This window comes from Schistocerca gregaria, unplaced genomic scaffold (genome assembly GCF_023897955.1).
Source record: "Schistocerca gregaria isolate iqSchGreg1 unplaced genomic scaffold, iqSchGreg1.2 ptg000043l, whole genome shotgun sequence".
Lineage (NCBI taxonomy): Eukaryota > Metazoa > Arthropoda > Insecta > Orthoptera > Acrididae > Schistocerca > Schistocerca gregaria.
In genome coordinates this window covers 3,354,391-3,498,569 of record NW_026061702.1, presented here as the reverse complement: position 1 = coordinate 3,498,569, position 144,179 = coordinate 3,354,391, and the positions used below count along the sequence as shown (strand labels likewise).

Sequence of the window (144,179 nt, the reverse complement as noted above, 5' to 3'; positions counted from 1 at the left end):
CAAATGACGAAAACGGACGGATTTCTCAGGTTTTTACTACATATGAACACTTTTCACATTGTCCCATACAACTCGGCTGCTAGTCCTCCTTTCATGCAGAATCTTAAGGTCCTAGCTCATGTCCAAGACACCAAAGCCAGCAAAAAAGTCAATAAACGATACGTAAATCTTGAATTGTACTACTTCTTACTGGCTATTACATCAACTTAGAAGCTTCATCTGTGTTCTACTATGGTGCTTTTAGTGTCTACGCATACCGCAGCACGCGACATAGCTTTGCAGACGATAAGTACAACCGTTTCAGAGAGAAGCGCGGCCAATGTGACGATCTGGCTTTAAGTCGATTCCATAACAAATTAGGAAAACGGACGGATTTCTCAGGTTTTTACTACATATGAACACTTTTCACATTCTCCCATGCAACGCGGCTGCTAGTCCTCCTTTCATGCAAAATCTTAAGGTCCTAGCTCATGTCCAAGGCACCAAAGATAGCTAAAAAGTCAATAATCCATACCTAAAACTTGAATTGTACTACTTCTTACTGGCTATTACATCAACTTAGAAGCTTCATCTGTGTGTCCACTATGGTGCCTTTTGTGTCTCCGCATACCGCAGCACGCGACATAGCTTTGCAAACGATAAGTACAACCGTTTCAGAGAGAAGAGCGGCCAATGTGACGATCTGGCTTTAAGTCGATTCGATAACAAATGACGAAAACGGACGAATTTCTCAGGTATTTACTACATATGAACACTTTTCACATTCTCCCATGCAACTCGGCTGCTTGTCCTCCTTTCATGCAGAATCTTAAGGTCCTAGCTCATGTCCAAATCACCAAAGCCAGCTAAAAAGTCAATAATCGATACCTAAAACTTGAATTGTACTACTTCTTACTGGCTATTACATCAACTTAGAAGCTTCATCTGTGTTCTACTATGGTGCTTTTAGTGTCTCCAAATACCGCAGCACGCGACATAGCTTTGCAGACGATAAATGTGACCGTTTCAGAGAGAAGAGGGGCCAATGTGACGATCTGGCTTTAAGTCGATTCGATAATAAATTACGAAAACGGACGGATTTCTCAAGTTTCTACTACGTATAAACACTTTTCACATTCTCCCGTGCAACGCGGCTGCTAGTCCTCCTTTAATGCAGAATCTTAAGGTCCTAGCTCATGTCCAAGGCACCAAAGCCAGCAAATAAGACAATAATCGATACCTAAAACGTGAATTGTACTACTTCTTACTGGCTATTACATCAACTTAGATGATTCATCTGTGATCCACTATGGTGCTTTTAGTGTCTCCGCATACTGCAGCATGCGACATAGCTTTGCAAACGATAAGTACAACCGTTTCAGAGAGAAGAGCGGCCAATGTGACGATCTGGCTTTAAGTCGATTCTATAACAAATGACGAAAATGGACGGATTTCTCAGGTTTTTACTACATATGAACACTTTTCACAAACTCCCGTGCAACGCGGCTGCTAGTCCTCCTTTCATGCAGAATCTTAAGGTCCTAGCTCATGTCCAAGGCACAAAAGCCAGCTAGAAAGTCAATAATCGATACCTAAAACTTGAATTGTACTACTTCTTACTGGCTATTACATCAACTTAGAAGCTTCATCTGTGTTCCACTATGGTGATTTTAGTGTCTTCCCATACCGCAGCACGCGACATAGCTTTGCAGACGATAAGTACAACCGTTTCAGAGAGAAGAGGGGCCAATGTGACGATCTGGCTATAAGTCGATTCGATAACAAATGACGAAAACGGACGGATTTCTCAGGTTTTTACTACATATGAACACTTTTCACATTGTCCCATACAACTCGGCTGCTAGTCCTCCTTTCATGCAGAATCTTAAGGTCCTAGCTCATGTCCAAAGCACCAAAGCCAGCTAAAAAGTCAATAATCGATACCTAAATCTTGAATTGTACTACTTCTTACTGGCTATTACATCAACTTAGTAGGTTCATCTGTGTTCTACTATGGTGCTTTTAGTGACTACGCATACCGCAGCACGCGACATAGCTTTGCAGACGATAAGTACAACCGTTTCAGAGAGAAGATCGGCCAATGTGACGACCTGGCTTTAAGTCGATTCGATAACAAATGACGAAAATGGACGGGTTCCTCAGGTTTTTACTACGTGTGAACACTTTTCACATTCTCCCGTGCAACTCGGCTGCTAGTCCTCCTTTCATGCAGAATCTTAAGGTCCTAGCTCATGTCCAAGGCACCAAAGCCAGCTAAAAAGTCAATAATCGATACTTAAAACTTGAATTGTACTACTTCTTACTGGCTATTACATCAACGTAGATGCTTCATCTGTGATCCACTATGGTGCTTTTAGTGTCTCCGCATACCGCAGCACGCGACATAGCTTTGCAGACGATAAGTACAACCGTTTCAGAGAGAAGATCGGCCAATGTGACGATCTGGCTTTAAGTCGATTCGATAACAAATGACGAAAATGGACGGATTTCTCAGGATTTTACTACGTATGAACACTTTTCACATTCTCCCGCGCATCGCGGCTACTAGTCCTCCTTTCATGCAAAATCTTAAGTACCTAACTCATGTCCAAGGCACCAAAGAAGGGTAAAAAGTCAATAATCGATACGTAAAACTAGAATTGTACTACTTCTTACTGGCTATTACATCAACGTAGATGCTTCATCTGTGATCCACTATGGTGCTTTTAGTGTCTCCGCATACCGCAGCACGCGACATAGCTTTGCAGACGATAAGTACAACCGTTTCAGAGAGAAGAGCGGCCAATGTGACGATCTTGCTTCAAGTCGATTCGATAACAAATGACGAAAACGGACGGATTTCTCAGGTTTTTACTACATATGAACACTTTTCACATTCTGCCGTGCAATTCGGCTGCTAGGCCTCGTTTCATGCAGAATCTTAAGGTCCTAGCTCATGTCCAAGGCACCAAAGCCAGCTAAAAAGTCATTAATCGATACCTAAAACTTGAATTGTACTACATCTTACTGGCTGTTACATCAACTTAGATGCTTCATCTGTGATCCACTATGGCGCTTTTCGTGTCTCCGCATACCGCAGCATGCGACATAGCTTTGCAGACGATAAATGTAACCGTTTCAGATAGAAGAGCGGCCAATGTGACGATCTGGCTTTACGTCGATTCGATAACAAATGACGAAAACGGACGGATTTCTCAGGTTTTTACTACATATGAACACTTTTCACATTCTGCCGTGCAATTCGGCTGCTAGGCCTCGTTTCATGCAGAATCTTAAGGTCCTAGCTCATGTCCAAGGCACCAAAGCCAGCTAAAAAGTCAATAATCGATTACTAAAATTTGAATTGTACTACTTCTTACTGGCTATTACATCAACGTAGATGCTTCATCTGTGATCCACTATGGTGCTTTTAGTGTTTCCGCATACCGCAGCACGCGACATAGCTTTGCAGACGATAAGTACAACCGTTTCAGAGAGAAGAGCGGCCAATGTGACGATCTTGCTTCAAGTCGATTCGATAACAAATGACGAAAACGGACGGGTTCCTCAGGTTTTTACTACGTGTGAACACTTTTCAGATTCCCCCGTGCAACTCGGTTGCTAGTCCTCCTTTCATGCAGAATCTTAAGGTCCTAGCTCATGTCCAAGGCACCAAAGCCAGCTAAAAAGTCAATAATCGATACTTAAAACTTGAATTGTACTACTTCTTACTGGCTATTACATCAACGTAGATGCTTCATCTGTGATCCACTATGGTGCTTTTAGTGTCTCCGCATACCACAGCATGCGACATGGCTTTGCAGACGATAAATGTAACCGTTTCAGACAGAAGAGCGGCCAATGTGACGATCTGGCTTTAAGTCGATTCGATAACATATGATGAAAACGGACGGATTTCTCAGGTTTTTACTACGTATGAACACTTTTCACATTCTCCCGCGCATCGCGGCTACTAGTCCTCCTTTCATGCAAAATCTTAAGTACCAAGGCACCAAAGAAGGGTAAAAAGTCAATAATCGATACCTAAAACTTGAATTGTACTACTTCTTACTGGCTATTACATCAACGTAGATGCTTCATCTGTGATCCACTATGGTGCTTTTAGTGTCTCCGCATACCGCAGCACGCGACATAGCTTTGCAGACGATAAGTACAACCGTTTCAGAGAGAAGAGCGGCCAATGTGACGATCTTGCTTCAAGTCGATTCGATAACAAATGACGAAAACGGACGGATTTCTCAGGTTTTTACTACATATGAACACTTTTCACATTGTCCCATACAACTCGGCTGCTAGTCCTCCTTTCATGCAGAATCTTAAGGTCCTAGCTCATGTCCAAGACACCAAAGCCAGCAAAGAAGTCAATAATCGATACGTAAATCTTGAATTGTACTACTTCTTACTGGCTATTACATCAACTTAGAAGCTTCATCTGTGTTCTACTATGGTGCTTTTAGTGTCTCTGCATACCGCAGCACGCGACATAGCTTTGCAGACGATAAGTACAACCGTTTCAGAGAGAAGCGCGGCCAATGTGACGATCTGGCTTTAAGTCGATTCCATAACAAATTAGGAAAACGGACGGATTTCTCAGGTTTTTACTACATATGAACACTTTTCACATTCTCCCATGCAACGCGGCTGCTAGTCCTCGTTTCATGCAAAATCTTAAGGTCCTAGCTCATGTCCAAGGCACCAAAGATAGCTAAAAAGTCAATAATCGATACCTAAAACTTGAATTGTACTACTTCTTACTGGCTATTACATCAACGTAGATGCTTCATCTGTGATCCACTATGGTGCTTTTAGTGTCTCCGCATACTGCAGCATGCTACCTAGCTTTGCAGACGATAAATGTAACCGTTTCAGACAGAAGAGCGGCCAATGTGACGATCTGGCTTTAAGTCCATTCGATAACAAATGACGAAAACGGACGGATTTCTCAGGTTTTTACTACGTATGAACACTTTTCACATTCTCCCGTGCATCGCGGCTACTAGTCCTCCTTTCATGCAAAATCTTAAGTACCTAGCTCACGTCCAAGGCACCAAAGAAGGGTAAAAAGTCAATAATCGATACCTAAAACTTGAATTGTACTACTTCTTACTGGCTATTACATCAACGTAGATGCTTCATCTGTGATCCACTATGGTGCTTTTAGTGTCTCCGCATACCGCAGCATGCGACATAGCTTTGCAGACGATAAATGTAACCGTTTCGGACAGATGAGCGGCCAATGTGACGATCTGACTTTAAGTCGATTCGATATCAAATGACGAAAACGGACGTATTTCTCAGGTTTTTACTACATATGAACACTTTTCACAGTCTCCATTACATCGCGGCTGCTAGTCCTCCTTTCATGCAAAATCTTAAGTTCCTAGCTCATGTCCAAAGCCCCAAAGAAGGGTAAAAAGTCAATAATCGAAACCTAAAACTTGAATTGTAATACTTCTCTCTGCTATTACATCAACTTAGAAGCTTCATCTGTGTTCTACTATTGTGCTTTTCGTGTCTCCACATACCGCAGCACGCGACATACCTTTGCAGACGATAAAAGTAACCGTTTCAGACAGAAGGGCGGACAATGTGACGATCTGGCTTTAAGTCGATTCGATAACAAATGACGAAAAGTAACGGATTTCTCAGGTTTTTACTACATATGAACACTTTTCACATTCTCCCTTTCAACTCGGCTGCTAGTCCTCCTTTCGTGCAAAATGTTAAGGTCCTAGCTCATGTCCAAGGCACCAAAGCCAGTTAAAAAGTCAATAATCGATAACTAAAACTTGAATTGTACTACTTATTACTGGCAATTACACCAATTTAGGAGCTTCATCTGTGTTCTACAATGGTGCTTTTAGTGTCTCCGCATACCGCAGCACGCGACATAGCATTGCAGACGATCAGTACAACCGTTTCAGAGAGAAGTGCGCCAATGTGACGATCTTGCTTCAAGTCGATTCGATAACAAATGACGAAAACGGACGGATTTCTCAGGTTTTTACTACGTATGAACACTTTTCACATTCTCCCGCGCATCGCGGCTACTAGTCCTCCTTTCATGCAAAATCTTAAGTACCTAACTCATGTCCAAGGCACCAAAGAAGGGTAAAAAGTCAATAATCGATACCTAAAACTTGAATTGTACTACTTCTTACTGGCTATTACATCAACGTAGATGCTTCATCTGTGATCCACTATGGTGCTTTTAGTGTCTCCGCATACTGCAGCATGCTACCTAGCTTTGCAGACGATAAATGTAACCGTTTCAGACAGAAGAGCGGCCAATGTGACGATCTGGCTTTAAGTCCATTCGATAACAAATGACGAAAACGGACGGATTTCTCAGGTTTTTACTACGTATGAACACTTTTCACATTCTCCCGTGCATCGCGGCTACTAGTCCTCCTTTCATGCAAAATCTTATGTACCTAGCTCACGTCCAAGGCACCAAAGAAGGGTAAAAAGTCAATAATCGATACCTAAAACTTGAATTGTACTACTTCTTACTGGCTATTACATCAACGTAGATGCTTCATCTGTGATCCACTATGGTGCTTTTAGTGTCTCCGCATACCGCAGCATGCGACATAGCTTTGCAGACGATAAATGTAACCGTTTCGGACAGATGAGCGGCCAATGTGACGATCTGACTTTAAGTCGATTCGATAACAAATGACGAAAACGGACGTATTTCTCAGGTTTTTACTACATATGAACACTTTTCACAGTCTCCATTACATCGCGGCTGCTAGTCCTCCTTTCATGCAAAATCTTAAGTTCCTAGCTCATGTCCAAAGCACCAAAGAAGGGTAAAAAGTCAATAATCGAAACCTAAAACTTGAATTGTAATACTTCTCTCTGCTATTACATCAACTTAGAAGCTTCATCTGTGTTCTACTATTGTGCTTTTCGTGTCTCCACATACCGCAGCACGCGACATAGCTTTGCAGACGATAAAAGTAACCGTTTCAGACAGAAGGGCGGACAATGTGACGATCTGGCTTTAAGTCGATTCGATAACAAATGACGAAAAGTAACGGATTTCTCAGGTTTTTACTACATATGAACACTTTTCACATTCTCCCTTTCAACTCGGCTGCTAGTCCTCCTTTCGTGCAAAATGTTAAGGTCCTAGCTCATGTCCAAGGCACCAAAGCCAGTTAAAAAGTCAATAATCGATAACTAAAACTTGAATTGTACTACTTATTACTGGCAATTACACCAATTTAGAAGCTTCATCTGTGTTCTACAATGGTGCTTTTAGTGTCTCCGCATACTGCAGCACGCGACATAGCTTTGCAGACGATAAGTACAACCGTTTCAGAGAGAAGAGCGGCCAATGTGACGTTCTTGCTTCAAGTCGATTCGATAACAAATGACGAAAACGGACGGATTTCTCAGGTTTTTACTACATATGAACACTTTTCACATTGTCCCATACAACTCGGCTGCTAGTCCTCCTTTCATGCAGAATCTTAAGGTCCTAGCTCATGTCCAAGGCACCAAAGCCAGCTAAAAAGTCAATAATCGATACCTAAATCTTGAATTGTACTACTTCTTACTGGCTATTACATCAACTTAGAAGCTTCATCTGTGTTCTACTATGGTGCTTTTAGTGTCTACGCATACCGCAGCACACGACATAGCTTTGCAGACGATAAGTACAACCGTTTCAGAGAGAAGCGCGGCCAATGTGACGATCTGGCTTTAAGTCGATTCCATAACAAATTACGAAAACGGACGGATTTCTCAGGTTTTTACTACATATGAACACTTTTCACATTCTCCCTTGCAACTCGGCAGCTAGTCCTCCTTTCATGCAGAATCGTAAGGTCCTAGCTCATGTCCAAGTCACCAATGCCAGCTAAAAAGTTAATAATCGATACCTAAACCTTGAATTGTACTACTTCTTACTGGCTATTACATCAACTTAGAAGCTTCATCTGTGTTCTACTATGGTGCTTTTAGTGTCTCCGCATACCGCACCATGCGACATAGCTTTGCAGACGATAAGTGTAACCGTTTCAGACAGAAGGGCGGCCAATGTGACGATCTGGCTTTAAGTCGATTCGATAACAAATGAGGAAAAGTAACGGATTTCTCACGTTTTTACTACATATGAACACTTTTCACATTCTCCCGTGCAACTCGGCTGCTAGTCGTCCTTTCATGCAGAATCTTAAGGTCTTACCTCATGTCCAAGGCATCAAAGCCAGCTAAAAAGTCAATAATCGATAACTAAAACTTGAATTGTACTACTTCTTACTGGCTATTACATCAACTAGGAAGCTTCATCTGTGTTCTACTATGGTGCTTTTAGTGTCTCCGTATACCGCAGCACGCGACATAGCTTTGCAGACGATAAGTACAACCGTTTCAGAGAGAAGATCGGCCAATGTGACGATCTGGCTTTAAGTCGATTCGATAACAAATGACGAAAATGGACGGGTTCCTCAGGTTTTTACTACGTGTGAACACTTTTCACATTCTCCCGTGCAACTCGGCTGCTAGTCCTCCTTTCATGCAGAATCTTAAGGTCCTAGCTCATGTCCAAGGCACCAAAGCCAGCTAAAAAGTCAATAATCGATACTTAAAACTTGAATTGTACTACTTCTTACTGGCTATTACATCAACGTAGATGCTTCATCTGTGATCCACTATGGTGCTTTTAGTGTCTCCGCATACCGCAGCATGCGACATAGCTTTGCAGACGATAAATGTAACCGTTTCAGACAGAAGAGCGGCCAATGTGACGATCTGGCTTTAAGTCGATTCGATAACAAATGACGAAAACGGACGGATTTCTCAGGTTTTTACTACATATCAACACTTTTCACAGTCTCCCGCGCATCGCGGCTACTAGTCCTCCTTTCATGCAAAATCTTAAGTACCTAACTCATGTCCAAGGCACCAAAGAAGGGTAAAAAGTCAATAATCGATACCTAAAACTTGAATTGTACTACTTCTTACTGGCTATTACATCAACGTAGATGCTTCATCTGTGATCCACTATGGTGCTTTTAGTGTCTCCGCATACCGCAGCACGCGACATAGCTTTGCAGACGATAAGTACAACCGTTTCAGAGAGAAGAGCGGCCAATGTGACGATCTTGCTTCAAGTCGATTCGACAACAAATAACGAAAACGGACGGATTTCTCAGGTTTTTACTACATATGAACACTTTTCACATTGTCCGATACAACTCGGCTGCTAGTCCTCCTTTCATGCAGAATCTTAAGGTCCTAGCTCATGTCCAAGACACCAAAGCCAGCAAAAAAGTCAATAATCGATACGTAAATCTTGAATTGTACTACTTCTTACTGGCTATTACATCAACTTAGAAGCTTCATCTGTGTTCTACTATGGTGCTTTTAGTGTCTCTGCATACCGCAGCACGCGACATAGCTTTGCAGACGATAAGTACAACCGTTTCAGAGAGAAGCGCGGCCAATGTGACGATCTGGCTTTAAGTCGATTCCATAACAAATTAGGAAAACGGACGGATTTCTCAGGTTTTAACTACATATGAACACTTTTCACATTCTCCCATGCAACGCGGCTGCTAGTCCTCCTTTCATGCAAAATCTTAAGGTCCTAGCTCATGTCCAAGGCACCAAAGATAGCTAAAAAGTCAATAATCCATACCTAAAACTTGAATTGTACTACTTCTTACTGGCTATTACATCAACTTAGAGGCTTCATCTGTGTGTCCACTATGGTGCCTTTTGTGTCTCCGCATACCGCAGCACGCGACATAGCTTTGCAAACGATAAGTACAACCGTTTCAGAGAGAAGAGCGGCCAATGTGACGATCTGGCTTTAAGTCGATTCGATAACAAATGACGAAAACGGACGAATTTCTCAGGTATTTACTACATATGAACACTTTTCACATTCTCCCATGCAACTCGGCTGCTTGTCCTCCTTTCATGCAGAATCTTAAGGTCCTAGCTCATGTCCAAATCACCAAAGCCAGCTAAAAAGTCAATAATCGATACCTAAAACTTGAAGTGTACTATTTCTTACTGGCTATTACATCAACTTAGAAGCTTCATCTGTGTTCTACTATGGTGCTTTTAGTGTCTCCAAATACCGCAGCACGCGACATAGCTTTGCGGACGATAAATGTAACCGTTTCAGAGAGAAGAGGGGCCAATGTGACGATCTGGCTTTAAGTCGATTCGATAATAAATTACGAAAACGGACGGATTTCTCAGGTTTCTACTACGTATAAACACTTTTCACATTCTCCCGTGCAACGCGGCTGCTAGTCCTCCTTTAATGCAGAATCTTAAGGTCCTAGTTCATGTCCAAGGCACCAAAGCCAGCAAATAAGTCAATAATCGATACTTAAACTTGAATTGTACTACTTCTTAATGGCTATTACATCAACTTAGATGCTTCATCTGTGATCCACTATGGTGCTTTTAGTGTCTCCGCATACCGCACCATGCGACATAGCTTTGCAGACGATAAATGTAACCGTTTCAGAGAGAAGATCGGCCAATGTGACGATCTGGCTTTAAGTCAATTCGATAACAAATGACGAAAAGTAACTGATTTCTCACGTTTTTACTACATATGAACACTTTTCCCATTCTCCCATGCAACTCGGCTGCTAGTCCTCCTTTCATGCAGAATCTTAAGGTTCTACCTCATGTCCAAGGCACCAAAGCCAGCTAAAAAGTCAATAATCGTTAACTAAAACTTGAATTGTACTACTTCTTACTGGCTATTACATCAATTAGGAAGCTTCATCTGTGTTCTACTATGGTGCTTTTAGTGTCTCCGTATACCGCAGCACGCGACATAGCTTTGCAGCCGATAAGTACAACCGTTTCAGAGAGAAGATCGGCCAATGTGACGATCTGGCTTTAAGTCGATTCGATAAAAAAAGACGAAAATGGACGGGTTCCTCAGGTTTTTACTACGTGTGAACACTTTTCACATTCTCCCGTGCAACTCGGCTGCTAGTCCTCCTTTCATGCAGAATCTTAAGGTCCTAGCTCATGTCCAAGGCACCAAAGCTAGCTAAAAAGTCAATAATCGATACCTAAAACTTGAATTGTACTACTTCTTACTGGCTATTACATCAACGTAGATGCTTCATCTGTGATCCACTATAGTGCTTTTAGTGTCTCCGCATACTGCAGCATGCTACCTAGCTTTGCAGACGATAAATGTAACCGTTTCAGACAGAAGAGCGGCCAATGTGACGATCTGGCTTTAAGTCCATTCGATAACAAATGACGAAAACGGACGGATTTCTCAGGTTTTTACTACGTATGAACACTTTTCACATTCTCCCGTGCATCGCGGCTACTAGTCCTCCTTTCATGCATAATCTTAAGTACGTAGCTCACGTCCAAGGCACCAAAGAAGGGTAAAAAGTCAATAATCGAAACCTAAAACTTGAATTGTACTACTTCTTACTGGCTATTACATCAACGTAGATGCTTCATCTGTGATCCACTATGGTGCTTTTAGTGTCTCCGCATACCGCAGCATGCGACATAGCTTTGCAGACGATAAATGTAACCTTTCAGACAGATGAGCGGCCAATGTGACGATCTGACTTTAAGTCGATTCGATAACAAATGACGAAAACGGACGTATTTCTCAGGTTTTTACTACATATGAACACTTTTCACAGTCTCCATCGCATCGCGGCTGCTAGTTCTCCTTTCATGCAAAATCTTACGTTCCTAGCTCATGTCCAAAGCACCAAAGAAGGGTAAAAAGTCAATAATCGAAACCTAAAACTTGAATTGTAATACTTCTCTCTGCTATTACTTCAACTTAGAAGCTTCATCTGTGTTCTACTATTGTGCTTTTAGTGTCTCCACATACCGCCGCACGCGACATAGCTTTGCAGACGATAAAGTAACCGTTTCAGACAGAAGGGCGGACAATGTGACGATCTGGCTTTAAGTCGATTCGATAACAAATGACGAAAAGTAACGGATTTCTCAGGTTTTTACTACATATGAACACTTTTCACATTCTCCCTTTCAACTCGGCTGCTAGTCCTCCTTTCGTGCAAAATGTTAAGGTCCTAGCTCATGTCCAAGGCACCAAAGCCAGTTAAAAAGTCAATAATCGATAACTAAAACTTGAATTGTACTACTTATTACTGGCTATTACATCAATTTAGAAGCTTCATCTGTGTTCTACAATGGTGCTTTTAGTGTCTCCGCATACCGCAGCACGCGACATAGCTTTGCAGACGATCAGTACAACCGTTTCAGAGAGAAGAGCGCCAATGAGACGATCTGGCTTTAAGTCGATTTGATAACAAATGACGAAAACGGACGGATTTCTCAGGTTTTTACTACACATGAACACTTTTCACATTCTGCCGTGCAATTCGGCTGCTAGTCCTCGTTTCATGCAGAATCTTAAGGTCCTAGCTCATGTCCAAGGCACCAAAGCCAGCTAAAAAGTCAATAATCGATACCTAAAACTTGAATTGTACTACATCTTACTGGCTGTTACATCAACTTAGAAGCTTCATCTGTGATCCACTATGGCGCTTTTCGTGTCTCCGCATACCGCAGCATGCGACATAGCTTTGCAGACGATAAATGTAACCGTTTCACAGAGAAAAGTTTCCAATGTGACGATCTGGATTTAAGTCGATTCGATAACAAATGACGAAAACGGACGCATTTCTCAGGTTTTTAATACAAATGAACACTTTTCACATTCTCCCATGCTACTCTGCTGCTAGTCCTCCTTTCATGCAAAATGTTGCGGTCCTAGCTCATGTCCACGGCACCAGAGGCAGTTAAAAAGTCATTAATCGATAACTAAAACTTGAATTGTACTACTTCTTACAGGCTATTACACCAACTTAGTAGCTTCATCTGTGTTCTACTATGGTGCTTTTAGTGTCTCCGCATACCGCAGCACGCGACATAGCTTTGCAGACAATAAGTACATCCGTTTCAGAGAGAAGAGCGGCCGATGTGACGATCTGGCTTTAAGTCGATTCAATAACAAATGACGAATACGGACGGATTTCTCAGGTTTTAATACATACGAACACTTTTCACATTCTCCCGCGCATCGCGGCTGCTAGTCCTAGTTTAATCCAATATCTTAAGGTCCTAGCTCATGTCCAAGGCACCAAAGCCAGCTAAAAAGACAATATTTGATACCTAAAACTTGAATTGTACTACTTCTTACTGGCTATTACGTCAACTTAGATGCTTCATCTGTGATCCACTATGGTACTTTTAGTGTCTACGCATACCGCAGCATGCGACATAGCTTTGCAGACGATAAATGTAACCGTTTCAGATAGAAGAGCGGCCAATGTGACGATCTGGCTTTACGTCGATTCGATAACAAATGACGAAAACGGACGTATTTCTCAGGTTTTTACTACATATGAACACTTTTCACAGTCTCCCGCGCATCGCGGCTGCTAGTCCTAGTTTAATCCAAAATCTTAAGGTCCTAGCTCATGTCCAAGGCACCAAAGAAGGGTAAAAAGTCAATAATCGATTCCTAAAATTTGAATTGTACTACTTCTTACTGGCTATTACATCAACTTAGAAGCTTCATCTGTGTTCTACTATGGTGCTTTTAGTGTATCTGCATACCGCAGCACGCGACATAGCTCTGCAGACGATAAATGTAACCGTTCCAGACAGTACTGCGGCCAATGTGACGATCTGGCTTTAAGTCTATTCGATAACTAATGACGAAAACCGACGGATTTCTCAGGTTTTTACTACGTATGAACACTTTTCACTTTCTCCTGTGCAACTCGGCTGCTCGTCCTCCTTTCATGCAGAATCTTAAGGTCCTAGCTCATGTCCAAGGTACCAAAGAAGGGTAAAAAGTCAATAATCGATAGCAAAAACTTGAATTGTACTACTTCATACTAGCTATTACATCAACTTACAAGCTTCATCTGTGTTCTACTATGGTGCTTTTAGTGTCTCCGCATACCGCAGCACGCGACATAGCTTTGCAGGCGAAAAATGATACCGTTTCAGACAGAAGAGCGGCCAATGTGACGATCTTGCTTTAAGTCGATTCGATAACAAATGACGAAAACGGACGGATTTCTCAGGTTTGTACTACATATGAACACTTTTCACATTCTCCCGTGCAACGCGGCTGCTAGTCCTCCTTTCATGCAAAATCTTAAGTTCCTAGCTCATGTCTAGGCACCAAAGAAGGGTAAAAAGTCAATAATCAATACCTAAAACTTGAATTGTACTAATTCTTACTGGCTATTACATCAACTTAGAAGCTTCATCTGTGTTCTACTATGGTGCTTTTAGTGTCTACGCATACCGCAGCACGCGACATAGCTTTGCAGACGATAAATGTAACCGTTTCAGACAGAAGAGCGGCCAATGTGACGATCCGGCTTTAAGTCGATTCGATAACAAATGACGATAACGGACGGATATTTTAGGTTTTTACTACATATGAACACTTTTCACATTCTCCCTGGCAACGCGGCTGCTAGTCCTCTTTTCATGCAAAATGTTAAGGTCCTAGCTCATGTCCAAGGCACCAGGGCCAGCTAAAAAGTCAATAATCGATAACTAAAACTTGAATTGTACTACTTCTTACTGGCTATTACGTCAACTTAGAAGCTTCATCTGTGTTCTACTATGGTGCTTTTAGTGTCTACGCATACCGCAGCACGCGACATAGCTTTGCAGACGATAAGTACAACCGTTTCAGAGAGAAGCGCGGTCAATGTGACGATCTAGCTTTAAGTTGATTCGATAACAAATGACGAAAACGGACGGATTTCTTAGGCTTTTACTACATATGAACACTTTTCACATTCTCCCGCGCATCGCATCTGCTAGTCCTACTTTCATGCAAAATCTTAAGTTCCTAGGTCATGTCCAAGGCACCAAAGAAGGGTAAAAAGTCAATAATCGATACCAAAAACTTGAATTGTAATACTTCTTACTGGCTATTACATCAACTTAGAAGCTTCATCTGTGTTCTACTATTGTGCTTTTAGTGTCTCTGCATACCGCATTACGCGACTTAGCTTTGCAGACGATAATTACAACCCTTTCAGACAGAAGAGCGGCCAATGTGACGATCTGGCTTTAAGTCGATTCGATAACAAATAACGAATACGGATGGATTTCTCAGCTTTATATAACATATGAACACTTTTCACATTCTCCCGTGCAACGCGGCTGCTAATCATCCTTTCATGCAAAATCTTAAGTTCCTAGCTCATGTCCAAGGTACCAAAGAAGGGTAAAAAGTCAATAATCGATTCCTAAAATTTGAATTGTACTACTTCTTACTGGCTATTACATCAACGTAGATGCTTCATCTGTGATCCACTATGGTGCTTTTAGTGTTTCCGCATACCGCAGCACGCGACATAGCTTTGCAGACGATAAGTACAACCGTTTCAGAGAGAAGATCGGCCAATGTGACGATCTTGCTTCAAGTCGATTCGATAACAAATGACGAAAACGGACGGATTTCTCAGGTTTTTACTACATATGAACACTTTTCACATTGTCCCATACAACTCGGCTGCTAGTCCTCCTTTCATGCAGAATCTTAAGGTCCTAGCTCATGTCCAAGGCACCAAAGCCAGCTAAAAAGTCAATAATCGATACCTAAATCTTGAATTGTACTACTTCTTACTGGCTATTACATAAACTTAGAAGCTTCATCTATGTTCTACTATGGTGCTTTTAGTGTCTACGCATACCGCAGCACACGACATACCTTTGCAGACGATAAGTACAACCGTTTCAGAGAGAAGCGCGGCCAATGTGACGATCTGGCTTTAAGTCGATTCCATAAAAAATTACGAAAACGGACGGATTTCTCAGGTTTTTACTACATATGAACACTTTTCACATTCTCCCTTGCAACTCGGCAGCTAGTCCTCCTTTCATGCAGAATCGTAAGGTCCTAGCTCATGTCCAAGTCACCAAAGCCAGCTAAAAAGTCAATAATCGATACCTAAACCTTGAATTGTACTACTTCTTACTGGCTATTACATCAACTTAGAAGCTTCATCTGTGTTCTACTATGGTGCTTTTAGTGTCTCCGCATACCGCACCATGCGACATAGCTTTGCAGACGATAAGTGTAACCGTTTCAGACAGAAGGGCGGCCAATGTGACGATCTGGCTTTTAGTCGATTCGATAACAAATGACGAAAAGTAACGGATTTCTCACGTTTTTACTACATATGAACACTTTTCACATTCTCCCGTGCAACTCGGCTGCTAGTCGTCCTTTCATGCAGAATCTTAAGGTCTTACCTCATGTCCAAGGCACCAAAGCCAGCTAAAAAGTCAATAATCGATAACTAAAACTTGAATTGTACTTTTTCTTACTGGCTATTACATCAACTAGGAAGCTTCATCTGTGTTCTACTATGGTGCTTTTAGTGGCTCCGTATACCGCAGCACGCGACATAGCTTTGCAGACGATATGTACAACCGTTTCAGAGAGAAGATCGGCCAATGTGACGATCTGGCTTTAAGTCGATTCGATAACAAATGACGAAAGCGGACGGGTTCCCCAGGTTTTTACTACGTGTGAACACTTTTCACATTCTCCCGTGCAACTCGGCTGCTAGTCCTCCTTTCATGCAGAATCTTAAGGTCCTAGCTCATGTCCAAGGCACCAAAGCCAGCTAAAAAGTCAATAATCGATACTTAAAACTTGAATTGTACTACTTCTTACTGGCTATTACATCAACGTAGATGCTTCATCTGTGATCCACTATGGTGCTTTTAGTGTCTCCGCATACCGCAGCATGCGACATAGCTTTGCAGACGATAAATGTAACCGTTTCAGACAGAAGAGCGGCCAATGTGACGATCTGGCTTTAAGTCGATTCGATAACAAATGACGAAAACGGACGGATTTCTCAGGTTTTTACTACGTATGAACACTTTTCACAGTTTCCCGCGCATCGCGGCTACTAGTCCTCCTTTCATGCAAAATCTTAAGTACCTAACTCATGTCCAAGGCACCAAAGAAGGGTAAAAAGTCAATAATCGATACCTAAAACTTGAATTGTACTACTTCTTACTGGCTATTACATCAACGTAGATGCTTCATCTGTGATCCACTATGGTGCTTTTAGTGTCTCCGCATACCGCAGCACGCGACATAGCTTTGCAGACGATAAGTACAACCGTTTCAGAGAGAAGAGCGGCCAATGTGACGATCTTGCTTCAAGTCGATTCGACAACAAATGACAACAACGGACGGATTTCTCAGGTTTTTACTACATATGAACACTTTTCACATTGTCCCATACAACTCGGCTGCTAGTCCTCCTTTCATGCAGAATCTTGAGGTCCTAGCTCATGTCCAAGACACCAAAGCCAGCAAAAAAGTCAATAATCGATACGTAAATCTTGAATTATACTACTTCTTACTGGCTATTACATCAACTTAGAAGCTTCATCTGTGTTCTACTATGGTGCTTTTAGTGTCTCTGCATACCGCAGCACGCGACATAGCTTTGCAGACGATAAGTACAACCGTTTCAGAGAGAAGCGCGGCCAATGTGACGATCTGGCTTTAAGTCGATTCCATAACAAATTAGGAAAACGGACGGATTTCTCAGGTTTTTACAACATATGAACACTTTTCACATTCTCCCATGCAACGCGGCTGCTAGTCCTCCTTTCATGCAAAATCTTAAGGTCCTAGCTCATGTCCAAGGCACCAAAGATAGCTAAAAAGTCAATAATCCATACCTAAAACTTGAATTGTACTACTTCTTACTGGCTATTACATCAACTTAGAGGCTTCATCTGTGTGTCCACTATGGTGCCTTTTGTGTCTCCGCATACCGCAGCACGCGACATAGCTTTGCAAACGATAAGTACAACCGTTTCAGAGAGAAGAGCGGCCAATGTGACGATCTGGCTTTAAGTCGATTCGATAACAAATGACGAAAACGGACGAATTTCTCAGGTATTTACTACATATGAACACTTTTCACATTCTCCCATGCAACTCGGCTGCTTGTCCTCCTTTCATGCAGAATCGTAAGGTCCTAGCTCATGTCCAAATCACCAAAGCCAGCAAATAAGTCAATAATCGATACTTAAACTTGAATTGTACTACTTCTTACTGGCTATTACATCAACTTAGATGCTTCATCTGTGATCCACTATGGTGCTTTTAGTGTCTCCGCATACCGCACCATGCGACATAGCTTTGCAGACGATAAATGTAACCGTTTCAGAGAGAAGAGGGGCCAATGTGACGATCTTGGTTTAAGTCGATTCGATAACAAATGACGAAAAGTAACTGATTTCTCACGTGTTTACTACATATGAACACTTTTCCCATTCTCCCATGCAACTCGGCTGCTAGTCCTCCTTTCATGCAGAATCTTAAGGTTCTACCTCATGTCCAAGGCACCAAAGCTAGCTAAAAAGTCAATAATCGATACCTAAAACTTCAATTGTACTACTTCTTACAGGCTATTACATCAACGTAGTTGCTTCATCTGTGATCCACTATGGTGCTTTTAGTGTCTCCGCATACTGCAGCATGCTACCTAGCATTGCAGACGATAAATGTAACCGTTTCAGACAGAAGAGCGGCCAATGTGACGATCTGGCTTTAAGTCCATTCGATAACAAATGACTAAAACGGACGGATTTCTCAGGTTTTTACTACGTATGAACACTTTTCACATTTCCCGTGCATCGCGGCTACTAGTCCTCCTTTCATGCAAAATCTTAAGTACCTAGCTCACGTCCAAGGCACCAAAGAAGGGTAAAAAGTCAATAATCGAAACCTAAAACTTGAATTGTACTACTTCTTACTGGCTATTACATCAACGTAGATGCTTCATCTGTGATCCACTATGGTGCTTTTAGTGTCTCCGCATACCGCAGCATGCGACATAGCTTTGCAGACGATAAATGTAACCGTTTCAGACAGATGAGCGGCCAATGTGACGATCTGACTTAAGTCGATTCGATAACAAATGACGAAAACGGACGTATTTCTCAGGTTTTTACTACATATGAACACTTTTCACAGTCTCCATCGCATCGCGGCTGCTAGTCCTCCTTTCATGCAAAATCTTAAGTTCCTAGCTCATGTCCAAAGCACCAAAGAAGGGTAAAAAGTCAATAATCGAAACCTAAAACTTGAATTGTAATACTTCTCTCTGCTATTACATCAACTTAGAAGCTTCATCTGTGTTCTACTATTGTGCTTTTAGTGTCTCCACATACCGCAGCACGCGACATAGCTTTGCAGACGATAAAAGTAACCGTTTCAGACAGAAGGGCGGACAATGTGACGATCTGGCTTTAAGTCGATTCGATAACAAATGACGAAAACGGACGGATTTCTCAGGTTTTTACTACGTATGAACACTTTTCACAGTCTCCCGCGCATCGCGGCTACTAGTCCTCCTTTCATGCAAAATCTTAAGTACCTAACTCATGTCCAAGGCACCAAAGAAGGGTAAAAAGTCAATAATCGATACCTAAAACTTGAATTGTACTACTTCTTACTGGCTATTACATCAACGTAGATGCTTCATCTGTGATCCACTATGGTGCTTTTAGTGTCTCCGCATACCGCAGCACGCGACATAGCTTTGCAGACGATAAGTACAACCGTTTCAGAGAGAAGAGCGGCCAATGTGACGATCTTGCTTCAAGTCGATTCGACAACAAATGACAACAACGGACGGATTTCTCAGGTTTTTACTACATATGAACACTTTTCACATTGTCCCATACAACTCGGCTGCTAGTCCTCCTTTCATGCAGAATCTTGAGGTCCTAGCTCATGTCCAAGACACCAAAGCCAGCAAAAAAGTCAATAATCGATACGTAAATCTTGAATTATACTACTTCTTACTGGCTATTACATCAACTTAGAAGCTTCATCTGTGTTCTACTATGGTGCTTTTAGTGTCTCTGCATACCGCAGCACGCGACATAGCTTTGCAGACGATAAGTACAACCGTTTCAGAGAGAAGCGCGGCCAATGTGACGATCTGGCTTTAAGTCGATTCCATAACAAATTAGGAAAACGGACGGATTTCTCAGGTTTTTACAACATATGAACACTTTTCACATTCTCCCATGCAACGCGGCTGCTAGTCCTCCTTTCATGCAAAATCTTAAGGTCCTAGCTCATGTCCAAGGCACCAAAGATAGCTAAAAAGTCAATAATCCATACCTAAAACTTGAATTGTACTACTTCTTACTGGCTATTACATCAACTTAGAGGCTTCATCTGTGTGTCCACTATGGTGCCTTTTGTGTCTCCGCATACCGCAGCACGCGACATAGCTTTGCAAACGATAAGTACAACCGTTTCAGAGAGAAGAGCGGCCAATGTGACGATCTGGCTTTAAGTCGATTCGATAACAAATGACGAAAACGGACGAATTTCTCAGGTATTTACTACATATGAACACTTTTCACATTCTCCCATGCAACTCGGCTGCTTGTCCTCCTTTCATGCAGAATCGTAAGGTCCTAGCTCATGTCCAAATCACCAAAGCCAGCAAATAAGTCAATAATCGATACTTAAACTTGAATTGTACTACTTCTTACTGGCTATTACATCAACTTAGATGCTTCATCTGTGATCCACTATGGTGCTTTTAGTGTCTCCGCATACCGCACCATGCGACATAGCTTTGCAGACGATAAATGTAACCGTTTCAGAGAGAAGAGGGGCCAATGTGACGATCTTGGTTTAAGTCGATTCGATAACAAATGACGAAAAGTAACTGATTTCTCACGTGTTTACTACATATGAACACTTTTCCCATTCTCCCATGCAACTCGGCTGCTAGTCCTCCTTTCATGCAGAATCTTAAGGTTCTACCTCATGTCCAAGGCACCAAAGCTAGCTAAAAAGTCAATAATCGATACCTAAAACTTCAATTGTACTACTTCTTACTGGCTATTACATCAACGTAGATGCTTCATCTGTGATCCACTATGGTGCTTTTAGTGTCTCCGCATACTGCAGCATGCTACCTAGCATTGCAGACGATAAATGTAACCGTTTCAGACAGAAGAGCGGCCAATGTGACGATCTGGCTTTAAGTCCATTCGATAACAAATGACGAAAACGGACGGATTTCTCAGGTTTTTACTACGTATGAACACTTTTCACATTTCCCGTGCATCGCGGCTACTAGTCCTCCTTTCATGCAAAATCTTAAGTACCTAGCTCACGTCCAAGGCACCAAAGAAGGGTAAAAAGTCAATAATCGAAACCTAAAACTTGAATTGTACTACTTCTTACTGGCTATTACATCAACGTAGATGCTTCATCTGTGATCCACTATGGTGCTTTTAGTGTCTCCGCATACCGCAGCATGCGACATAGCTTTGCAGACGATAAATGTAACCGTTTCAGACAGATGAGCGGCCAATGTGACGATCTGACTTAAGTCGATTCGATAACAAATGACGAAAACGGACGTATTTCTCAGGTTTTTACTACATATGAACACTTTTCACAGTCTCCATCGCATCGCGGCTGCTAGTCCTCCTTTCATGCAAAATCTTAAGTTCCTAGCTCATGTCCAAAGCACCAAAGAAGGGTAAAAAGTCAATAATCGAAACCTAAAACTTGAATTGTAATACTTCTCTCTGCTATTACATCAACTTAGAAGCTTCATCTGTGTTCTACTATTGTGCTTTTAGTGTCTCCACATACCGCAGCACGCGACATAGCTTTGCAGACGATAAAAGTAACCGTTTCAGACAGAAGGGCGGACAATGTGACGATCTGGCTTTAAGTCGATTCGATAACAAATGACGAAAAGTAACGGATTTCTCAGGTTTTTACTACATATGAACACTTTTCACATTCTAACTTTAAACTCGGCTGCTAGTCCTCCTTTCGTGCAAAATGTTAAGGTCCTAGCTCATGTCCAAGGCACCAAAGCCAGTTAAAAAGTCAATAATCGATAACTAAAACTTGAATTGTACTACTTATTACTGGCTATTACATCAATTTAGAAGCTTCATCTGTGTTCTACAATGGTGCTTTTAGTGTCTCCGCATACCGCAGCACGCGACATAGCTTTGCAGACGATCAGTACACCCGTTTCAGAGAGAAGAGCGCCAATGTGACGATCTGGCTTTAAGTCGATTTGATAACAAATGACGAAAACGGACGGATTTCTCAGGTTTTTACTACATATGAACACTTTTCACATTCTGCCGTGCAATTCGGCTGCTAGTCCTCGTTTCATGCAGAATCTTAAGGTCCTAGCTCATGTCCAAGTCACCAAAGCCAGCTAAAAAGTCAATAATCGATACCTAAAACTTGAATTGTACTACACCTTACTGGCTGTTACATCAACTTAGATGCTTCATCTGTGATCCACTATGGCGCTTTTCGTGTCTCCGCATACCGCAGCATGCGACATAGCTTTGCAGACGATAAATGTAACCGTTTCACAGAGAAAAGTGGCCAATGTGACGATCTGGATTTAAGTCGATTCGATAACAAATGACGAAAACGGACGCATTTCTCAGGTTTTTACTACAAATGAACACTTTTCACATTCTCCCATGCTACTCTGCTGCTAGTCCTCCTTTCATGCAAAATGTTGCGGTCCTAGCTCATGTCCACGGCACCAGAGGCAGTTAAAAAGTCATTAATCGATAACTAAAACTTGAATTGTACTACTTCTTACAGGCTATTACACCAACTTAGTAGCTTCATCTGTGTTCTACTATGGTGCTTTTAGTGTCGCCGCATACCGCAGCACGCGACATAGCTCTGCAGACGATAAATGTAACCGTTCCAGACAGAACTGCGGCCAATGTGACGACCTGGCATTAGGTCGATTCGATAACAAATGACGAAAACGTTCGGATTTTCTCAGGTTTTTACTACATATGAACACTTTTCACATTCTCCCGTGCAACTCGGCTGCTAGTCCTCCTTTCATGCAGAATCTTAAGGTCCTAGCTCATGTCCAAACCACCAATGCCAGCTAAAACGTCAATAATCGATACCTAAAACTTGAATTGTGCTACTTCTTACTGGCTATTACATCAAGTTTGATGCTTCATCTGTATTCTACTATGGTGCTTTTAGTGTTTACGCAGCACGCGACATAGCTTTGCAGACGATAAGTACAACCGTTTCAGAGAGAAGAGCAGCCAATGTGACGATCTGGCTTTAAGTCGATTTGATAACAAATGACGAAAACGGACGGATTTCTCAGTTTTTTTATTACAAATGAACACTTTTCACATTCTCCCGTGCATCGCCGCTGCTAGTCCTACTTTCATGCAAAATCTTAAGTTCCTAGCTCATGTCCAAGGCACATAAGAAGGGTACAAATTCAATAACCGATACCTAAAACTGTAATTGTACTACTTCTTACTAGCTATTACATCAACTTAGAAGCTTCATCTGTGTTCTACTATGGTGCTTTTAGTGTCTCCGCCTACCGCAGCACGCGACGTAGCATTGCAGACGATAAGTACAACCGTTTCAGGGAGAAGAGCGGCCAATGTGACGATCTGGCTTTAAGTCGATTCGATAACAAATGACGAATACGGAAGGATTTCTCAGCTTTATACCACATATGAACACTTTTCACATTCTCCGTGCAACGCGGCTGCTAGTCATCATTTCATGCAAAATCTTAAGTTCCTAGCTTATGTCCAAGTTACCAAAGAAGGGTAAAAAGTCAATAATCGATAACAAAAACTTGAATTGTACTACTTCATACTAGCTATTACATCTACTTAGAAACTTCATCTGTGTTCTACTATGGTGCTTTTTGTGTCTCCGCATACCGCAGCACGCGACATAGCTTTGCAGACGATAAGTACAACCGTATCAGAGAAAGAGCGGCCAATGTGACGATCTGGCTTTAAGTCGATTCGATAAGAAATGACGAAACGGACGGTTTTCTCAGGTTTTTACTACATATGAACACCTTTCACATTCTCCCGTGCAACTCGGCTGCTAGTCCTCCTTTCATGCAAAATGTTAAGGTCCTAGCTCATGTCCAAGGCACCAAAGCCAGTTAAAAAGTCAATAATCGAGAACTAAAACTTGAATTGTACTACTTCTTACTGGCTATTACATCAACTTAGAAGCTTCATCTGTGTTCTACTATGGTGCTTTTTGTGTCTCCGCATACCGCAGCACGCGACATAGCTTTGCAGACGATAAGTACAACCGTTTCAGAGGGAAGAGCGGCCTATGTGACGATCTGGCTTTAAGTCGATTCGATAACAAATGACGAAAACGGACGGAGTTCTCAGGTTTTTACTACAGATGTACACTTTTCACATTCTCCCGTGCTACTCGGCTGCTAGTCCTCCTTTCATGCAAAATTTTACGGTCCTAGCTCATGTCCAAGGCACCAAAGGCAGTTAAAAAGTCAACATTCGATAACTAAAACTTGAATTGTACTACCTCTTACTGGCTATTACATCAACTTAGAAGCTTTATCTGTGTTCTACTATGGTTCTTTTAGTGTCTCCACATACCGCAGCACGTGACATAGCTTTGCAGACGATAAATGTAACCGTTTCCGAGAGAAGAGCGGCCAGTGTGACGATCTGGCTCTAAGTCGATTCGATAACAAATGACGAATACGGAAGGATTTCTCAGGTATCACTACATATGAACACTTTTCACATTATCCCGTGCATCGCGGCTGCTAGTCCTCCTTTCGTGCAATATCTTAAGTTCCTAGGTCATGTCCAAGGCACCAAAGATGGGTAAAAAGTCAATAACCGATAACAAAAACTTGAATTGTACTACTTCTTACTGGCTATTACATAAACTTAGAAGCTTCATCTGTGTTCTACTATGGTGCTTTTAGTGTCTCCGCATACCGCAGCACGCGACATAGCTTTGCAGAAGATAAGTGCAACCGTTTCAGAGAGATGAGCGTACAATGTGACGATGTGGCTTTAAGTCGATTCGATAAGAAATGACGAAAACGGACGGATTTCTCAGGTTTTACCACATACGAACACTTTTCACATTCTCCCGTGCAACGCGGCTGCTAGTCCTCCTTTCATGCAAAATCTTAAGTTCCTAGCTCATGTCCAAGGCACCAAAGAAGGGTAAAAAGTCAATAATCGATACGTAAAACTTGAATTGTACTACTACTTACAAGCTATTACATCAACTTAGGAGCTTCATCTGTGTTCTACTATGGTGCTTTTAGTGTCTCCGCATACCGCAGCACGTGACATAGCTTTGTACACGTTAAGTACAACCGTTTCAGAGAGAAGAGCGGCCAATGTGACGATCTGGCTTTAATCGATTTGATAACAAATGACGAATACGGACGGATTTCTCAGGTATTACTATATATGAACACTTTTCACATTATCCCGTGCATCGCGCCTGCTAGTCCTCCTTTCATGCAATATCATAAGTTCATAGGTCATGTTCAAGGCACCAAAGATGGGTAAAAAGTCAATAACCGATAGTAAAAACTTGAATTGTACTACGTCATACTAGCTATTACATCAACTTAGAAGCCTCATCTGTGTTCTACTATGGTGCTTTTAGTGTCTCTGCATACCGCAGAACGCCTCATAGTTTTGCAGACGATAAGTACAACCGTTTCAGAGAAAGAGCGGCCAATGTGACGACCTGGCTTTAAGTCGATTCGATAAGAAATGACGAAACGGACGGATTTCTCAGGTTTTTACTACATACACTCCTGGAAATTGAAATAAGAACACCGTGAATTCATTGTCCCAGGAAGGGGAAACTTTATTTACACATTCCTGGGGTCAGATACATCACATGATCACACTGACAGAACCACAGGCACATAGACACAGGCAACAGAGCATGCACAATGTCGGCACTAGTACAGTGTATATCCACCTTTCGCAGCAATGCAGGCTGCTATTCTCCCATGGAGACGATCATAGAGAGGCTGGATGTAGTCCTGTGGAACGACTTGCCATGCCATTTCCACCTGGCGCCTCAGTTGGACCAGCGTTCGTGCTGGACGTGCAGACCGCGTGAGACGACGCTTCATCCAGTCCCAAACATGCTCAATGGGGGACAGATCCGGAGATCTTGCTGGCCAGGGTAGTTGACTTACACCTTCTAGAGCACGTTGGGTGGCACGGGATACATGCGGACGTGCATTGTCCTGTTGGAACAGCAAGTTCCCTTGCCTGTCTAGGAATGGTAGAACGATGGTTTCGATGACGGTTTGGATGTACCGTGCACTATTCACTGTCCCCTCGACGATCACCAGAGGTGTACGGCCAGTGTAGGAGGTCGCTCCCCACACCATGATGCCGGGTGTTGGCCCTGTGTGCCTCGATCGTATGCAGTCCTGATTGTGGCGCTCACATGCACGGCGCCAAACACGCATACGACCATCATTGGCACCAAGGCAGAAGCGACTCTCATCGCTGAAGACGACACGTCTCCATTCGTCCCTCCATTCACGCCTGTCGCATCACCACTGGAGGCGGGCTGCACGATGTTGGGGCGTGAGCGGAAGACGGCCTAACGGTGTGCGGGACCGTAGCCCAGCTTCATGGAGACGGTTTCGAATGGTCCTCGCCGATACCCCAGGAGCAACAGTGTCCCTATTACGCTGGGAAGTGGCGGTGCGGTCCCCTACGGCACTGCGTAGGATCCTACGGTCTTGGCGTGCATCCGTGCGTCGCTGCGATCAGGTCCCAGGTCGACGGGCACGTGCACCTTCCGCTGACCACTGGCGACAACATCGATGTACTGTGGAGACCTCACGCCCCACGTGTTGAGCAATTCGGCGGTACGTCCACTCGGCCTCCCCCATGCCCACTATACGCCCTCGCTCAAAGTCCGCCAACTGCACATACGGTTCACGTCCACGCTGTCGCGGCATGCTACCAGTGTTAAAGACTGCGATGGAGCTCCGTATGCCACGGCAAACCGGCTGACACTGACGGCGGCGGTGCACAAATGCTGCGCAGCTAGCGCCATTCGACGGCCAACACCGCGGTTCCTGGTGTGTCCTCTGTGCCGTGCGTCTGATCATTGCTTGTACAGCCCTCTCGCAGTGTCCGGAGCAAGTATGGTGGGTCTGACACACCGGTGTCAATGTGTTCTTTTTTCCATTTCCAGGAGTGTATGAACACCTTACACATTCTCCCGTGCAACTCGGCTGCTAGTCCTCCTTTCATGCAAAATGTTAAGGTCCTAGCCCATTTCCAAGGCACCAAAGCCAGTTAAAAACTCAATAATCGAGAACTAAAACTTGAATTGTACTACTTCTTACTGGCTATTACATCAACTTAGAAGCTTTATCTGTGTTCTACTATGGTGCTATTAGTGTCTCCACATACCGCAGCATGCGACATAGCTTTGCGGACGATAAGTACAACCGTTTCAGAGAGAAGAGCGGCCAATGTGACGATCTGGCTTTAAGTCGATTCGGTAACAAATGACGAAAACCTACGGATTCTCAAGTTTTTACTACGTATGAACACTTTTCACATTCTCCCATGCAACTCGGCTGCTAGTCCTAATTTCATGCAGAATCATCAGGTCCTAGCTCATGTCAAAGGCACCAAAGCCAGCAAAAATTCAATAATCGATACCAAAACTTGAATTGTACTACTTCTTACTGTCTATTACATCAACTTAGATGCTTCATCTGTGTTCTACTATGGTGCTTTTAGTGTCTCCACATACCGCAACAAGCGACATAGCTTTGCAGACGATAAGTACAACCGTTTCAGAGAGAAGAGCGGGCAATTTGACGACCTTTCTTTAAGTTGATTCGATAACAAATGACGAAAATGGACGGATTTCTCAGCTTTTTACTACATATGAACACTTTTCACATTCTCCCGCGCATCGCAGCTGCTAGTCCTCCTTTCATGCAAAATCTTAAGTTCCTAGCTCATCTCCAAGGCACCAAAGCCATTAAAAAGTCAATAATCGATAAATAAAACTTGAATTGTACTACTTCTTACTGGCTATTACATCAACTTAGAAGCTTCATCTGTGTTCTAATGTGGTGCTTTTAGTGTCTCCACATACCGCAGCACGTGAAATAGCTTTGCAGACGATAAATGTAACCGTTTCAGAGAGAAAAGCGGCCAATGTGACGATCTGGCTTTAAGTCGATTCGATAACAAATGACGAAAACGGACGGATTTCTCAGGCTTTTACTACATATGAACACTTTTCACATTCTCCCGCGCATCACGGCTGCTAGTCCTCCTTTCATGCAAAATCTTAAGTTCCTAGCTCATGTCCAAGGCACCAAAGCCAGTTAAAAAGTCAATAATCGATAACTAAAACTTGAATTGTACTACTTCTTACTGGCTATTACATCAACTTAGAAGCTCATCTGTGTTCTACTATGGTGCTTTTAGTGTCTCCACATACCGCAGCACGCGACACAGCCATGCAGACGATAAATGTAACCGTTTCAGAGAGAAGAGCGGCCAATGTGACGATCTGGGTTTAAGTCGATTCGATAACAAATGACGGAAATGGACGGATTTCTCAGGTTTTTACCACGTATGAACACTTTTCACACTCTCCCGTGCAACTCGGCTGCTAGTCCTCCTTTCATGCAAAATCTTAAGTTCCTAGGTCGTGTCCAAGGCACCAAAGAAGGGTAAAAAGTCAATAATCGATACCAAAAACTTGAATTGTAATACTTCTTACTGGCTATTACATCAACTTAGAAGCTTCATCTGTGTTCTACTATGGTGCTTTTAGTGTCTCTGCATACCGCAGAACGCGACATAGCTTTGCAGACGATAAGTACAACCGTTTCAGAGAGAAGAGCGGCCAATGTGACGATCTGGCTTTAAGTCGATTCGATAACAAATGACGAATACGGACTTATTTCTCAGCTTTATACCACATATGAACACTTTTTACATTCTCCCGTGCAACGCGGCAGCTAGTCATCCTTTCATGCAAAATCTTAAGTTCCTAGCTCATGTCCAAGGTACCAAAGAAGGGTAAAAAGTCAATAATCGACAACAAAAACTTGAATTGTACTACTTCATACTAGCTATTACATCAACTTAGAAGCTTCATCTGTGTTCTACTATGGTGGTTTTAGTGTCTCTGCATACCGCAGCACGCGACATAGCTTTGCAGACGATAAATGTAACCGTTTCAGACAGATCTGCGGCTAATGTGACGATCTGGCTTTAAGTCGATTCGATAACAAATGAAGAAAACGGACGGATTTCCCAGGTTTTTACTACAGATGAACACTTTTCACATTCTCCCGTGCTACTCGGCTGATAGTCCTCCTTTCGTGCAAAATGTTACGGTCCTAGCTCTTGTCCAAGGCACCAAAGGCAGTTAAAAAGTCAATAATCGATAACTGAAACATGAATTGTACTACTTCTTACTGGCTATTACATCAACTTAGAAGCTTCATCTGTGTTCTACTATGGTGCTTTTAGTGTCTCCGCATACCGCAGCACGCGACATAGTTTTGCAGACGATAAGTACAACCGTTTCAGAGAGAAGAGCGGCCTATGTGACGATCTGGCTTTAAGTCGATTCGATAACAAATGACGAATACGGACAGATTTCTCAGGTTTTACTACATACGAACACTTTTCCCATTCTCCCGTGCAACGCGGTTGCTAGGCCTCCTTTCATGCAAAATCTTAAGTTCCTAGCTCATGTCCAAGGCACCAAAGAAGGGTAAAAAGTCAATAATCGATACCTAAGACTTGAATTGTACTAGTACTTACAAGCTATTACATCAACTTAGGAGTTTCATCTGTGTTCTACTATGGTGCTTTTAGTGTCTCTGCATACCGCAGCACGCGACATAGCTTTGCAGACGATAAGCACAACCGTTTCAGAGAGAAGAGCGGCCAATGTGACGATCTGGCTTTAAGTCGATTCGATATCAAATGACAATTACGGACGGATTTCTCAGCTTTATACCACATATGAACACTTTTCACATTCTCCCGTGCAACGCGGCCGCTAGTCATCCTTTCATGCAAAATGTTATGGTCCTAGCTCATGTCGAAAGCACCAGAACCAGCTAAGAAGTAAATAATCGATAACTAAAACTTGAATTGTACTATTTCTTACTGGCTATTACATCAACTTAGAAGCTCATCTGTGTTCTACTATGGTGCTTTTAGTGTCTCCACATTCCGCAGCACGCGACACAGCCATGCAGACGATAAATGTAACCGTTTCAGAGAGAAGAGCGGCCAATATGACGATCTGGGTTTAAGTCGATTCGATAACAAATGACGAAAATGGACGGATTTCTCAGGTTTTTACTACGTATGGACACCTCATCACACTCTCCCGTGCAACTCGGCTGCTAGTCCTCCTTTCATGCAGAATCTTAAGGTCCTAGCTCATGTCCAAGGCACCAAAGCCAGCAAAAAAGTCAATAATCGATAACTAAAATTTGAATTGTACTACTTCTTACTGGCTATTACATCAACATAGAAGCTTCATCTGTGTTCTACTATGGTGCTTTTAGTGTCTCCGGATACCGCAGCACGCGACATAGCTTTGCAGACGATAAGTACAACCGTTTCAGAGAGAAGAGCGGCGAATGTGACTATCTGGCTTTAAGTCGATTCGATAACAAATGACGAAAACGGTCGGATTTCTCAGGCTTTTACTACATATGAACACTTTTTACATTCTCCCGCGCATCGCGGCTGCTAGTCCTCCTTTCATGCAAAATCTTAAGTTCCTAGGTCATGTCCAAGGCACCAAAGAAGGGTAAAAAGGTAATAATCGATACCAAAAACTTGAATTGTAATACTTCTTACTGGCTATTACATCAACTTAGAAGCTTCATCTGTGTTCTACTATGGTGCTTTTATTGTCTCTGCATACCGCAGAACGCGACATAGCTTTGCATACGATAAGTACAACCGTTTCAGAGAGAAGAGCGGCCAATGTGACGATCTGGCTTTAAGTTGATTCGATAACAAATGACGAATACGGACTTATTCCTCAGCTTTATACCACATATGAACACTTTTCACATTCTCCCGTGCAACGCTGCTGCTAGTCATCCTTTCATGCAAAATCTTAAGTTCCTAGCTCATGTCCAAGGTACCAAAGAAGGGAAAAAGTCAATAATCGATAACAAAAACTTGAATTATACTACTTCATACTAGCTATTACATCAACTTAGAAGCTTCATCTGTGTTCTACTATGGTGCTTTTAGTGTCTCTGCATACCGCAGCACGCGACATAGCTTTGCAGACGATAAATGTAACCGTTTCAGACAGAACTGCGGCTAATGTGACGATCTGGCTTTAAGTCGATTCGATATCAAATGACGAAAACGGACGGATATCTCAGGTTTTTACTACAGATGAACACTTTTCACATTCTCAAGTGCTACTCGGCTGCTAGTCCTCCTTTCATGCAAAATGTTACGGTCCTAGCTCATGTCCAAGGCACCGAAGGCAGTTAAAAAGTCAATAATCGATACCTAAAACATGAATTGTACTACTTCTTACTGGCTATTACATCAACTTAGAAGCTTCATCTGTGTTCTACTATGGTGCTTTTAGTGTCTCCGCATACCGCAGCACGCGACATAGCTTTGCAGACGATAAGTACAACCGTTTCAGAGAGAAGAGCGGCCTATGTGACGATCTGGCTTTAAGTCGATTCGATAACAAATGACTAATACGGACAGATTTCTCAGGTTTTACTACATACGAACACTTTTCACATTCTCCCGTACAACGCGGCTGCTAGGCCTCCTTTCATGCAGAATCTTAAGGTCCTAGCTCATGATCAAGGCACCAAAGAAGGGTAAAAGTTCAATAATCGATAACTAAAACTTGAATTGTACTGTTTCTTAATGGCTGTTATATCAACTTAGATGCTTCTTCTGTGTTCCACTATGGTGCTTTTAGTGTCTCCGCATACCGCAGAACGCGACATAGCTTTGCAGAAGATAAATGTAACCCTTTCAGATAGATGAGCGGCCAATGTAACCACCTTTCTTTAAGTCGATTCGATAACAAATAAAGAAAACGGACGGATTTCTCAGGTTTTTGCTATATATGAACACTTTTCACATTCTTCCGCGCAACACGGCTGCTACTCTTCCTTTCATGCAAATCGTAAGGTCCTAGCTCATGTCCAAGGCATCAAAGAAGGGTAAAAGGTCAAAAATCGATAACTAAAACTTGAATTGTACTGCTTCTTACTGGCTATTACATCAACTTAGAAGTTTCTTCTGTGTCCTACTATGTTGCTTTTAGTGTCTCCGCATACCGCAGCACGTGACATAGCATTGCAGACGATAAATGTAACCGTTTCAGAGAGAAGCGCGACCAAAGTGTTGATCTGGCTTAAAGTCGATTTGACAACAAATGACGAAAACTAGCCAATTTCTCATGTTTTATTTACATATGAACACTTTTCACATTTTCTCGTGCAACGCAGCTGCTAGTTCACCTTTCATGCAAAATCTTAAGGTTCTACCTCATGTCCCAGGTACCAAAGCCGGCTAAAAAGTCAATAATCGATCACTAAAACTTGATTTGTACTGCTTCTTACTGGCTATTACATCAACTTGGAAGCTTCGTCTGTGTTCCACTATTGTGCTTTTAGTGTCTCCGCATACCGCAGCACGCGACATAGCTCTGCAGACGATATATGTCACCGTTTAAGAGTGATGAGCGGCCAATGAGACGATCTGACATTAAGTCGATAGGATAACAAATGACGAAAATGGACTGATTTCTCATGTTCTTGCTACATATGAACCCTATCCACAGTCTCCCGTGCAACGCGGCTGCTAGTCTTCCTTTCAAGCCAAATCTTAAGGTCCTAGCCCATGTCCAAGGCACCAAAGTTGGGTAAAAGGTCAATAATCGATAACAAAACTTGAATTGTACTGTTTCTTACTTTCTATTGTATTAACTTAGAAGTTTCTTCTGTGTTCTACTATGGTGCTTTTAATGTCTCCGCATACCGCAGCACGCGACATAGCTTTGCAGAAGATAAATGTAACCGTTTCAGAGAGAAGAGGGGCCAATGTAACAACCTTGCTTTAAGTCGATTCGATAACAAATGACGAAAACGGACGGATTTCTCAGGTTTTTACTACATATGAACACTTTTCACATTCTCCCGTGCAACGCGGCTGCTAGTCCTCTTTTCATGCAGAATCTTAAAGTCCTAGCTCATGTCCAAGGCACCAAAGCCAGCTAAAAAGTCAATAATCAATACCTAAAACTTGACTTGTACTACTTCTTACTGGCTATTACATCAACTTAGAAGCTCCATCTGTCTTCAACTATGGTGATTTCAGTGTCTCCGCATACCGCAGCACGCGACATAGCTTTGCAGACGATAAGTACAACCGTTTCAGAGAGAAGAGCAAAAAATCTTACGATCTGGCTTTAAGTCGATTCGATAACAGATGACGAAAACGGACGGATTTCTCAGGTTTTCACTACATATGAACACTTTCCACATACTAACGTGCAACTCGGCTGCTAGTCCTCCCTTCAAACAGAATCTTAAGGTCCTAGATCATGTCCAAGGCACCAAAGCCAGCTAAAATATCAATAATCGATACCTAAAACTCGAATTTTACTACTTCTTCCTTGCTATTACATTAACTTACAAGCTTCATCTGTGTTCCACTATGGTGCTTTTAGTGTCTCTGTGTACCGCAGCACGCGACATAGCTTTACAGACGATAAGTACAACCGTTTCAGAGAGAAGAGCGGCCAATGTGACGATCTGGCTTTAAGTCGATTCGATAACAAATGACGAATACGGACGGATTTCTCAGCTTTATCCCACATATGAACACTTTTCACAATCTCCCGTGCAAACGCGGCTGCTAGTCATCCTTTCATGCAAAATCTTAAGTTCCTAGTTCATATCCAAGGTACCAAAGAATGGTAAAAAGTCAATAATTGTTAACAAAAACTTGAATTGTACTACTTCATACTAGCTATTACATCAACTCAGAAGCTTCATCTGTGTTCTACTATGGTGCTTTTAGTGTCTCTGCATACCGCAGAACGCGACATAGCTTTGCAGACGATAAGTACAACCGTTTCAGAGAGAAGAGCGGCCAATGTGACGATCTGGCTTTAAGTTGATTCGATAACAAATGACGAATACGGACTTTTTCCTCAGCTTTATACCACATATGAACACTTTTCACATTCTCCCGTGCAACGCGGCTGCTAGTCATCCTTTCATGCAAAATCTTAAGTTCCTAGCTCATGTCCAAGGTACCAAAGAAGGGTAAAAAGTCAATAATCGATAACAAAAACTTGAATTGTATTACTTCATACTAGCTATTACATCAACTTAGAAGCTTCATCTGTGTTCTACTATGGTGCTTTTAGTGTCTCTGCATACCTCAGCACGCGACATAGCTTTGCAGACGATAAATGTAACCGTTTCAGACAGAACTGCGGCTAATGTGACGATCTGGCTTTAAGTCGATTCGATAACAAATGACGAAAACGTACGGATTTCTCAGGTTTTTACTACAGATGAACACTTTTCACATTCTCCCGTGCTACTCGGCTGCTAGTCCTCCTTTCATGCAAAATGTTACGGTCCTAGCTCATGTCCAAGGCACCAAAGGCAGTTAAAAAGTCAATAATCGATACCTAAAACATGAATTGTACTACTTCTTACTGGCTATTACATCAACTTAGAAGCTTCATCTGTGTTCTACTATGGTGCTTTTAGTGTCTCCGCATACCGCAGCACGCGACATAGCTTTGCAGACGATAAGTACAACCGTTTCAGAGAGAAGAGCGGCCAATGTGACGATCTAGCTTGAAGTCGATTCGATAAGAAATGACGAAAACGGACGGATTTCTCAGGTTTTTACTACATATGAACACTTTTCACATTCTCCCGTGCAACTCGGCTGCTAGTCCTCCTTTCATGCAAAATGTTAAGTTCCTAGCTCATATCCAAGGCACCAATGCCAGTTAAAAAGTCAATAATCGATAACTAAAACATGAATTGTTCTACTTCTTACTGGCTATTACATCAAGTTAGAAGCTTCATCTGTGTTCTACTGTGGTGCTTTTTGTGTCTCCGCATACCGCGGCACGCGACATAGCTTTGCAGACGATAAGTACAACCGTTTCAGAGAGAAGAGCGGCCAATGTGACGATCTGGCTTTAAGTCGATTCGATAAGAAATGACGAAAACGGACGGATTTCTCAGGTTTTTAATACATATGAACACTTTTCACATTCTCCCGTGCAACTCGGCTGCTAGTCCTCCTTTCATGCAAAATGTTAAGTTCCTAGCTCATGTCCAAGGCACCAATGCCAGTTAAAAAGTCAATAATCGATAACTAAAATTGTACTACTTCTTACGGGCTTTTACATCAACTTAGAAACTTCATCTGTGTTCTACTGTGGTGCTTTTTGTGTCTCCGCATACCGCAGCACGCGACATAGCTTTGCAGACGATAAGTACAACCGTTTCAGAGAGAAGAGCAGCCAATGTAACGATCTGGCTTTAAGTCGATTCGATAACAAATGACGAAAACGGACGGATTTCTCAGATTTTTACTACATATGAACACTTTTTAGATTATCCCACGCAACGCGGCTTAGTCCTCTTTTCATGCCAAATCTTAAGTTCCTAGTTCATTTCCAAGGCACCAAACCCAGCTAAAAAGTCAATAATCGATACCTAAAACTTGAATTGTACTACTTCTTACTGGCTATTATATCAACTTAGAAGCTTAATATGTGTTTTACTATGGTGCTTTTAGTGTCTCCACATACCGAAGCCCGCGACATAGCTTTGGAGACGATAAGTACAACCATTTAAGAGGGAAGAGCGGCAATGTGACGATCTGGCTTTAAGTCGATTCGATAACAAATGACGAAAACGGACGGATTTCTCAGGTTTTTACTACGTATGAATACGTTTCACATTGTCCCGAACAACGCGGCTGCTGGTCCTACTTTTATGCAAAATCTTAAGGTACTAGCTCATGTCCAAGTCACCAAAGCCGGCTATAAAGGCAATAATTGATAACAGAAACTTGATTGGTACTGCTTCTTACTGGCTATTACATCAACTTGGAAGCTTCGTCTGTGTTCTACTATGGTGCTTTTAGTGTCTCCGCATACCGCAGCACGCGACATAGCTTTGCAGAAGATAAATGTAACCGTCTCAGAGAGAAGAGCGGCCAATGTACAATCTTGCTTTAAGTCGATCCGATAACAAATGACGAAAACAAACGGATTTCTCAGGTTTTTGCTACATATGAACACTTTACACATTCTCCCGTGCAACGCGGCTGCTAGTCTTCCTTTCATGCAAAATATTAAGTTCCTAGCTCATGTCCAAGGCACCAAAGAAGGGTAAAAGGTCAATAATCGATAACTAAAACTTGAATTCTACTGTTTCTTGCTGGCTATTACATCAACTTAGAAGTTCCTTCTGTGTCCTACTATGTTGCTTTTAGTGTCTCCGCATACCGCAGCACGCGCCATAGCTTTGCAGACGATAAATGTAACCGTTTCAGAGAGAAGAGCGGCCAACGTGACGATCTGGGTTTAAGTCCATTCGATAACAAATGACGAAAACGGGTGGATTTCTGAGGTTTTTACTACATATGAACACTTTTCACATTTTTCCGTGCAACGCGGCTGCTAGTCCTCCTTTCAAGCAAAATCTTAAGGTCCTAGGTCATGTCCAAGGCACCAAAGTAGGGTAAAAGTTCAATAATCGATAACAGAACTTGAATTGTACTGTTTCTTACTGGCTATTACATCAACTTAGAAGCTTCTCCTATGTTCTACTATGGTGCTTTTAGTGTCTCCGCATACCGCAGCACGCGACATAGCTTTGCAGACGTTATATGTCACCGTTTAAGAGTGATGAGCGGCCAATGAGACGATCTGACTTTAAGTCGATTGGATAACAAATGACGAAAACGGACTGATTTCTCATGTTTTTGCTACATATGAACACTTTTCACATTCTCCCGTGAAACGCGGCTGCTAGTCTTCCTTTCAAGCAAAATCTTAAGGTCCTAGTTCATGTCCAAGGCACTAAAGTAGGGTAAAAGTTCAATAATCGATAACAAAACTTGAAATGTACTGTTTCTTAATGGCTATTATATCAACTTAGATGCTTCTTCTGTGTTCCACTATGGTTCTTTTAGTGTCTCCGCATATGGCAGAACGCGACATTGCTTTGCAGAAGATAAATGTAATCGTTTCAGAGAGAAGAGCGGCCAATGTAACAACCTTGCTTTAAGTCGAATCGATAACAAATAAAGAAAACGGACGGATTTCTCAGGTTTTTGCTATATATGAACACTTTTCACATTCTCCCGTGCAACGCGGCTGCTAGTCTTCCTTTCATGCAAAATCTTAAGGTCCTAGCTCATGTCCAAGGCACCAAAGAAGGGTAAAAGGTCAAAAATCGATAACTAAATCTTGAATTGTACTGTTTCTTACTGGCTATTACATCAACTTAGAAGTTTCTTCTGTGTCCTACTATGTTGCTTTTAGTGTCTCCGCATACCGCAGCACGCGACATAGCTTTGCAGACGATAAATGTAACCGTTTCAGAATGAAGCGCGACCAAAGTGATGATCTGGCTTAAAGTCGATTTGATAACAAATGACGAAAACTAGCGAATTTCTCATGTTTTATTTACATATGAACACTTTTCACATTTTCTCGTGCAACGCAGCTGCTAGTTCTCCTTTCATGCAAAATCTTAAGGTTCTAGATCATGTCCCAGGTACCAAAGCCGGCTAAAAAGTCAATAAGAATCACTAAAACTTGATTTGTACTGCTTCTTACTGGCTATTACATCAACTTGGAAGCTTCGTCTGTGTTCTACTATGGTGGTTTTAGTGTCTCCGCATACCGCAGAACGCGACATTGCTTTGCAGACGATATATGTCACCGTTTAAGAGTGATGAGCGGCCAATGAGACGATCTGACATTAAGTCGATTCGATAACAAATGACGAAAACGGACTGATTTCTCATGTTATAACCACATATGGACACTATTCACATTTTACCGTGCAACGCAGCTGCTAGTCCGCCTTTCACGCAAAATTTTAAGGTCCTAGCTCATGTCCAAGGCAACAAAGCCGGCTAAAAAGTCAATAATCGATAACTAAACCGTGAATTGTACTAATTCTTACTGGCTATTACATCAACTTAGAAGTTTCTTCTGTGTTCTACTATGGTGCTTTTAGTGTCTCCGCATACCGCAGCACGCGACATAGCTTTGCAGAAGATAAATGTAACCGTCTCAGAGAGAAGAGCGGCCAATGTAACAACCTTGCTTTAAGTCGATCCGATAACAAATGACGAAAACAGACGGATTTCTCAGGTTTTTGCTACATATGAACACTTTACACATTCTCCCATGCAACGCGGCTGCTAGTCTTCCTTTCATGCAAAATCTTAAGTTCCTAGCTCATGTCCAAGGCACCAAAGAAGGGTAAAAGGTCAATAATCGATAACTAAAACTTGAATTCTACTGTTTCTTGCTGGCTATTACATCAACTTAGAAGTTCCTTCTGTGTCCTACTATGTTGCTTTTAGTGTCTCCGCATACCGCAGCACGCGCCATTGCTTTGCAGACGATAAATGTAACCGTTTCAGAGAGAAGAGCGGCCAACGTGACGATCTGGGTTTAAGTCCATTCGATAACAAATGACGAAAACGGGTGGATTTCTCAGGTTTTTACTACATATGAACACTTTTCACATTTTTCCGTGCAACGCGGCTACTAGTCCTCCTTTCATGCAAAATCATAAGGTCCTAGCTCATGTGCAAGGTACCAAAGAAGGCTAAAAATTCAATAATCGATAACTGAAACTTGATTTGTACTGCTTCTTACTGGTTATTACATCAGCTTGGAAGCTTCGTCTGTGTTCTACTATGGTGCTTTTAGTGTCTCCGCATACCGCAGCACGCGACATAGCTTTGCAGACGATAAGTACAACCGTTTCAGAGAGAAGAGCGGCCAATGTGACGATCAGGCTTTAAGTCGATTCGATAAAATATAACGAAAACGGACGGGCTTCTCAGGTTTTTACTACATATGAACACTTTTCAAATTCTTCCGTGCAACGCGGCTGCTACACCTTCCATAATGCAAAATCGTAAAGTCCTAGCAAATGTCCAAGGCACCAAAGCCGGCTAAAAAGTGAATAATCGATAACTAAAACTTGAATTGTACTACTTCTTACTGGCTATTAAATCAACTTAGAAGCTTCTTTTGTGTTCTACAATGGTGCTTTTAGTGTCTCCGCATACCGCACCCAGCGACAGTGCTTTGCAGACGCTGAATGTAACCGTTTCAGAGAAGAGCGGCTTATATGACGATCTGGCTTAAAGTGGATTTGATAACAAATGACGAAAACGGGCGAATTTCTCACTTTATAACTACATATGGACACTTTTCACATTTTCCCGTTCAACGCAGCTGCTAGTCCTCATTTCATGCAAAATCTTAAGGTCCTAGCTCATGTCCAAGGCACCAAAGCCAGCTACAGAGTCAATAATCGATAACTAAAACGTGAATTGTACTACTTCTTACTGGCTATTACATCAACTTAGATGTTTCTTCTGTGTTCTACTATGGTGCTTTTCGTGTCTGCGCATACCGCAGCACGCGACATACCTTTGCAGAAGATGAATGTAACCGTTTCAGAGAGAAGAGCGGCCAATGTAACAACCTTGCTTAAAGTCGATTCGAATACAAATGACGAAAACGGACGGATTTCTCAGATTTTTTCTACATATGAACACTTTTCACATTTTTCCGTGCAACGCGGCTGCTAGTCCTCCTTTCATGGAAAATCATAAGGTCCTAGCTCATGTCCAAGGCACCAAAGAAGGCTAAAAATTCAATAATCGATAACTGAAACTTGATTTGTACTGCATCTTACTGGCTATTACATCAACTTGGAAGCTTCGTCTGTGTTCTACTATGGTGCTTTTAGTGTCTCAGCATACCGCAGCACTCCACATAGCTTTGCAGAAGATAAATGTAACCGTTTCAGAGAGAGGAGCGGCCAAAGTAACAACCTTGCTTTAAGTCGATTCGATAACAAATGACGAAAACGGACGGATTTCTCAGGTTTTTACTACATATGAACACTTTTCACATTCTCCCGTGCAACGCGACTGCTAGTCTTGCTTTCATGCAAAATCTTAAGTTCCTAGCTCATGTCCAAGGCACCAAAGCCGGCTCAAAAGGCAATAATCGATAGTTAAAACGTGTATTGTACTACTTCTTACTGTCTATTACATCAACCTAGAAGCTTCTTCTGTGTTCTACTACGGTGCTTTTAGTGTCTCCGCTTACTGCAGCACGCGTCCTAGTTTTGCTGACGACAAATGTATCGTTTCAGAGAGAAGAGCGGCCGATGTGACGATGTGGCTTTAAGTCGATTCCATAAAAAATAACGAAAACGGACGGGCTTCTCAGGTTTTACTACATATGAACACTTTTCAAATTCTTCCGTGCAACGCGGCTGCTACACCTTCCATAATGCAAAATCGTAAGGTCCTAGCAAATGTCCAAGGCACCAAAGCCGGCTAAATAGTCAATAATCGATAACTTAAACTTGAATTGAACTACTTCTTACTGGCTATTAAATCAACTTAGAAGCTTCTTTTGTGTTCTACAATGGTGCTTTTAGTGTCTCCGCATACCGCACCCAGCGACAGTGCTTTGCAGAAGCTGAATGTAACCGTTTCAGAGAGAAGAGCGGCCAATATGACGATCTGGCTTAAAGTGGATTTGATGACAAATGACGAAAACGGGCGAATTTCTCACTTTATAACTACATATGGACACTTTTCACATTCTCCCGTTCAACGCAGCTGCTAGTCCTCCTTTCATGCAAAATCGTAAGGTCCCAGCTCATGTCCAAGGCACCAAAGCCAGCTAAAAAGTCAATAATCGATAACTGAAACGTGAATTGTACTACTTCTTACTGGCTATTACATCAATTTAGTAGTTTCTTCTGTGTTCTACTACGGTGCTTTTAGTGTCTCCGAATACCGCAGCACGCGACATACCTTTGCAGAAGATGAATGTAACCGTTTCAGAGAGAAGAGCGGCCAATGTAACAACCTTGCTTTAAGTCGATTCGATTACAAATGACGAAAACGGACGGATTTCTCAGGTTTTTGATACATATGAACACTTTTCACTTACTCCCGTGCAACGCGGCTGCTAGTCTTCCTTTCATGCAAAATCTTAAGGTCCTAGCTCATGTCCAAAGCACCAAAGAAGTGTAAAAGGTCAATAATCGATAACTAAAACTTGATTGTTCTGTTTCTTACTGGCTATTACATCAACTTAGAAGTTTCTTCTGTGTCCTACAATGGTGCTTTTAGTGTCTTAGCATACCGCACCCAGCGACATAGCTTTGCAGACGATAAATGTAACCGTTTCAGAGGGTAGTGCGGCCAATGTGACGATCTGGCTTTAAGTCGATTCGATAACAAATGACGAAAACAAAGGGATTTCTCAGGTCTTTACTATATATGAAATTTTTTCACATTCTCCCGTGCAATGCGGCTCTTACACTTCCCTACATGCAATATCGTAAAGTCCTAGCTCATTTCCAAGGCACCAAAGAAAAGTAAATGGTAAATAATCGATAACTAAAACTTGAATTTTACTGTTTCTTACTGGCTCTTACATCAACTTAGAAGCTTCTTCTGTATTCTACTATGGCGCTTTTAGTGTTTTCGCATACCACAGCACGCGACATAGCTTTGCAGACGGTAAATATAACCGTTTCAGAGAGAAGAGCGGCCAATGTACAAATTAACAAATTACGAAAACGGACGGATTTCTCAGGTTTTTACTACATATGAACCCTTTTCACATTTTCCCGTGGAACGCAGCTGCTGGTCCTCCTTTCATGCAAAATCTTATGGTTCCACCTCATATCCAAGGAACTAAAGCCGGCTAAAAATCATTAATCGATAACCAATACTTGAATTGCACTGCTTCTTACTGGCTATTACTTCAACTTAGAAGCTTCTTCTGTGTTCTATTATGTTTGCTTTTAGCGTCACTGCATACCGCAATACGTGACATAGCTTTGCAGACGATAAATGTAACCGTTACAGAGAGAAGAGCGGCCAATATGACGATGTGGCTTTAAGTCGATTCGATAACAAATGACGAAAATGGACGGATTTCTCAGGTTTTTAAAACATATGACCACTTTTTACATTTACCCGTGCAACGCGGCTAATACTCCTCCTTTCATGTAAAATCTTAAGGTCCCAGCTCATGTACAAGGCTCCAAAGCCGGCTAAAAAGTGAATAATCGATAACGAAAACTTTGAATTGTACTACTTCGTGCGGGCTATTACATTAACTTAGAAGCTTCTCCTGTGTTGTACTATGGTGCTTTAAGTGTCTATGCATACTGCACCCAACGACATGCTTTGCAGACGATAAATAAACCGTTTCAGTGAGAGGAGCGGACAAAGTGACGATCTGGCTCTAAGTCGCTTCGATAACAAATGACGAACACGGACGGATTTCTCAGGTGTTTACTACACATGAACACTTTCCACATTCTCCCGTGCAACGCGGCTAATAGTCCTCCTTTCATGCAAAATCTTAAGGTCCTAGCTGCTGTACAAGTCACCAAAGCCGTGTGAAAAGTGGATAATCGATAACGAAAACTTGAATTGCACTACTTCTTACTGGCTATAACATCAACTTAGATACTTCATCTGTGTTCTAGTATAGTGCTTTGAGTGTCTCCGCATACCTTAGTCGCGACGTATCTTTGGAGACGATAAATTTAACCGTTTCAGAGGGAAGAGCGGCCAATGTAACGATGTGGATTTAATTTGATTCGATAACAATTGACGATAAAGGCCGGATTTCTCAGGTTTTTACTACATATGAACCCTTTTCACATTCTCCCGTGCAACGCGGCTGCTAGTCCTCCTTTCATGCAAAATCTTAACGTCAAAGCTCATGCCCAAGGCACAAAAAAATTCTAAAAAGTCAATAATCGATTACTAAAACGTGAATTGTACTAATTCTTACTGGCTATTAAATAAAGTTAGAAGCTATTTCAGTGTTCTACTATGGTGCTTTTAGTGTCTCCGCATACCGCTGCACGCGACATAGCTTTGCAGACGATAAATGTAACCGTTTCAGAGAGACGAGCGGACAATGTTACGTCCTGGCTTTAAGTCGATTAGATAACAAATGACGAAAACAGACAGATTTCTCAGGTTTTTACTACATATAACACATTAATACAATTTCCCGTGCAACGCGGCTGCTAGTCATCGTTTCATGCAATCCCTTAAGGTCTTAGCTCATGTTCAGGGCACCAAAGCCGGCTAAAAAGTCAATAATCGATACCTAAAACTTGAATTGTACTACTTCTTACGGGCTATTACAACAACTCAGAAGCTTCTTCTGTGTTCAACTATGGTGCTTGTAGTGTCTCCGCATACCGCAGCACGCGACATAGCTTTGCAGACGATAAAAGTAACCGTTTCAGAGAGAAGAACGGCCAATGTGACGATCTGGCTTTAAGTCGATTCGATAACAAATGACGAACACGGACGGATTTCTGAGGTTTTTACTACATATGAACACTTTTCACATTGTCCCGCGCAATGCGGCTGCTAGTCCTCCTTTTATGCAAAATCGTAAGGTCCTAGCTAATGCCCAAAGCATCTAAATTGGCTAAAAAGTCAATAATCGATAACTAAAACGTGAATTTTACTACTTTTTACTCGGTATTACATCAACTTAGAAGCTACTTCTGTGTTCTACTATGGTCATTTTAGTGTCTCCGCATACCGCAGCACGCGACATAGCTTTGCAGACGATATGTACAACCGTTTCAGATAGAAGAGCGGCCAATGTGACGATCTGGCTTTAAGTCGATTCGATAACAAATGACGAACACGGACGGATTTCTGAGGTTTTTACTACATATGAACACTTTTCACATTGTCCCGCGCAATGCGGCTGCTAGTCGTCCTTACATGCAAAATCTTAAGGTCCTAGCTCATGCCCAAGGCACCAAAGCCGGCTAAAAAGTCAATAATCGATAAATGAACTTGAATTGTACTACTTCTTACTGGCATTACATCAACTTCAAAGATTCATCTGTGTTCTACTATGGTGCTTTCAGTATCTCCGCATACCGCAGCACTCGACGTAGCTTTGCAGACGATAAATGTAACCGTTTCAGAGAGAAGAGCGCCCAATGTATCGATCTGGCTTTAAGTCGATTCGATAACAAATGACGAAAACGGACGGATTTCTCAGGTTTTTACTACATATCAACACTTTTCACATTCGCCCGTGCAACGCGGTTGCTAGTTGTCCTTTCATGCAAAATCGTATAGTCCTACCTCATGTCAAAGGCACCAAAGCCAGCTAAAAAGTCAATAATCGATAACTAAATCTTGAATTGTACTACTGCTTACTGGCTATTACATTACTTAGAAGCTTCATCTGTGTACTACTATGATGGTTTTAGTGTCTCCACATACCGCAGCACGCAACATAGCTTTGCAGACGATAAATGTAATCGTTTCAGAGAGAAGAGCGGCCAATGTGTCGATCTGGATTTAAGTAGATTCGATAACAAATGACAAAAACGGACGAATTTCTCAGATTTTTACTACATATGAACACTTTTCACTTTCTCCCCTGCAACGCGGCCACTAGACTTCCCTTCATGCAAAATGTTAAGGTCTAGCTCATGTCCAAGCACCAAAGAATGGTAAAACGTCAATAATCGATAACAAAAGCTTGAATAGTACTACTTTTTACTGGCTATTACATCAACTTAGAAGGTTCATCTGTGTTTTACTATGATGCTTTAGTGTCTCCGGATAACGTAGCACGCGACATAGCTTTGCAGACGATAAATGTAATCGTTTCAGAGAGAAGAGCGGATAATGTGACGATCTGGCTTTAAGTCGATTCGATAACAAATGACGAAAACGGACGGATTTCTCAGGTTTTTACTACATATGAACACTTTTCACATTCTCCCGTGCAACGCGGTTGCTAGTTCTCCTTTCATGCAAAATCGTAAAGTCTTAGCTCATGTCCAAGCCACCAAAGCCGGCTAAAAAGTCAATAATCGATAACTAAAATTTTAATAGTATTTCTTCTTACTGGCTATTACATCAACTTAGAAGCTTCATCTATGTTCTACTATGGTGCTTTCAGTATCTCCCCATACAGCAGCACTCGACAGAGCTTTGCCGACGATAAATGTAACCGTTTCAGAGAGAAGAGCGGTGAATATGACGATCTGGATTTAAATCGAATCGATAACAAATAACGAAACCGGACGGATTTCTCAGGTTTTTACTACATATGAACACTTTTCACATTCGCTCGTGCAACGCGGCTGCTAGTCCTCCTTTCATACAAAATCTTAAGGTCCTAGCTCATGTCAATTGCACCAAAGCCGGCTTTTAGTGTCTCCGGATAACGTAGCACGCGACATAGCTTTTTCAGACGATAAATGTAATCCTTTCAGAGAGAAGAGCGGCCAATGTGTCGATCTGGATTTAAGTCGAATCAATAACAAATGACGAAAACGGACGGATTTCTCAGATTCTTACTACATATGAACGCTTATCGTATTCTCCCGTGCAACGCAGTTGCTAGGCATCCTTTCATGCAAAATCCTAAGCTCCAGCAAATGTCCAAGTCGCCAAAGCGTGCTAAAAAGTCAATAACCAATAACTAAAACCTGAATTGTACTACTGCTTACTGGCTATTACATTACTTAGAAGCTTCATCTGTGTACTACTATAATGGTTTTAGTGTCTCCGCATACCGCAGCACGCGAAATAGCTTTGCAGACGATAAATGTAATCGTTCCAGAGAGCAGAGCGGCAAATGTGTCTATCTGGATTTAGGTCGATTCGATATCAAATGACGAAAACGGACGAATTTCTCAGATTTTTACTACATATGAACACTTTTCACATTCTCCCGTGCATCGTGGCCACTAGCCTTCCCTTCATGAAATATCTTAAGGCCGTAACTCATGTCCAAGCGCCAATGATGGGTAAAAAGTCAATAATCGATAGCTAAAACCTGAATTGTACTACTTCTTACTGGCTATTACATCAACTTATAAGTTTCATCTGTGTTCCACTATGGTGCTATTAGTATCTCCGGATACCGAAACGCGAGACATTGCTTTGCAGACGATAAATATAACCGTTTCAGAGAGAAGAGCGCCCAATGTATCGATCTGGCATTAAGTCGATTCGATAACAAATGACGAAAACGGACGGATTTCTCAGGTTTTTACTACATATGAACACTTTTCACACTCGTCCGTGCAACGTGGTTGCTAGTCCTCCTTTCATGCAAAATCGTAAAGTCTTAGCTTATGTCCAAGACACCAACGCTGGCTAAAAACTCAATAATCGATAACTAAAACTTGAATTGTACTACTTCTTACTGGCTATTATATCAGCTTAGAAGGTTCATCTGTGTTCTACTATGGTGCTTTTAGTGTCTCCGGATGCCACAGCACGCGACATAGCTTTGCAGACTATAAATGTAACCGTTTCCGAGAGAAGAGCGGCCAATGTGGCGATCTGGATTTAAGTCGATTCGATAACAAATGACGAAAACGAACGGATTTATCAGGGTTTTACTATGTATGAACACTTTTCACTTTCTCCCGTGCTACGGGGCTGATAGACTTCCCTTCATGCAAAATCTTAAGGTCCTACCTCAAGTCCAAGGCTCCAAAGAAGCGTAAAAAGTCAGTAATCGATAACTAATCTTGAATTGTACTACTTCCTACTGGGTATTACATCAACTTAGAGGCTTCATCTGTGCTCTACTATGCTGCTTTTAGTGTCTCCGGATACTGCAGCACGCGACATAGCTTTGCAGATGACAAAACGTAACCGTTTCAGAGACAAGAGCGGCCAATGTGGCGATCTGTATTTAAGTCTATTCGATAACAAATTACGAAAACGAACCGATTTATCAGGTTTTTACTACATATGAAAACTTTTCACATTCCCCTGTGCAACGCGGTTGCTAGTCCTGCCTTTCATGCAAAATCTTAAGGTCCTATTTCATGTCAAAGGCACCAAAGCCGGCTAAAAATTCAATAATCTATAACTTAAACTTGAATTGTACTACTTCTTACTGGCTATTACATTACCTTAGAAGGTTCATCTGTATTGTATTATGGTGCTTTTAGTGTCTCCGCATACCGCAGCACCGGACATAGCTTTGCAGACGATAAATGTAATCGTTTCAGAGAGAAGAGCGGCCAATGTGTCGATCTGGATTTAAGTCGATTCGAAAACAAATGACGAAAACGGACGAATTTCTCAGATTTTTACTACATATGCAAACTTGTCACTTTCTCCCCTGCAACGCGGCCACTAGACGTCCCTTCATGCAAAATCTTAAGGTCCTAGCTCATGTCCATGCACTAAAGAATGGTAAAACGTCAATAATCGATAACAAAAACTTGAATAGTACTACTTCTTAGTGGCTATTACATCAACTTAGAAGGTTCATCTGTGTTTTACTATGATGCTTTTAGTGTCTCCGGATAACGTAGCACGCAACATAGCTTTGCAGACGATAAATGTAATCGTTTCAGAGAGAAGATCGGATAATGTGACGATCTGGCTTTAAGTCGATTCGATAACAAATGACGAAAACGGACGGATTTCTCAGGTTTTACTACATATGAACACTTTTCACATTCACCCGTGTAGCGCGGCTGCTAGTCCTCCTTTCATGCAAAATCTTAAGGTCCCATCTCATGTCCAACTCACCAAAGCCACCTAAAAAGTCAATAATCGATAGCTAAAACTTGAGTTTTACTACTTCTTCTTGGTTATTACATCAACTTAGAAGGTTCATTTGTGTTTTACTATGATGCTTTTAGTCTCTCCGGATACCGCACCACGCGACATAATTTTGCAGAGGATAAATGTAACCGTGTCAGAGAGAAGAGAGGCCAGTGTGACGATCTGGCTTTAGGTCGATTCGATAACAAATGACGAAAACGGACGGATTCTCAGGTTTTTAGTACCTATCAACAGTTTTCACATTATCCCGCGCAACGCCGCTGCTAGTCCTCCTTTCATGCAAAGTCTTAAGGTCCAATCTAATGTCTAAGGCACCAAAGCTGGCAAAAAAAGTCAATAATCGATAACTAAAACTTGAGTTTTACTACTTCTTATTGGCTATAACATCAACTAAGAAGGTTCATCTGTGTTTTACTATGATGCTTTTAGTCTCTCCGGATACCGCACCACGCGACATAGTTTTGCAGAGGATAAATGTAACCGTGTCAGAGAGAAGAGAGGCCAATGTGACGATCTGGCTTTAAGTCGATACGATAAAAAGTGGCGAAACCGGTCAGATTTCTCAGGTTTTTAATACATATGAACACTTTTCACATTCGCCCGTGCAACGCGGCTTCTAGTCCTCTTTTCATGTAGAATCTTAAGGTCCTAGGTCATGTCCAAGGCACCAAAGCCGGCTAAAAAGTCAATAATCGACAACTAAGACTTGAATTGTATTACTACATTTTGGCTATTACATCAACTTAGAAGCTACATCTGTGTTCTACTATAGCGCTTTTAGTATCTCCGCATACCGCAGCACACGACATAGCTTTGCAGACGATAAATGTAATCGTTTCAGAGAGAAGAGTGGCCAATGTGTCGATCTGGATTTAAGTCGATGCGATAACAAATGACGAAAACGGACGAATTTCTCAGATTTTTACTACATATGAAAACTTGTCACTTTCTCCCTGCAACGCGGACACTAGACTTCCCTTCATGCAAAATCTTAAGGTCCTAGCTCATGTCCAAGAACCAAAGAATGGTAAAACGTCAATAATCGATAACAAAAACTTGAACAGTACTACTTCTTACTGGCTATTACATCAACTTAGAAGGTTCATCTGTGTTTTACTATGATGCTTTTAGTGTCTCCGGATACCACACCACGCGACATAGTTTTACACAGGATAAATGTTACCGTGTCAGAGAGAAGAGAGGTTAATGTGACGATCTGGCTTTAAGTCGATTCGATAAAAAATGAAGAAAACGGACGGATTCTCAGGATTTTACTACCTATCAACACTTTTCACATTAGTCCGCTCAACGCCGCTGCTAGTCCTTCTTTCATGCAAAATCGTAAGGTCCAATCTAATGTCCAAGGCACCAAAGCCGGCAAAAAAGTCAATAATCGATAACTAAAACTTGAGTTTTACTACGTCTTATTGTCTATAGCATCAACTTAGAAGATTCATCTGTGTTCTACTATGGTGCTTTTAGTGTCTCCGGATACCGCAGAACGTGACATAGCTTTGCAGACGAAAAATGTAACCGTTTCAGAGAGAAGAGCTGCCAATCTGACGATCTGGATTTAAGTCGATTCTGTAACAAATGACGAAAACGAACGGATTTCTCAGGTTTTTACTATATTTGAACACTTTTCACATTCTCCCGCGCAACGCGGCTGCTGGTCCACATTTTCATGCGAAATCGTAAGGTCCCATCTCATGTCCAACTCACCAAAGCCGCCTAAAAAGTCAATAATCGATAGCTAAAACTTGAGTTTTACTACTTCTTCTTGGTTATTACATCAACTTAGAAGGTTCATTTGTGTTTTACTATGATGCTTTTAGTCTCTCCGGATACCGCATCACGGGACATAATTTTGCAGAGGATAAATGTAACCGTGTCAGAGAGAAGAGAGGCCAATGTGACGATCTGGCTTTAGGTCGATTCGATAACAAATGACGAAAACGGACGGATTCTCAGGTTTTTACTACCTATCAACACTTTTCACATTATCCCGCGCAACGCGGCTGATAGTCGTCCTTTCACGCAAAATCGTAAGGTCCTAGCTCATGTCCAAGGCAACAAAGAAGGCTAAAAATTCAATAATCGATAATTAAAACTTGAAGTCTACTACATTTTACTGGCTATTACATAGCCGACTAAAAAGTCAAAAATCGATAACTAAAACTTGAATTGTACTACTTCTTACTGGCTATTACATCGACTTAGAAGCTTCTTCTGTGTTCTACTATGGTGCTTTTAGTGTCTCCGCATACCGCAGGACGCGCCATAGCTTTGCAGACGATAAATGTAACGGTTTCAGAGATATGAGCGGCCAATGAGACGATCTGACATTAAGTCGATTCGATAACAAATGACGAAAACGGACGGATTTCTCAGGTTTTTACTACATATGAACACTATTTACATTCTCCCGTGATACGCGGCTGCTAGTCTTCCTTTCGTGAAAAATCGTAAGGTCCTACCTCATGTCCAAAGCACCAAAGAGGCTAAAAATTCAATATTCGATAACTAAAACTGGAATTGTACTACATCTTACTGGCTATAACATAACCGGACAAAAAGTCAAAAATCGATAACTACAATTAAAATTGTACTACTTCTTACTGGCTATTACATCAACATATAGCCTTCATCTGTGTTCTGCTATGGTGCTTTTAGTGTCGCCGCATACCGCAGCACGCGACATAGCTTTGCAGACGATAAATGTAACCGTTTCAGAGAGAAGAGCGACCAATGTGACGATATGGCTTTAAATCGATTTGGTAAAAAATGACGAAAACGGACGGATTTCACAGGTTTTTACTACATATGAACACTTTTCACTTTCTCCCGTGCAACGCAGCTGCTAGTTCTCCTATGATGCAAAATTTTAAGGTCCTAGCTCATCTCCGAGGCCCCAAAGCCAGCTAAAAAGTCAATAATCGATATCTAAAACGTTATTGTACTACTTCTTACTGGCTATTACATCTACTTAGAAGTTTCATCTGTGTTCTGCTATGGTGCTGTTAGTGTCTCCGCATACCGCAGCACGCGACATAGCTTTGCAGACGATAAATGTAACCGTTTCAGATATAAGAGCGACCAATGTGACGATCTGGCTTCAAGTTGATTTGATCAGGAATGACGAAAACGGACGGATTTCTCAGGTTTTTACTACAGATGAACACTTTTCACATTCTCCCGTGCAACGCAGCTGCTAGTCCTCCTTTGATGCAAAGTCTTAAGAACCTAGCTCATGTCCAAGACCCCAATGCCAGCTAAAAAGTCAATAATCGATATCTAAAACGTTATTGTACTACTTTTTACTGGCTATTACATCAACTTAGAAGATTAATCATTGTTCAACTATGGTGCTGTTAGTGTCTCCGCAAACCGCAGCACGCGACATAGCTTTGCAGACGATAAATGTAACCGTTTCAGAGAGAAGAGCGACCAATGTGACGTTCTGGCTTTAAGTCGATTTGATAAGAAATGACGAAAATGGACGGATGTCTCAGGTTTTTACTACATATGAACACTTTTCACATTCTCCCGTGCAACGCAGCTGCTAGTTCCCCTTTGATGCAAAATCTTAGGGTCCTAGCTCATGTCCAATACCCCAAAGCCAGCTAAAAAGTCAATAATCGATATCTATAACGTTATTGTACTACTTCTTACTGGCTGTTACATCAACTTAGAAGTTTCATCTGTTTTCTACTATGGTGCTGTTAGTGTCTCCGCATACCGCAGCACGCGAAATAGTTTTGCAGACGATAAATGTAACCGTTTCAGAGAGAAGAGCGACCAATGTGACGATCTGGCTTTAAGTCGATTTGATCAGAAATGACGAAAACGGATGGATTTCTCAGGTTTATACTACACATGAACACTTTTCACATTCTCCCGTGCAACGCAGCTGCTAGTCCTCCTTTGATGCAAAGTCTTAAGGTCCTAGCTCATGTCCAAGACCCCAATGCCAGCTAAAAAGTCAATAATCGATATCTAAAACGTTATTGTACTACATTTACTGGCTATAACTTCAACTTAGAAGATTCATCAGTGTTCTACTATGGTGCTGTTAGTGTCTGTGCATATCGCAGCACGCGACATAGCTTTGCAGACGATAAATGTGACCGTTTCAGAGAGAAGAGCGACCAATATGATGACCTGGCTTTAAGTCGATTTGATAAGAAATGACGAAAACTGACGGATTTCTCAGGATTTTACTACATATGAACACTTTTCACATTCTCCCGGGCAACGCAGCTGCTAGTCCTCCTTTGATGCAAAATCTTAAGGTCCTAGCTCATGTCCAATTCCCCAAAGCCAGCTAAAAAGTCAATAATCGATATCTAAAACGTTATTGTACCACTTCTTACTGACAATTACTTCAACTTGGAAGTTTCATCTGTGTTCTACTATGGTGCTGTTAGTGTCTCCGCATACCGCAGCACGCGACATAGCTTTGCAGACGATAAATGTAACCTTTTCAGAGAGGAGAGCGTCCAATGTGACGTCCTGGCTTTAAGTCGATTTGATAAGATATTACGAAAACGGACGGATTTCTCAGGTTTTTACTGCATATGAACACTTTGCACATTCTCCCGTGCAACGGAGCATCTAGTCCTTCTTTGATGCAAAATCTTAAGGCCCTAGCTCATGTCCAAGGCCCCAAAACCAGCTAAAAAGTCAATAATCGATATCTAAAACGTTATTTTACTACTTCTTACTGGCTATTACATCAACTTAGTAGTTTCATCTGTGTTCTACTATGGTGCTGTTAGTGTCTCCGCATACCGCAGCACGCGACATAGCTTTGCAGATGATAAATGTAACAGTTTCAGAGAGAAGAGCGACGAATGTGACGATCTGGCTTTAAGTCGATTTGATAAGAAATGACGAAAACTGACGGACTTCTCAGGTTTTTACTACATATGAACACTTTTCACATTCTTCCGTGTAACGCAGCTGCTAGTCCTCCTTTGATGCAAAATCTTAAGGCCCTAGCTCATGTCCAAGGCCCCAAAGCCAGCAAAAAAGTCAATAATCGATATCTAAAACGTTATTGCACTACTTCTTACTGGCAATTACTACAACTTAGAAGCTTCTACTATGGTGCTGTTAGTGTCTCGGCATACCGCAGCGCGCGACATAGCTTTGTAGGCGATAAATGTTACCGTTTCAGAGAGAAGAGCGGCCAATGTGACGTTCTGGCTTTAAGTCGATTTGATAAGAAACGACGCAAACGGACGGATTTCTCAGGTTTTTACTACATATGAACACTTTTCACATTCTCCCGTGCAACGCAGCTGCTAGTCCTCCTTTGATGCAAAGTCTTAAGGTCGGAGCTCATGTCCAAGGCCCCAAAGCCAGCTAAAAAGTCAATAATCGATATCTAAAACTTTATTGTACTACTTCTTACTGGCTATTACATCAACTTAGAAGTTTCATCTGTGTTCTACTATGGTGCTGTTAGTGTCTCTTCATACCGTAGCACGCGACACAGCTTTGCAGACGATGAATGTAACCGTTTCAGAGAGAAGAGCGACCAATGTGACGATCTGGCTTTAAGTAGATTTGATAAGAAATGACGAAAACGGACGAATTTCCACGATTTTACTACATATGTACACTTTTCTCATTCTCCCGTGCAACGCAGCTGCTAGTTCTCCTTTGATGCAAAATCTTAAGGTCCTAGCTCATGTCTAAGACACCAAAGCCAGCTTAAAAGTCAATAATCGGTATCTATAACGTTATTGTACTACTTCTTACTGGCTATTACATCAAATTAGAAGTTTCATCTGTTTTCTACTATGGTGCTGTTAGTGTCTCCGCGTACCGCAGCACGCGACATAGCTTTGCAGACGATAAATGTAACCGTTTCAGAGAGAAGAGCGACCAATGTGACGATCTGGCTTTAAGTCGATTTGATAAGAAATGACGAAAACGGACGGATTTCTGAGGTTTTTACTACATATGAACAATCTTCACATTCTCCCGTGCAACGCAGCTGCTAGTCCTTCTTTGATGCAATATCTGAAGGTCCTAGGTCATGTCCAAGGCCACAAAGCCAAATAAAAAGTCAATAATCGATATATAAAACGTTATTGTACTACTTTTTACTGGCTATCACATGAACATTGAAGTTTCATCTGTGTTCTACTATGGCGCTGTTAGTGTTTCCGCATACCGGAGCACGCGACATAGCTTTGCAGACGATAAATGTAACCGTTTCAGAGAGAAGAGCGGCGAATGTGACGTTCTGCCTTTAAGTCGATTTGATAAGGAATGACGAAAACTGACGGATTTCTCAGGTTTTTACTACATATGAACTTCTTTCACATTCTCCCATGCAACGCAGCTGCTAGTCCTCCTTTGATGCAATGTCGTAAGGTCCTAGCTCATGTCCAAGACCCCAAAGCCAGCTAAAAAGTCAATAATCGATATCTAAAACGTTATTGTACTACTTCATACTGGCTTTTTCATCAACTTAGAAGTTTCATCAGTGTTCTGCTATGGTGCTGTTAGTGTCTCCGCAAACCGCAGCACAAGACATAGCTTTGCAGACGATAAATGTAACCGTTTCAGAGAGAAGAGCGACCAATGTGACGATCTGGCTTTAAGTCGATTTGATAAGAAATGACGAAAACGGACGGATTTCTCAGGTTCTTAATACATATGAACACTTTTCACTTTCTCCCGTGCAACGCAGTTGCTAGTTCTCCTTTGATGCAAAATCTTAAGGTCCTATCGCATGTCCAAGGCCCCAAAGCCAGCTAAAAAGTCAATAATCGATATCTAAAACGTTATTGTACTACTTCGTACTGGCTATTACATCAACTTGGAAGTTTCATCTGTGTTCTACTATAGTGCTGTTAGTGTCTCCGCATACCGCAGCACTCGACATAGCTTTGCAGACGATAAATGTAACCGTTTCAGAGAGAATAGCGAACAATATGACGATCTGGCTTTAAGTCGATTTGATAAGAAATGACGAAAACGAACGGATTTCTCGGGTTTTTACTACATATGAACACTTATCACATTCTCCCGTGCAACGCAGCTGCTGGTCCTCCTTTGATGCAAAGTCTTAAGTTCCTAGCTCATGTCCAAGACCCAAAAGCCAGCTAAAAAGTCAATAGTCGATATCCAAAACGTTATTGTACTACTTCATACTGGCTATTACATCAAGTTAGAACTTTCATCAGTGTTCTACTATGGTGCTGTTAGTGTCTCTGCATACCGCAGCACGCGACATAGCTTTGCAGACGATAAATGTGACCGTTTCAGAGAGAAGAGCGACCAATATGAAGACCTGGCTTTAAGTCGATTTGATAAGAAATGATGAAAACGGACGGATTTCTCAGGATTTTACTACATATGAACACTTTTCACATTCTCCCGGGCAACGCAGCTGCTAGTCCTCCTTTGATGCAAAATCTTAAGGTCCTACCTCATGTCCAATTCCCCAAAGCCAGCTAAAAAGTCAATAATCGATATCTAAAACGTTATTGCACTACTTCTTACTGGCAATTACATCAACTTGGAAGTTTCATCTGTGTGCTACTATGGTGCTGTTAGTGTCTCCGCATACCGCAGCACGCGACATAGCTTTGCAGACGATAAATGTAACCTTTTCAGAGAGAAGAGCGTCCAATGTGACGTCCTGGCTTTAAGTCGATTTGATAAGAAATTACGAAAACGGACGGATTTCTCAGGTTTTTACTACATATGAACACTTTTCACATTCTCCCGTGCAACGCAGCTGCTAGTCCTCCTTTGATGCAAAATCTTAAGGCCCTAGCTCATGTCCAAGGCCCCAAAGCCAGCTAAAAAGTCAATAATCAATATCTAAAACGTTGTTGCACTACTTCTTACTGGCAATTACTACAACTTAGAAGCTTCTTCTGTGTTCTACTATGGTGCTGTTAGTGTCTCGGCATACCGCAGCAAGCGACATAGCTTTGTAGGCGATAAATGTTACCGTTTCAGAGAGAAGAGGGCCCAATGTGACGTTCTGGCTTTAAGTCGATTTGATAAGAAATTACGAAAACGGACGGATTTCTCAGGTTTTTACTACATATGAACACTTTTCACATTCTCCCGTGCAACGCAGCTGCTAGTCCTCCTTTGATGCAAAGTCTTAAGGTCCTAGCTCATGTCCAAGTCCCCAAAGCCAGCTAAAAAGTCAATAATCGATATCTAAAACTGTATTGTACTACTTCTTACTGGCTATTACATCAACTTAGAAGTTTCATCTGTGTTGTACTATGGTGCTGTTAGTGTCTCCGCATACCGTAGCACGCGACATAGCTTTCCAGACGATAAATGTAACCGTTTCAGAGTGAAGAGCGACCAATGTGACGATCTGGCTTTAAGTCGATTTGATAAGAAATGACGAAAACGAACGGATTTCTCAGGTTTTTACTACATATGAACTTTTTTCACATTCTCCCGTGCAACGCAGCTGCTGGTCCTCCTTTGATGCAAAATCTTAAGGCCCCACCTCATGTCCAAGGCCCTTAAAGCCAGCTAAAAAATCAATAATCGATATCTAAAACGTTATTGTACTACTTTTTACTGGCTATTACATCAACTTAGAAGTTTCATCAGTGTTCTACTATGGTGCTGTTAGTGTCTCCGCATACCGCAGCACTGGACATAGCGTTGCAGACGATAAATGTAACCGTTTCAGAGTGAAGAGCGACCAATGTGACGATCTGGCTTTAAGTCGATTTGATAAGAAATGACGAAAACGAACGGATTTCTCAGGTTTTTACTACATATGAACTTTTTTCACATTCTCCCGTGCAACGCTTCTGCTAGTCCTCCTTTCATGCAAAATCTTAAGGTCCTAGCTCATGTCAAAGGCATCTAAGAAGGGTAAAAAGTCAATAATCGATAACTAAAACTTGAATTGTACTGCTTCTTACTGGGTATTAGATCAACTTAGAAGCATCTTATGTGTTCTGCCATGCTGCGTTTAGTCTCTCCGCATACCGGAGCACGCGACATAGCTTTGCAGACGATAAATGTACCCGTTTCAGAGAGAAGAGCGGCCTATTTGACGATCTTACTTTAAGTCGATTCGATAACAAATGATGAAAACGAACGGATTTCTCAGGTTTATACTGCATATGAACACTTTTCACATTCTCCTTTGCAACGCGGCTGCTAGTCCTCCTTTCATGCAAAATCGTAAGGTCCTAGCTAATGTCCAAGTCAACAAAGAATCAAAAATCGATAACTAAGTCTTGAATTGTACTGCGTCTTACTGGCTATTAGATCAACTTAGAAGCATCTTATGTGTTCTGCCATGCTGCTTTTAGTCTCTCCGCATACCGGAGCACGCGACATAGCTTTGCAGACGATAAATGTAACCGTTTCAGAGAGAAGAGCGGCCAATGTGACGATCTAGCTTTAAGCCGATGAGATAACAAATGCCGAAAACGGAGTGATTTCTCAGGATTTTACAACATATAAACACTTTTCACGCTCTTTCGTGCAACGCGGTTGCTAGACCTCCATTCATGCAAAACCTTAAGGTCCTAGCTCATGTCCAAGGAATCAAAGAAGAGAAAAACTCAATTATTGATAGCTATAACTTTAATTGTACTACTTCTTATTGGCCAATACATCAACATAGAATCTTCATCTGTGTTCTACTATGGTGCTTTTAGTGTCTCCGCATACCGCAGCACGCGACATAGCTTTGAAGACGATAAGTACAACCGTTTCAGAGAGAAGAGCGGCCAATGTGACGATCTGGCTTTAAGTCGATTTGATAAGAAATGACGAAAACGGACGGATTTCTCAGGTTCTTAATACATATGAACACTTTTCACTTTCTCCCGTGCAACGCAGTTGCTAGTTCTCCTTTGATGCAAAATCTTAAGGTCCTATCGCATGTCCAAGGCCCCAAAGCCAGCTAAAAAGTCAATAATCGATATCTAAAACGTTATTGTACTACTTCGTACTGGCTATTACATCAACTTGGAAGTTTCATCTGTGTTCTACTATAGTGCTGTTAGTGTCTCCGCATACCGCAGCACTCGACATAGCTTTGCAGACGATAAATGTAACCGTTTCAGAGAGAATAGCGAACAATATGACGATCTGGCTTTAAGTCGATTTGATAAGAAATGACGAAAACGAACGGATTTCTCGGGTTTTTACTACATATGAACACTTATCACATTCTCCCGTGCAACGCAGCTGCTGGTCCTCCTTTGATGCAAAGTCTTAAGTTCCTAGCTCATGTCCAAGACCCAAAAGCCAGCTAAAAAGTCAATAGTCGATATCCAAAACGTTATTGTACTACTTCATACTGGCTATTACATCAAGTTAGAACTTTCATCAGTGTTCTACTATGGTGCTGTTAGTGTCTCTGCATACCGCAGCACGCGACATAGCTTTGCAGACGATAAATGTGACCGTTTCAGAGAGAAGAGCGACCAATATGAAGACCTGGCTTTAAGTCGATTTGATAAGAAATGATGAAAACGGACGGATTTCTCAGGATTTTACTACATATGAACACTTTTCACATTCTCCCGGGCAACGCAGCTGCTAGTCCTCCTTTGATGCAAAATCTTAAGGTCCTAGCTCATGTCCAATTCCCCAAAGCCAGCTAAAAAGTCAATAATCGATATCTAAAACGTTATTGCACTACTTCTTACTGGCAATTACATCAACTTGGAAGTTTCATCTGTGTGCTACTATGGTGCTGTTAGTGTCTCCGCATACCGCAGCAAGCGACATAGCTTTGTAGGCGATAAATGTTACCGTTTCAGAGAGAAGAGGGCCCAATGTGACGTTCTGGCTTTAAGTCGATTTGATAAGAAATTACGAAAACGGACGGATTTCTCAGGTTTTTACTACATATGAACACTTTTCACATTCTCCCGTGCAACGCAGCTGCTAGTCCTCCTTTGATGCAAAGTCTTAAGGTCCTAGCTCATGTCCAAGTCCCCAAAGCCAGCTAAAAAGTCAATAATCGATATCTAAAACTGTATTGTACTACTTCTTACTGGCTATTACATCAACTTAGAAGTTTCATCTGTGTTGTACTATGGTGCTGTTAGTGTCTCCGCATACCGTAGCACGCGACATAGCTTTCCAGACGATAAATGTAACCGTTTCAGAGTGAAGAGCGACCAATGTGACGATCTGGCTTTAAGTCGATTTGATAAGAAATGACGAAAACGAACGGATTTCTCAGGTTTTTACTACATATGAACTTTTTTCACATTCTCCCGTGCAACGCAGCTGCTGGTCCTCCTTTGATGCAAAATCTTAAGGCCCCACCTCATGTCCAAGGCCCTTAAAGCCAGCTAAAAAATCAATAATCGATATCTAAAACGTTATTGTACTACTTTTTACTGGCTATTACATCAACTTAGAAGTTTCATCAGTGTTCTACTATGGTGCTGTTAGTGTCTCCGCATACCGCAGCACTGGACATAGCGTTGCAGACGATAAATGTAACCGTTTCAGAGTGAAGAGCGACCAATGTGACGATCTGGCTTTAAGTCGATTTGATAAGAAATGACGAAAACGAACGGATTTCTCAGGTTTTTACTACATATGAACTTTTTTCACATTCTCCCGTGCAACGCTTCTGCTAGTCCTCCTTTCATGCAAAATCTTAAGGTCCTAGCTCATGTCAAAGGCATCTAAGAAGGGTAAAAAGTCAATAATCGATAACTAAAACTTGAATTGTACTGCTTCTTACTGGGTATTAGATCAACTTAGAAGCATCTTATGTGTTCTGCCATGCTGCGTTTAGTCTCTCCGCATACCGGAGCACGCGACATAGCTTTGCAGACGATAAATGTACCCGTTTCAGAGAGAAGAGCGGCCTATTTGACGATCTTACTTTAAGTCGATTCGATAACAAATGATGAAAACGAACGGATTTCTCAGGTTTATACTGCATATGAACACTTTTCACATTCTCCTTTGCAACGCGGCTGCTAGTCCTCCTTTCATGCAAAATCGTAAGGTCCTAGCTAATGTCCAAGTCAACAAAGAATCAAAAATCGATAACTAAGTCTTGAATTGTACTGCGTCTTACTGGCTATTAGATCAACTTAGAAGCATCTTATGTGTTCTGCCATGCTGCTTTTAGTCTCTCCGCATACCGGAGCACGCGACATAGCTTTGCAGACGATAAATGTAACCGTTTCAGAGAGAAGAGCGGCCAATGTGACGATCTAGCTTTAAGCCGATGAGATAACAAATGACGAAAACGGAGTGATTTCTCAGGATTTTACAACATATAAACACTTTTCACGCTCTTTCGTGCAACGCGGTTGCTAGACCTCCATTCATGCAAAACCTTAAGGTCCTAGCTCATGTCCAAGGAATCAAAGAAGAGAAAAACTCAATTATTGATAGCTATAACTTTAATTGTACTACTTCTTATTGGCCAATACATCAACATAGAATCTTCATCTGTGTTCTACTATGGTGCTTTTAGTGTCTCCGCATACCGCAGCACGCGACATAGCTTTGAAGACGATAAGTACAACCGTTTCAGAGAGAAGAGCGGCCAATGTGACGATCTGGCTTTAAGTCGATTCGATAACAAATGACGAAAACGGACGGATTTCTCAGGTTTTTACTACATATGAAACCTTTTCACATTCTCCCGTGCAACGCGGCTGCTAGTCCTCCTTTCTTCAAAAATCTTAAGGCTCTAGCACATGTGCAATGCACCAAAGAAGGGTAAAAAGTCAATATTCGATAACTAAAACTTGAATTGTACTGCTCCTTACTGGCTATTACTTCAACTTAGAAGCTTCTTCTGTGTTCTACTATGGTGCTTTTAGTGTCTCCGCATACCGCAGCACGCGACATAGCCTTGCAGGCGATAAATGGAACCGTTTCAGAGAGAAGAGTAGCCAATGTGACGATCTGGCTTTAAGTCGATTCGATAACAAATGACGAAAACGGACGGATTTCTGAGGTATTTATACATACGAACACTTTTCACATTCTGCCGTCCAACGCGGCTGCTAGTCCTACTGTCATACAAGATCATAAGGTCCTAGCTCATGTCTAAGGCACCAAAGAAGGGTAAAAAGTCATTAATCGATAACTAAAACTTGAATTGTACTGCTTCTTATGGCCGTTACATCAACTTAGAAGCATCTTCTCTGTTCTACTATAGTGCTTTTAGTGACTCCTTATACCGCAGCACGCAACATAGCTTTGCAGACGATAAATGTAACCGTTTCAGCGAGAAGAGTAGCCAATGTGACGATCTGGCTTTAAGTCTATTCGATAACAAATGACGAAAACCGACGGATTTCCAAGGTTTTTGCTACATATGAACACATTTCATATTCTCCCGTGGAACGCGGCTGCTAGTTCTCCTTTGATGCAAAATCTTAAGGTCCTAGCTCATGTCAAAGGCCCCAAAGCCAGCTAAAAAGTCAATAGTCGATATCTAAAACGTTATTGTACTACTTCTTACTGGCTATTACATCAAGTTAGAACTTTCATCAGTGTTCTACTATGGTGCTGTTAGTGTCTCCGCATACCGCAGCACGCGACATAGTTTTGCAGAAGATAAATGTAACCGTTTCAGAGAGAAGAGCGACCAATGTGACGATCTGGCTTTAAGTCAATTTGATCAGAAATGACGAAAACGGATGTATTTCTCAGGTTTATACCACACATGAACACTTTTCACATTCTCCCTTGCAACGCAGCTGCTAGTCCTCCTTTGATGCAAAGTCTTAAGGTCCTAGCTCATGTCCAAGACCCCAATGCCAGCTAAAAATTCAATAATCGATATCTAAAACGTTATTGTACTACATTTACTGGCTATAACTTCAACTTAGAAGATTCATCAGTGTTCTACTATGGTGCTGTTAGTGTCTCTGCATATCGCAGCACGCGACATAGCTTTGCAGACGATAAATGTGACCGTTTCAGAGAGAAGAGCGACCAATATGATGACCTGGCTTTAAGTCGATTTGATAAGAAATGACGAAAACTGACGGATTTCTCAGGATTTTACTACATATGAACACTTTTCACATTCTCCCGGGCAACGCAGCTGCTAGTCCTCCTTTGATGCAAAATCTAAAGGTCCTAGCTCATGTCCAATTCCCCAAAGCCAGCTAAAAAGTCAATAATCGATATCTAAAACGTTATTGTACCACTTCTTACTGACAATTACATCAACTTGGAAGTTTCATCTGTGTTCTACTATGGTGCTGTTAGTATCTCAGCATACCGCAGCACGCGACATAGCTTTGCAGACGATAAATGTTACCTTTTCAGAGAGGAGAGCGTCCAATGTGACGTCCTGGCTTTAAGTCGATTTGATAAGAAATTACGAAAACGGACGGATTTCTTAGGTTTTTACTGCATATGAACACTTTGCACATTCTCCCGTGCAACGGAGCATCTAGTCCTCCTTTGATGCAAAATCTTAAGGTCCTAGCCCATGTCCAAGGCCCCAAAACCAGCTAAAAAGTCAATAATCGATATCTAAAACGTTATTTTACTACTTCTTACTGGCTATTACATCAACTTAGTAGTTTCATCTGTGTTCTACTATGGTGCTGTTAGTGTCTCCGCATACCGCAGCACGCGACATAGCTTTGCAGATGATAAATGTAACAGTTTCAGAGAGAAGAGCGACGAATGTGACGATCTGGCTTTAAGTCGATTTCATAAGAAATGACGAAAACTGACGGATTTCTCAGGTTTTTACTACATATGAACACTTTTCACATTCTCCCGTGTAACGCAGCAGCTAGTCCTCCTTTGATGCAAAATCTTAAGGCCCTAGCTCATGTCCAAGGCCCCAAAGCCAGCTAAAAAGTCAATAATCGATATCTAAAACGTTATTGCACTACTTCTTACTGGCAATTACTACAACTTAGAAGCTTCTTCTGTGTTCTACTATGGTGCTGTTAGTGTCTCGGCATACCGCAGCGCGCGACATAGCTTTGTAGGCGATAAATGTTACCGTTTCAGAGAGAAGAGCGGCCAATGTGACGTTCTGGCTTTAAGTCGATTTGATAAGAAACGACGCAAACGGACGGATTTCTCAGGTTTTTACTACATATGAACACTTTTCACATTCTCCCGTGCAACGCAGCTGCTAGTCCTCCTTTGATGCAAAGTCTTAAGGTCGGAGCTCATGTCCAAGGCCCCAAAGCCAGCTAAAAAGTCAATAATCGATATCTAAAACTTTATTGTACTACTTCTTACTGGCTATTACATCAACTTAGAAGTTTCATCTGTGTTCTACTATGGTGCTGTTAGTGTCTCTTCATACCGTAGCACGCGACACAGCTTTGCAGACGATAAATGTAACCGTTTCAGAGAGAAGAGCGACCAATGTGACGATCTGGCTTTAAGTCGATTTGATAAGAAGTGATGAAATCGGACGGATATCTCAAGATTTTACTACATATGAACACTTTTCACATTCTCCCGGGCAACGCAGCTGCTAGTCCTCCTTTCATGCAAAATCTTAAGGTCCTAGCTCATGTCCAATTCCCCAAAGCCAGCTAAAAAGTCAATAATCGATATCTAAAACGTTATTGCACTACTTCTTACTGGCAATTACATCAACTTGGAAGTTTCATCTGTGTGCTACTATGGTGCTGTTAGTGTCTCCGCATACCGCAGCACGCGACATAGCTTTGCAGACGATAAATGTAACCTTTTCAGAGAGAAGAGCGTCCAATATGACGTCCTGGCTTTAAGTCGATTTGATAAGAAATTACGAAAACGGACGGATTTCTCAGGTTTTTACTACATATGAACACTTTTCACATTCTCCCGTGCAACGCAGCTGCTAGTCCTCCTTTGATGCAATATCTTAAGGCCCTAGCTCATGTCCAAGGCCCCAAAGCCAGCTAAAAAGTCAATAATCGATATCTAAAACGTTATTGCACTACTTCTTACTCGCAATTACTACAACTTAGAAGGTTCTTCTGTGTTCTACTATGGTGCTGTTAGTGTCTCGGCATACCGCAGCAAGCGACATAGCTTTGTAGGCGATAAATGTTACCGTTTCAGAGAGAAGAGCGCCCAATGTGACGTTCTGGCTTTAAGTCGATTTGATAAGAAATTACGAAAACGGACGGATTTCTCAGGTTTTTACTACATATGAACACTTTTCACATTCTCCCGTGCAACGCAGCTGCTAGTCCTCCTTTGATGCAAAATCTTAAGGCCCTAGCTCATGTCCAAGGCCCCAAAGCCAGCTAAAAAGTCAATAATCGATATCTAAAACGTTATTGCACTACTTCTTACTGGCAATTACTACAACTTAGAAGGTTCTTCTGTGTTCTACTATGGTGCTGTTAGTGTCTCCGCATACCGCAGCACGCGACATAGCTTTGCAGATGATAAATGTAACAGTTTCAGAGAGAAGAGCGACGAATGTGACGATCTGGCTTTAAGTCGATTTGATAAGAAATGACGAAAACTGACGGACTTCTCAGGTTTTTACTACATATGAACACTTTTCACATTCTCCCGTGTAACGCAGCTGCTAGTCCTCCTTTGATGCAAAATCTTAAGGCCCTAGCTCATGTCCAAGGCCCCAAAGCCAGCTAAAAAGTCAATAATCGATATCTAAAACGTTATTGCACTACTTCTTACTGGCAATTACTACAACTTAGAAGCTTCTACTATGGTGCTGTTAGTGTCTCGGCATACCGCAGCGCGCGATATAGCTTTGTAGGCGATAAATGTTACCGTTTCAGTGAGAAGAGCGGCCAATGTGACGTTCTGGCTTTAAGTCGATTTGATAAGAAACGACGCAAACGGACGGATTTCTCAGGTTTTTACTACATATGAACACTTTTCACATTCTCCCGTGCAACGCAGCTGCTAGTCCTCCTTTGATGCAAAGTCTTAAGGTCGGAGCTCATGTCCAAGGCCCCAAAGCCAGCTAAAAAGTCAATAATCGATATCTAAAACTTTATTGTACTACTTCTTACTGGCTATTACATCAACTTAGAAGTTTCATCTGTGTTCTACTATGGTGCTGTTAGTGTCTCTTCATACCGTAGCACGCGACACAGCTTTGCAGACGATGAATGTAACCGTTTCAGAGAGAAGAGCGACCAATGTGACGATCTGGCTTTAAGTAGATTTGATAAGAAATTACGAAAACGGACGAATTTCCACGATTTTACTACATATGTACACTTTTCTCATTCTCCCGTGCAACGCAGCTGCTAGTTCTCCTTTGATGCAAAATCTTAAGGTCCTAGCTCATGTCTAAGACCCCAAAGCCAGCTTAAAAGTCAATAATCGGTATCTATAACGTTATTGTACTACTTCTTACTGGCTATTACATCAACTTAAAAGTTTCATCTGTTTTCCACTATGGTGCTGTTAGTGTCTCCGCGTACCGCAGCACGCGACATAGCTTTGCAGACGATAAATGTAACCGTTTCAGAGAGAAGAGCGACCAATGTGACGATCTGGCTTTAAGTCGATTTGATAAGAAATGACGAAAACGGACGGATTTCTGAGGTTTTTACTACATATGAACAATCTTCACATTCTCCCGTGCAACGCAGCTGCTAGTCCTTCTTTGATGCAATATCTGAAGGTCCTAGGTCATGTCCAAGGCCACAAAGCAAATAAAAAGTCAATAATCGATATATAAAACGTATTTGTACTACTTTTTACTGGCTATCACATGAACATTGAAGTTTCATCTGTGTTCTACTATGGCGCTGTTAGTGTTTCCGCATACCGGAGCACGCGACATAGCTTTGCAGACGATAAATGTAACCGTTTCAGAGAGAAGAGCGGCGAATGTGACGTTCTGCCTTTAAGTCGATTTGATAAGGAATGACGAAAACTGACGGATTTCTCAGGTTTTTACTACATATGAACTTTTTTCACATTCTCCCATGCAACGCAGCTGCTAGTCCTCCTTTGATGCAATGTCGTAAGGTCCTAGCTCATGTCCAAGACCCCAAAGCCAGCTAAAAAGTCAATAATCGATATCTAAAACGTTATTGTACTACTTCATACTGGCTTTTTCATCAACTTAGAAGTTTCATCAGTGTTCTGCTATGGTGCTGTTAGTGTCTCCGCAAACCGCAGCACAAGACATAGCTTTGCAGACGATAAATATAACCGTTTCAGAGAGAAGAGCGACCAATGTGACGATCTGGCTTTAAGTCGATTTGATAAGAAATGACGAAAACGGACGGATTTCTCAGGTTCTTAATACATATGAACACTTTTCACTTTCTCCCGTGCAACGCAGTTGCTAGTTCTCCTTTGATGCAAAATCTTAAGGTCCTATCGCATGTCCAAGGCCCCAAAGCCAGCTAAAAAGTCAATAATCGATATTTAAAACGTTATTGTACTACTTCGTACTGGCTATTACATCAACTTGGAAGTTTCATCTGTGTTCTACTATAGTGCTGTTAGTGTCTCCGCATACCGCAGGACTCGACATAGCTTTGCAGACGATAAATGTAACCGTTTCAGAGAGAATAGCGAACAATATGACGATCTGGCTTTAAGTCGATTTGATAAGAAATGACGAAAACGAACGGATTTCTCGGGTTTTTACTACATATGAACACTTATCACATTCTCCCGTGCAACGCAGCTGCTGGTCCTCCTTTGATGCAAAGTCTTAAGTTCCTAGCTCATGTCCAAGACCCAAAAGCCAACTAAAAAGTCAATAGTCGATATCCAAAACGTTATTGTACTACTTCATACTGGCTATTACATCAAGTTAGAACTTTCATCAGTGTTCTACTATGGTGCTGTTAGTGTCTCTGCATACCGCAGCACGCGACATAGCTTTGCAGACGATAAATGTGACCGTTTCAGAGAGAAGAGCGACCAATATGAAGACCTGGCTTTAAGTCGATTTGATAAGAAATGATGAAAACGGACGGATTTCTCAGGATTTTACTACATATGAACACTTTTCACATTCTCCCGGGCAACGCAGCTGCTAGTCCTCCTTTGATGCAAAATCTTAAGGTCCTAGCTCATGTCCAATTCCCCAAAGCCAGCTAAAAAGTCAATAATCGATATCTAAAACGTTATTGCACTACTTCTTACTGGCAATTACATCAACTTGGAAGTTTCATCTGTGTGCTACTATGGTGCTGTTAGTGTCTCCGCATACCGCAGCACGCGACATAGCTTTGCAGACGATAAATGTAACCTTTTCAGAGAGAAGAGCGTCCAATGTGACGTCCTGGCTTTAAGTCGATTTGATAAGAAATTACGAAAACGGACGGATTTCTCAGGTTTTTACTACATATGAACACTTTTCACATTCTCCCGTGCAACGCAGCTGCTAGTCCTCCTTTGATGCAAAATCTTAAGGCCCTAGCTCATGTCCAAGGCCCCAAAGCCAGCTAAAAAGTCAATAATCAATATCTAAAACGTTATTGCACTACTTCTTACTGGCAATTACTACAACTTAGAAGGTTCTTCTGTGTTCTACTATGGTGCTGTTAGTGTCTCGGCATACCGCAGCAAGCGACATAGCTTTGTAGGCGATAAATGTTACCGTTTCAGAGAGAAGAGCGCCCAATGTGACGTTCTGGCTTTAAGTCGATTTGATAAGAAATTACGAAAACGGACGGATTTCTCAGGTTTTTACTACATATGAACACTTTTCACATTCTCCCGTGCAACGCAGCTGCTAGTCCTCCTTTGATGCAAAATCTTAAGGCCCTAGGTCATGTCCAAGGCCCCAAAGCCAGCTAAAAAGTCAATAATCGATATCTAAAACGTTATTGCACTACTTCTTACTGGCAATTACTACAACTTGGAAGCTTCTTCTGTGTTCTACTATGGTGCTGTTAGTGTCTCCGCATACCGTAGCACGCGACATAGCTTTCCAGACGATAAATGTAACCGTTTCAGAGTGAAGAGCGACCAATGTGACGATCTGGCTTTAAGTCGATTTGATAAGAAATGACGAAAACGAACGGATTTCTCAGGTTTTTACTACATATGAACTTTTTTCACATTCTCCCGTGCAACGCAGCTGCTAGTTCTTCTTTGATGCAAAATCTTAAGGCCCTAGCTCATGTCCAAGGCCCTTAAAGCCAGCTAAAAAATCAATAATCGATATCTAAAACGTTATTGTACTACTTTTTACTGGCTATTACATCAACTTAGAAGTTTCATCAGTGTTCTACTATGGTGCTGTTAGTGTCTCCGCATACCGCTGCACTGGACATAGCGTTGCAGACGATAAATGTAACCGTTTCAGAGAGAAGAGCGGCCAATGTGACGATCTGGCTTCAAGTCGATTCGATAACAAATGACGAAAACGGACTGATATCTCAGGTTTATACTACATAAGAAGACTTTTCACATTATCCCGTGCAACGCTTCTGCTAGTCCTCCTTTCATGCAAAATCTTAAGGTCCTAGCTCATGTCAAAGGCATCTAAGAAGGGTAAAAAGTCAATAATCGATAACTAAAACTTGAATTGTACTGCTTCTTACTGGGTATTAGAACAACTTAGAAGCATCTTATGTGTTCTGCCATGCTGCGTTTAGTCTCTCCGCATACCGGAGCACGCGACATAGCTTTGCAGACGATAAATGTACCCGTTTCAGAGAGAAGAGCGGCCAATTTGACGATCTTACTTTAAGTCGATTCGATAACAAATGATGAAAACGAACGGATTTCTCAGGTTTATACTGCATATGAACACTTTTCACATTCTCCTTTGCAACGCGGCTGCTAGTCCTCCTTTCATGCAAAATCGTAAGGTCCTAGCTAATGTCCAAGTCACCAAAGAATCAAAAATCGATAACTAAGTCTTGAATTGTACTGCGTCTTACTGGCTATTAGATCAACTTAGAAGCATCTTATGTGTTCTGCCATGTTGCTTTTAGTCTCTCCACATACCGGAGCACGCGACATAGCTTTGCAGACGATAAATGTAACCGTTTCAGAGAGAAGAGCGGCCAATTTGACGATCTTACTTTAAGTCGATTCGATAACAAATGACGAAAATAAACGGATTTCTCAGGTTTTTACTACATATGAAACCTTTTCACATTCTCCCGTGCAACGCGGCTGCTAGTCCTCATTTCTTCAAAAATCTTAAGGTTCTAGCACATGTCCAAGGCACCAAAGAAGGGTAAAAAGTCAATAATCGGTAACTAAAATTTGAATTGTACTGCTTCTTACTGGCTATTACTTCAACTTAGAAGCTTCTTCTGTGTTTTACTATGGTGCTTTTAGTGTCTCCGCATGCCGCATCACGCGACATCGCTTTGCAGACGATAAATGTAACCGTTTCAGAGAGAAGGGCGGCCAATGTGACGATCTGGCTTTAAGTCGATTCGATAACAAATGACGAAAACGGACGGATTTCTGAGGTATTTATACATACGAACACTTTTCACATTCTGCCGTCCAACGCGGCTGCTAGTCCTACTGTCATACAAGATCATAAGGTCCTAGCTCATGTCCAAGGCACCAAAGAAGGGTAAAAAGTCATTAATCGATAACTAAAACTTGAATTGTACTGCTTCTTATGGCCGTTACATCAACTTAGAAGCATCTTCTCTGTTCTACTATAGTGCTTTTAGTGACTCCTTATACCGCAGCACGCGACATAGCTTTGCAGACGATAAATGTAACCGTTTCAGCGAGAAGAGTAGCCAATGTCACGATCTGGCTTTAAGTCTATTCGATAACAAATGACGAAAACCGACGGATTTCCAAGGTTTTTGCTACATATGAACACATTTCATATTCTCCCGTGGAACGCGGCTGCTAGTTCTCCTTTGATGCAAAATCTTAAGGTCCTAGCTCATGTCAAAGGCCCCAAAGCCAGCTAAAAAGTCAATAGTCGATATCTAAAACGTTATTGTACTACTTCTTACTGGCTATTACATCAAGTTAGAACTTTCATCAGTGTTTTACTATGGTGCTGTTAGTGTCTCCGCATATCGCAGCACGCGACATAGTTTTGCAGAAGATAAATGTAACCGTTTCAGAGAGAAGAGCGACCAATGTGACGATCTGGCTTTAAGTCAATTTGATCAGAAATGACGAAAACGGATGGATTTCTCAGGTTTATACTACACATGAACACTTTTCACATTCTCCCGTGCAACGCAGCTGCTAGTCCTCCTTGATGCAAAGTCTTAAGGTCCTAGCTCATGTCCAAGACCCCAATGCCAGCTAAAAAGTCAATAATCGATATCTAAAAAGTTATTGTACTACATTTACTGGCTATAACTTCAACTTACAAGATTCATCAGTATTCTACTATGGTGCTGTTAGTGTCTCTGCATATCGCAGCACGCGACATAGCTTTGCAGACGATAAATGTGACCGTTTCAGAGAGAAGAGCGACCAATATGATGACCTGGCTTTAAGTCGATTTGATAAGAAATGACGAAAACTGACGGATTTCTCAGGATTTTACTACATATGAACACTTTTCACATTCTCCCGGGCAACGCAGCTGCTAGTCCTCCTTTGATGCAAAATCTTAAGGTCCTAGCTCATGTCCAATTCCCCAAAGCCAGCTAAAAAGTCAATAATCGATATCTAAAACGTTATTGTACCACTTCTTACTGACAATTACATCAACTTGGAAGTTTCATCTGTGTTCTACTATGGTGCTGTTAGTATCTCCGCATTCCGCAGCACGCGACATAGCTTTGCAGACGATAAATGTAACCTTTTCAGAGAGGAGAGCGTCCAATGTGACGTCCTGGCTTTAAGTCGATTTGATAAGAAATTACGAAAACGGACGGATTTCTCAGGTTTTTACTGCATATGAACACTTTGCACATTCTCCCGTGCAACGGAGCATTTAGTCCTCCTTTGATGCAAAATCTTAAGGTCCTAGCTCATGTCCAAGGCCCCAAAACCAGCTAAAAAGTCAATAATCGATATCTAAAACGTTATTTTACTACTTCTTACTGGCTATTACATCAACTTAGTAGTTTCATCTGTGTTCTACTATGGTGCTGTTAGTGTCTCCGCATACCGCAGCACGCGACATAGCTTTGCAGATGATAAATGTAACAGTTTCAGAGAGAAGAGCGACGAATGTGACGATCTGGCTTTAAGTCGATTTGATAAGAAATGACGAAAACTGACGGATTTCTCAGGTTTTTACTACATATGAACACTTTTCACATTCTCCCGTGTAACGCAGCAGCTAGTCCTCCTTTGATGCAAAATCTTAAGGCCCTAGCTCATGTCCAAGGCCCCAAAGCCAGCTAAAAAGTCAATAATCGATATCTAAAACGTTATTGCACTACTTCTTACTGGCAATTACTACAACTTAGAAGCTTCTTCTGTGTTCTACTATGGTGCTGTTAGTGTCTCGGCATACCGCAGCGCGCGACATAGCTTTGTAGGCGATAAATGTTACCGTTTCAGAGAGAAGAGCGGCCAATGTGACGTTCTGGCTTTAAGTCGATTTGATAAGAAACGACGCAAACGGACGGATTTCTCAGGTTTTTACTACATATGAACACTTTTCACATTCTCCCGTGCAACGCAGCTGCTAGTCCTCCTTTGATGCAAAGTCTTAAGGTCGAAGCTCATGTCCAAGGCCCCAAAGCCAGCTAAAAAGTCAATAATCGATATCTAAAACTTTATTGTACTACTTCTTACTGGCTATTACATCAACTTAGAAGTTTCATCTGTGTTCTACTATGGTGCTGTTAGTGTCTCTTCATACCGTAGCACGCGACACAGCTTTGCAGACGATAAATGTAACCGTTTCAGTGAGAAGAGCGACCAATGTGACGATCTGGCTTTAAGTCGATTTGATAAGAAGTGATGAAAACGGACGGATTTCTCAAGATTTTACTACATATGAACACTTTTCACATTCTCCCGGGCAACGCAGCTGCTAGTCCTCCTTTCATGCAAAATCTTAAGGTCCTAGCTCATGTCCAATTCCCCAAAGCCAGCTGAAAAGTCAATAATCGATATCTAAAACGTTATTGCACTACTTCTTACTGGCAATTACATCAACTTGGAAGTTTCATCTGTGTGCTACTATGGTGCTGTTAGTGTCTCCGCATGCCGCAGCACGCGACATAGCTTTGCAGACGATAAGTGTAACAAATGTAACCGTTTCAGAGAGAAGAGCGACCAATGTGATGATCTGGCTTTAAGTCGATTTGATAAGAAATGACGAAAACGGACGGATTTCTCAGGTTTTTACTACATATGAACACTTTTCACATTCTCCCGTGCAACGCAGCTGCTAGTTCTCTTTTGATGCAAAATCATAAGGTCCTAGCTCATGTCCAAGACCCCAAAGCCAGCTAAAAAGTCAATAATCGGTATCGATAACGTTATTGTACTACTTCTTACTGGCTATTACATCAACTTAGAAGTTTCATCTGTTTTCTACTATGGTGCTGTTGGTGTCTCCGCATACCGCAGCACGCGACATAGCTTTGCAGACGATAAATGTAACCGTTTCAGAGAGAAGAGCGACCAATGTGACGATCTGGCTTTAAGTAGATTTGATAAGAAAAATGACGAAAACGGACGGATGTCTCAGGTTTTTACTACATATGAACACTTTTCACATTCTCCCGTGCAACGCAGCTGCTAGTTCTCTTTTGATGCAAAATCATAAGGTCCTAGCTCATGTCCAAGACCCCAAAGCCAGCTAAAAAGTCAATAATCGGTATCAATAACTTTATTGTGCTACTTCTTACTGGCAATTACATCAACTTAGAAGTTTCATCTGTTTTCTACTATGGTGCTGTTAGTGTCTCGGCATACCGCAGCACGCGACATAGCTTTGTAGACGATAAATGTTACCGTTTCAGAGAGAAGAGCGACCAATGTGACGATCTGGCTTTAAGTCGATTTGATAAGAAATGACGAAAACGAACGGATTTCTCAGGTTTTTACTACATATGAACTTTTTTCACATTCTCCCGTGCAACGCAGCTGCTAGTCCTCCTTTGATGAAACGTCTTAAGGTCCTAGCTCATGTTCAAGACCCCAATGCCAGCTAAAAAGTCAATAATCGATATCTAAAACGTTATTGTACTACTTCTTACTGGCTATTACATCAACTTAGAAGTTTCACCAGTGTTCTACTATGGTGCTGTTAGTGTCTCCGCCTGCCGCAGCACGCGACATAGCTTTGCAGACGATAAATGTAACCGTTTCAGAGAGAAGAGCGACCAATGTGACGATCTGGCTTTAAGTCGATTTGATAAGAAATGACGAAAACGGACGGATTTCTCATGTTTTTACTACATATGAACACTTTTCACATTCTCCCGTGCAACGCAGCTGCTAGTCCTCCTTTGATGCAAAATCTTAAGGTCCTAGCTCATGTCCAAGTCCCCAAAGCCAGCTAAAAAGTCAATAATCGATATCTAAAACGTTATTGTGCTACTTCTTACTGGCTATTACATCAACTTAGAAATTTCATCTGTGTTCTACTATGGTGCTGTTAGTGTCTCCGCATACCGCAGCACGCGACATAGCTCTGTAGACGAATAATGTAACATTTTCAGAGAGAAGAGCGTCCAATGTGACGTCCTGGCTTTAAGTCGATTTGATAAGAAATGACGAATACGGATGGATTTCTCAGGTTTGTACTGCATATGAATACTTTTCACATTCTCCCGTGCAACGGAGCATCTAGTCCTCCTTTGATGCAAAATTTTAAGGTCCTAGCTCATGTCCAAGGCCCCAATGCCAGCTAAAAAGTCAATAATCGATATCTAAATCGTTATTGTACTACTTCTTACTGGCAATTACATCAACTTAGAAGCTTCTTCTGTTTTACTATGGTGCTGTTAGTGTCTCGGCATACCGCGGCACGCGACATAGCTTTGCAGACGATATATGGTGACGTTTCACAGAGAAGGGCGGCCAATGTAACGTTCTGGCTTTAATTTGATTTGATAAGAAATGACGAAAACGGACGGATTTCTCAGGTTTTTACTTCATATGAACACATTTCACATTCTCCCGTGCAACGTAGCTGCTAGTCCTCCTTTGATGCAAAGTCTTAAGGTCCTAGCTCATTTCCAAGACCCCAAAGCCAGCTAAAAAGTCAATAATCGATATCTAAATCGTTATTGTACTACTTCTTACTGGCAATTACATCAACTTAGAATCTTCTTCTGTGTTCTACTATGGTTCTTTTAGTATCTCTGCATACCGCAGAACTCGACATAGCTTTGCAGACGATAAATGTAACCGTTTCAGAGAGAAGAGCGGCCAGTGTGACGATCTGGCTTTAAGTCGATTCGATAACAAATGACGAAAACGGACGGATATCTCAGGTTTTTACTATATATGAACACTTTTCACATTCTCCCGTGCAACGCAGCTGCTAGTCCTCCTTAGATGCAAAATCTGAAGGTCCTACCCCATGTCCAAGGCCCCAAAGCCAGCTAAAAAGTCAATAATCGATATCTAAAACGTTATTGTACTACTTCTTACTGGCAATTACATCAACTTAGAAGCTTCTTCTGTGTTCTACTATGGTGCTGTTAGTGTCTCGGCATACCGCAGCACGCGACATAGCTTTGCAAGCGATAAATGTTACCGTTTCAGATAGAAGAGCGGCCAATGTGACGATCTGGCTTTAAGTCGATTTGATAAGAAATGACGAAAACGAACGGATTTCTCAAGTTTTTACTACATATGAACACTTTTCACATTCTCCCGTGTTACGGAGCTGCTAGTCCTCCTTTGATGCAAAGTCTTAAGGTCCTAGCTCATGTCCAAGACCCCAAAGCCAGCTAAAAAGTCAATAATCGATATCTAAAACGTTATTGTACTACTTCTTACTGGCTATTACATCAACTTAGAAGTTTCACCAGTGATCTACTATGGTGCTGTTAGTGTCTCCGCATGCCGCAGCACGCGACATAGCTTTGCAGACGATAAATGTAACCGTTTCAGAGAGAAGAGCGACCAATGTGACGATCTGGCTTTAAGTCGATTTGATAAGAAATGACGAAAACGGACGGATTTCTCATGTTTTTACTACGTATGAACACTTTTCACATTCTCCCGTGCAACGCAGCTGCTAGTCCTCCTTTGATGCAAAATCTTAAGGTCCTATCTCATGTCCAAGTCCCCAAAGCCAGCTAAAAAGTCAATAATCGATATCTAAAACGTTATTGTGCTACTTCTTACTGGCTATTACATCAACTTAGAAATTTCATCTGTGTTCTACTATGGTGCTGTTAGTGTCTCCGCATACCGCAGCACGCGACATAGCTCTGTAGACGAGTAATGTAACATTTTCAGAGAGAAGAGCGTCCAATGTGACGTCCTGGCTTTAAGTCGATTTGATAAGAAATGACGAAAACGGATGGATTTCTCAGGTTTGTACTGCATATGAATACTTTTCACATTCTCCCGTGCAACGGAGCATCTAGTCCTCCTTTGATGCAAAATTTTAAGGTCCTAGCTCATGTCCAAGTCCCCAATGCCAGCTAAAAAGTCAATAATCAATATCTAAATCGTTATTGTACTACTTCTTACTGGGAATTACATCAACTTAGAAGCTTCTTCTGTTTTACTATGGTGCTGTTAGTGTCTCGGCATACCGCGGCACGCGACATAGCTTTGCAGGCGATAAATGGTACCGTTTCACAGAGAAGGGCGGCCAATGTAACGTTCTGGCTTTAATTTGATTTGATAAGAAATGACGAAAACGGACGGATTTCTCAGGTTTTTACTACATATGAACACTTTTCACATTCTCCCCTGCAACGCAGCTGCTAGTTCTCTTTTGATGCAAATTCTTAAGGTCCGAGCTCATGTCCAAGACCCCAAAGCCAGCTAAAAAGTCAATAATCGGTATCGATAACGTTATTGTACTATTCTTACTGGCTATTACATCAACTTAGAAGTTTCATCTGTTTTCTACTATGGTGCTGTAAGTGTCCCCGCATACCGCAGCACGCGACATAGCTTTGCAGACGATAAATGTAACCGTTTCAGAGAGAAGAGCGGCCAATGTGACGATCTGGCTTTAAGTCGATTTGATAAGAAAAATGACGAAAACGGACGGATGTCTCAGGTTTTTACTACATATGAACACTTTTCACATTCTCCCGTGCAACGCAGCTGCTAGTCCTTCTTAGATGCAAAATCTGAAGGTCCTAGCTCATGTCCAAGGCCCCAAACCCAGCTAAAAAGTGAATAATCGATATCTAAAACGTTATTGTACTATTTCTTACTGGCTATTACATCAACTTAGAAGCTTCTTCTGTGTTCTACTATGGTGCATTTATTGTCTAAGCATACCACAGCACCCGACATAGCTGTGCAGACGATAAATGTAACCGTTACAAAGAGAATCGCGGCCAATGTAACGTTCTGGCTTTAAGACGATTTTATAACAGATGAGGAAAACGGACGGATTTCTCAGGTTTTTACTACTTATCAACACTTATCACATTCTCCCGAGCAACGCGGCTGCTGGTCCTCCTTTCATGCAAAATCTTAATGTCCTAGCTCATGTACAAGACACCAAAGACGGCTAAAGGGACAATAATCGATAACTAATACGTGAATTGTAATACTTCTTACTAGCTATTACATCAGCTTAGAAGCTTCTTCTGTGTTCTGCTATGGTGTTACTTGTTTCTTCGCATATCGCATCACGCGTCATAGCTTTGTAGACGATAAATGTAACCGTTTCAGAGAGAAGAGCGGCCAACGTGACGTTCTGGGTTTAAGTCGATTCGATAAGAAATGACAAAAACGCACGGATATGTCAGGTTGTTACTACATATGAACACTTTTCACATTCTCCCGTGCAACGCGTCTGCTAGACTTCCCTTCAAGCAAAATCTTAAGGTCCTAGCTCATGTCCAAGGCACCAAAGAAGGGTAAAAGGTCAATATTCGATAACTAAAACTTCAATTGTAGTGTTTGTTACTGGCTATTACATCAACTTAGAAGCTTCTTCTGTGATCTGCTATGGTGCTTTTAGTGTCTAGCCCATACCGCAGCACACGACACAGCTTTGCAGACGATAAATGAAACCGTTTCAGAGAGAGGAGTGGCCAATGTAACGATCTGGCTTTAAATCGATTTGATAACAAATGACGAAAATGGCAGATGTCTCAGGTTTTTAGCACATATGAACACTTTTCATATCACCCGTGCAAAGCGGCTGCTAGTCCTTCATCATGCAAAAACTTAAGGTCCTAGCACAAGTCCAAGGCGCCAAACCCGTCTAAAAAGTCAATAATCGATTACTAACACGTGAATTGTACTACTTCTTACTGGCTATTACTTCAACTTAGAAACTTCTTCTGTGTTCTACTATGGTGCTTTTAGTGTCTCCGCAAGCCGCAGCACGCGACATAGCTATGCAGACGATAAATGTAACCGTTTCAGAGAGAAGAGCGGGCAGTGTGACGATCTGGCTTTAATTCGATTCGATAAGAAAAAACGAAAACGGCCCGATTTCTCAGGTTTATAAACACTTTTCACATTCTCCCGTGCAACGTGGCTGCCAGACTTCCCATCAAGCAAGCACCAAAGAAAGGTAAAAGGTAAATAATCAATAACTAAAACTTGAATTGTACTGTTTCTTACTAGCTATTACGTCAACTTAGAAGCTTCTTCTGTGTTCTACTATGGTGCTTTACGTGTCGAGCCCATACCGCAGCACACGACATAGCTTTGCAGACGATAAATGAAACCGTTTCAGAGAGAAGAGCGGCCAATGTGACGAACTGGCTTTAAGTCGAATGGTTAACAAATGACGAAAACGGACGGATTTCTCAGGTTTTTACTATATATATGAACACATTTTACATACTCCCGTGCAAAGTGGCTGCTAGACATCCCTTTATGCAAAATCTTATGGTCCTAGCTAATGTCCAAATCACCAAAGAAGGGTAAAAGGTCAATAATCGAAAACTATAACTTGAATTGTACTATTTCTAACTTGCTATTACATCAACTTTGAAGCTTCTTCTGTGTTCTGCTATGATGCTTTTAGTGTCTCGCGCATACCGCAACACGCGACATAGCTTTGCACACTATAAATAAAACCGTTTCAGAGAGAAGAGCGGCCAATGTGACGATCTGGCTTTAAGTCGATACGATAACAAATGACGAAAACGGACAGATTTCGCAGGTTTTTACTACTTATGATCACTTTTCAAATTACCCGTGCAAAGCGGCTGCTAGTCCTTCATCATGCAAAAACTTAAGGTCCTAGTTCAAATCCAAGGCGCAAAAAGCCGTCTAAAAAGTCAATAATCGATAACTAAAATGTGAATTGTACTACATCTTACTGGCTATTACATCAACATAGAAGCTACTTCTGTGTTCTACTATGGTGCTTTTAGTGTCTCCGTATACTGCAGCAAGCGACATACCTTTGCAGACAATAAATTTAATGGTATCAGAGAGAAGAGCGGCCAATGTAACAATCTGGCTTCAAGTCGATTTGATAACAAATGACGAAACCGGACCGATATCTCAGGTTTTTACTCCATAAGAACACTTTTCACATTCTTCCTTGCAACGCGGCTGCTGGTCCTCCTTTCATGCAAAATTTTAAGGTCCTAGCTCATGCCCAAGACCCCAAAGCCAGCTAAAAAGTCAATAATCGATATCTAAAACGTTATTGTACTACTTCTTACTGGCTAATACATCAACTTAGAAGTTTCATCAGTGTTCTACTATGGTGCTGTTAGTGTCTCCGCATACCGCAGCACGCGACATAGCTTTGCAGACGATAAATGTAACCGTTTCAGAGAGAAGAGCGACCAATGTGACGATCTGGCTTTAAGTCGATTTGAAAAGAAATGACGAAAACGAACGGATTTCTCAGGTTTTTACTACACATGAACACTTTTCACATTCTCCCGTGCAACGCAGCTGCTAGTTCTCTATTGATGCAAAATCTTAAGGTCCTAGCTCATGTCCACGACCCCAAAGCCAGCTAAAAAGTCAATAATCGGTATCTATAACGTTATTGTACTACTTCTTACTGGCTATTACATCAACTTAGAAGTTTCATCTGTTTTCTACTATGGTGCTGTTAGTGTCTCCGCATACCGCAGCATGTGACATAGCTTTACAGACGATAAATGTAACCGTTTCAGAGAGAAGAGTGACCAATGAGACGATCTGGCTTTAAGTCGATTTGATGAGAAATGACGAAAACGGACGGATTTCTCAGGTTTTTACTACATATGAACACTTTTCACATTCTCCCGTGCAACGTAGCTGCTAGTCCTTTTTTGATGCAATATCTTAAGGTCCTAGGTCATGTCCAAGGCCCCAAAGCCAAATAAAAAGTCAATAATCGATATATAAAACGTTATTGTACTACTTTTTACTGGCTATCACATCAACTTAGAAGTTTCATCTGTGTTCTACTATGGTACTGTTAGTGTCTCCGCATACCGCAGCACGCGACATAGCTTTGCAGACGATAAATGTAACCGTTTCAGAGAGAAGAGCGGCCAATGTGACGTTCTGCCTTGAAGTCGATTTGATAAGAAATGACGAAAACTGACGGATTTCTCAGGTTTTTACTACATATGAACACTTTTCACATTCTCCCGTGCAACGCAGCTGCTAGTTCTATTTGATGCAAAATCTTAAGGTCCTAGCTCATGTCCAATACCCCAAAGCAAGCTAAAAAGTCAATAATCGGTATCTATAACGTTATTGTACTACTTCTTACTGGCTATTACATCAACTTAGAAGTTTCATCTGTTTTCTACTATGGTGCTGTTAGTGTCTCCGCATACCGCAGCATGTGACATAGCTTTACAGACGATAAATGTAACCGTTTCAGAGAGAAGAGTGACCAATGAGACGATCTGGCTTTAAGTCGATTTGATGAGAAATGACGAAAACGGACGGATTTCTCAGGTTTTTACGACATATGAACACTTTTCACATTCTCCCGTGCAACGCAGCTGCTAGTCCTTTTTTGATGCAATATCTTAAGGTCCTAGGTCATGTCCAAGGCCCCAAAGCCAAATAAAAGTCAATAATCGATATATAAAACGTTATTGTACTACTTTTTACTGGCTATCACATCAACTTAGAAGTTTCATCTGTGTTCTACTATGGTACTGTTAGTGTCTCCGCATACCGCAGCACGCGACATAGCTTTGCAGACGATAAATGTAACCGTTTCAGAGAGAAGAGCGGCCAATGTGACGTTCTGCCTTGAAGTCGATTTGATAAGAAATGACGAAAACTGACGGATTTCTCAGGTTTTTACTACATATGAACACTTTTCACATTCTCCCGTGCAACGCAGCTGCTAGTCCTCCTTTGATGCAATGTCTTAAGGTCCTAGCTCATGTCCAAGACAACAAAGCCAGCTAAAAAGTCAATAATCGATATCTAAAACGTTATTGTACTACTTCTTACTGGCAATTACATCAACTTAGAAGTTTCATCTGTGTTCTACTATGGTGCTGTTAGTGTCTCCGCATACCGCAGCACGCGACATAGCTTTGCAGATGATAAATGTAACAGTTTCAGAGAGAAGAGAGACCAATGTGACGATCTGGCTTTAAGTCGATTTGATAAGAAATGACGACAACTGAAGGATTTCTCAGGTTTTTACTACATATGAACACTTTTCACATTCTCCCGTGCAACGCAGTTGCTAGTCCTCCTTTGATGCAAAATCTTAAGGCCCTAGCTCATGTCCAAGGCCCCAAAGCTAGCTAAAAAGTCAATAATCGATATCTAAAACGTTATTGCACTACTTCTTACTGGCAATTACTACAACTTAGAAGCTTCTTCTGTGTTCTACTATGGTGCTGTTAGTGTCTCCGCATACCGCAGCACGCGACATAGCTTTGTAGGCGATAAATGTTACCGTTTCAGAGAGAAGAGCGGCCAATGTGACGTTCTGGCTTTAAGTCGATTTGATAAGAAATGACGAAAACGGACGGATTTCTCAGGTTTTTACTACACATGAACACTTTTCACATTCTCCCGTGCAACGCAGCTGCTAAACCTCCTTTGATGCAATGTCTTAAGGTCCTAGCTCATGTCCAAGAACCCAAAGCAAGCTAAAAAGTCAATAATCGATATCTAAAACTTTATTGTACTACTTCTTACTGGCTATTACATCAACTTAGAAGTTTCATCAGTCTTCCACTATGGTGCTGTTAGTGTCTCCGCATACCGCAGCACGCGACATAGCTTTGCAGACGATAAATGTAACCGTTTCAGAGAGAAGAGCGACCAATGTGACGATCTGGCTTTAAGTCGATTTGATAAGAAATGACGAAAACGGACGGATTTCTCATGTTTATACTACATATGAACACTTTTCACATTCTCCCGTGCAACGCAGCTGCTAGTTCTCCCTTGATGCAAAATCTTAAGGTCCTAGCTCACGTCCAAGGCACCAAAGCCAGCTAAAAAGTCAATAATCGAAATCTAAAACGTTACTGTACTACTTCTTACTGGCTATTACATCAACTTAGAAGTTTCATCTGTTTTCTACTACGGTGCTTTTAGTCTCTCCGTATACCGCAGCACGCGACATAGCTTTGCAGACGATAAATGTAACAAATGTAACAGTTTCAGAGAGAAGAGCGACCAATGTGACGATCTGGCTTTAAGTCGATTTGATAAGAAATGACGAAAACGGACGGATTTCTCAGGCTTTTACTACACATGAACACTTTCACATTCTCCCGTGCAACACAGCTGCTAGTCTTCCTTTGATGCAATGTCTTAAGGTCCTAGCTCATGTCCAAGACCCCAAAGCCAGCTAAAAAGTCAATAATCGATATCTAAAACGTTATTGTACTACTTCTTACTGGCTATTACATCAACTTAGAAGTTTCATCAGTGTTCTACTATGGTGCTGTTAGTGTCTCCGCATACCGCAACACGCGACATAGCTTTGCAGACGATAAATGTAACCGTTTCAGAGAGAAGAGCGACCAATGTGACGATCTGGCTTTAAGTCGATTTGATAAGAAATGACGAAAACGGACGGATTTCTCAGGTTTTTACTACATATGAACACTTTTCACATTCTCCCCTGCAACGCAGCTGCTAGTTCTCTTTTGATGCAAATTCTTAAGGTCCGAGCTCATGTCCAAGACCCCAAAGCCAGCTAAAAAGTCAATAATCGGTATCGATAACGTTATTGTACTACTTCTTACTGGCTATTACATCAACTTAGAAGTTTCATCTGTTTTCTACTATGGTGCTGTTAGTGTCTCCGCATACCGCAGCACGCGACATAGCTTTGCAGACGATAAATGTAACCGTTTCAGAGAGAAGAGCGACCAATGTGACGATCTGGCTTTAAGTAGATTTGATAAGAAAAATGACGAAAACGGACGGATGTCTCAGGTTTTTACTACATATGAACACTTTTCACATTCTCCCGTGCAACACAGCTGCTAGTTCTCTTTTGATGCAAAATCATAAGGTCCTAGCTCATGTCCAAGACCCCAAAGCCAGCTAAAAAGTCAATAATCGGTATCTATAACTTTATTGTGCTACTTCTTACTGGCAATTACATCAACTTAGAAGTTTCATCTGTTTTCTACTATGGTGCTGTTAGTGTCTCGGCATACGGCAGCACGCGACATAGCTTTGTAGACGATAAATGTTACCGTTTCAGAGAGAAGAGCGACCAATGTGACGATCTGGCTTTAAGTCGATTTGATAAGAAATGACGAAAACGAACGGATTTCTCAGGTTTTTACTACATATGAACTTTTTTCACATTCTCCCGTGCAACGCAGCTGCTAGTCCTCCTTTGATGAAACGTCTTAAGGTCCTAGCTCATTTTCAAGACCCCAATGCCAGCTAAAAAGTCAATAATCGATATCTAAAACGTTATTGTACTACTTCTTACTGGCTATTACATCAACTTAGAAGTTTCACCAGTGTTCTACTATGGTGCTGTTAGTGTCTCCGCATGCCACAGCACGCGACATAGCCTTGCAGACGATAAATGTAACCGTTTCAGAGAGAAGAGCGACCAATGTGACGATCTGGCTTTAAGTCGATTTGATAAGAAATGACGAAAACGGATGGATTTCTCAGGTTTTTACTACATATGAACACTTTTCACATTCTCCCGTGCAACGCAGCTGCTAGTCCTCCTTTGATGCAAAATCTTAAGGTCCTAGCTCATGTCCAAGTCCCCAAAGCCAGCTAAAAAGTCAATAATCGATATCTAAAACGTTATTGTGCTACTTCTTACTGGCTATTACATCAACTTAGAAATTTCATCTGTGTTCTACTATGGTGCTGTTAGTGTCTCCGCATACCGCAGCACGCGACATAGCTCTGTAGACGAGTAATGTAACATTTTCAGAGAGAAGAGCGTCCAATGTGACATCCTGGCTTTAAGTCGATTTGATAAGAAATGACGAAAACGGACGGATTTCTCAGGTTTGTACTGCATATGAATACTTTTCACATTCTCAAGTGCAACGGAGCATCTAGTCCTCCTTTGATGCAAAATTTTAAGGTCCTAGCTCATGTCCAAGACCCCAATGCCAGCTAAAAAGTCAATTATCGATATCTAAATCGTTATTGTACTACTTCTTACTGGCAATTACATCAACTTAGAAGCTTCTTCTGTTTTACTATGGTGCTGTTAGTGTCTCGGCATACCGCGGCACGCGACATAGCTTTGCAGGCGATAAATGGTACCGTTTCACAGAGAAGGGCGGCCGTGGAACGTTCTGGCTTTAATTTGATTTGATAAGAAATGACGAAAACGGACGGATTTCTCAGGTTTTTACTTCATATGAACACTTTTCACATTCTCCCGTGCAACGCAGCTGCTAGTCCTCCTTTGATGCAAAGTCTTAAGGTCCTAGCTCTTTTCCAAGACCCCAAAGCCAGCTAAAAAGTCAATAATCGATATCTGAAACGTTATTGCACAACTTCTTACTGCCTATTACATCAACTTAGAAGTTTCATCAGTGTTCTACTATGGTACTGTTAGTGTCTCTGCATACCGCAGCACGCGATATAGCTTTGCAGACGATAAATGTAACCGTTTCAGAGAGAAGAGCGACCAATGTGACGTCCTGGCTTTAAGTCGATTTGATAAGAAATGACGAAAATGGACGGATTTCTCAGGTTTTTACAACATATGAACACTTTTCACATTCTCTCGTGCAACGCAGCTGCTAGTCCTCCTTTGATGCAAAGTCTTAAGGTCCTAGCTCATGTCCAAGACCCCAAAGCCAGCTAAAAAGTCAATAATCGATAATTAAAACGTTATTGTACTACTTCTTACTGGCTATTACATCAACTTAGAAGTTTCATCTGTGTTCTACGATGGTGCTGATAGAGTATCCGCAAACCGCAGCACGCGACATAGCTTTGCACATGATAAATGTAACAGTTTCAGAGAGAAGAGCGACCAATGTGACGATCTTGCTTTAAGTCGATTTAATAAGAAATGACGAAAACGAACGGATTTCTCAGGTTTTTACTACATATGAACACTTTTCACAATCTCCCGTGCTACGCAGCTGCTAGTCTTCCTTTGATGCAAAATCTTAAGGCCCTAGCTCATGTCCAAGGCCCCAAAGCCAGCTAAAAAGTCAATAATCGATATCTAAAACGTTATTGCACTATTTCTTACTGGCAATTACATCAACTTAAAAGCATCTTCCGTGTTCTACTATGGTGTTGTTAGTGTCTCGGCATACCGCAGCACGCGACATAGCTTTGCAAGCGATAAATGTTACCGTTACAGATAGAAGAGCGGCCAATGTGACGATCTGGCTTTAAGTCGATTTGATAAGAAATGACGAAAACGAACGGATTTCTCAGGTTTTTACTACATATGAACACTTTTCACATTCTCCCGTGCAACGCAGCTGCTAGTCCTCCTTTGATGCAAAATCTTAAGGCCCTAGCTCATGTTCAAGGCCCCAAAGCCAGCTAAAAAGTCAATAATCGATATCTAAAACGTTATTGCACTACTTCTTACTGCCTATTACATCAACTTAGGAGTTTCATCTGTTTTCTACTATGGTGCTGTTAGTGTCTCCGCATACCGCAGCACGCGACATAGCTTTGCAGACGATAAATGTAACCGTTTCAGAGAGAAGAGCGACCAATGTGACGATCTGGCTTTAAGTCGATTTGATAAGAAATGACGAAAACGAACGGATTTCTCAGGTTTTTACTACATATGAACACTTTTCACATTCTCCCGTGCAACGCAGCCGCTAGTCCTCCTTTGATGCAAAATCTTAATGCCGTAGCTTATGTTCAGGGCCCCAAAGCCAGCTAAAAAGTCAATAATCGATATCTAAAACGTTATCGTGCTACTTCTTACTGGCTATTACATCAACTTAGAAGCTTCTTCTGTATTCTACTATGGTGCCTATATTGTCTCCGCATACCACAGCACGCGACATAGCTTTGCAGACGATAAATGTAACCGTTACAGAGAGAATAGCGGCCAATGTAACGTTCTGGCTTTAAGTCGATTTGATAACAGATGAGGAAAACGGACGGATTTCTCAGGTTTTTACTACTTATCAACACTTTTCACATTCTCGCCTGTGCAACGCAGCTGCTAGTCCTCCATTCATGCGCAAATCTTAATGTCACAGCTTATGTCCAAGGCACGAAAGACGGCTAAATAGTCAATAATCGATAACTAAAACTTGAATTGTACTACATCTTACTGGCTATTACATCAACTTAGAAGCTTCTTCTGTGTTCTACTATGGTGCTTTTAGTATCTCTGCATACCGCAGCACTCGACATAGCTTTGCAGACGATAAATGTAACCGTTTCAGAGAGAAGAGCGGCCAGTGTGACGATCTGGCTTTAAGTCGATTCGATAACAAATGACGAAAACGGACGGATATCTCAGGTTTTTACTATATATGAACACTTTTCACATTCTCCCGTGCAACGCAGCTGCTAGTCCTCCTTAGATGCAAAATCTGAAGGTCCTACCCCATGTCCAAGGCACCAAAGCCAGCTAAAAAGTCAATAATCGATATCTAAAACGTTATTGTACTACTTCTTACTGGCAATTACATCAACTTAGAAGCTTCTTCTGTGTTCTACTATGGTGCTGTTAGTGTCTCGGCATACCGCAGCACGCGACATAGCTTTGCAAGCGATAAATGTTACCGTTTTAGATAGAAGAGCGGCCAATGTGACGATCTGGCTTTAAGTCGATTTGATAAGAAATGACGAAAACGAACGGATTTCTGAGGTTTTTACTACATATGAACACTTTTCACATTCTCCCGTGCTACGCAGCTGCTAGTCCTCCTTTGATGCAAAGTCTTAGGGTCCTAGCTCATGTCCAAGACCCCAAAGCCAGCTAAAAAGTCAATAATCGGTATCTAAAACGTTATTGTACTACTTCTTACTGGCTATTACATCAACTTAGAAGTTTCATCTGTGTTCTACTATGGTGCTGTTAGAGCATCCGCATACCGCAGCACGCGACATAGCTTTGCAGATGATAAATGTAACAGTTTCAGAGAGAAGAGCGACCAATGTGACGATGTTGCTTTAAGTCGATTTGGTAAGAAATGACGAAAACGGACGGATTTCTCAGGTCTTTACTACATATGAGCACTTTTCACATTCTCCCGTTCAACGCAGCTGATAGTTCTCCTTTGATGCAAAATCTTAAGGTCCTAGCTGATGTCCAAGGCCCCAAAGCCAGCTAAAAAGTCAATAATCGGTATCTAAAACGTTATTGTACTACTTCTTACTGGCAATTACATCAACTTAGAAGCTTCTTCTGTGTTCTACTATGGTGCTGTTAGTGTCTCGGCATACCGCAGCACGCGACATAGCTTTGCAAGCGATAAATGTTACCGTTTCAGATAGAAGAGCGGCCAATGTGACGTTCTGGCTTTAAGTCGATTTGATAAGAAATGACGTAAAAACGGACGGATTTCTCAGGTTTTTACTACATTTGAACACTTTTCACATTCTCCCCTGCAACGCAGCTGCTAGTTCTCTTTTGATGCAAATTCTTAAGGTCCGAGCTCATGTCCAAGACCCCAAAGCCAGCTAAAAAGTCAATAATCGGTATCGATAACGTTATTGTACTATTCTTACTGGCTATTACATCAACTTAGAAGTTTCATCTGTTTTCTACTATGGTGCTGTTAGTGTCTCCGCATACCGCAGCACGTGACATAGCTTAGCAGACGATAAATGTAACCGTTTAAGAGAGAAGAGCGGCCAATGTGACGATCTGGCTTTAAGTCGATTTGATAAGAAAAATGACGAAAACGGACAGATGTCTCAGGTTTTTACTACATATGAACACTTTTCACATTCTCCCGTGCAACGCAGCTGCTAGTCCTCCTTAGATGCAAAATCTGAAGGTCCTAGCTCATGTCCAAGGCCCCAAACCCAGCTAAAAAGTGAATAATCGATATCTAAAACGTTATTGTACTATTTCTTACTGGCTATTACATCAACTTAGAAGCTTCTTCTGTGTTCTACTATGGTGCATTTATTGTCTAAGCATACCACAGCACCCGACATAGCTGTGCAGACGATAAATGTAACCGTTACAAAGAGAATCGCGGCCAATGTAACGTTCTGGCTTTAAGACGATTTTATAACAGATGAGGAAAACGGACGGATTTCTCAGGTTTTTACTACTTATCAACACTTATCACATTCTCCCGAGCAACGCGGCTGCTGGTCCTCCTTTCATGCAAAATCTTAATGTCCTAGCTCATGTACAAGACACCAAAGACGGCTAAAGGGACAATAATCGATAAGTAATACGTGAATTGTAATACTTCTTACTAGCTATTACATCAGCTTAGAAGCTTCTTCTGTGTTCTGCTATGGTGTTATTTGTTTCTTCGCATATCGCATCACGCGTCATAGCTTTGTAGACGATAAATGTAACCGTTTCAGAGAGAAGAGCGGCCAACGTGACGTTCTGGGTTTAAGTCGATTCGATAACAAATGACAAAAACGGACGGATATCTCAGGTTGTTACTACATATGAACACTTTTCACATTCTCCCGTGCAACGCGTCTGCTAGACTTCCCTTCAAGCAAAATCTTAAGGTCCTAGCTCATGTCCAAGGCACCAAAGAAGGGTAAAAGGTCAATATTCGATAACTAAAACTTGAATTGTAGTGTTTGTTACTGGCTATTACATCAACTTAGAAGCTTCTTCTGTGATCTGCTATGGTGCTTTTAGTGACTAGCCCATACCGCAGCACACGACACAGCTTTGCAGACGATAAATGAAACCGTTTCAGAGAGAGGAGTGGCCAATGTAACGATCTGGCTTTAAATCGATTTGATAACAAATGACGAAAATGGCAGATGTCTCAGGTTTTTAGCACATATGAACACTTTTCAAATCACCCGTGCAAAGCGGCTGCTAGTCCTTCATCATGCAAAAACTTAAGGTCCTAGCACAAGTCCAAGGCGCCAAACCCGTCTAAAAAGTCAATAATCGATTACTAACACGTGAATTGTACTACTTCTTACTGGCTATTACTTCAACTTAGAAACTTCTTCTGTGTTCTACTATGGTGCTTTTAGTGTCTCCGCAAGCCGCAGCACGCGACATAGCTATGCAGACGATAAATGTAACCGTTTCAGAGAGAAGAGCGGGCAGTGTGACGATCTGGCTTTAATTCGATTCGATAAGAAAAAACGAAAACGGCCCGATTTCTCAGGTTTATAAACACTTTTCACATTCTCCCGTGCAACGTGGCTGCCAGACTTCCCATCAAGCAAGCACCAAAGAAAGGTAAAAGGTAAATAATCAATAACTAAAACTTGAATTTCACTGTTTCTTACTAGCTATTACGTCAACTTAGAAGCTTCATCTGTGTTCTACTATGGTGCTTTACGTGTCGAGCCCATACCGCAGCACACGACATAGTTTTGCAGACGATAAATGAAACAGTTTCAGAGAGAAGAGCGGCCAATGTGACGAACTGGCTTTAAGTCGAATGGTTAACAAATGACGAAATGGACGGATTTCTCAGGTTTTTACTATATATATGAACACTTTTTACATACTCCCGTGCAAAGTGGCTGCTAGACATCCCTTTATGCAAAATCTTATGGTCCTAGCTAATGTCCAAATCACCAAAGAAGGGTAAAAGGTCAATAATCGATAACTATAACTTGAATTGTACTATTTCTAACTTGCTATTACATCAACTTTGAAGCTTCTTCTGTGTTCTGCTATGATGCTTTTAGTGTCTCGCGCATACCGCAACACGCGACATAGCTTTGCACACTATAAATATAACCGTTTCAGAGAGAAGAGCGGCCAATGTGACGATCTGGCTTTAAGTCGATACGATAACAAATGACGAAAACGGACAGATTTCGCAGGTTTTTACTACTTATGATCACTTTTCAAATTACCCGTGCAAAGCGGCTGCTAGTCCTTCATCATGCAAAAACTTAAGGTCCTAGTTCAAATCCAAGGCGCAAAAAGCCGTCTAAAAAGTCAATAATCGATAATTAAATATGAATTGTACTACATCTTACTTGCTATTACATCAACTTAGAAGCTACTTCTGTGTTCTACTATGGTGCTTTTAGTGTCTCCGTATACTGCAGCAAGCGACATACCTTTGCAGACAATAAATTTAATGGTTTCAGAGAGAAGAGCGGCCAATGTAACAATCTGGCTTCAAGTCGATTTGATAACAAATGACGAAACCGGACCGATATCTCAGGTTTTTACTCCATAAGAACACTTTTCACATTCTTCCTTGCAACGCGGCTGCTGGTCCTCCTTTCATGCAAAATTTTAAGGTCCTAGCTCATGCCCAAGGCACGAAAGCCGGCCAAAAAGTCAATAATCGATAACTAAAACTTGAATTATACTTCTTCTTACTGGCTTCTACATCAGCTTAGAAACTTCACGTGTGTTCTACTATGGTGCTTTTAGTGTCTCCGCATACCTCAGCACGCGACATAGCTTTGCAGACTATAAATAAAACCGTTTCAGAGAGAAGAGCGGCCAATGTGACGATCTGGCTTTAAGTCGATTCGATAACAAATGACGAAAACGGACGGATTTCTCATGTTTTTAGTACATATGAACACTTTTCACAATCTCAATAGCAACGCGGCACGCAGCACGCGACATGGCTTTGCAAGCGATAAATGAAACCGTTTCAGAGAGAAGAGCGGCCAATGTAACGATCTGGCTTTAAGTCGATATGATAACAAATGACGAAAACGGACGGATATCTCAGGTTTTTACTACGTATGAACACTTTTCACATTCTCGCGTGCAACGCAGCTGCTAGTCCTCCATTTACGCAAAATCGTAAGGTCCTTGCTCGTGTCCAAGGTACCAAAGAAGGCTAAAATGACAGTAATTGACAACTGAAACTTGAATTGTACTGCTTCTTACTGGCTATTACATAAACTTGGAAACTTCTTCTGTGCTCTATTTTGGTGCTTTTAGTGTCTCCGTATACCGCAGCACGCGACATAGCTTTGCACACGATAAATGTAACCGTTTCAGAGAGAAGAGCTGCCAGTATTCGATCTTGCATTAAGTCGATTCGATTGCAAATGACGAAAACGGGCTAATTTCTCAGGTTTTTGCTAGATGTGAACACTTTCCACATTCTCCTGTGCGATGTGGCTGATAGACCTTCCTTCATGCAAAATCATAAGATTCTAGCGCATGTACAAGGCACCAATGCCGGCTAAAAAGTCATTAATCAATAACTAAAACTTGAATTTGACTGCTTCTTACTGGTTATTACGTCAACTTAGAAACTTCTTCTGTGTTCTACTATCGTGGCTTTAGTGTCTCCGCATTCCGCAGCACGCGACATAGCTATGCACACGATGAATGTAACCGTTTTAGAGAGAAGACCGGCCAATGTGACGATCTGGCTTTAAGTCGATACGATAAAAATTGACGAAAATGGGCGGATTTCTTAGGTTTTTAGTACATATGAACACTTTTCACATTCTCTCGTGTAACGTGGCTCATAAGACCTTGATTAATGCCAAATTTTACGGTAGTCGGTCATTTCACTGGCACCAAAGCCATCTAATAAATCAATAATCGATAACTAAAACCTGAATTGTACTGTTTCCTAAGGGCTAATTACATCAACCTAGAAGCGTCTTCTGTGTTCTACTGTGTTGTTTTTAGTGTCTCCGCATTCCTTAGCACGCAACATAAGTTTGCAGACGATAAATGTAACCGTTTCAGAGAGAAGAGCGGCCAATGTAACAATCTGGCTTTAAGTCGATTTGATAACAAATGACGAAAACGGACGGATATCTCAGGTTTTAACTACATAAGAACACTTTTCACATTCTTCCGTGCAACGCGGCTGCTAGTCGTCCTTTCATGCAAAATCTTAAGGTCCTAGCTCGTGTCCAAGGCACCAAAGCCGGCTAAAAAGTGAATAATCGATAACAAAAACTTGAATTGTACTACGTGTTACTGGCTACTACATCAACTTGGAAGTTTCCTATGTGTTCTAGTATAGTGCTTTTAGTGTCTCCGCATACCGCAGCACGTGACACTGCTTTGGAGACGATAAACGTAACCGTTTCAGAGAGAAGAGCGGCCAATGTAACGATCTGGCTTAAAGTCGATTTGATAAAAAATGACGAAAACGGACTGATATCTCAGGTTTTTACTACATAAGAAGACTTTTCACATTATCCCGTGCAACGCTTCTGCTAGTCCTCCTTTCATGCAAAATCTTAAGGTCCAAGCTCATGTCCAAGGCACCAAAGCCGGCTAAAAAGTCAATAATCGAAAGCTAATACTTGAATTGTACTGCTTCCTACTGGGTATTACATGAACTTAGAAGCTTCTTCTGTGTTCTACTATGGTGTATTTAGTGTCTCCGCATACCGCAGCACGCGACATAGCTTTGCACACGATAAATGTAACCGTTTCAGAAAAAAGAGCGGAAAATGTGACGATCTGGCATTAAGTCGATTCGATAGCAAATGACTATAACGGTCGGATTTCTCAGGTTTTTACTAGATGTGAACACTTTTCACGTTCTCCCGTGCAACGTGGCCGCTAGACCTCCTTTCATACTAAATCTTAAGGTCCTAGCTCATGTACAATGCACTGAAGCCAACTAAAAAGTCTATAACTGACAACTAAAACTTGAATTGTACTGCTTCTTACTTGCTATTACATCAACTTAGAAGCTTCTTCTCTGTTCTACTATGGTGCTTTTAGTGTCTCCGCATACTGCAGCACGCGACATAGCTTTGCACACGATAAATGTAATCGTTTCAGAGAGAAGAGCGGCCAATGTGACGATCTGTAATTAAGTCGATTGGATAGCAAATGACGAAAACGAGCGGATTTCTAAGGTTTTTACTAGATGTGAACACTTTTCACGTTCTCCCGTGCATCGTGGCTGCTAGATCTCCGTTCTTACTAAAACGTAAGGTCCTAGCTCATGTCCAATGCATTAAAGCCATCTAAAAAGTCAATACTCGGTAACTAATACTTGAATTGTACAGCTGCTTACTGGCTATTAGATCAACTTAGAAGCTTCTTCTCTGTTCTACTATGGTGCTTTTAGTGTCTCCGACTACCGCAGCAAGCGACATAGCATGGCACACGATAAATGTAACCGTTTCAGAAAGAAGAGCGGAAAATGTGACGATCTGGCATTAATTCGATTCGATAGCAAATGACGATAACGGGCGGATTTCTCAGGTTTTTACTAGATGTGAACACTTTTCACATTCTCCCGTGCGATATGGCTCATAGACCTCCCTTCATACTAAATCGTAAGGTCCTAGCTCATGTCGAATGCACTAAAGCCTTCTAAAAATTCACTAATCGATAACTAATACTTCAATTGTACAATTGCTTACTGGCTATTACATCAACTTAGAAGCTTCTTCTGTGTTCTACTATGGTGCTTTTAGTGTCTCCGCATACCGCAGCACGCGACATAAGTTTGCACACGATAAATGTAACCGTTTCAGAGGGAAAACGGCCAATGTGACGATCTGGCATTACGTCGATTCGAAAGCAGATGACGAAAACGGGCGGATTTCTTGGGTTTTTACTGCACATAAAAACTTCTCACTTTCTCCCGTGCAACGTGGCTGCCAGACCTCCCTTCATGCCAAATCTTAAGGTCCTAGCTCATGTCCAAGGCACCTAAGCCGGCTAAAAATTCAATAATCGATAACTAAAACTTGAATTGTACTGCTTCTTACTGGCTATTACACCAAATTAAAAGCTTCTTCTGTGTTTTACTATGGTGCTTTTAGTGTCTCCGCAAACCGCAGCACGCTACATAGCTATGCAAACAATAAATGTAACCGTTTCAGAGAGGAAACGGCCAATGTGACGATCTGGCATTACGTGGATTCGAAAGCAGATGTGAAAACGGGCGGATTTCCTTGGTTTTTAGTACATATGAACACTTTTCACATTCTCTCGTGTAACGTGGCTGCCAGACCTTGTTTAATGCCAAATCTTAAGGTAGTCGGTTATTTCACTGGCACCAAAGCCGGCTAATAAATCATCTACATCTACATCTACATGACTACTCTGCAATTCACATTTAAGTGCTTTTCAGAGGGTTCATCGAACCACAATCATACTATCTCCTACTGTTCCACTCCCGAACAGCGAGCGGGAAAAACGAACAGCTAAACCTTGCTGTTCGAGCTCTGATTTCTCTTATTTTATTTTGATGATCATTCCTACCTATGTAGGTTGGGCTCAAAAAAATATTTTCGCATTCGGAAGAGAAAGTTGGTGACTGAAATTTCGTAAAAAGGTCTCGCCATGACGAAAAACGTCTATGCTGTAATGACTTCCATCCCAACTCGTGTATCATATCTGCCACACTCTCTCCCCTATAACGCGATAATACAAAACGAGCTGCCCGTTTTTGCACCCTTTCGATGTCCTCCGTCAATCCCACCTGGTAAGGATCCCACACCGCGCAGCAATATTCTAACAGAGGACGAACGAGTGTACTGTAAACTGTCTCTTTAGTGGACTTCTTGCATCTTCTAAGTGTCCTGCCAATGAAACGCAACCTTTGGCTGGCCCTCCCGACAATATTATCTATGTGGTCCTTCCAACTGAAGTTGTTCGTAATTTTAACACCCAGGTACTTAGTTGAATTGACAGCCTTGAGAATTGTACTATTTATCGAGTAATCGAATTCCAACGGATTTCTTTTGGATCTCATGTGGATCATCTCACACTTTCCGTTATTTAGCGTCAGCTGCCACCTGACAAACCATACAGCAATCTTTTCTAAATCGCTTTGCAGCTGATACTGGTCTTCGGATGACCTTACTAGACGTTAAATTACAGAATCATCTGCGAACAGTCTAAGAGAACTGCTCAGATTGTCACCCAGGTCATTTATATAGATCAGGAACAGTAGAGGTCCCATGACGCTTCCCTGGGGAACACCTGATATCACTTTAGTTTTACTCGATGATTTGCCATCTATTACTACGAACTGCGACCTTCCTGACAGGATATCACGAATCCAGTCGCACAACTGACACGATACCCCATAGCTCCGCAGCTTGATTAGAAGTCGCTTGTGGGGAACGGTGTCAAAAGCTTTCCGGAAATCTAGAAATACGGAATCAACTTGAGATCCCCTGTCGATAGCGGCCATTACTTCGTGCGAATAAAGAGCTAGCTGCGTTGCACAAGAGCGATGTTTTCTGAAGCCATGCTGATTACGTGTCAATAGATCGTTCCCTTCGAGGTGATTCATAATGTTTGAATACAGTATATGCTCCAAAACCCTACTGCAAACCGACGTCAATGATATAGGTCTGTAGTTAAATGGATTACTCCTACTACCCTTCTTGAACACTGGTGCGACCTGCGCAATTTTCCAATCTGTAGGTATAGATCTATCGGTGAGCGAGCGGTTGTATATGAGTGCTAAGTAGGGAGCTATAGTATCAGCGTAATCTGAAAGGAACCTAATCGGTATACAATCTGGACCTGAAGACTTGCCCGTATCAAGCGATTTGAGTTGCTTCGCAACCCCTAAGGTATCTACTTCTAAGAAACTCATGCTAGCAGATGTTCGTGTTTCAAATTCTGGAATATTCCATTCGTCTTCCCTGGTGAAGGAATTTCGGAAAACTGCGTTCAATAACTCCGCTTTAGCAGCACAGTCGTCGATAACACTACCATCGGCACTGCGCAGCGAAGGTATTGACTGCGTCTTGCCGCTTGTCTACTTTACATACGACCAGAATTTCTTCGGATTTTCTACCAAATTTCGAGACGATGTTTCGTTGTGGAACCTATTAAAGGCATCTCGCATCGAAGTACGTGCCAAATTTCGCGCGTCTGTAAATTTTAGCCCATCTTCGGGATTTCGCGTTCTTCTGAACTTCGCATGTTTTTTCCGTTGCCTCTGCAACAGCGTTCGGACTTTTTTTGTGTACCACGGGGGATCCGTTCCATCTCTTACCAATTTATGAGGTATGAATATCTCAATTGCTGTTGCTACTATGTCTTTGAATTTGAGCCACATCTCGTCTACATTCGCATAGTCAGTTCGGAAGGAATGGAAATTGTCTTTTAGGAAGGCTTCTAGTGGCACTTTATCCGCTTTTTTAAATAAAATTATTTTGCGTTTGTTTCTGATGGATTTGGAAGAAATGGTATTGAGCCTAGCTACAATGACCTTGTGATCACTAATCCCTGTATCAGTCATGATGCTCTCTATCAGCTCTGGATTGTTTGTGGTCAAGAGGTCAAGTGTGTTTTCGCAACCATTTACAATTCGCGTGGGTTCGTGGACTAACTGCTCGAAATAATTTTCGGAGAATGCATTTAGGACAATCTCGGAAGACGTTTTCTGCCTACCACCGGTTTTGAACAAGTATTTTTGCCAACATACCGAGGGTAGGTTGAAATCCCCACCAACTATAACCGTATGAGTTGGGTATTTATTTGTTACGAGACTCAAACTTTCTCTGAACTGTTCCGCAACTGTATCATCGGAGTCTGGGGGTCGGTAGAAGGAGCTAATTATTAACTTAATTCGGCTTTTAAGTATAACCTCCACCCACACCAATTCACACGGAGTATCTACTTCGACTTCACTACAAGATAAACCACTACTGACAGACACAAACACTCCACCACCAATTCTGCCTAATCTATCTTTCCTGAACACCGTCTGAGACTTCGTAAAAATTTCTGCAGAACTTATTTCAGGCTTTAGCCAGCTTTCTGTACCTATAACGATATCAGCTTCTGTGCTTTCTATTAGCGCTTGAAGCTCAGGGACTTTTCCAGCGCAACTACAACAATTTACAACTATAATTCCGACTGTTCCTTGATCCAAGCACGTCCTGTAATTGCCAAGCACCCTTTGACATTGCAGCCCATCCCGCACTTTCCCGAGGCCTTCTAACCTAAAAAACCGCCCAGTCCACGCCACACAGCCTCCGCTACCCGTGTAGCCGCCAGCTGAGTGTAGTGAACTCCTGACCTATTCAGCGGAACCCGAAACCCCACCAGCCTATGGCGCAAGTCAATGAATCTGCAGCCAATAAGGTTGCAAAACCGTCTGAGCCTCTGATTCAGACCCTCCATCCGGCTCTGCACCAAAGGTCCGCAGTCGGTTTTCTCAACGATGCTGCAGATGGTCAGCTCTGCCTTCATCTCGTAAGAAAGACCGGCAGCCTTCACCAAATCAGATAGCCGCTGGAATCCAGAGAGAATTTCCTCAGATCCAAAGCGACACACGTCATTAGTGCCGACATGTGCCACCACCTGCAGCTGGCTGCACCCTGTGCTCTTCATGGCATCCGGAAGGACCCTTTCCACATCAGGAATGACTCCTCCCGGAATGCACACGAAGTGCACACTGGATTTCTTCCCCTCCTTAGCCGCCGTATCCCTAAGGGGTCCCATTACGCGCCTAACATTGGAGCTCCCAACTAATCGATAACTAAAACCTGAATTGTACTGTTTCCTACGGGCTAATTACATCAACCTAGAAGCTTCCTCTATGTTCTACTGTGTTGTTTTTAGTGTCTCTGCATTCCTTAGCACGCGACATAAGTTTGCAGACGATAAATGTAACCGTTTCAGAGAGAAAAGCTGCCAATGTAACGCTCTGGCAATACGTCGATTTGATAGCAAATGACGAAAACGGGCTTATTTCTTAGGTTTTTACTACATATGAACACTTTTCACATTCTCTCGTGTAACGTGGCTTTTAGGCCTCTCTTCATGCAAAATCTTAAGGTCGTCGGTAATGTCAAGGCACCAAAGCCGGATAATAAGTCAATAATCGATTACTAAAACTTAAAGTTTACTGCTTCTTACTGGCTGATTACATCAACTTATAAGCTTCTTCTGTGTTTTACTGTGTTGCTATTAGTACCTCCACATAGCGCAGCACACAACATAAGTTTTCAGACGATGAAGGTAACCACTTCACAAAGAAATTCCAAATTCTGTGTCTGTGTCTACTGCCTGCTCATATTGTTTAAAGCAGGTTGCTCTAAATGGCCAGTGGATCTGATTCCCTTGATACCCATTCTAAACAATCTCGGATTGGGAAAGACCAAGCTCTGCTTATACTTATAGTCTGGGAAGTTGACATATCTTAGACAGTAAAATATGATGGTTAAAGATGTCCACTGAGTATTCCCATATACACTGAAGTTAGCTTTGAACAACAAATTATTAATTGGCCACCTACTCTTGACTCAATAGCTACTAAGATCTTTCACTGGTGAAGGAGGTGACAACGTTGTTACGTCCATTAGAGGCTTCTGTAGTTTGCTGAGAATGATGTGATATAATTGTGCCTTGTGATTTTCTGTGGAGTTCCAGAGTAAGTTCTACACTGGTGCAGGACATCCATTATTGCTGTTCTCATTCGAGGCAATCCTGGATTCTAAATCTCAAGCACCAGAGGATTAGAAACAGCAATGCAACCTCTGTCTTCCTGGCTGTCCACTATTTCAAAGTGCTGTGGTTGACAGTCTCTTCTCATTGTGCAGTGCTTGTAGATTATTGTAAATGGATAAACTGCAATATTTAGAACATCTCATTCTAAACTTTCTAAAGAACGAGACTTTTCTGTCACGACCACTTTTTGTGTGAGGTGATAAATACCAGGAATTTGGTTGTATTTTGAGAACGTAATGGTGACATACATTAGTGTCTGTGTAAATTAATGGAACTGGATTTTTCCTGAGGTCGGCAGTTTTCCGAAGGTCGGCGTTTTCCCACGAGGTCGGCGTTTTACCCCGAGGTCGACGTTTTTTCCCTAGGTCTGCGTTTTTGCACTGAGGTCGGATCGGCGATTTTTTCCCCGAGGTCTAGAAATCTATCGGTATATTGAAAATCCAAAGTATTTTGATGTATATCGAACTATACTGATATGTCAAGTCAACTTGAAACATATATCCGACCACTAGATATCGGTATTTATCGAGATAGCGATATATTTTGATATACCTATTTATTTCGAGAATCGTTTTCTTAGGGGTACAGATTTTTTTCAAGACGTCCATTCTTTCCCATTATCGATTCATTTCGATATATCGACTGATGTCGAAGCACTCATTATATCGAGATGTCGATTTATTTCGAGATATCTATCTATATTGAGGCATCCATTTATTTCGAGGTATCAATTGATTTCGAAGTATCCATTTATGTCGAGATATCGATTTAGTTTGATATACCTAAACAAATCGGGTTGTCTGTTTATTTCGAGCTATCGATATATTTCCATGTATCGGTGTACTTCAGATATCGATTCCTTTCGAGATATCGATATATTTCAAGAAACCTCTATATCTCAAGTAATCCATAAATTTCTAGATATTGTATTTTTAGAGATATCTTTATATTACTAGGTACCAATATATTTCAAGATTTCGATATATTTCTATACCTCGATTTATCTCGAGAGGTCCGTGAGATTCGAGATATCGATCTATATGGTTAGCTGAAATGCGTCTAGATGTCGATATATTTCGGGATATCGAATCATTTCGATGTAGCTGTCTTTTGGAGGTGTCGATTTATTTCGAAGTTTCGATTTTTTTCATGGTGTCGATTTATTTCGAGGTTGCGATTTATTTCGGGTTGGCTATTTATTTCTGGGTGTGGATTTATTTCGAGGTGTCGATATATTTCGAGGTGACGATATATTTCGACGTTACTTGTCGACTGCATCAGCTTAGAACCTATTTCGTACAGAGTGGTGCGACTGCATACCTCAGAAGGCGACATTGATATCCAGACGATGAATGTAAACGTTTCCGAGAGAAAAGCGTCCAATGTGACGAATTGGCACTACGTCATTATGAAAACAAATGACGGAAACGTGAGGTTTCTGCGACTCAAAGTGTTGCCAACTTTCACCCCACCCCCTCCTCACTCTCCCCAGTCGTGGCGATCAGCTGGTGTGATAGAAATGGACACAGGAAAGTAATAACGTTCCATGAAATCCCATTCTAGGGAGGTTCAAGGGTAAATGTTCCAGACGGTTTATTTGCATTAAGACACGCATACTGGACATCTACAATGTCACATCTGCCAGATTGTTTCTATTGTCAGCAGTGGAAAACAAAACAGCGTACTGAAAAAGCCATAGTGAGACGCGGTTTTTGGTAGACGAAATAATAGGAATACTCTAGGCACTGATAATGATGATCTAATGAGAATTCTGGTATTGTTTTGAAAGATGCATTTAAATATGCATTGAACGTAGCTCCAAATTATTTTGAGAATTATAATTGCGGTATGATGGATCTACATTGGAGATTTGGTAATGCAAAACATTTCGATCTGAGAATACTTTACGTGATAGAACGGCATTGACCTTGTGTGTCATTAGGGTAAAGTTAATTTGCCGCCATTAACATAAAATTTATCCGCCATTAACATAAAATCTATTTTTCAGCTTACTTCAATAAGGACTCACTTCAGATGATTGGACAACTAAAGAGAACTCAAACCGTTATTTTAATAGTATTCGTAGGTCCAATGCAGCATTTACCGTGCACAGTCCCTGAGTCAAGACTGTCAGTTTTAAGTAGGGAGCACTCCTTTAAGAAAGCACTCCGTGTTCAGGCCACAAGTGGCCAATCAGGACCATCCGACCACCAAGTCATTCTCACTGAGGGTGGAGGAGGAGCTGGCTCTCCCACTCGTTGTGGTAGTTTCCTTTGACTGGAGCCGCTACTATTCGGTCGAGTAGTTCCTCAATTGGCATCGCAAGGCTGAGTGCAACCCGAAAAATGGAAACAGCGCATAGCGGCCCGGATGGTCACCCATCCAAGTGCCGACCACGCCTGAAAGTGCTAAACTTCAGTGATCTGACGGGAACCGGTGTATCCACTGCGGCAAGGCCGTTGCCCCTACCACTTTTACATGATATTTTTGATCGTAGATCAGGTCTGATGGCTAGAAAGAATGGACGTTTACCATGTTATGCACATTTATATTTTCACTACGTCGACACAGCTGGTCCAATTTCGACCAGCGGTGATGGTAGCCATAATGATCGAGCCAAGCATCCTGTGTACATTGGTTGCACCCAAGTGTGTGGGGATCACAGCATTCGTGACATTTAAATTTGTTACTTCTTTGCTACTATATTCGCAATAAATTTTGCAGACAGTATCCGCATATGACGCTGAATGCACCTACAAAATTATATCATTGTACGACACATGTTTCAGGAGATACGTCATAAAAACTCAGGACAAGGCCAGACGCTGCATAGTATGGACGTGGACGCACAGCTGTAAATAAATGCCTGGTCAACACCAAGCTTTTCCGCTAGTCATCTATAAAGATAAAAAATCCCCAATATTGTCCACCAGCATATTTTTGAAAAACCTTTATTTTGTCATCCATTTTTTTTCCTGTAAAAATCGTAAAAGCCGCATCATTGTGTTTTTAAAAATCGTTTCCTATTGTCATCTCTTTTTATGTATTTTAAACCATTTATCGCTTGTGTAACCTGTGGCTACAAGTCCATTCCCTTTATGGGGTAATCGAAATAATGAACAACGGAAAAAAGTGTGGGTCAATTTCTTCCTCATTTTTCGGAACTTTTGATAATAGTAAATCGTTGGCTCTTTGAGGGCGTGGTAGGTACATACAAGAGATTAGTGTAAGATTAGAATTTGGGTTAGATACAGTGCCAGGAGGTTCTGTTTCTATCTGGATAGCTTCAAAGTACTTCACCATCTACTAAGTGATGCGTTTCATTGTGAATGGTGTGGTCTGTGCTAGGTCTACCCTTTACTCCACAATGCTGTTCCTTCGATGCTATTAAAACCAGGATGTTATCAAAATATATGCACAGTGGCAGACTGGAGTCTGCAGAAATATTTCCAGTGGTGGGGAGGGGGGAAGGCGCGTCGGGGCTGGAATTCATGATTCTGAGACTGGCACTCTGTGTACAAATCAGCTGGTCAGTTACGAGGTGCATCAAGCTACAAGACCCTAACTCTATAAGCGCTACAACTGGTCAAAGCTAAGGTTTAGCAGTATTGTGGAGAATTCTTATCTGGAAGAGTATGAGTATACTGTAACGAATAAAAACTCTTTACTCCAGATTCCAAGGATGGTTAGGGGCGACGGGTGAAAGTGCCCTTTTGCCTATCCTCCCCTCCCCACCTCCTCCCCTCCCCCTCCCATTCCCCCTCGCGGACGCCAATGGCTGGCCCGTACATTTGAGAACATCAGAGTTGCAGTAACCTTTCTGAGAAACTGTTCTAGATGTCCTTGCGCGTCAATCTTACCACTCACAACAGCAGTGGGAATGTCGGTTATCGCTCAAACAACTGGTTTTCGGCTCTTATCAGTTTCCCAGCCTCACTTTAACCTAATTGTTAAAGCCCGTCACAATACCAGTTCTTGTAATAACCGATTTTCAATATTTTATTTACATTATCTCCTCTTGTAAACGTAGAAATCAAACAAAGATAAAAATTTTTACTTTCTCAGTTTCTTGATAAATGGAATCAAAACGTCAAATACATTTATGATGACCTGCAGCCGTCCAGAACGAAATTAGAATTATATTAATACCGTCAGCTGCTCACGGGTGTCGATATATATCAACGGGGACAGGTGACAATGTGTGCCTGTCTGGGAATCGAACCCGGGATCTCCTGCTTACATGGCAGGCTCTCTGCCCATCTGAGCCACCGAGGGCACAGACGATAGTGTGACTGCAGGTACTATCTCGCGCACGCTTCCCGCGAGACTCACATTCTCACCTTCCATGTCCACGCACTACATTCGTAGTGTCCCACACCAACACATTCATTACTCGTGGAACACATTCTTACCAAGTCCCGTAACAGTTCGGGGAATACTTGTGCATCTTCACAGAAGAAGGTCATGGCTGGTATTGCCAGAACCATATACTTATATGGATATGGACATGTCTTCCACGAGGAATGAGTGTGTTGGAGTGGGACTCTACGACTGTAGTGTATGGACATTCAAGGTAAGAATGTGAGTCTCGCAGGAGGCGTGCGCGAGATAGTCCCTGCAGTCGAACCATACACTGTGCCCTCGGTGGCCTAGATGCATAGAGCGTCTGTCATTTTAGCAAGAGATCCCGGGTTCGAGTCCCGGTCGTGGCACACATTTTCACTTGTCCACGTTGATATTTATCAACGCCCGTGAGCAACTGACGGTATTAATATAATTCTAATTTATTTAAATTAAATAGTCCAATAAAACTTTGTCCGCTGTTCGCTGTTTCTCTCAAAATATAGCGAGTACTTCTATACCACAGAAAACTGCCAGTATTATCCTACTGATTTTAGTTTTTAGAACTCTGCTCAAAAATTATATTTAAATCGGTTATCACAGCACTATGCGGGCATTACGTATAATCCAGCGATAAAGAGTGAAAACTGCGGCAGGAGAACTCTCTTTTTCGTTTTAATTTCTCTGTTAACGGCTAAAAGCAGATAACGTAGACACAGGCAGCAGATCAGGCACTTTCTATTTTTATCCCGAACTATGAATGATTTGTAAAATTTTAACTTTTTTCCTTGTATGATGTCGCAAGTCGACCAAATCGACCATTGTGCTTCACTCGTACTGCATATCGTAAAATACTTCCAGGCTTCCAGATGGTGCCATTCTGTGTTACAACTGACGTTCGACAACAGCGAGAAAATGCGTCCATTTTCGCGCACTGCTTGTATAACAGGCACAGTATTGTCTCGGCAATGTTGGACCAATTCACTTGTTGCTCGTTTCTATCAGCAGTGTTATTAAAGTGGCATACATCACTTTTCCCATTTCTTCTGTAATAACGCAGTATCTCAGAGCTATGGAAATCTTACGAATAAAAATTACTCGTCTTTTTTAAAAAAGGTTTATTTGAAAACTAAAAATTTTACTACGACATCTGTGGCTAATTGGTATATCTGTTTTTACGTGGTTATCAGGAAAATATAAAAAGATACTTGTTATAACCGAGAGCAAACAAATACCGAAAGACATCGGTTATTCAGAACTAAAATACCCATGTCGTTTTAACTGATCGGTTTTTCTATCTCTAAACTGCAGTGTCGCCACAGAAAAGTGTGTCGTTCCATCAATGTACATAGCAACGTTGAGATATGTATGTGTTTATGCGCAATATCGGCAAATGGAAACACGAAGAGGTAATAAGCACATGAGCGATAGAATTTATTTCACAGTCAGAAAAGTCGAGTGACAGACAAGACTGAATCACTGTAATAGAAATTATATGGAAAGCTGTGTAAAGGAAAATTTCCAGTTCTTTCGTGGATTCCAAAATTGAAGCAAATTCCGGGACATCAAGGTGACATAGTCTTATACGGATAGTATTCCATGACTAACGTAATTGGCCCACATACTGTACTGGTATACTGATAATATTACACTACTAAGGTAATTTACCTGAAATAATTTACAAACATGTTACTATAACATTCGCTACTACTCATAACGCTAATTGACCTTCAGCCATTAAGCGCAAGCGCAGATCTCAGTTATGATACGTGCGCCATCCAAAAATTTATCAAGGTGGTAACTCAACACAACTACAAACGATCATTGTGTGCAAAATAAATAGAACACCTCATAAGAAGAACATGACGGGTTTGAATCATTCCCACCGCAAAGGATGAAAAAATCAGGCTTGCACATAAGACCACTTGATAACTAACCAGAAATTCAGATTAGTTGTAGCTTCGGTGACAATCGCCTTTTTTACATTTTCCCGTAAACTAGATAATTATGAAACGTAACAACTACTCTAAAATATCTGCAGCAACGGACTTGCCGCGGAGGTTGCATCGGTTCACGTGAGATCACCGAAGTTAAGTGCGTTGTCGGGCGTTGAAGGCACTTGGATGGGTGATCATCCAGGCCGCCTCATGATGCCAATCGAGGAGCTACTCGACCCAATAGTAGCGGCTCCGGTCAAAGAAAACCATCATAACGACCGGGAGAACAGTGTGCTGATCCCCGCCCCTCCTGTTCACATCCTCCACGGATGATGACACGGCGGTCGGATGGTGCTGTCCCAGTAGGTCACTCGTGGCCTGAAGACGGAGTACTTATAAAGCAACTACTCTCCAGTGGATGGTCGTACTACTGAGACCTTGATGCCTGGCATCAATAACAGATGGCAGCACAAGAGGTTGGCTTACGCCTACTGCCGAATTTTGCGATCTGTCGTAAGCCTGCGTAAGCACGTGGGGCCTTCCGTCTTAAGTGCAAGCATATCCATTGCGTTTTCTGCCGCGCGACTTGAGTGGAATGTTTCATTATTTCTGAAATATTATAGAAATGTTTTTCGTTGTATATCCTCACCATCGGTACTGAATTTACTGTAAAATTACTTGCTCACTTTTCGGAACTTCCGTTCATAGTAAATCGATACTATTTGAAGCCGTGGTAGACACGAGTCTAGTGTGCTTCACCTTCAGCACCTTCTGTGTCAGTCTCGGTTCCTATGTCCCTGATTTCACAACGAACAGTTCGTTGTCTACTGAGTATACTGTCTGTTGCACGACACTATCCCTCCCACGCTGCTTAATGTAGGTCGTCGGCAAAATATGACTGCAGTGGAACAAGGGCGTCTGCAGAAATTTCCCCAGGAGGTGGTGGTGGCATTGTTAGTGGTGTGTGTGTGTGTGTGTGTGTGTGTGTGTGTGTGTGTGTGTGTGTGTGCGTGTGTGTGTGTGTGTGTGGAGGCCATTACTATGAAATTCACACAGTCCAGACCGCCAAGGAAAATAAACCTTGAGGTTTGGAAAGGTTGTTGATCTTATACCGCTTATACTGCATATTTCGAAATTCCACCTCTAAGGGGGATACACAGGAAATGAAAGGATTTTTGAAACATGTAGCTATTAAGGTAATTTTGAAGCTAGGCAGACGAAAATTTGTATCTGGTTTCTAGGTCAGAAATAAAGAAATATGTGTTCCAGTATTATTGGGAATTTAACCTCTATGAGGTGAAATAGTAGGTGAACATTTTATCTTGAGATAAAAAATTATGGAAGGACTATGGAAGTATTTTTAAGGCTATATCTACGAAAATTGGTATTTGACTTCAAGGTTACAAATAAGAAAATACGTATTTTCGTGTTTTTGGAAGTTCAACCCCTAAGGGGATGAAATAGAGTGAGCTGGTGCGTTTCTGGCGCCAGTTTCCGTCGATCGATGTTTCGATCTTTGAGTCGCGGTCCAGAGGACACTGCTCGCTAACCGACTGTAGTAGTTCTCTGTGCGGCCCAACATCGGGCTTACCTCGCTTACACTGGACACAGTTGCCAACAAATCGCATGCCATCGCCATATAGGTTGGGCCAAAACATGTGTTTCCGAACTCTGTTCAAGGTCTTGTAAACCCCAAATGATCCCCTACCGCCGAATCGTGGAAATATCTGAGTGCCATGCTAACTCGTTCCTGTGGAATACAGACCTTCCCTTCACCACGGTTGTCTTCCCCTTTACACAAGACACCCCCCCCCCCCACCCCACCCCCCGAAAACCTCGCCATCCGCCAACTGCTGCCGAATCGGTCCCCACCCGGGGTCCTCGGCCTGTTTGCCGGCTAAGTCGTAGAAGAAGCCGGGTGTCTCGGAGAGAAGGAAATTGACCCCCAGATCCGGCTCCACGTGGCCCTTGCCTTCCCCAGACTCTGCCGCGAACATACGGATAAGAGCGTCGCCAATTCATTGTCTCTGCCACTAATATGGCGAACCTGGAGATAAGTCTCGTCATCTTAACTTCGGTATGATTTTTAGCGATCTTATTAATCAAAGTTTAAGGGCTGGCACTGGCCAAGTAACTCACGGAGGCTCATTGGTTTCAGTCCAGTTGTATTGCTCACCTGTTCTCCAGATAGGGTTGTGTAGTTTATGTCTCAGAAAATTGTCTGCTCTTGATGTGTGTTGTGTTAGAGATAACTGGCAGCGGTCGACGCTAGCATACTGGGAGCAGAGCACCACGGCGGCAGAGAGATATTTGAGGCCATGTCCTCTCCTTTACATCTTGGGTTATGTTGTCACTTTTGCGTGATTCCATCTTTCCGGTGCTGAACTATAGCATCCAAAGTTCAATTGCATTGCCATGTTGAGTATATTTCTATGTCATTCTCTGCCTCGTGGATCGCTTGTATTGATTTGAATCCTTGGTCTGCTCGCGTCTATCGCCAATTCACACGAAATATTGAAGCAACCTTATTTTAAGGGTATTGTCATATAGTCATGTTCTAGTTGTAATCATTCTAAGAATATTGTTGATTAATCAACTGAGTAAGTAAATTTGAAGGTCCGTTTAGTCAAAATTAAAGGACCCCCCTAATTGTTTTAGTCATTTTTATACAGTTTTGTTTAGGAAAGTTGGCAAGCCGAACGTTAAATATCTGTATTCTTACGCTTAATCTGTTTCTCCCCTGATTGCAAGTAGTGAGAGTTCTGCTATGAATTTTATGGACATTTGTGCTATTTAAGTAAAGCTTTACCTAAGTATATATACCTAGTCATATTCAAATTTCAAGTTTTACGGGTCTCGTTCCACTTAACGAAATTTATTTATTATTTGTCCAACTGATCTGGCCTTGTGATTTTATAATGCTTTTGATTGTAATAAAATATGTAGCAACTACAACGGATTACTATTGTGATTTTGGTGTGTCACTACCATACTCCATATCACAGAGGATGAAATGTTTCATGAAATATATGAAAACCTGTTTTTGATACATTGAACGATTAAGAGGGTGGAATATAGGATGTAATGTTTTATGAAAGTATTTCAGTGCGAAAGAGTTTTTAAAGCGAAATCTATGAATATTGTGTTATTGAAAATTACGTGTTTCACTGTTTTTGGAACTACAACCTCCAAGAAGGTGCAATAGGGGCACAGGTTTCACTGACCCATAGCCTTCCAGCCCAACCTGCAAATTTGATGAAGGTGTAAATCTTACGCTGAAAGCATCATTTAAGAAGAGATTGTTCGAAATTTCACTCCTATGGGGGTGAAACATGGGTTGAAAGTCTTTTTTTTTAAATATGTCCCTATGTCCCTATTGAAGCTATAACTACAAAACTACGGAAATTGACATTTGGTGTCTCAGTCAGATACAAAAAAGAAACAGGTTTTTAGCATTTTCCGAAATTCTTCCATTGGGGGATAAAATAATTAGTGAAGGTTTTTTGAAAATAAATCATTATTAAAGAACTACTGAAGCATTTTTATAGCTACATCTATGAAAATAGGTATTTGACATCTCGGTTGGATGTAAAAAAAATGTGTTTCGTTGCTTTTGGAAATTTAACTCACTAATAGAGTGAAATAGGGGATGTAATGTTTTATGAAATATTTCACTATGAAAGCATTTTTAGAATTAAATGGATGAAGATTTGAATTTGGCTCCTCGGCTCTAAATAGAAGAATACGTGTTTAATTGTTTTTGAAAACCCAACCCCTAAAGGGTGTGAGATGTTTCAGAAAATGGTTCATTATGAAAGGATTGCTAAATATATCTGACAATTCGTATTCGGCTAATATGTTACAATTTTTAAAAACTACGTGTTTTTCTGGTTTTGGAACTTCGAGCATAAGGGGATGAAAATTTTAATGAAATATTTATTGCGTTATATTAAAATATTTTAAATCTGCATCTATGAAAACCGGTATTTCACTTCTCAATTAGATATAAAGAAATATGCGTTAGGGAATGAAAGACTGTACGGAGATATCACCACAAGAATACAAACGGCCTGATTAACAAAAACCTTGGACTCCAGCTGTCAGCATTGCTTTTTGATCATTCAGTAAAAGACCATGCTTCAACGGCGCTAAGTTTAGAAAGTTTAGAAAGTGTTGCAGTTTATAAAAGACATAAAAAAACGATTAAAGAAAAAAATTCTTTGCAGACCATGAACGGTCTACGCAAGTAAAGAAGCGGATGATAAGCTAGCTCTTTATGCAAATGAGTTGGTCAGTTTAAGTTCCGAGACATGTCATGCAGCAGGAACGGAATCCTATAGTTGCTACGATTGGCTAAAGGAAAAGTTTTGCAGAATCACTCGAAATCACTTCTGCAAGTGGCTAAGAATCTCGTAATGAATAAAAATTCTGTACTGAGAATTCCAAGGTGGGAGATGCAAGATTCCTCCCCCCCCCCCTTCCCCCTCCTCACAATGCTATCCTTCTTTACCTACAGCAAAAAATAAATAAATTAATTAATAAATAAAACTAGAGAAATTTCTACTGTGAAACTATTTGCATACAAGAGAACGGCCCTTGAAATTTAACTCTTCAAAGTTTTAAGCCCTGCTCATTCCGGATATTGATTAGAAAGTGTTAATCCACATGTGAAACCTGAGTATATAATCCCTGTGACATTTGATCAACGGTGTTCCATAAGGACAGGTTCTCATTCAAAACGTTCGAAAATTCAATTTCTTTGTAGTTGCATTTTTTAAAGGTGTACTTGTCTAGACTCTTGGAACAGAAAGTTTTTTTTTTTAATCCGTGCTTTACAAAAGTTTCTACAGTCCATTGTTTGAGGCAGTGTCACGGCTGCCATGAGCCGCGCGGGGTACCCGCCATGTGTCCAACGCCTTGTCACGGTTCGCGCGGCTCCCCCTGTTGGAGGTTCGAGTCCTCCCTCGGGCATGGTTGTGTGTGTGTTGTCCTTAGCATAAGTTACTGTAAGTAGTGTGTAAACATAGGGACTGATGGTTCAAATGGCTCTGAGCACTTTGGGACTTAACATCTGAGGTCATCAGTTTCCTAGAACTTAGAACGACTTAAACCTAACTAAATTAAGGACATCACACACACCCATGCTCGAGGCAGGATTTGAACCTGCGACCGTAGCGGTCGCGTGGCTCCCGACTGAAGCGCCTACAACCGCTCGGCCACATCGGCCGGTCTATCATGTATTCTAGAAGAGTTGCAAGGTCGTCAGTGGCGCCTGTTCTTTCGAGAGCAGTTACTATCTTCATATCTATGGTTAAACGTTACCCAGCCATTGACCTTCGTCTGTGCGAATGCGCACAGGTTGCCGGAACTCTTACGGGAATCGTCACCTTAGTGTGAGCCAGTAATGAGTGGATGGACAAATACCTATTAAGTACATTACGTATGCGGATTGTGGACGGTTGGGGATGTGAGTCTCACGGGAAGCGTGCGAGGGATAAATTCCTGCAGTCGTGCTGTTCATGTGTGCCCTCGATGGCTCAGATGGATTGAGCGTCTGCCTTGTAAGCAGGAGATTCTGGGTTCGAGTCCCAGTAGGGGCACACTTTTCAGCTGTCCCCATCGAAGTATATCAACAACACCTGTCGGCAGCTGAGGGTTTCAATTAATTATCAGTTGTGAAGGTGATTCGATGAACCCTTTGCCAGGCACTTAAATGTGTTTTGCAGGGTATCCATATAGATGTAGATGATAACTCGTCCCGTGTCGCACGTGCTCAAAATGATTCATACTGCAGAATGCATGCAAACATACTCACCGAAAATACGGACGAATATCAAGTGCAGGCTGCCGAGTGCTGCATATCCAGCTTTGACAGATCGGCTTTTCCTGCCAAGAAGAACAGGAAGTTGCTGTCTAGGAACAATCAGAGGTAGAGGAATGGTTGATAAATACTCCTTGACTTGCAGACTAAACGTAAATAACGAAAATACATTTTTGGTAAAAATTGGTCAAAACATAATCGCTTGACCTCCGTATTGGATTAGCTGTTTTGAATATTGAAAATCTGACTTCAGATTCGTTTTCAGCGACATTAAAAATATATATCTAACACTCAGTTCATGCAAATCGAAGTAATAATATAACTAAATGTTTTCCCTAAACTTTGAACACATTTTTTTCGGGTAACTATTTTCTCAGAACGGCATGCAGCATAAATTAAAAGTGGTTCGTTCTCTTAACATCTACCTCTGACCCCTAAAAGTAAACACTTTTCTAAGGAACTTATAGCTATAATATGACATTTGTTAATATTAACTAATTTTTGTGTAGGCATAAGGAGTGAAACAAACCCTCAAAAATCGAACTCAAAGTTCGAATTAGCACTGTATCGTTAAATTTAAGGTTGTTTCATTGCGGTTAGGTATACGCTCCCATAAATTTTATGTTTTATCGACTGATGTTATCCATTTTCAATTTCAGAGGAATAATGTAGTATCAACTGATGTTACCCATTTTTGAATTCAGGTAACATATGAGGTGCCACACTGCACGCGCTCTGCGTACTCCAGTCTCGCAGGCCCTTGATCAAATCATAATTACGGGCGCCATTTTTTATTGAAAATCTAAAATTAAGCTCATAGTATTATCACTCGTAATTCCCAAACAGATCTTTCGAATGTATTTTCATTGTCTCAAAAAGAATTTCAAATGTACCCTTTTTTGCTCATTTGTATGAGAACCTGGCCGTAACGCCGGAATATAGTCACGAGATTTTTTTTCAGAGACGCTGTACGTTCGCGAGAAGACTTTCGTTCTGCGCGTGTCGAAGGACATTCCTCAGATATTACTGTGTGTGTGCTACTCAGTCGTGCCATTTAAGTGTACATCTTTGCATAGTTTTCCTTTCACGATGTAAACAGTGTTCCGCTCAGTTGCTAACTGGCCAGTGAGTGGTTCCGAAGGTATCGGATGTGCGGTGCGTTCGGTCTGCTAGGACAACAGCAGACTAGCGTGGTGCGATGGCAGAAGCAGACACTGAGGGAGCTAGCTGCTGGGACGCCAGCGAACAATTTATGCCAAGTAAGACGAAGAGGACTATTCTAAAATTACGAGCCGTCTCAAAAGTGTTTACCATTGGTAAATCTTGCTGTTGAGTCTGACAAAACTGGCAGTTTTGCCTAGAGATACATTAGAGAGAGCTACAGGAAATCCCCCCACCCCCCTCAATGAATTTTTGGTTGTGATGACAGGCCGATTGGTAGTGTAGCCCGAGATCTAAGTTAGGTTGGAAGGTGGTAATTTGATTGAGAGTTGTTTACGCCAACGATTATGAATGCCGACTAAACGTTGTGCGAGCAGATTGCCCTGTAGCGTAGCCTAGCGTTTCCGTCCGCGCCACATTTAACACACTTTCTCTAACTGTGTACAAAAGTCTCACAACAGCCACGATAACTACGTTTCTGGTGGGGGGAGGGTAGAGTCCACTATGTAACTTTCACTGCAAATTTTAGTAACCGCATAAACTAACCGAAATAGAAGCGTAATTTTAACTATATTTCCTTTTGTGGGAAAATAATGGTTCTCCTCTTTCGGCAGCAACTGTAATATGTAGGCGACTTATTAGTTTTTTTTAACTCTGAATCATGATCTCAATAGACGCAGTGCTTTTTTTACGTTACTTGATTTGTGGTCTATAGTAAACAATGCAACGAATTGGTAAATTCTTTGAAGTTTGACGTGTGTTACATAGACGACGTCTGCAATGTTCGTAAGGCCAAGTTTGCATATATTCGGTGTCTGTTTTTTTGGCCATGTACTGTATAATTAAAGGGAGGAGGATTATGTTCAAGGAGCAGTGCATTAGCAGTCTATGGAGAAATTGAGAATTTGGATCTAAAGAACGGCATGCTCGGGCAGTTCGTGCTATTCTGTTGACCACTGTGTAATTCGGACACAGTGATCATTGCCTCTCCCTCGTAACCAGGGGACTCGGGTGCTAATCCTGGTGTGGCACAAATTTTCAACAGTGCCCATTGACTAAAGTCTGTGCCCATTGTCAGCTAATGTCATTGTTTCGGTGTTAAATTGTATTTTGTTCACGATACGTAGTTTGGCTTTTTCATGGATAACAGCTTTGAAAAGCGTACAGGTTATATTGATATTTGCTCGTCGTTAGTCCAAGGCAACTATAGCGATTTATAAACACAGTTGTAGTTCGTATTAAGCCTACATACGTAATTGTGTCCTATGTTTCTTTACCAAGAACTACTTCGTAAGTAATTCCCCTGTAGTGGTATTTTGTTTTAGTATTTTGTTTAAATATTTATAGACTGCAGGCTTGGATGAAATATGAAACACATGTCCGAAGTTCCTGTTGATACTGCAGATACTGTTTCATCCGTACTAGGGGCCAAAACATTTCATCTAATACAGAAGGACACAATTTGTCTCGAGATTTAGCAATTTTTCGTAATAGAGGCCTTGCTTCGATATATTTTTCTCTAATTCTTGTTTGGATTTAATCTTAAAACACACTAACTCTTCCACCACTTATTCGATATGTGGTTTTATCCATTTCGTAGCCTAGAGTTCCTAAACGGTCGATAATATTAATGATTTCCTTTCTCAATTATATTTTCTGTAAATCTCCTGTTTATGGTTATTGCTAACATGTTTCACGTTCTCACTTTTATTTTTTTTTTTTTTTTCTAGTTTTGTGCCTTGTAGCCAAATTTTCTTTGAATCTGGTTTCTAATTCTGAAATAGTAACAGTTGAAGGTCAAGAGAAGATTGCGGTCTATTTGAGGAGAGTGGCTTGGAGATTTTTTATAACAGACGTATACAGGTCATGGGGATCCTTACCTATATACATTTACTTCGAGTGTGATGTAGCCCATTCTCTTGTCATGATCTCGGCTGTATCGTAACACATTGTCTCGGTTAGGTTGGAGATTTCTGTTGAGAGTTGCCGAAGTCAACGAAAGTGATTACAAAGTAAAGACTGTGCTAACAGAACGATCTGTAGCGTAGTCCAACACGTTCTTTCTGTCCTTTTAAAGCCTCTTTTAATTAAAAATAACTAAAGCTGCAAGATACAATCACAAAAACTGTATTACGTAATAGAGTAATCCCAGACTATTGTTGTGTAAGTTGTGTGCGTACACTATTTTTTTGTCAGTGAATATACATTTTTTTACTCATTTGCTGGGTTTCAATTTTCCCCGTTTTCTGGCAAAAAACCTTTTCCTGTGAAGGGCCCATTAGCTTGTCGGTTATATTTGTGACTTTCTCGACGGTCAGTAATTTCCTGATAGTCCATCCACCGGCGTCATTGTTAACATCGGATATAGATTTTAGTATTAGGAAGGCTAATATGAAGCTAATGCATAAGTAGGTCTAATAATTAATAAAAATAGGAATGCGGGTAAGCTACTACAAACAGCATAGTGAACGCATTGTTGTGGCCAAGATAGCCACGAATCCCACGCCTACCAAAGTCGTAAAAGTAGTCCGCAGATGATGAAGAAATTGATGAAATGTGTGATGAGATAAAAGAAATCATTCGGATAGTGATGGGAGATGAAAATTTAATATTAATGGGTGACTGGAATTCGACAGTAGGAAATGGAAGAAAAGGAAACGTAGTAGGTGAATATGGAATGGGGGTAAAAAATGAAAGAGGATGCCGCCTGGTAGGTTTTTGCCCAGAGCATAACTTAATCATAGCTAACACTTGGTTCAAAAATCATGAAAGAAGATTGTATACGTGGAAGAGACCTGGAGATACTGCAATATTTCATATATATTATATAATGGTAAGACGGAGATTTAGGAACCACATTTTAAATTGTAAGACATTTCCAGGGGCAAATGTGGACTCTGATCACAATATATTGATTATGAACTGTAGATTAAACTGAAGAAACTGGAAAAAGGTGGGAATTTAAGGAGATGGGACCTGAAAGAACTGACAGAATCAGAAGTTGTAGAGTGTTTCAGGAAGATCATTAGGGAACGATCTACGGGAATGGGGGAAAGTAATACAGTGTGATGAGGGATCTGAGTGGTGTACTGTCAAGGGGGAGGGGGTTCCTCAGGGATCAGTGTTGGGGCCGCTCCAGTTCCTTATTTATATAAATGATATGCCCTCAAGTATTACGGGTAACTCTAAAATATTTCTGTTTGCTGATGACACTAGCTTGGTAGTAAAGGATGTTGGGTGCAACATTGACTCCGTTTCAAGTAGTGCAGTACATGACCTCAGTCCATGGCTTGTAGAAAATAAACTAACGTTAAATCACAGTAAGCTTCAGTTTTTACATTTTCTAACACACAATTCAACAAAACCTGACGTTTTAATTTCACAGCATAGGCATATGATTGGTGAAACTGAACGGTTCACATTCCTAGGTGTTCAAATAAATAGTAAGATGTCGTGGAAAGCCCACGTTCAGGATCTTGTTCAAAGACTTAATACTGCCATTTTCACTATTCGAACGGTGCCGAAAGTGAGTGATACTTCGACAAGTAAATTAGTCTACTTTGCTTATTTCCATTCACTTATGTCGTATGGTATATCCCATTCTAGAAGGATATTTTTGGCTCAGAAACTGGAGGTTTGGGCAAAAAGTGGTGTGAGTTCACGAACCTCTTGTCGACTTCTGTTCAGGGAGTCTGGGTATTTTGACATTGGCCTCTCAATATGTATATTCCTTATTGTCGTTTCTTGTTACCAATATTAGTTTATTTCCAACAATAAGCAGCTTTCACTCGGTTAATACTCGGCAGAAATCAAACCTCCATTTGGATCGGACTTCCTTAACTCATGTGCAAAAATGTGTGCAGTATACTGCTGCATCAATTTTCAATAAGCTGCCACTCGAATTCAAAACTCTTAGCAGTAATCCACGCGCTTTCAAATCGAAACTGGAGTGTTTCCTCATGGGTCACGCCTTTTATTCTGTCGAGGAGTTAATTGAAAAATTAAGCTGATTCTCATTGTACTGCTGATAGCGTTTGCTTAAACTTATGGACTGATTTTCTCTCAGGTTCATGAACATGTATTTCTATCTGTTATTACTTTTTTGTTGTAAGTTCATGTGTCGCCCTAACCGCCGGCTGCTTCACGTCTGCTGTGCAGCGAGCTACCTTAATTTAAGTATTAACTCTATTTTTCTTACTTGTCACTTCTTCTTCCGTGTGTTTTTGCTTTTAGGAAGCTTTAATTGTCGAGTGCTAGTAATAGTGTTACATAGATTTCGTGTTTGTTTTGAATACAGTCAGAGTCCTTGTAGTCAGCCATAGTGCCAATAGTGCTAGTGTTTGTTTTGAATACAGTCCAGAGACAGGTAGTGCTATTTTCATTGTTTTCCACAAGAAGTGGTTAGCAATCACAGTTTAGTCAGTAATCAATCGCCTTTAGTGAATTAGCAGTCTACTTAAAAGTTGATTAAGTCTCTTCGGTAAATTGATTCCTTAGGATGGATAGGATGTGTGACTGCTGTGTACGGACGCTGGCCACTCTTCGCGAACAGCTGAGCGTGTTGATGGCCGCGGTCAGCCGTCTTCAGGCTGCTGCCTCGGATTGTAGCGGCAGTGGGGAGTCTGGTGCGTCGCATGGTGCACCCCAGGTATTAGATGCTTCACCCACTGTCCCTGCTGTCGAGAGATCTTCGCGGGTACCGGGCGCGGTTGGGCCACCCTCTCCCCAAGGGGAGTGGCGGGTTCAGTGGCGTTCGCGGCGCACGAGGCGGAGGGTCAATGTGGAGGCTGGCCGTGTGGCATCGCCCGCTCTGCCTGTGAATGGACATTTGGCTGCTCCTTCAGCAAGGTCCGAGCAGGCACACGGGGGGAGGGGTTTATTAGTTATTGGGAGCTCCAACGTTAGGCTAGTGATGGAGCCCCTTAGGGAAATGTTATAGTTCTGGGAGGAGATTTTAATTTTGCTGGATATAGACTGGGAGACTCAAACGTTCATAACGGGTGGCAGGGACAAAGAATCCATTGAAATATTTTTAAGTGCTTTATCTGAAAACTACCTTGAGCAGTTAAACAGAGAACCGACTCGTGGCGATAATATATTAGACCTTCTGGTGACAAACAGACCCGAACTATTTGAATCAGTTAATGCAGAACAGGGAATCAGCGATCATAAAGCGGTTACTGCATCGACGATTTCAGCCGTAAATAGAAATATTAAAAAGGTAATAAGATTTTTCTGTTTAGCAAAAGTGACAAAAAGCAGATTACAGAGTACCTGACGGCTCAACACAAAAGTTTTGTCTCAAGTACAGATAGTGTTGAGGGTCAGTGGACAAAGTTCAAAACCATCGAACAATATGCGTTAGATGAGTATGTGCCAAGGAAGATCGTAAGAAATGGAAAAGAGCCACCGTGGTACAACAACCGAGTTAGAAAACTGCTGCGGAAGCAAAGGGAACTTCACAGCAAACATAAACATAGCCAAAGCCTTGCAGACAAACAAAAATTACGCGAAGCGAAATGTAGTGTAAGGAGGGCTATGCGAGAGGCTTTCAATGAATTCGAAAGTAAATTTCTATGTACTGACTTGGCAGAAAATCCTAAGAAATTTTGGTCCTATGTCAAAGCGGTAGGTGGATCAAAACAAAATGTCCAGACACTCTGTGACCAAAATGGTACTGAAACAGAGGATGACAGACTAAAGGCCGAAATACTAAATGTCTTCTTCCAAAGCTGTTTCACAGAGGAAGACTGCACTGTGCTTCCTTCTCTAGATTGTCGCACAGTTGACAAAATGGTAGATATCGAAATAGACGACAGAGGGATAGAGAAACAATTAAAATCGCTCAAAAGAGAAAAGGCCTCTGGTCCTGATGGGATACCAGTTTGATTTTACACAGAATACGCGAAGGAACTTGCCCCCTTCTTGCAGCGGTGTACCGTAGGTCTCTAGAAGAGCGAAGCGTTCCAAAGGATTGGAAAAGGGCACAGGTCATCCCCGTTTTCAAGAAGGGACGTCGAACGGATGTGCAGAACTATAGACCTATATCTCTAACGTCGATCAGTTGTAGAATTTTGGAACACGTATTATGTTCGAGTATAATGCCTTTTCTGGAGACTAGAAATCTACTCTGTAGGAATCAGCATGGGTTTCGAAAAAGACGGCCGTGTGAAACCCAGCTCGCGCTATTCGTCCACGAGACTCAGAGGGCCTTAGACACGGGTTCACAAGTAGATGCCGTGTTTCTTGACTTCCGCAAGGCGTTTGACACAGTTCCCCACAGTCGTTTAATGAACAAAGTAAGAGCATACGGACTATCAGATCAGTTGTGTGCTTGGATCGAGGAGTTCCTAGATAACAGAACGCAGCATGTCATTCTCAATGGAGAGAAGTCTTCCGAAGTAAGAGTGATTTCAGGTGTGCCACAGGGGAGTGTCATAGGACCGTTGCTATTCACAATATACATAAATGACCTGGTGGATGACATCGGAAGTTCACTGAGGCTTTTTGCAGATGATGCTGTGGTGTATCGAGAGGTTGCAACAATGGAAAATTGTACTGATATGCAGGAGGATCTGCAGCGAACTGACGCATGGTGCACGGAATGGCAATTGAATCTCAATGTAGACAAGTGTAATGTGATGCGAATGTATAGAAAGATAGGTCCCTTATCATTTAGCTACAAAATAGCAGGTCAGCAACTGGAAGCAGTTAATTCCATAAATTATCTGGGAGTACGCATTAGGAGTGATTTAAAATGGAATGTTCATATAAAGTTGATCGTCGGTAAAGCAGATGCCAGACTGAGATTCATTGGAAGAATCCTAAGGAAATGCAATCCGACAACAAAGGAAGTAGGTTACAGTACGCTTGTTCGCCCACTGCTTGAATACTGCTCAGCAGTGTGGGATCCACACCAGATAGGTTTGATAGAAGAGATAGAGAAGATCCAACGGAGAGCAGCGCGCTTCGTTGCAGGATCATTTAGTAATCGCGAAAGCGTTACGGAGATGATAGATAACCTACAGTGGAAGACTCTGCAGGAGAGACGCTCCGTAGCTTTGCATGGGCTTTTGTTGAAGTTTCGAGAACATACCTTCACCGAAGAGTCAAACAGTCTATTGCTCCCTCCTACTTATATTTCGCGAAGAGACCACGAGGATAAAATCAGAGAGATTAGAGCCCACACAGAAGCATACCGAGAATCCTTCTTTCCACGTACAATACGAGACTGGAATAGAAGGGAGAACGGATAGAGGTACTCAGGGTACCCTCCGCCACACACCGTTAGGCGGCTTGCGGAGTACGGATGTAGATGTAGATACTGACACGTTCCATGACCTTGAAGATTTGCTCCTCAATTTGGGCCTACGGAACTTGACATGCGCAGAGAAAGAGGGTAACAGAAGATATATTGAATTTAATTTATGAAAGGAGAAAATACAAAAATGCAGTAAATTAAGCCGGCAAAAAGAAATACTAATGTCTCAAAATGAGATCGACAGGAAGTGCAAAATGGCTAAGCAGGGATATCTAGAGGACAAACGTAAGGATGTAGAGGCGCATATCACTAGGGGTAAGATAGATACTGCCTACAGGAAAATTAAAGAGACCTTTAGAGAAACGAGATTCACTTGTATGCATATCAAGAGCTCAGATGGAAACCCTGTTATCAGCAAAGAAGGGAATGCAGAAAGGTGGAAGGTATTATATAGAGGATCTATACAAGGGCAGTGTACTTCAGGACAATATAATGGAAATGGAAGAGGATGTAGATGAAGATGAAATGGGAGATGACATACTGCGTGAAGAGTTTGACAGAGCACTGAAAGACCTTAATCGAAACAAGATCCCGGGAGTAGGCAACATTCCATTAGAACTACTGACAGCCTTGGGAGACCCAACTCTGACAGAACGTTACCGTCTGATGAGCAAGATGCATGAGACAGCCGAAATACCGTCAGACTTCAAGAAGAATGAAATAATTCCAATTTCAAAGAAAGCAGGTGTTGACAGATGTGAAAATTAGCGAACTATCAGTTTAATAAGTCACAGCTGCAAAATACTAACGCAAATTCTTTACAGACGAATGGAAAAAATGGTAGAAGCCGACCTCAGGGAAGACCAGTTAGGATTCCGTAGAAATACTGGATCATGTGAGGCAATACTGACCCTACGACTTACCTTATTAAGTAGATTAAGGAAAGGCAAACCTACGTTTCTAACATTTGTAGACTTAGAGAAATCTTTTGACAATGTTGACTGGAATACTCTCTTTCAAATTCTGAAGGTGGCAGGGGTAAAATACAGGGAGCGAATTCAATTTACAATTTGTACAGAAAGCAGGTGGCAGTTATAAGAGTCAAGGGATATGAAATTGAAGCAGTGGTTGGGAAGGGAATGAGACAGGGTTGTAGACTATCCCCAATGTTATTCAATCTGTTTATTGAGCAAGCAGTAAAGGAAACAAAAGAAAAATTCTGAGTAGAAATTAAAATCCATGGATAAGAAACTAAAACCTTGAGGTTTGCCGATGACTTTGTAATTCAGAGACAGCAAAGAACCTAGAAGAGTAGCTGAACAGAATGAAGTGTCCTGAAGGGATGATATAAGATCAGCATCAATAAAAGCAAAACGAGGATAATGGAATGTAGTCGAATTAAGGTGGGTGATGCTGAGGGAATTAGATTAGGAAATGAGACATTTAAAGTAGTAAAGGAGTTCTGCTATTTAGGGAGCAAAATAACTGATGACGGTCGAAGTAGAGAGGATATAAAATGTAGACTGTCAATGGTAAGAAAAGTGTTTCTAAAGAAGAAAAATTTGCTAACATCGAGTATAGCTTTAGGTATCAGGAAGTCTTTTCTCCGAGTATTTGTATGCAGTGTAGCCACGTATGGAGGTGAATAATGGACAATAAATAGTTTGAACATGAAGAGAATAGAAGCTTTCGAAATGTGGTGCTACAGAAGAATGCTGAAGATTAGATGGGTAGATCACATAACTAATGTGGAGGTATTGAATAGGATACGGGAGAAGAGAACTTTGTGGCACAACTTGACTAGAAGATGGGGTCGGATGGTAGGACACGTTCTGAGGCATTAAGGGATCACGAATTTAATATTGGAGGGCAGCGTGGAGGGTAAAAATCGAGGAGGGAGTCCAGGAGATGAATACACTAAGCAGATTCACAAGGATGTAGGTTGCAGTTGGTACTGGGAGATGAAGCTTCCACACGATACAGTAGCATGGAGAGCTACATCAAACCATTTTGTGGACTGAAGACAACAACAACAACAACAACAACAACAACAACAACAAGGTATTTGTCTCATGTGTAACCTTCAACAGAAGTGGGGCAGACAAGAGGGTTAGATTATATGTACTTTCCATTGAAATTGATCCATAATGGGGAGATACTCAATGGGAAAATAATATGCTAATTTATTATCCACAGACCGCAAATGGACTGATCATGAACGAGGAATGAAAATTTGGTCACACTTCTGATAGTACACGTATTATTTGACCCCCCGACCCCCCCCCCCCCCCCTCTCTCTCTCTCTCTCTCTCTCTCTCTCTCTCTCTCTCTCTCTCTCTCTCTCTCTCTCTCTCTCTCTCTCTCTCACACACACACACACACACACACACACACACACACACACACACACACACACACACACACACACTCTCTCAATCGCGCGCGCGCGCTTGTTCTACTAAGTAATTCAATTCATTAATGGTGTCGGAAGAGATGGTTAGCAAGAAATCCTTTAGGCTCCTCGTAAACTGAAATCTGTCAGTAGTAAAGCTTTTTGTGGCTGCCGGCAAGTTATTGAAAACATTGTTCTCCTTAATGATGGAGACTTTCTTGCACCAAAGTAATTAACTTACCAATTTTTGTGGAGATTATTCACTTCTAGTTATGACTTCATGAAATGAGCTGTTGATTTGAAAATATTCATTTGTTTTTAAACACAATATTCACGGGGAGAACGTATCTTCCATCTCCACCATGTTAACTGATCTATTTATATGATCCTTATTCTAAGTTGTGTTATATTAACGGTAAAACACAAAACGTTACTTACATGCATTTCCACTGTTTTCCAACAAGCTGACAATTTTTCATGAATAATATATTAATACTGAAATTTTTAGAAAAATTTTGAAAGAGAGGTTTTGCAGGCAAATTTCAAAAATAAAAATACCATAGTGTTCATTATAATACAACTTCTCCATGGTTTTTAATTCCTACTCCGAAGTTTTCTTTTGTTTTCTTTACTGCTTGCTCAGCAAACAGATTGAATAACATCGGAGATAGGCTACAACCCTGTCTCGCTCCCTTCCCAACCACTGCTTCCCTTTCATATCCCTCGACTCTTCATGCCCTCGAGTAAGAAAACTGACCGTTAGAATTCCATGGTTCTGGGATAAATGGTTTGAGAGGAAAGGTACATTTAGTTAGAAAAGTTACGGAAAATTTAAAGCTGCATTGCACTTAACGTCGTACATGCACTCATTTAAATTCATAGTTTCTTTCACTTTCCAATAGTATGCATGCTGTACAAAAACATAACATTTGTTTCATGATATTTACTTTTTTATTTCTTGCAAGTCTTCTAGAACTTCTCTCGAAAACTTTGTGGGTAGATCTTGGCATTTGTTTTGTTCAGAAACGTTATTACTGTAGCAAACAACTGACTACGAGACAAGAAAAAATGTATTCAATAGGTGAAAGCTCAAAAACTACGGGTAAAATGTCCCTAGGCTTATCATCTCAAAGAAGAGATGGCACAGAGAAACAAGTGGGCATGTCTTACATAGCAAGCTGCCATTTAAACCGACATTTTAGTACCTTCAAATAAGGATTTGGAATAAAATACTTTCATATTCGCACTAAGTGTAAATCAAACTGGTACAGTCACCAATAAACAAAATTATTTTCATTGTTTTCGGGGTTCCTTTTGCCTTTCGGAATAAATATATTGCGAATCAGCAGTTAACATGCCTGGTTCCCCAAACAGGAGACGACTAGAAACTTCCGAAATGTGGTGGTGTAGAAGAATGCTAAAAGAGTTTTGATCGAATAGCTGATGGGGAGATACGAAATCAGATTAGGGAGCAGAGAAATTAATGGCACAAATTGACAAAAAGAAGCGATCGTGGGTAAATGTCATATTTCGATTCCACCCATCCGCTGTGACCCACGACGTTCTGCATTACTTTGATTAGTTGCATTTCGAAGGATACCAGTGGCCTTATTAAATGTTAACTGGGATTGCCTTCGTTTCTAGAGCAATTTATAACGTTCGTTAACTATGATTTTTTTCTGAATATATCGTGATGAACTCTGGGAGGAACCACAGAACACAGCTTAAATTGTCGTTGAAGAAACGAGTAGTGATTGTATTTTTATCTTTCTTATCCGACACGTTGGGGAATCCAAGGTATAATGGGGTACACAGTTGAAAACTTTGATTAAATGTACAAAATTGATAAATAAGAGAGTTACAAATTTTTATATGAACACATTATGATGTATTAATCACAAAAATATAAGAACATTGCCATAAAATAAAACAACAATATTTTCTCACTCAAAAACAGAAATTTATATCATTTGAACGCGGCAGAATGGGGTGGTAAATACAAGTGATTACAAAAACGTATAAAATTATCGGAAATGCAGAAAATATTGGCTTGCTCGGTATTTTTTTTAGTTTAAAGTGAGTATTAATGTCAAACTACAGTTTTCATGTATCGTATCCTTTTCTTGAGGCTGTTTACAAAATTCACACACGGGGAGACACTCATCATCTTCGCTATCTATTCCTGCACAAGAATCGTGTGTCCATTTTTTGCACGTGGAACAAGCGACCCAACCTCCAACTGATTTTGAATATAACCCACCACAATATACACACTGACAGTCAGAACTTACCTCATAATCACTCTCGTTAGTATAGTATTCTTACTCCTTTCTTCCATTTATCTTCAGGCTCTTTCTCTCGTTTTTGAGTTCTTAATTTTATTCTCTTTCGCAAAAAGTTTTCTGTTTGCTCTTTCTTCTTTGTGAAAGTTCTTTTTTCTATTTCTCCCATTAATGACTTTTAACTCTTTTTTGTACGGCGGATCAGTTAAAACAACGTTGTTCCCCCTTTTCAGTCTCGCTCTTTTCTTGCTTTCGTTAACTTTTGACAAGAAAATCAGAATCTCAGGTGAAATATGAAATGAGGAGGTTGTGTTGTCAGTTGTCATCCAAGAGCACCCAAGATTAGAACAATTAGCCCCAATAACTTTGTTATTCTTAGGCGGCAGTTCATTGTAACAATTCGCTGAAACCTCGTCCCCTTGATTATCCAGCCCGTTTGAGTCGTCTTTTTCAGCTGGTGTGCTAGTTGGAGGCAATTCCAATTGTTCAGATATAATAACCCCTTCATCTGACGGCCTATCACGTCCGCTGTCAGTTGTGTGTGCCGATAGGAAGTGTGCGTCTTGAATATGGATGGGTCCGTGGGCCATATTGCAGTAGCTTCGAAACCTTTAATAGCGGTTTTCATTGTTGCGCTTTAGACGAAAGCTGAACCAAAAAGCGTTGAAATTTGAAAGATAGTTACGACTTTCCCTGCGTGGCTTCGCAGCCATTTTCGAAGCTGATCACTATAACGAGGATTTATAAAACAAACATCAAGCGGCTGAAGTCTGTGAGAGCAATGTGGTGGTGAAGAAACGCCACTCTCCCTCGCGTAGTCCATAACGTCATTGTTCGTGGTATGAGCTGAGTGGCCATCTGATATAAGGAGAACTGGGACGTGCTTTGATGTCTTAGAAAATACCACTAATTGTGGAAACCATACAAAGAATGACTCTGTGGCCATCCATGCGGTGCTGTGGACCTCAGCGCAACCTCCTGCTGTCAGTCCTAACTCAAATTCTTTCTGCTTCATCTTTAGTGGAAAAATAATCGTAGGAGGAATGTCAGCTCCGCTTGCTGACGTACTAATGAGGATGGTTGCAGTTTCGCCCCTTTCTGCAGAGGTTAACGATGGCACTGGACGGTTCCCTTTGCAAGCTGCGCTGTTCGATTGGTTTTTAGCATTAACCGAGACGCCTGTTTCATCACAATTAGTTATTTGAGAAGTCATTAGTTTGTGATTGTCAGTTACATTTGTTAGCAACGAAAAAAACCTATCGACAGCTACTTTATTAAAATCAATGATTCTTGTACCAGATAATGCTTCGGGCTTGCGAACAAACCCGCATTTGCTTCTTCATTGTTTCGTGATGTAATAAAGATTTCGATTTGTTTTGCTCGAAATTTTCGAAAAGGTATCTGTAAAAACGTGCAAAAATTAAAATGGCAAAACTGTGCACCTGCCGAAATACGGATGCGTATACTCATTTGAAAACATTTTCCTACACCGCTTCTGATACGCTAGAGGTTACCGCACAGTAAACAACAATTGTAGTTGACCGTTTGCCTGCATCGTATAAAGTACGGCCAGTAAAATATTTTTGTAGGGGGGACACATCATCTCATCCTAAATGGAGAGTTCATCTATACGTGTAAAAGTAACCACTTGTGCCAGAGGGAAGTGTGTTGGGAGCCTTATTGTTCCTGTTGTATATTAACATTACAGATAATGTAAGTAAGCTCACATATTTCGAAAATGATGCCGATATCGACATTGAGGTAACAAAGGTCGTGTGAAGCGATATGCACATACAGGGGATAGTAAAAATGTGACCACCTATACTTGCATCTACATGGATACTCTGCAAGTGACATTTAAGTGCATGGCAGATTGTTCATCGAACCACCTTCACAAGTCTCTATTATTCCAATCTCGCATAGCACCCGGAAAGAATGATCACCTGTGTCTTTCCATACGAGCTCTGACTTCCCTTATTTTATCGTTGTGGTCGTTTCTACCTACGTAGGTCGGTGTCAACAAAATATTTTCGCATTCGGAGGAAAAAGTTGGTGATTGGAATTTCGTGAGAAGATACTGTCGCAACGAAAAACGCTTTTCTTTTAATGATGTCCAGCCCAAATCCAGTATCATTTGTGTGACACACTCTCTCATATTTCGCGATAATAGAAAACGTGCTGCCTTTCTTTGGACTTTTTCGATCTACTCCGTAAGTCCTATCTTGTAAGGATCCCACATCTTCCAGCAGTATTCTAAAAGAGGACGGAGAAGCGTAGTGTAGGCAGTCTCCTTTGTAGGTCTGTTACGTTTTATAAGTGTCGTGCCAATAAAACGCAGTTTTTGGTTAGCCTTAACCGCAACATTTTCTATGTGTTCTTTCCAATTTAAGTTGTTCGTTATTGTATAATAATAATGGCGTGTGACGAGGGCCTCCCATCGGGTAGCCCGTTCGCCTGGTGCAAGTCTTTCGATTTGACGCCACTTCGGCGACTTGCGCGTCGATGGGGATGAAATGATGATTAGTACAACACAACACCCAGTCCCTGAGCGGAGAAAATCTCCGACCCAGCCGGGAATCTAACCCGGTCTTTTAGGATTGACAGTCTGTCGTGCTGACCACTCAGCTACCGCGGGCGGACGTTAGTTATTGTAACACCTAGTTATTTAGTTGACTTTACGGCTTTTAGATTAGACTGCAACTTCTCTGATAGTGATTCGTCCATTCTGCTTCACCAGCAATATTGCGGGATCAGTAACGACCTGATTTGCGGATATTGCGGGCGTACCTTAACTGGCTTCTGTCTTCATTGATTAGCGGCTACCTTTGAAATGGTTGTACCACTCCTTTAGCCCTGCAGTACCCATTACTTTGTCCACAAACACACGATGGTTTCAACTTGAGAATTGCCAAGCTTGGAGCCAAATGTGATGTAAAGACGTCATTTTGCTCAGAATACTAAATCCAACGTGTACCATTTGCAAGCGTTCCAAAGTAGTGGAGAAAATCAGGTATGTGTGCTAAATATGCCTGAAAACATGAGCGCATGCGCGCCCTGATACCATTGTTGATTTCAACAATTAAAAAAGGTCGGATATTTTTTGAACAGCTCATGTATATAAGCCATCGCCAGTGATGTCGAAAGAGCAAGATACCCCTAACTACGCCAGTTGTATAGGTAGTTCGAATGGAGCGGTCTATTGTCTGACGTATCTCCATAACAGCTCCGAACCGAATACCCCAAAGTTCGACAAATGGTTCAAATGACTCTGAGCACTATGGGTCTTAACATCTATCGTCATCAGTCCCCTAGAACTTAGAACTACTTAAACCTAACTAACCTAAGGACATCACACAACACCCAGCCATCACGAGGCAGACAAAATCCCTGACCCCGCCGTGAATCGAACCCCGGAACCCAGACGCGGAAAGCGAGAACGCTACCTTCACGTCAGGAATCAAGCTGAGCTCAGAAGGGCGCAAGACCGGGGTTGTCTCTGGCTGATACTGATCTTCGGCCTGACGTGGCTGCTTGTCCTGTTCCAGGGGTTGCCCCTCAGTCTGCAAGATCCGAGCAGTCGCAGAGGGTGGTCTTACTGGTAGTTGGGAGCTCCAACGTCAGGCGCGTAATGGGGCCCCTTAAGGATATGGCAGCAAGAGAGGCGAAGAAAACCAATGTGCAATCCGTGTGCATACCGGGGTGGGTCATTCCAGATGTGGAAAGGGTCCTTCCGGATGCCATGAAGGGTACAGGTTGCACCCATTTGCAGGTGGTCGCTCATGTCGGCACCAATGATGTGTGTCGCTATGGATCGGAGGAAACCCTCCCTGGCTATCTGATTTGGTGAAGACTGCCAGTCTCGCTAGCCGGATGAAAGCAGAGCTCACCATCTGCAGCATCGTCGATAGGACTGACTGCTGACCTTTGGTAAAGAGCTGAGTAAAGGGTCTGAATCAGAGGCTGAGATTGTTCTGCGACCGTGTGGGCTGCAGATTCCTCGACTTGAGCCATAGGGTGGTGGGGTTTCGGGTTCCGCTGGATAGGTCAGGAGTCAACTACACGCAACAAGCGGCTACACGGGTAGCAGGGGTTGTGTGGCGTGGGCTGGGCGGTTTTTTTAGGTTAGATGGCATTGGGCAAGTACAAAAAGGGCGGCAGCCTCAACGAGTTCGGGGCAAAGCAGGACATGAGGGGACCAAGCAGCAATCGGTATTGTAATGGTAAACTGTCGAAGCTGCGTTGGTAAAGTACCGGAACTTCAAGCGCTGATAGAAAGTACCGAAGCTGAAATCGTTATAGGTACAGAATGCTGGCTGAAACCAGAGAGAAATTCTGCCGAAATTTTTACAAAGGTACAGACAGATATAAAGGATAGATTGCATGCAACCGGTGGTGGAGAGTTAGTCGCTGTTAGTAGAAGTTTATCCTGTAGTGAAGTAGAAGTGGACAGTTCCTGTGAATTATTATGGGTGGAGGTTACACGCAACAGCCGAGCTAGGTTAATAATTGGCTCCTTTTACCGACCTCCCGATCCAGCAGCATTAGTGGCAGAACAACTGAGAGAAAATTTGGAATACATTTCACATCAATTTTCTCAGCAAGTTATAGTCTTAGGTAGAGATTTCAATTTACCAGATATAGACTGGGACACTCAGATGTTTAGGATGGGTCGTAGGGACAGAGCATCGAGTGACATTATACTGAGTGCGCTATCCGAAAATTACCTCGAGCAATTAAACAGAGAACCGACTCGTGGAGATAACATCTTGGACCTACTGATAACTAACTGACCCGAACTTTTCGACTCTGTATGTGCAGAACAGGGATTAGTGATCATAAGGCTGTTGCAACATCCCTGAATATGGAAGTTAATAGGAATATAAAAAGAGGGAGGAAGGCTTACGTGTTTAGCAAGGGTAATAGAAGGCAGATTTCAGTCTACCTAACAGATCAAAACGAAAATTTCTGTTCTGACTCTGACAATGTTGAGTATTTATGGAAAAAGTTCAAGGCAATCGTAAAATGCGTTTTAGGCAGTTACGTGTAGAGTAAAACTGTGAGGGACGGGATAAACCCACCGTGGTTCAACAACAAAGTTAGGAAACTACTGCGAAAGCAAAGACAGCTTCACTCCAAGTATAAACGCAGCCAAAACCTCTCAGACAAACAGAAGCTAAACGATGTCAAAGTTAGCGTAAGGAGGGCTATGCGTGAAGCGTTCAGTGAATTCGAAAGTAAAATTCTATGTACCGACTTGACAGAATATCCTAGAAAGTTCTGGTCTCACGTTAAATCAGTAAGTGGTTGGAAACAGCATGTCCAGACACTCCGGGGTGATGATGGCATTGAAACAGAGGATGACAGGCGTAAAGCTGAAATACTAAACACCTTTTTCCAAAGATGTTTCGTAGAGGAAGACCGCACTGCAGTTCCTTCTCTAAATCCTAGCACAAACGAGAAAATGGCTGACATCTAAATAAGTGTCCAAGGAGTAGAAAAGCAACTGGAATCACTCAACAGAGGAAAGTCCACTGGACCTGACGGGGTAACAATTCGATTCTACACAGTACGAGAAAGAACTTGCCCTCCCTTCTAACAGCCGTGTACCGCCAGTCTCTAGGGGAACGGAAGGCTCCAAATGATTGGAAAAGAGCACAGGTAGTCCGAGTCTTCAAGAAGGGTCGTAGAGCAGATGCGCAAAACTATAGACCTATATCTCTGACGTCGATCTGTTGTAGAATTTTAGAACATGTTTTTTGCTCGAGTATCATGTAGTTTTTGGAAACCCAGAATCTACTCTGTAGGAATCAACACGGATTCCGGAAACATCCATCGTGTGAGACCCAACTCACTTTATTTGTTCATGAGACCCAGAAAATATTAGATACAGGCTCCCAGGTAGATGCTATTTTTCTCGACTTCCGGAAGGCGTTAGATTCAGTTCCGCACTGTCGCCTGATAAGTAAAGTAAGAGCCCACGGAATATCAGACCAGCTCTGTGGCTGGATTGAAGAGTTTTAACAAACAGAACACAGCATGTTGTTATCACTGGAGAGACGTCTACAGACGTTAAAATAATCTCTGGCGTGCCACAGGGGAGTGTTATGGGACCATTACTTTTCAGAATATATATAAATTAGGTAGTAGATATTGTCGGAAGTTCCATGCGGTTTTTCGCGGATGATTCTGTAGCATACACAGAAGTTGCAGCATTAGAAAATTGTAGCGAAATGCCGGAAGATCTGCAGCGGATAGGCCCTTGGTGCAGGGAGTGGCAACAGACCCTTAACATATACAAATGTAATGTATTGCGAATACATAGAAAGAAGGATCCTTTATTGTATGATTATATGATAGCGGATCAAACACTGGTATCAGTTACTTCTGTAAAATATCTCGGAGTATGTGTGCGGAACTTTTTGAAGTGGAATGATCATATAAAATTAACTGTTGGTAAGGCGCGTACCAGGTTGAGATCCATTGCGAGAGTCCTTAGAAACTGTAGTTCATCAACAAAGGAGGTGGCTTACAAAACACTCGTTGGACCTACACTTGAGTATTGCTCATCGGTGTGGGATCCGTACCAGATCGGGTTTGCGGAGGAGATAGAGAATATTCAAAGAAGAGCGGCGCGTTTCGTCACAGGGTTATTTGGTAACCGTGATAGCGTTACGGAGATGTTTGACAAACTCAAGTGCCAGACTCTGCAAGAGAGCCGCTCTTCATCGCGGTGTAGCTTGCTCGCCAGATTTCGAGAGGGTGCGTTTCTGGATGAGGTATCGAATATATTGCTTCCCCCTACTTATACCTCCCGAGGAGATTACGAATGTAAAATTAGAGAGATTAGAGAGAGCACAGGGGCTTTCAGACAGTCTTTCCTCCCGCGAACCATACGCGACTGGAACAGGAAAGGGAGGTAATGACAGTGGCACGTAAAGTGCCCTCCGCCACACACCGTTGGGTGGCTTGCGGAGTATAAATGTAGATGTAGATGAGTGTGGTGCGTGATGCGGCGCTCCCCATCCCCATATACCGATCAAATCAGTCACGACTTGAACCGAGCGTGCCCGAACATTGTCCTACAAAATGATGTCCGCCTCCTGCAGAAACCGACGCCGCTTCTTTCTCTCAGTTGCTTTTCTGCTTTGTAACACAGTCTGTTTCGTTTTCGAGTCCAAACAGCTTAACAGATATTGTTCAAATTTGGCATGGAGACAGTTTGAACTCTGAGAAAGAACATAGCCCACTTTAAAAAGCAAGAAAAAATTTTTTTTTTGCATCAGTGAACGTAAACTACATTAAAACTTACTTATTTTGCTTGTATAACTTAAGAATTCTATAATGTATAAGTACTTCAGTAGTCGCCGTGCGGGATAGTCTCTCAAACGAAATTGCTCCCACGTCCGAGGCCTTTCAATATCACGTCTTCCATTCCGTTTGTAGTTCATAATATTTTGGGGAAGTCTGGGACGTAGCATTCTCACCAGTCTTCACGATATTTTTGAATTTTTTAGTTTCTGTTGAAAATACTTAATTTTTCTCTAGTATCTTCATTCCTAATCATTTCTTGTTGTGCAGCTCTTCGAATTTCTTAGGAACCTCATCTCTGCCGTGTGATTTTTTTTGCTTTTTTTTTAAACCATGTTTTCGCTTTCATAGCATAATACAGGAACCGGGACCACGTTATAGAATTTCGGAACAATCTTTTTGTACTTTATTGCCCAATATTCAGATAATAGTGTCACAGACAGCTTAGAATTTGTGTAATTTATTTTAAGTATCAGAGTAAAAATCAGATCTTACAGCGTAGCCTAAGTGAAAGATTAAGAGACCAGTTCTAAAGCAGGATTATCCAAAACTAGTTTTAAAATGACTGAGTATTTTCCTCGGAGTGCACTTATTTTCGTTTTATTACTAGAAATTTTAAAGTTGTATTCATTGCATATTTCGTTCAGGTGGTATATAGATCTTTGGAGGTCTTTTCGTGAACGTGAATCATGTCATCTACAAACAGAAGCACAATCAGGTATTTCTCATTCGTTATCCCAATTCTTTTGTCTTGTCGTAGTTCCTGCTTTCATTTATGAAGAACGAAGTCAATGTAAATACTAAAAATGCTGACTTAATCTGCTCATTTAAATGTATACCGAACGAGCTGCCGCAGTGGTTAGTACATGGTATGATGATGATGATGATGATGATGTTTGGTTTTTGGGGCGCTTAACTGCAGGGTTATCAGCGCCTGTACAAAGCCCCAACCTTTACACAGTCCAGTTTCGCCACCTTCACGAATGATGATGAAATGATGGCATCACAGACACCTACTTCCCGGGCGGAGAACGCAACCCAGCCGTGAATCGAACCCTGAATCCCATCACCAGCAACGCTAGCTTCTACACGACGAGCTGTCAACTAGTACACTAGACTCGCATTCGGGAGGATGACGTTTAAATCCGCATCCGGCCATCCTGATACGTTTTCCGTAACTTTCCTGAATCGCTCCAAGCAAATGCTGGGATGATTCCTTTGAAAGGGAACGGCGGACTTCTTTTACCCTTCCCTGACGCATTGCCAACTCCTGCTCCGTCTCTAATGACCTCGACATCGATAGCACATTAAATGCAATCCTCCTTCCGTCCTTCATTTAAAGGCATAGGTTTACGCAATAAGTCGGGCGTTAAAAGTTACAAACTGCGTACTCGTCTAAGGCAGCATAATTTCATGGAGCGCAAATTATCGAGACTATATTCACCGAGCATTTGTGAAAGGCAGCACGTGGCGACTTCCAACAAACTTCACACATAATTTCGAAACTTGGCGAAACTTTTTTCCCCCTCTGACATCCCTGACAGAATGATGAAAGGAAAAAGACTTTTATCACTTCTACATTTTCGCTGTTCGTGCAGTAAAGTGCCAGCATCAGGCTTGATGTTTCACTTCATTACTTCTTTACTACTCACTTTATTCGCAACACATTTGTCAGACAGTATCCACATACGTCGCCAAATGTACCTGAAAATTATAGAATTGTACAACACCTAGTTCAGTACATATATATTGAGACGTTTTCGAAAAACAGAGCGTCTTCAACTGCAAAGGGTTATGTTTCTTCAGGTCAAGTTTTTAACACATTAACTGATACGGAAAGTGAACGAACTTCTGAAGGTGGTTTACATATGGGACTTACCGTTTTGAGACAGCAATTTGGAGAGGAGAAGGGGCGGTGGTTACGCGGTCTATTTGGATCTTCAGTGTTTCCGCAAATGATGCTGTTGCCTGTAATAAAGTTCTGTTTGAAAGAAGCCACGCCCTCATAAGATTTCAGTGTAGTGCAAAGCATGACAACTTAGTTTAAATGTTCCCGAAATGTAAAATTGTTCGGTTCACAAAACGATATAACCTTATCCTACGAGTATAGTGCAGCGAGTCAAATTCGCAATCGCTCAACCCACATGAATACCTGGGTGTAAAAATTTCTAGAGATTTGAAATGGAACCGTCACATAGTCGCAGTCTTAGGGAAATACGGTGGCTGGCTGCAATTCGTTGGTAGAATTCTAGGAAAATACAATCGGTGTACAAAAGAAATTGCTTACAAATCACGCTTGCGACCCATCCCCCAATATTGCTCGAGATTCTTGGATCCTAATCAGATACAACTGCCCGGCGATACTGAATGTATACAGAGAAGGGCGGCACGAATGGTCACAGGTTTTTTGACCTGTTGGAGAATGTCACACAGTTTCTGATCAAATTGAACAGGCAGGCGCTTGGAAACAAACGTAAAATATCCAGAGAAAGTCTACTTGGAATATTTCCGGAGGAATTCTTAACTGTTGAATATAGGCGAATGGTGGTCAATGGAGGGAATGACTGCGAATGCTCGTTCGATTTGCGTTCTCTTCCGTAGGCTGCGATGCAAACTAATCCTGGTAATATTCCCGGTGTAAGATGTAGTTGGCAGCTCTGTAAATGCTGACCGGTGAGTCGCTTAAAGCCCAGGTGAAATTAATCTCGGAGGGACACATCACGCTCCCAACCGACTAAGCATATCCCCTAAGGATCGCCTAGAGCCTGTGACTAGTGCATTGAATGTAAATACGGAAAACTGCAAAAACTCACTTTTTGAACTATTTGTAATTCCATTAACTAGTTTTGTAACCTTTACAGACTCATCTTCAAATGTGGCACACAGAATTTCCGTCTCTCTGACGTGGAGACAGGGCGACAGTAACATGGTGACATGTGTCGGAAAACCAATTATTCCACTTACTGACTAACGGGCAGTTCATAGTAGACACAGACTATCCCGTGGAAGAGAAAAGTATCGCGAGGAGACCTAATTAGAAAGTTTCTAGAACTGACGTTACATGATGAAAGTAGGAATGGAATATACTTAAACCGCCTACGTATTGTAACTGTAGGAAGCGTGAAGACCAGAAGAGACTAAGCACAGCACGCACAGAGGCTTTTAAGCAGCCACAGTTCGCACGCTCCATACGTCAGTGGAGTGGGAATAAGTCCTAATAACTGGTATACTGGCAAGTTCCATCTGTCACGCAATTCACGGTCATTTATAGACTACAAATTATAAGCTGCCTATGTTTTGTTTAAATTTGGATTACAAGAAAATGGGCGTTTTGCAAAATGTCCTACATAAGTCTCCTCTTCATCAACACCACCACCATGAGTGTTCTGCCCTAGGGCAGGTCTTCACATGTAGCTCTCCATGCAGTCCCATCATTTGTTACCCTCTTGTTTTCTCACAACTATTTTCTGTTCTTACGCTGTCCATCACCTGGTATGTTCATCGTCTTCTTCTTCTTCTTCTTCTTCTTCTTCTTCTTGCATTCACCGTTTCCTCCATACCATCAATAAACAATCTCTTCTCATTCAGTGTCCATGCCAATTGTGTTTGCTCATCCTGCTACCTTTAAAATTTCTCTCTGTTCTCCCACTCAACACCACCTCATTTCTCACTGTGCCTGCCTATTTTATCCCCTATCAACGCACCCACATAAAAGCCTCCTGTTATGAAACGTCTCGTTGGCAATTGCTATACGTATTTTCACCTCCATATTACTTCCAATGTCGTCCATAATAGCACGTCGCAGTTATCTAAAAACACTAAATTGTTGTGTATCTTCCTGCCTAACATTATAGTTGTTCTTGCTTTTCTTGCACCTATCACCGGACATTTTGCGATTTTCTTATTATTTCTCATTCCAATTTACTCACGCCTCTTGTTCAATTCTTTTAACATTTCAGTCATACTTCTTTCGCTCTCTGCCAATAACACCACATGATCCGCGAGTCTAATACATTCTGCTCTCCTAACAACAACCCGCTCCCGTCTATGTCGTTTCAAACATTTTTGAATGACATGCTCCAAATATATTTACACACTAAGGAGAATAAACGTATCCCGGAGGACATACCCCAGCGCGATGGAAATCGATACTCGTGATGTTCATTCATGCCCAATAGTATCCGAACGACCTGAATTGAAATTCGCCTGATTCACATGCAACCCACATAGCGCAACTGTCTAGCAGGTCTCCTTATCGCTCCTTGGTACAGTCGTTTGACTATTGAAAGTGGTTCCAACAAGTCACCACGAGAAAAAACTGTTCTGTATCGCAATAACTCAAGATGTAAAGTAATACCACGATACTACAAATATCACGGAACACCTTATCACAGATAAGACTGCCCTTAAGGCTTGTAGCTCACATTTATTACAATAAATGACATACCTGACATTTTACCACTCTCATTATTACGTCAGATAGGTAATGCACGTAGTAAATTCGTCGTATTCATGATTTACTCTTCAAAGTAACATACCGTACTTATTATTTAACACAAAATAAGATTAAAAATTAAAGGTATTCACGAGCAGCTAATTGAGAATATTTATGAACTTCAAATGACACGACGAACCGTCTCGTTCTGCATATGGATGCAAACTCAGTTCATGCCGACTAAGCAATGATTTCGTGCCTGACGGATACTAACTGCCACTCCTGATTAGGCATACAGAGAGTGATATACCTCGATTTTAGACAAAGCCAGTTTGCAAATTCCATCTTTAAATTACATATCGCAAGTATTTTTGCCGGACGCGAATTTATTGTCCCTGTAACGAACGACGAGAGATGTTGAATCTTGGTTCTTAACAAGTAACTTACGTGAATTGCCGTGAGGTAAGGCTTTGTATTGGGCAGGGATTCGAACTCGGAACTTAATCGAATAGATATCGACGCACAATCAACTGTGACATTTCGGATTTTCTCGGCAGTAGCTAGATGTTTTAACTGAAATGACGAGACGAAACATTAATTTTTTTCCTTCCCAAGACCCCAACCCGGCATCTATCGCTGTTATATTCTAGAGAAAACGAACGTTAAATATGGGTTTGTTGCACCAGCAGCGACATGTGAGCGTGTTGGAACTAGAAATAATATGACGAAGAGTTCGGTGCTCACTGGGAATACAGCTCCACACATCATATCGCTTTTGACTACACACAAAGATACGTCAGCTTCCGAATTTTTGTCCAGCTCGGACTAACATCTTGAACTTACAGTGACCTCGCAAATAGTTCTGTGTCTCACTGGGTGTCAAAAACGTCACATATCGTTAGTGTTGACAACGAATGAAAATACATTAAACATTAAAATAATTATCCACCAGCAGATAGGTGTTCTCATGCTAGAGCTTGATAATACATAATGAAATCTATAGTGCCGGGCCAGGATTCGAACCCATTCACGCGCAGTATGTGGAGACGTTGAGGAATCTGCAGTTCTGAACAAACAACAAATAGTTTCCGTGCTGTATTCTCACGAAGGGATCAAATTGAGCGTTAAGTACGGTCTAAGTTGCATTCCCAGTTCAGAACAGATTTTATCGACATACAGAAGCTCAGATAAAATATGGACTAAATGTCCTGTGAGCCTACATAGCGTTTGTTTCGTCACTAGAAATAAATAACAAGTATAAGAAAGGTTTCTACGTGTCGCCGCTCCAGTCTTTATTGTGATTCATCCTAACGTCTACTTTGTAGAAAAGGAATATCATTTTTCATGTCAATTTCAGACCACAATGTCATTATATCTTCTTCACTTGGTGTAGCCAGAAGAGAATGGAATCTGTCTCTTCTTATCTAAAATCATTGACAGAAGTTGGAATCGAACCCAGTCCATAGATATTCAAGCATATTATAAGTATGTGGCTCATTTTTCTATCGTAACGCCGTTGCACCACACTGGATGAGAATTGACACACAGGCTTCCTGTAGTAATTTGCAGCAGGTTCAGTAAATTCATTTACTTGGTTGACCGAATCACAATGAACTAGCTGCCTCGACTACCCAGTGCATAAATTCGACCGAAATAAAATCACGTACCTGCCACCTACACAGAACAGCCAACAGTGTAGGATGCACAAATTTGCAAAGGAAGTGTTTCTTTCGACTTGAGCTACTGTATTGCGCCATCTCTTTGTTGAAAACGTCGTGCAGTACAAATGTCGCATTTCATAAGTAAAGTTTTGTATTCCTAGAAACCCAAAATTTGCTTGTCAGCGGCGGGAAGAGGAGTTACCCGTTGTGCAGCATTGTAAGTTTTCATCATTGAACTATGAGCCGAAAGTATTTTTTTGCGATTTCCTTATCGATGTTTTATCTGACTGTTAGTAGCTCTTTCACAGAAGGGATAAAAACGTTACAGTCAGTGAGACTGGAAGTGCGAACCATAACAGATGCTATTTCTCAGGTCAGCGCATTACCATAGAGCTGGCGTAGAAGTACGTGTCTTAGCTTACTCTTACGAGATCGATAATGTCTAGCACTCGTAAACCGCTATTTAAAGGACGAGATTAGTTGCGATTTCCACGTGCAACGACTTTCCTGGGCTGAAAACCGTAAATTTACAATCTTTTGTTACACGTAAAGCGATAATAAATCAGATTATTCAATGGAAATGACAGGTAAAATCAAGTGAACTTTGAGGATAAATTCCGTGCACACCAGGAAGCAACTGGTCGATCACAGAGTTGCCAAACATACGTTGCCTTGTTGTCAAATCTCAGTTACAGTACCAGCAGAAAGAAGACGAACCGATGTGATCGTACAGCGGTCTGGGAAGTGACCATAGCTGGTGTCTCCAAGTCGCGGTTGCTACGGCCTGGAATACGTAATGCGTCTGATTCGCATTTCTGTAACTAGGTTTAGGGACTGGAGCGTGGTTACTAATAATACTCGGAACTGACTGGAAACTAAGCATCATATATCAGTAACTCTCACAGTTATTTTTATATTTATTTCGTAAGTGTACTAAAAACTAAGAATCTCATTCAGAGACGTTTTCATGCCTCGCCGATAGTCGAGCAAAACAAACAAATAAAGAAAAAAAGAATGTGTGTGTGTATGAGAGAGAGAGAGAGAGAGAGAGAGAGAGAGAGAGAGAGAGAGAGAGAGAGAGAGAGAGAGAGAGAGAGAGAGAGAGAGAAATCAAAAAGAATGAGAGAGAGTAAGAAATTGTTGTAAAGAAATTGAATCATGGTATGTAAAGAAATCTTTCATTAAAATTACACGTTACACGTCATTACGAAATATCGTATTCATGATCTATGAAACAAGAATTGATCTAATGTAATCTAATCATATCATATTGATGGCTATCCATGAAGAGTCATGAATTTTGCCAATACCAGTAATGAAATCTAAACTTGAAAATAAAAGACGACAATTTTTTTAATAAACCGGGACTCCTAACAAGACAATTTCGTCCCTGTTAACTAACCACGAAAGATGTCTGATATACCTCCATGCTCAAGTAACAAAGTGCGCATGCATTTAAAGATTAAGTGCATGATGTGAAGTTATATGACGGAGATACGAACCCAACACGTAATCGTATTGTTAATTAAGTAAAATCAAATTTACGTATCGGTTTTTCTTACCAGCTGCTAGGTGTTTGAATCTAAACTAAGGATACAAACTTTTGTACCTAAGCGACAATCTAACTACACGCCTACCGTGCATCCACAAATATAGCTTAAATATCAGTTGCTTACTCACCAACGGTAAGGTGTGTGAGTGTTTGACAAGAAATAATGACACCTATTGCGATTGTTGGCAACACATGAATAGACATTAAAAGCGCACGTTGGTTTTCACTAGCGGGACGGTGTGCACGTTATAGGGCTTGAACTGAAACTATGAATATTTTTGTATTGGATCAGGATTCGGACCCACATACTAACCTTTGGAGGAGACCTAGAGAAGGTTTCAGTCTTGCGAAAAGGGACGAAATGGTTGAACTATAATGTCCCGAGAGATTCAGATCCTCGAAAGAGGAGAAACGAATTCCAATCACAGTCCAGCACCAAATTTTTCAACGTCTCTAGGTCAATCAATTACAAGTTAAATAAGAGCCCCATCCTTTAAATGGCTATCGGTTCATAAAATAAAATAAAATTTTCTAATGTAAGTAAGTTTACTGGCGACTGTATTTCTGTTTACGATGACTTCCGCTATGTCATTTCCCAACGTAACCTGGCTCTGCCAGTTGGTAATGATGGAACGTGATTTGTATTGCGAATTCTGGATTATAACGTCTTTCTTTTGAGGTTACCAGACGCAAAGTAAATCTGTTTGTGCTTCTTAAAAGTAAATGTCTGAACCCACGCATTGCTCCTGTGATAGTTCCACCAGGCCATTGTGCCCATATTTCCCAGCCCCAGGAGTGAGCTGCAACGGATGATGTGCTGAGCTTACAAAAGTAGTCACGCTGGATAAAACGCGAGTCTATTAAATGTTTAAGTAGAAACAAGCTTCTGACGCGGAGATTATGCTATTCTCATGTCAGCAGGATGTAAAGACCCTTGTGGGCATCATAGGCTCGATGTGAAGCCATTTTGAAATGTTCACAAATTCAGATATTTTCTTAGTTCGTGAAGATCCACTGGGAAGTGTGAAGTTACCGGATAATTGGATTATTACCGTCATTATTACTATCATTTTCTTCATGCCGCTGCTGGAACACTGTACTTGAATATCAGTTCGTGCCTTTTGGTCACTATACAAGTAGTTTCCCAAGAAGAGGTTCTTTCTCTGTCTACAGAATTCTTTTCATGTTAATATCTATGAGTAATTACTCATAGATTACATTAAAACTAAAGTAATCGATGAAGACGTTACTTGATAACAATAACGCTCTGCCTTTCTTCTATTACTTGCGCCTAGAAATGGCTGTCGAGTACTGCCAAACCAAAAGCCAAGAGATCTTACTGCCTGCCGATATACGCCGCTGGCAATTTTTCCATATGATTTGGTCGACGTGACCTGTTTCAAGTTGTGTATGACAGAGAATGTTTTAGAAAATCAATTGTTTTCCTTTGCGATAAAGAAAAAGATTTTCATTCTAAGCTATCCAAGTTCAAAATTTTTGGAATATTAGTTCCAGTTTAATATTCGCTTCTATAATGTAGGAAAGTATTTCGCACTTGCAAAACTCGGATCCGGCCCACTGACCTTACACTCAGCCGCCGGCCATAAATTCTGGCTCAGAGTGACACCAGATTAAGTAACCTAATTTAGCGAAGATTATTTGCCAGTGCTCTCTCTCACCGGAAAATACGCAGTTCTCTCATTAATTGGGCTCCATTAGTACACTGTAACAGTAATTTCTGTGTGTCTGCAATGCATACGGATTGTGGAATTTAGCGGTGCTCTCTCTTCCACTTCTTTATACAATATGACTGACCTAAACGGGCCCTTTATCGTTACAGGCCCTGAGCAGTGCTACATCATACTGACAACAGTAATGTTCTTATACTGACAATCTGACTGGTCGTTTTACCTGATTTTGTAATCATTTAAATAAGACAACATGACCTTCCAGTGGGAGACATTTCGTTCTCCCTTTTCCTTCTGTGACATTTTTCCGTAATCTATTTGCCTTCCAATCAGCGAAATGCGGTAGAGTACGGCCGGTAAACGATTTACAAATCACGATTTAGTCCCGTTAAGACGGTTTCTTCAAACATTGTCGTTGCTAAAGGAATTTACTTTCGTCTTAAATCGTCTCAAGCAGCAACGTTCACAGACATCCCAAATACGTAAAAGCTCATTATCCTGGTACGAAGTTTGTAAAACAAACTTCCCACAGTTTGTGTCAGGTTGATCTTTTCGTCTGATAGCACTGCCTAAGTATCACAAGTAGTGTCCCTGTAGCTGTGGGAATCATTGGTTAATAACGAGTTTAACACCAATGGGTATAGTATTGCTAAATATTCAAATTAATTATCAACCCAAGTCTGAGTTTATCCGCAGACTGTAGCGATTTTATAATACTGAAGCTAGACTTTGTATCCTTGTCCTCCTTGAGTGGGCATTGGAAGGCGTTTGCACACACGAACACAACACTATGAATACTTCGAACGCCATAGTTAACGTTGCTCTCATAAACTACTTTTGTTATTTTAATTCTTCTAGGTGTTCAGGATGCAATATGTGTTGTAGATACAGCCTTAGAGCAAAACATTGACCGCCGAGCCGTCCACATAAGGTGGACAACACAGTCGTGCTCCTCTCAGGATACTGTGTCCGGCAGTAAGTTCGATCTGCAACATTGTAGACTGCGGCACCTCCCAGAGGAAGTCTTGAGTTCAGTCTTAGTACATTATTCTTGACTAAGGCCGTAGTCTTGAGGTAAAACGTGAGACTAGCTAATATGACGTCTGGCGACCGGAAGCAGACAACGACAAAATTTTTATCGCCCCTTTCCTCTCGGTGCTGAAGCTATGCGTGTAATTCAAGCGAATCTACAATATATTTCGCTTTGTGTCACACTGGTAATAATAGTTTGGTTCAACAATGTTTTAGCGAAAGATTTCTTTACCGAGCATCTGCCTCTGAACACCGCATGCGTCTGAGTTCTCTGGGACCCGTTTGCTGCCTACCGGCGGGGGCTGAGGCACTGCGCTGCCTTCTGCCGACAACATCTGCTCCACTCCACACTCTCAACCACGTAAAATGCTTTAATGTTGTTGAGTAGTGACCCATAAAATCTGTCTACGATTTGTGTTTCACTCTTGATAGCAAAGGAGGCACAAAACCGTTTTTATTTGATGATTATTTTATTACATTAGAATGCAGTACATCAATGTGACACAGAATTAATTTCATTGTTTCTGATCCAGTGCGCTATAATTAAAGCGTCCCATTCTGTTCTTTTCCTTGCACAGGAGATTCTTCAAATAATTTATTATTGTCATGGATTCACATGTGTTACTCAAGGCACAGGGAGTAAATGCAATGTAATGTTTGGTTTCTTTCTTTGATTTTCTATGGTAAATGGATGAAAAAGATTGCGTCAATTCCTATCAGAACCTGCTCTATAGCTACTAAGGCAAATTGCTTCTTTTGAGGTCCATAAATTAATTAATGGAGAAGTGAACGCTGTTCACAAATGATATTTAGAATATTCAATTGGATTTAAGGCGACAAAACTGCCACATTTGAAGCTACCCAGAGAAAAAGTAAGTTGCTAGAGACACTGTCAGCACATGTCTGCAGGAAAGTTTAGCATAGAGTAATCAAGAGGCTCATTTCCTTCATACTTATCACCCTGGAATGTGAGTCTTAAGTGAAGAACAATATTGAAATTCGTATCGGTGATGATCGATTCGAATTTCTTCAGAGACGCTGGTATTGCGAAGCAGCTTGGAAGTCAGAACGCCATGATCTATGACGATTACCACAACTTACTGAGTCGAGCTACCAAGAAGATTTGATGTGTAAAGGTTTTCTTCCGATTTCGATACAGAATTTTTTCTGGAAATTCGCAGCTCCTTAAAAAAAAAAAGCTCGCACACGATGGTCCCTACCTCAGTTGGAACTGACGACTGATTGAGCCGTTCTGACACGAGACATGGGCGGTACCACCGGGTTACAGACACACTGCTACCTTTGCACCACTCTCATCATGGTATTGGTCGCTCAGCCTCATAACGCATCGTGAAAGATAATAAAAGTTGCCACTTATGTGAAGAATAGCATTTCTTTAGCCAAAAAATTGAATTTTCTGCCTCAGTATCTTAGTTTACGTAAGGATTATACAGCATGAGCCATTCAAATGGAAAGGTAATATCAAGTAAATTTAGTGAGCCAATTCAGTACCATAGGCGGAAGTGATTGCATTGTCACAGTGTTGCCTAATGTTTGTGACGATGTTGCCAAATCTCAGGTGTGCTAGGAACAGCTGTGTAGCGGTATGCGTGGAGAATGCCCTGCTCGTGTCTTACGGGGATATGGAGAGGAACCGCAGGGTTTGGTTAGGATGCAGCGTTTTCTCCTAGCAGTTGTGTCAAACATTAAGGTGTATAATCTTCCATCACGATTACAGTTTCCTACAAAATATATACAAATAAAACACCTTGTTTCTTTCCGACAAAAGATTATTTCAGTACGATAAAAAGTTTTTGGAAATCTCTTATGCCCACCTGTCACCAAAGTAAGATAAATCGATTGCATGTATGTGCAGTCTTGTGATGCTTAAATAACGCTCAAAGGACATTTAGTCCATATTTTATCTGAGCTTCTGTATGTCGATAAAATCGGTTCTGAACTGGGAATGCAACTTAGACCGTACTTAACGCTCAATTTGATCCCTTCGTGAGAATACAGCAAGGCTACTATTTGTTGTTTGTTCAGAACTGCAGATTCCTCAACATCTCCACATACTGCGCGTGAATGGGTTCGAATCCTGGCCCGGCACTATAGATTTCATTATGTATTATCAAGCTCTAGCATGAGAACACCTATCTGCTGGTGGATAATTATTTTAATGTTTAATGTATTTTCATTCGTTGTCAACACTAACGATATGTGACGTTTTGACACCCAGTGAGACACAGGACTATTTGCGAGATCACTGTAAGTTCAAGATGTTAGGCCGAGCTGGACAAAAATTCGGAAGCTGACGTATCTTTGTATGTAGTCAAAAGCGATATGATGTGTGGAGCTGTATTCCCAGTGAGCACTGAACTCTTCGTCATATTATTTCTAGTTCCAACACGCTCACATGTCGCTGCTGGTGTAACAAACCCATATTTAACGTTCGTTTTCTCTAGAATATAACAGCGATAGATGCCGGGTTGGAGTCTTGGGAAGGAAAAAAATGTATGTTTCCTCTCGTCATTTCAGTTAAAACATCTAGCTACTGCCGAGAAAATCCGAAATGTCACAGTTGATTGTGCGTCGATATCTATTCGATTAAGTTCTGAGTTCGAATCCCTGCCCAGTACAAAGCCTTACCTCACGGCAATTCAAGTAAGTTACTTGTTAAGAACCAAGATTCAACATCTCTCGTCGTTCGTTAACAGGGACAATAGGTGCTGGGTAGGAATTCGCGTCCGGCAAAAATACTTGCGCTATGTAATTTAAAGTTGGTATTTGCAAACTGGCTCAGTCTAAAATCGAGGTATATCACTCTCTGTATGCCTAATCACGAGTGACTGTTATTTTCCTTCAGGCACGAAATCTTTGCTTAGTCTGCATGACCTGAGTTTGCATCCATATGCAGAACGAGACGGTTCGTCGTGTCATTTGAAGTTCATAAATATTCTCAATTAGCTGCTCGTGAATACCTTTAATTTTTAATCTTATTTTGTGTTAAATAATAAGTACGGTATGTTACTTTGAAGAGTAAATCATGAATTCGACGAATTTACAATGTGCATTACCTATCTGACGTAATAATAATGAGAGTGGTAAAATGTCAGGTATGTCATTTATTGTAATAAATGTGAGCTACAAGCCTTAAGGGCAGTCTTATCTGTGATAAGGTGTTCCGTGGTATTTGTAGTATCGTGGTATTACTTTACATCTTGAGTTATTGCGATACAGAAGAGTGTTTTCTGGTGGTGATTTGTTGGAACCATTTTCAATAGTCAAACGACTGTACCAAGGAGCGATAAGGGGACCTGCTAGACAGTTGCGTTATGTGGGTTGCATGTGAATCAGGCGAAATTCAATTCGGGCGTTAGGATAGTTTTGAGCATGACTGTACGTGTAGGGGCAAATGAATGATTAGAGTTGAAGAAAAACTGGATGATTAATTCAAGACAAAGAGATTCACAAATTGATAAGTCGATAATGTGTTGGGCCACCTCTGGCAGTTACTAGGCTTGACATTGACTGATAAAGTTAGTGGATACCCTC

At 41.5% G+C, this 144,179-nt stretch overlaps 1 non-coding gene across 1 annotated transcript; it reads left to right on the top strand.

Annotated features, from left to right (window-relative positions):
- Window positions 1-109,556: 109,556 nt before the first annotated feature.
- On the top strand, window positions 109,557-109,631 carry Trnat-ugu (transfer RNA threonine (anticodon UGU)). The gene has a single exon. It is a non-coding gene; the product is annotated as a tRNA-Thr (tRNA).
- The last annotated feature ends 34,548 nt before the right edge of the window (window positions 109,632-144,179 follow it).